This window comes from Sebastes fasciatus, chromosome 5 (assembly GCF_043250625.1).
Source record: "Sebastes fasciatus isolate fSebFas1 chromosome 5, fSebFas1.pri, whole genome shotgun sequence".
Taxonomy (NCBI): domain Eukaryota; kingdom Metazoa; phylum Chordata; class Actinopteri; order Perciformes; family Sebastidae; genus Sebastes; species Sebastes fasciatus.
Window position 1 is genome coordinate 7,531,662 of NC_133799.1, and position 124,575 is coordinate 7,656,236.

Consider the following 124,575-nt stretch of genomic DNA (forward strand, 5'->3'; position numbering starts at 1 on the left):
AGTACAGTATTTGAGTAAATTTACCTGGGGTTACATTCCACCACTGACTACAGCGGATTGTCTTGAACAAACAATACTATTGAGTCATTTTAACTCCTTGAGGTATTTTGCTGATCCCTACCGGAGTAGAAACTGGCCTAACAAGCTGTCTAAATGGAGTACTTAAATGTGACGATCTGTCAGCAGCATCTGCACTTTTCACCCTTTTACAACCGAGGTGTGTTTCCGCTGTCAGTTTCAGTGACAGTCCACCATCCTCCGGAGGTAAAAAACACACTTTCCCATGTAACTTACATTATCGTGGCTGAGCATGACTCCTTTGGGCTGGCCTGTGGTCCCTGAGGTGTAGATGAGCGTGCAGCACTGGTTGGGCCTCTGGCTGGAGATGATCGCGTCGAGGGGTGCGTCGGGTTCATCGCGTCCGAGCTCCATGAACTCCGCCCACTGCAGAGCACAAACAAAAAATCACTTAGATGATGCTTCTTTAACTGAATAAATCTTTTCATGTTCGTCATGAACAGATTGTGTACTTACTGAGTACAGATTTGGTCTCTTCTCCTTTAGTGCATCTTTGTACTGGATGATGGCTTTCAAGTGTGGCAGCTTGTCTTCAACCTGTAAACAAACGGATGAGTACATAACTGCAGACAAGAAGACTACACCACTGGCTATAAGTATTTATAAATATATCATGTATACTATGCATACTTTATTAATCAAGAGCTTTCATTAAAAAGGAAAATATAAGATTAACGATGTAAAAATATCTGGTTGTGTCCCAAATCCAGACTGCATACTGATTCTTAACAGGTTTCCAGTATGTAGTGTGCTGTAGATGTACACAAATGAAGGCACAAAGGAAATGGAGTTGTTCACAGCTGGAAAAATAACTACTGCATGTTTAGAAAAACATTTAGCGGCCTCTTTACGTCACTTTATCACAAATACAAATCCCCTTGCTTGGAACTATTTCCTTTTTCTCTGCCTTTTTTGTGGTCCATCGCTGAGCAAAATAAAACCTGTAATCATATCTTGAATTCATAGTCAACAGTGTTTATATGCAACCCATTCTGTTCTCACCTGAAGGATCTTCTGCAGCTGTTTGTGATTCTCCACCACAATGATATTGGCCTTGCTGTTGTCTGCTACGTACTGGCACGCATCGGGAGAGTTGGTGGTGTAGATGCCAACAGCAAACCCACTGCAGCAGACAAAAGGACAGTCAGACTTTCAACACTTTTTACACAGATTCATAAGAAACTCTGCCTTTGTGCAGAAACCTGTTGTATGAGATATTTCATGATGTCCCAAAATCGTCTCCATCGAATGGGCTCTCAACTTTGATCAGACCTACTTTCATCTGTGGAGGGTTTATTTGTTTTAACAGGTCTCTAGTGGAGTAGTTTATACTGTTTTCATTAACATTGATCTGCAGGAGACTTTGGCTACATTACAGGGCTCAATTCAGATTTCTTGCGTATTTGCACCACATAATTGGGTATTCATTTTAGCTCCATGTAAAGTGAATAAACATTGGTGATTATTAGATAATGATCGTCCACTTTAACGACGCGTTTACACCTTTTTGTAACGGCTGATTTATTACTACTGAGTGAAACATGACGCAGAATTTAGCAGAAGAATTCGGTAAAATAGAAAAAGTATTTTTTGTCAGGTAACAAACATTATCAGTGTCCATTCTGTGGAAAGAGAGTTTCAACGGACTGCTCCCACTCTGTATGGTGATGAAGTATAACATGGAAAAACACATGAAATCCAATATGACCTGAAAGTGACCCAGATCTGATTGGAAGAAAATCAGATTTCTGTGTCCACACTACTTTTAAAGAATCAGATGTGTCACATGAGAGCAACAAAAAAATCAGATTTGGGCCACATTTGCTTGTAATGTGAACGTCGCTTTTAGATTCTTCTCTTCATTTTTGCCTAATGTTGTTGTTTTCTTAACCATTCCTAGTGACGATGGGACGATACCTGAGCTAGCAGCATTGTTGTCATTTTATGTATTTCCAGCAACATGAACTGCAGCAAACGTGAGTCTGCTCCTGAGTTTGTAAAACTAAACCTGTAATTTGGCTCATGAGGACCGGATTGACGAGTTAACCATAGTTTCAATACAACCTTGTTGTTATGCGTCACTCAGCAGACAGAAGGCGTGGGAAACTGAGGAATCCACAATCAGTATCACCATGTGTATTGCAGTTTTAGAGAAACATACTGATTTTCTGTATAACCAAACTCTTGTCCCTCAATTCACACTTGCTATCAGCCCTCCAGGATATTATCACCATAATCACGGCTCAAATCGGGCAGATGGCGTGAAAAACCAAATGTCCTGTCACAGATGTTTGGAGGTGTACGCAGCTCAGTTGAGACAAATCTGCCCTCGACCAATCAATGAGTCCGTTCTTAATTAAAAGGTTTTTTGGATTCTCAGTTGGAGTCAATTTCTCGGTCCCTTTTAGCTCGCTGAAGGAAGCACGAGGTTTCTGTTTTCTGTTGGGGCCATCAGCGCTGAATATTCATGCAATCACTGCAGAAGAGAGGCTGGTGATTACTGTTATAAGTGATCTGCGTACAATTCATTCGTGGTGGAAGAAGAACTCAAATCCTTTTACTTGGGTAAAATGATCAGTACAAAAATGTATAACGATTCAAAAGTACTGTGTCTCTGGTAATGTACTCAAAGTATCAAAAGTAAAAGTACTTAGCCACTGTGACTCACATAATATCATATAACTAGATTAATATTGAAATGATCAATGTGTAAGCAGCATTTTACTGTTGTAGCTGGTAGTGTTTTCACAATACCAAAATTCTGACTTTGATATGATACCCTGCCTAAATAACACTGCAGTTGATCAGCTTCCTGTTGTCATTGTGCTGTAACCTTTCAAGCCAGATATCTTTCTTTTCACAGGCTACGTGCTGAACTGCATGACACTTGAAGATCTGTGGTCTGGTGAACTCACATTTCAAGTCTTGGTTCACACGACCCAGGTATGGAAGACATGCACACATAACACATAAAGCACACACATAAAACACAGCTGGCTGTGACAACGTGAGCGAGGGAACACTGAGCTCACCACTGAACTCCCCACTGAACTCACCCTGCCAAAATAGCTGCAATGTCAGAGATGAACCACTCGGCTGAGTTGAAGCCCAGGATGCCGACGCCGTGGTAGCGCTGCAGACCAAGCTGTAGAAAAACAAAACATACTTGTTAGGTATAAATAAAAGAACACATTGTTAAATGATCTTAGAAATCGTATAGGAATATTCTGCACATCCATCTTCACTGTCTATTTATAATTTAGCTGGAACACAGGTAGAGTGTAATCTCTCTTTCCTCTCGGCTTCGTTTTCTTTCATTTATTTCATTTTTTAATAATTATTTTAATATAATAAAAAAAGGTGACATGAAACGAACTTATTCAAACTGGGTGATGTTGCATTTTATGCATCTATGCCCCTCTTTAATTAATTTCTAAAACACAGTTTGGCGAAAGAAAACAAGGTAAATATTGCTGCTCTCGGGATGAAACTTTTCGCTGTGCTCTGCAAGTTTAGTAGAGGGAAGCTATATTATCTTGCATGCACTGAAATCAGTTTTTAAGGAAGTTTGTCTATATTCCTGAATCATTTGGAGTCAGTTTTGAGTTGCCAGCAGCAGATCTGCTGATCTACACACAGATCAGAGCTCAGGGAGGCATATTGCCACGGCAGCTGTTACTATGGAAACAGATACATAGCCGAATGTACACACGAGACTACTGTAATTGGGAACCGATACCAACACTGCATATGAGGTTTGACATCTGAACCTCCACTCCTGCAAATGGAAAATCACGTTGCGTGTCGAGGAGTCGGCATGTGTTGAAGTTCAGGATAGTTTGTATGTTTTAAACACAGAGAGACACGTGTAAGTATGTAACCATGATACCCTGCTGAGTCTCCATGCTAACTGTGTTGAGTTTCACACTAAACAATAACATGCTCTGTCCTGTACGAACAGCTGAGGCCTGTCCTGACCTGCCTCACGCACATTTCACCCCGACTCCATTGTGATGCGTTGTTAGTCGTCTAGACCGGCTTTCAAACAAATAACAGAAGTCGATTGTTTACAACAAAAAACAAATCTTAGACCTGATACTGACGTGGAATTGTTGCTCAGGGTGAATAGAAACAAAAAGGAGCAAACACTTTACAGATACTCCTCTCTGGGTAAAGGTTGTGTAATTGAGAATTTTTATTTCATTGAAATGAAACTACTGTGAGGAATTTCCCTAATTGAGCAACGGCAATATTTCCAGCATTGAACTGTTGTGGGTTTGTTTTACACTAAACCTGACAATGTAAGCAATAAATGATAGATCTGAAATAATACACTTACATTTCCACACAGAATGTAATTTAATCTCTTATATAAGCTACACATTAACCACCCCATTACTGTGTGATTAGTCATTTTGTCTGTAAAAATGTCAATTATGATTTCTCAGAGCCCAAAGTGACTTGTTTTGTCCGTCCAGCCGTCCAAAACCCAAAGATATTCAATTAATGATGATATAAAACAGAGAAAAGCAGATCCCCACATTGGAGAAACTTGAGCATTCATAATTTTTGCATAAAAATGAACTTGGGAGCGCAACGTCCTCGGTTCAATTCCAACCTTGGGACCTTAATTGCATGTCATATGCACATGCTTAATCTGTCCCATAAAGGCAAAAAATGCCCCCCAAAAATGTACTTAACCAGTCAATTAATCGACTAATTGTTTTCTTTATTACTGAGAAAGCTGAAAATACATTTAAGGAGGTTTTGGTGGTTTGTGCTGCTAAAATCATCCCAAATATTATTGTACTAAAAACAGGAATTAGAATACTTCAACTGTACAGACGATATTTTGGTCCTTTCATGTATGACTTCTATTTATTCTGGATTACTCAATATATAAATAAAACTACCTTAAGGAAGCTCTTTGCAGCCTGGCGGCAGGTCTGGTAATATTCTCTGTAGTTCAGGCTCTTCTGCTGCTCGCCCTCCTTCCAGCTCAGAGCTGTGTAGTCGCCAAAGTGCTCCACAGCGGAGGTGAACATCTGGTTGATAGTCAGAGGGGTCTCAGCAGCCAGGCCAGAGTCCCCCATCCTCAGTTTCACATCTGCATCACCCTGTGACGTCCACAGGCTGGGCTCTCCTGCTGCTGCCACCGGCAGGGAGTTTGGGCGCTGGGCGTTCACTGGAAGAAAAACACATTCAGAAAAATAAGCAAAGGATTGTCAAGAGATTTCAATTTTTCCGAGAAACATGCAGAACTAAACTTTCTGCTTGTTCCCCTGATCTCCATCATCATGTGAGTTGCAGCAGACACCCTGTATTTGTGGTATTCAACGAGATACCACACATCCTCTGGCACTATTAAAGCTACTAACAAGACAATACTTCTTTGAAACAGTAAAATTAATAGTATATAGTATATAGTATATAGTATATAGTATATAGCCATTATAACAACCTTTACAGGCTTTTTAAATGTTTTGGAGAATCAAACATTCTCACATGAAACACAAAATGTTCTTTTATTCAATTTGTCATGTAAAGTGTCTTTGAATGCCTTGAAAAGCACTCTATAAATGAAGTATATTATCATTAGTATAAATAAAAACACGCATTTTCACCAAGAGTTGTTATGATAAACGGAGTGCATTAAGAACATTACAATATTTTAAATTATTGTTGAAGAAAAAAAACACAACACTGTAAGCAGCAAAGTAGTTGCCGGGAACATGAAACAGATCCTCATACAGGTTGTAATCAAACACTCATGTCAGCCAAACTCATTTGAAAGGGAAAATAATGAAAATGACCCCCACCCCCGGTGACTTCCTGGTTCAACTTTGAGCCACCATGCTGGCCACAGTTAACACAGTTTCTGTGCAGTGAGGGATCATTACAACGTTTTTAATGCTCAAACTTTGGTTTCATCTTTAAATAAAATGGTTTAGATAAGGCACGGTGGTGCAGTGGCTAGCACTGTCGCCTCACAACAAGAGGGTTGCAGGTTCAAAGACATGCAGGTTAGGTCAATTGTTGACTCTCAATTGTGTAGGTGGTTGTCTGTCTCTATGTGTCAGCCCTGTGATAGTCTGGTGACCTGTGTACCCCGCCGTCACGCAATATAAGCTGGGATCGGCTCCAGCCCCCGCCCCCCCGCGCAGCCAGCAGGATGTTTTCAATAAACGGTGTCATATTGCAGACGGATGAACTAAATGATGGTGGATTTATGACCAAACACAAACAGCTGGTTATCAGTACAAGAGTAGATGAGAGGGCAGGATGGTGATTGTTGTTTTATGGACACTGCCAGCAGCAGACATGTACGGTGATAGTTCAATTCAATGGTATTTAAGTCAGTAAGAAAATCTCAGATGATTTCAGTGTATAATTCTATGAAACCAAACTAATACAATAACAGCTTAACTACTCCACTGAGTTGAGTAATTATGAAGGTGCCCATAAATAGTCAAGAAGAAATTTAAGAAATATGGAAATTCACGTGTCAGGACTTTTCCCTCAGTGACTAAGACAGGAAGACATGTCATAGTGCGGACTGGAAAAGCAGGCAGGAAAAAGGAAGTGAAATTGTTCTTCCAAAGAATGTAGAGTTCGCGCACTTCCTCAGGGAGAAAAAACACGTTCACTGATGCTGACTTCAGCAGTCAACAGTGACTGGATCACACTTATATTATATCCCAGTTGTGTGACTGTATATATTGCTTTTGATCATTTTAATGCGGCTGCACCCTCCCGAGTGTTAGAGTCCGGGGAGGGTCAAAGAAAGTAAACACATTCAGGTCACGCACAGGTGACTGCTTTTCTTCAGCCCTCACCTGTTTGTGTGTTTGAGGTCTGTCCAGCAGGGACCTCTGTAGTCTTGGTGCTGCTGGCGACTTCATCATGTGCACCAATCTCCTCTTCCCTTTCCCCGGCGGACTCTTCCTCTGAAGACTCACTGGAAAAAGGGAAAGGAAAATACATGACACTTGTGGACTGTCGCATCCTGGGGGAAAACCAGGCAGAAACCTTAACCTGCTCTGAGTCATGTGGGGAAAACTGTGGCTCCCAAAACTCATCATCATCATCATCCTGAAAGTACATATTATAAGTTCATGTCAGCTGTGGATCTTGTTAAAACTCACAATAATAGTCTCAAAGTCAAGTTTATATTATTATTGCACTAAATTAAAGCTTCAAAAGTGATAAAATCACTATGATTACACTGACAGGAATGTAAGCGTACACACAATGAGAAGGCACAATTACTAACATTATGTGAATTACCACTGAGCGCTGGGGCTCTAACCTGGGTGGTAAAATACAAACATTAATTCAAGGAGCAGAAAAATGTGTCTTCTTCTCTAACTTATTGTTCATCTTCTGCCTCCTCAGATTCATCTTCTAATACCCAAAGCTCCAGAGACAGTGGTATCAGGGTGTCCTGGATGTGTTTGTGTGGACGTACTTTGCTGTATACACGATGCCGTCATCGAGGGAGCCTGCGCTGTCTCCTACGCCGCACGATGACTCCAAGAAGCCGGCGGGTCTGGGAGGCTCCATCACCACGGCTTCGGACATGGCGGTGGGCTCACACACGGTCACTGAGAGGAGAGAGGAGGGACAGGGCTCATTAGATATACTGTATATCTGACAAACACATCACTTACAAGCATCCGCAACCAAGGTTATAAGAGTTTTGAATTTTCAATTCGTTTTTATTTTATTTTAGTTTTGACTTTGATCTCATTTTAGTTTAGTTTTATTTTTAGTTTTTTTTAGGTTTGCTAGTTTTAGTTTCAGTTTTTCAGAAAGGTTTAGTTTTTATATTTGTAGTTTTACAGTAGTTTTAGTTTGTTTTTGTTAGGGCCAGCTATAATGTCTTAGAAGTATGTAGCTACAGTATATATATACAAAATACATGGTTGGAGAACTGTAATGTTTGGTAGTGATATATTATAGCTAAAAAACAACTGAAATTAATTTATGTTCATTTTTATTACTGTGTACATACTGTATATAGGCAACGTAGTGTAAGCATGTCCAAGCACTGTATCAGGTGCATCTGCAAAAAGGCAAAAACAGAAAAACTATCCTTAGGGACTGAACGAGGAGTTAGACCTTTTTAATAATGTCCAAATCTAGGGGCTATTTATACTGAGCTATTTCATTGGTGATTTAATTTAGTATATAGGGCTGCAACTCAGAATTATTTTTTATTTGTTTCGTACATACAATACATGCCGTTTACGTTGATATAAAACAGTGAAAGGAAGCTAATCCTCACAATTGAGACGCAATTGTTTGAAACGGAATACACGATACACGGACAGCGGTCTCCTGGATGAAAGCCTTGTGTTTGTTGGACACGTCCACCTCAACTCTGTGCATCTTTCGTTCCTTAAACTACATCACCACACTCCCAGCGCAATTTGCCTGAGCGTTTACCGTTGCCGCGGATGGGTTTACATTGTAGTTAATAGAAAGCCTGGTGTGTGGCATACCGGAGCTAAAGGGTGCCTTGTGCGGCGGTATCGAAAACCGATGGCCGTGGCAAAGCGTCGGCATTTGACGCCCTGGGAATGAGACCGGGATGTCTCATTTCACCTTTAATTTAGTACACTGAGTTACTTACGTTTATGATTAAATCAATTTTTTGTTATTTTTTTGTATTTCATTGTTCATTTGTAGAATGGTGAGTCCTCTTTGTAGCATGTATCCAAATCATCTGAGAAAAACTGAAATATTATATTTATTATGTCACTATATTCAGAGGATCATACAACTAGGAACTAAAATATTTGTTTTTCATACTATTGACTAATATGTTACTGAATTAATTACTTAATATAGAGTATTTTATATTCTGTTGTAAATATTGTAAATAATTTGATGTGTAGATATCGACATTACTGATCATAACGGATCATAATTTCAGGGTACGAGTGCTAGAAACACATGCACTCTTTTGGGAAGATACCATATGACTTTAAAAAAGAAAAAAAGAATTGCTCCCTTGGTCTAATTGCAAGACAATAACGCCAACATGTGACAGCCGGCATCTTCTAGTACTCACAAGACTCACACTTGAGTGCTGTTGGCACCGGGTCACAGTACTTTTTCTAGCAGTTGTAGTTGTGGTTATATTTACACACCCATTCTTGGTTTTGGCTCTTGTGCAGGTTTCAGTAATAGGTATTTACACATAAATGACTCCAAACATAGTGACTGTCCTCTGCTGAATTCATACAGAAAAAAGGAAGAACATGTTATAAACCTTTATAGCTGACTTTATGAGCTGCTCAACAAACATTGTATTTGTCTACACTAGGGATGTTCTGTAGACAAAATTCGGTTGTATGGCAACAGCGCGGGGAACATATGGAGCCGAGTTTTATTACAGATAACATTGTCTTGATGCAAATAATGGATTGCCTTTCATTGCTGCGCTTGGTCAACAAAACGCCAACGTTTCCATTGCTCCACCTTCTGAAAATCCAATGAAGTCATGTAGATGAAACTAAACTGAGTATGAAACCTAATTTTGAGATATGAGGGCGTGGAAGACGGACAAACCAGATTTTTTTCTCCTGTATCAATCATCCTGCATCATTTACATGGTGTTATAATGTCTAATCAGTAGGGCTGTCCTCGACCAAAGAAATTCTCAGTTGACCAACACTCAATTTTGTCGACTAATGGATTAGTTGATTTAATTGACAGCTCTGTAAATCTGAGTTTCTCCACAAAGAATCACACAAAAGCACCACTTTAAATCTTGTTTACCAGAGATGTGCTCATTAGTTTCTTAGAAATAAGTCATTCAGCATGAAAAAAGCATAAAAAAATGACAAATCAACTAAAGAAATCTTAGACGACTAAAACCAAACGGCCGATTAGTCGACTAATTGACTAAAAGGGGGGCAGCCCTAATTATCACTTCCATTTCAAAAGAGTTGGAGGGAGAATCGTTTTCTGCCTTGGCCATTACCTCATCACAGGAAACACGTTAAAGCCTCCTAAACAATAAACCATCACTACTCGGCCAGCGTCAAACCCACGCGTCCATGACGCTCCCTCTGTTTTCGTAAATCACAGGTCCGAGCTGCTGCTGCTGCTGGCGTGTTTATTTAAGGGGGCTGAAAACACATACCAGCGGCTTCGTCTGCCTATTGTGACAGCAGCCTATCATGACTTGCCTGTCAGGGACAATTGGGCTCCAGAGAGGTCAGAGAACAGGAACGAAAACATTTACCATCACGCACCCAACCACACCTTCAAATATAACTACGAAAATAGGTGAAATGGCATTTCCCCATGTGTGAATAAAATTACCAGCATTCCTGAAATTCCAGACTTTGAGGAGTCTGTTGTAAAAGAAAAACAATCCTACTTAAGTCATGGGGCAAGCAGCCAGCTGACCCCGAGGAGACTGTTAATGAGTCCTATGGCAGCCTGAAAGTCTCTCAGTGAAGGTGATAGGTGTCACAGGGTGATCTGACATTTTATTTCGCTTCTTACTTCCAATACAGCTGCAGATTCCTCACATACACAGCTGTTAGTGGATGCGTTTCCAGCAGTATTAAAAGGGAGTTAAGTTGAGAGTAGAGGCAGGCCGATATGGAGTGAACCGGGGTGTGGTTTGGGAAGACATTTAAAAAAATCCTCCCCCCTCCTCTTATGTCTTTAGGACACATTTTTGGGGGGGGTGAAAGGATGGGATGTGTGTGGGGCGTGACACTGGTCTTGAGAAAAGGCCCAGTCACTTGTACCCTCCGGGTCTGGAAGAATATAGCCTCAAACATCAGACCGGAAAAAGCCCTGAGGCTATTTCTTACTCGCCCCCTTTTTATTTCCTCTCAACACTGTGTCCATTTCGGTCTGATGAGGTTTCATCACATGAGCTCATCACGTTTTAAGATCACGGATAAAAGCTTGAGATGCATGCCTCTGATTCAGCTCTGCTGTGACAACCCCCTACTTCTTGTCAGGCAGTGACAAACGCCTTACAACATCAGTCATTTGTCACCAACGGTTACAGAGTTATTCATCCACGATCGGCCCCAAAATAATACTCCTACCCGACGTGGTAAACTATCACTTTCAGATTTGTCATAATCCATTTCCTGCAATGTGGTTTACCGATATCACCCATGGGATCCATTTGTGGGCTCCCCCTTCACTTATTCATTTCTTTGATAGGGATAGAGCATGTTAATGAACATCAGTATAAAATAGGCTACAAGATCTAAACAAGCAGGAGTTAAGGAGAACACTAATGTACATCCTTAGTCCCTTGGCAACTTGATCTTGCAGGCCTACTTCCCAAGACACCGTGGTATTGCGTCAACCAATTATTTTCAGTACAGATTAACCTGCCCATCAACTCATTAAAATAATAAATCAATCCCAGAAGCCAAGGTGATGTCTTCAAATTCATGTTTTGTTTGATCAACAGTCCAAAACCAGAAGATATTTAATTTACAATGTTATAAAACAGAGAAAAGCAGAGGCAACGATTAATCGATTAGTTGTCAACTATTATATTAATAGCCAACTATTTTGATAAGTGATTAATCAGTTTGAGTCATTTTTTAAGAAAAAAAGTCTAAAAAAATGGGAATATTTTCTGGTTTCTTTACTCCTCTATGACAGTAAGCTGATTGGCCACATTTTTCGTCATTTAACGACGTTTTACAGACCAAACAACTAATTGATTAATCGAGAAAATAATCAACAGATTAATTGACAATGAAAATAATCATTAGTTGCAGCCCTAGAGAAAACATTCACATCAAAGAAGCTGAAACAACCAAATGTTTGGCCTGAAATTAATTGATTACCAATATAGTTGCTGATTAATTATCTGTCGCTCAACAAATCAATTAACCGACTGATCGTTTCAGCTCTGCACCTCTTTGAGGACATTTTTTTTCATCCTTTCTTGCATGGCTTTGTTAAGTTTCCGTGTCATGTGCCAGCTTCAGGATGAATGATCTGATGGATTTAGCGCTGCGCAAACTGACATCATTATTGCAACTGCATTCATGCAATCAGGAGAGGATTACAAATGTAGAGCAGAGTCGTGTGCAACAACAGCTGTTCGATTCAGAAAGAGAAAATGCAACAGTTGTAAAGATAACACTTTTTTAGTTTGATCATCTTTTAATGTAGAAGGAGTATCTTCTTAATAAAGAAAGCAGACAACTATTACAACCCCATCTTCAGCCAGAAACATGAATGCTTAAAACCAAACCAGGGGCTCTCCCCAACACAATATGCCACCATGCCTGCACACTTCAGTTAGGTTAATCCCCTGTCAAACAGTTCAGACAAAACACCACCACCACCCCTCCCATCTGTTTGGTCCCTTTATTCTCATCCATAGTCTCCCCTTGTCCAAGATAACAGCAGACTGTCTGAACCTAACGTTGTCGCCCAAAACACCAGAGAGATAACCTTCTATCATACATTCATCTATCGATACATCCTCTGAAAGATCTGCATGCTGGAGCAGTCCCCAGCAGAGTGGTTTACGACTGGGCGTGATCATCAGCATCCTCACTACACAGCTACCACGTCAACATGAACATGTTTGATCCAGTTTCAAATATTTGTAAGCAAATGCAGACATTTCAAAGGGGAAAAAAATGGAAAAGGCTTTAAAGGCATCCCTTTAACAAATTCACACAGATCTGCTGGATGGGTTACACCCTTTTACAAGTGAACAGATGTCCACATGCTGTGGAGAGCCACACATTTCACCTTAAATACTGTGTAATAGTTTATGATATCTGTGTTCAAATCAGGCTACAAATGAGCTGTTAAATTAGAGAGTGGTTAAGCCAAATGATAACAAGGAAAATCAGACATATGGCATAAAACCTGAGGATGGAACTGATCTTAATTCATATAACATCCGTAGTATCGTACATATAAGCAAGCTGTTCTCAGGCATCTTACCAAACCTGATCTGTCTAAGTGAAAGCTGGAGTTTAAGGTAATAGGACTACATCTCAGCAACATTCAATAAAACATATAAATGTAAAGCTACTCACGTTGCATTGCTGGAAACTATTGTTCTTCCTGGTTTGTATTTCAGGTTTTCTTTGTAATTGTCCACTTTTACTTTTCCCCTTTTCTGTAAATGCTGTTTGCCGCTGAACACACAATACGCCAACAGCCCACTGTTTCTACAACTTGAGCAGCATATCATTCATTTTCAAACAGCAGCCGGCTCGGTTGGTCCCACCCCCTAAAAAACCCCACCCAGACCAGGCCAGCCAGCTTCCTCTAGACACACTCCCCCCCTCCTCCGTCACCCCAAACCAACCGGATTGGTTGAAACTGCTCACACCACAAGATCCACTTTCCATATAAGGCTACGCAAGCAAATGAATAAGGTGGGGGAAGAGGCTCTGAGGACACACAGTCTCTTGACAGATGATGCTATGAAACTCAAACCCATCCCCCCACAGAGATACTCCCCGGCACACACACACACACACACACACACACACACTCATATCACACGTTGCAGCTTCGCTGGGTTACTATCGGACAAACCAGAATACAAGTTCAGCTGTGCTGCTTTGACTTTATGACTTTCCACTGACTGAAATCATTCTTATGCACAATGCAAATACGCCTACATCCTGTGACCCACATTCATAAAAATATTACACATTCTTCTTCTCATTCTTCTTAGTCTTGAGCCATTGTAAGTAAAAATAAGGATTATTTCCATTATCAAATCATCTGCAGATTATTGTCTCGACTGATCGTCTAATCGTTTTGTGTATAAAAATGTGAGGAAATAGTGAAAAATGTCAAATGATACTCAGTTTATAACAATATAAAACAGACAATAGCAGCAAATCCTCATATTGGAGAAGCTGAAAAAGCGAATGTTTGGCTTTTTGCTTGAAAAATGATTTAACAGGTTATCGTTTATCAAAAAGGAGATTAATCGACTAATTTTTTCAGGTCTTCAACTTCCTCCAAATTTTTAAAATAGCAAAATACATTTACTCAACTACTGTACTAAAATACAAATCTGATGTACTTGTAATATGTGAGTATTTCCATTTTATACTTCTACTCTTCTACAATTCAAATGAAATACTTTACTACTATACTCTCTACTACAGGTAATATACTTTACAAACTTCACATGATGAACTCGTAGAATATGATGGACTGTTATAGATTAAATTAAACAGCTAGTTGCATATGAAATTAGAGCTGAAACTATTAATCAATTAGTCGATCGACAGAATATTAATCAGCAGCTATTTGGCAAATTCTTTGAGTCAATTCTCAAGCAAAAATGTCTGTGTTTTTAAATGTGAGGATTTACTGCTTTTACTTGTCATAAATTACACTAAACTGAATAATTTGGAGGTTGCTAATAATATTTACACACGTACTTGCAATAGCAACATTTCAATGCAGTATTTTTACAGTGTGTTATTGCTACTTAAGTAAAGGATCTGAATACTTGCTCCACTGCTGCAGTACCACACAATGCACGCTAAAGCTTCTAATTAAAATACAAACCTTGCTCACTGCATTGCAGCAGTATTAACTGAACGACTAAGAAAAGTTCTGATGGACTGAACTTCTCAACACTACTCATACCATTGTTTGCAAACCTAATTTTAGCCCTCAGTTTGAAAATCAAACCCGTCAGCTCAATTACACAGCATGACAAGCCAATCCTGTACTTCAAGTTCTGTTGAGGCATGACCTGCTATACAGGGTGCTAAAACAAAGACTGCAGCTCAAGAGGGGAAACAACTGCAAGAAGAGGAAGTTAAAGAACTGCTTTATCTAACATGTTTGCTATTGGTAAACACTGTACTTTCTACAAATATGAAAGTAAACCTGAGCCCTCGTAAATGAGCCTGCCTGGAGGAAGTGTGGTTGGAGACTCACAGCTATGAACATGTTTCAGTTTTACAATTTAAACTGTGTGAAAATAACCAGACCCACTGGTGGATTTGAATAAAGGGAACTTCCTCTGCACTATTTCCCCTAAACTCCCGCCTCCACCGGTCATGAGGTCAAGTAGAGGAGGCAGAAAGCACGTTTCCTCAAACTGATTAAAATATAAGATATAAAAAAAATAAAAATTTAGCTTACCCTTAAAACAACTCTTTACTTTTAACTTCACAAGAAAATACCACTACCTGTATTTATAATATGATAGTTCCATATGCACATATTTTACATGTATGTATGTAGACCTGCAACAATTAATAGATTAGTTGTCAACTATTAAATTAATCGCCAACTATAATAATATAATAATCGAATTTGAGTAATTTATTAAGAAAAAAAGTTAAAATTTTCTAATTTCAGCTTCTTAAATGTGAATATTTTTTGGTTCCTTTACTCCTCTATGACAGTAAACTGAATATCTTTGAGTTGTGGACAAAACAAGACGTTTGAGGACGTCATATTGGGCTTTGGGAAACACTGATCAGCATTTTTCACCATTTTCTGACATTTTATAGAGCAAACAACTAATCAAGAAATCAAGAAAATAATCTGCCATCTATTTCTATCTTATTGTTTTATTCTGTTCTAATTTGAATATCTGTTTATACATTTTCTGTTTCTAGTGTGGAGGGAGCTACAGCTGCACTGTCTGCAAATCAGAGAAAAACACATTCACATACACTTTGCAGTGGAAATAAATGTATCTGTATATGCACATTATATCAATTTAAGAAGGTGTTATTATTTGAAGATTATCTTCTTATTTTCTTCATGTGGCTTACTTTTTAAGATCAGTCTTAAAATATCTCACGTGTGTAGATGCTCACATCACTCCTCTATAGAAAGATCAGTCTCAGCCAATTGCCATGAGAGACGAAAACGCACATCCACCACACCACAGCATCACATGACATCCAGAGAACGGCTGATCTGGTGTACTCATGCGCAAACGCTGAAACGCTGCAGGATGCGTTTAGTGCTGATGCACCCTGCACTGAGGTTATTGTCGGTCAGTGACGTCCTCCCTGTCATCCCACGGTCGGCTGAGGCAATGCTGATTGAATGAATTGACTTTTTCGATTTTTATGAAATATCAAGCTCCAATGATAAAACATCAAACATTTACACAAGTAGACTATTGAGCCACTGGAGGGATTTCTTATCAGTCTCATCTACAAAGATAAAACTGTCCTGGTATCATGTGTTCATGATCACGTTCACAAAAAAGTATTTTATGTTTCTGATTTTACTAGAGAAATACCACAGTTTTAATTGCAATTATTAGGCATATATATATATATATATATATATATATATATATATATATATATATATATCATGACAAGGAAAATACATATGTGATTTGCAGTGGTGGAAGAAGTATTTAGATGTTCTACTTAAATGCAAATACTTATTTACTAAAAGTATAGAAGTAATTGCAACAGAATGTACTTACAACATGTATTTTATTATTATTAAATTAATGTGTGTTTTTTTTATTATTGGATAATTTTATTAATGCCAGAGCATGTTAATGTTGTAATAGATTGGAGCTAATTTTAAGTATGTAATATACTGTTTGTTATACGACATTTAGAACATTAAAGCAGCAGTGGGTAGAATTAGAGCAAATATGATTATAAAAAGTTATTTTTATAAAATGGTCACTATATCCTGACAGTAGCGCATGAGACAGGTAATCTGAAAAAAAAAATCATGTGCCTCTGTGTCCTCTGGTGTCCTCCGGTGTCCTTCAGTGCTCTTAATGGCATCTGCAGGATTTCACAGACCGGAGGAAAAACAACCAATCAGAGCCGAGCTGGAGTCTGCCGTCTCTGAGCAGCTGTCAATCACTTGCGAACTCCGACCAAACGGTCAAACTAGGCAGCGCTGATCAAATATGAATCAATATTCTGTTACTGTAATGCCTATTTCTCTCCTCAAATGTTTTCAGAAACATCTTGTAGTGTACTGTTTGGCTGTAAAACAAGAATGTTTGTGACCCGACAGCCATGTTGAGATCAGTTGAGGAAATACCAAGCACCACCAACCAGCCTTGTGTTGTGTTCTTTGTTTTGGTGGCCGGGCCGGCCACACGTGCATGTAGTAGGTAATAGGTCGACCTGCAGGAACACAGTACTACAGGACACGCCTACTACATTCTTTAAAGATCTATGAAGATATTTCTGACTAATTCCATTTAACTTGTAAGCTATTTTAGACACATTTTACACAACATATTCTCATGTAGGTCTACACTGCACGTTTTGTATCGTTATCTCTATCTAGCTGTTAAACATTTAACTGCCACCTTTAACTTTTATGATCAAGATAGCAATAGTCAGTTTCTGGCTGACTGCATGTTTATCATGAAATTTCAGAGTTTGAAGTCATGTAAATAAATATAGATATCTTCTATAAAATGTCTAAAACATATTTTTAGATTAAAGGTACTGTTTGTAACTTCTTACACGTATAAATCATTGTGGGTCGGTGTCCCATGTGCACTCGCGTGTGGCTACACTGTTATGCAAAGCTGCGGGGTTGTATCTGGTGAGCTCCATCTTGCAAAACAGTGTCGGCTCTTCCTGCTCCAGCCCCCCGACCGCGGCCGGCGGACATAGGTGAGGCCGTAGATTTGGTCTCCAGGGACGGAGTCGATGCTGTACTCTGCTCCTCTGACTGCCTGTTTGCCTTCACTCACACACCGCGCTCGTTTACACTCGCTCTCTCGCTCCACCTCTCACATGCATGCGCGCTCACTACACACTGCAGAAGAGTTAGTTTAGCTCTCAGAATATCTAGTGAATGTACAGTGGACGTTACAGTGTAGCTCCTCCAGACCAACAGAGGTTTCCCGTGTCTTGTGAAGTGACGGGGCTCCGCAGCGAGAAACGTTATCGTCTCCAACCGAAACTCCTGTTTCCTCCGGCCGCGGTCGGGAGGCTGAGGCAGGAAAAGCCAACACTAGGATCAGCATTGATTCATGGAGAGACCTCCGTCTGGTCAGCTAACATTACTGCCAAACAGGTGAAATATAGAGTGATATTGTGGTTTTAGCTGACGTGTGTCGCCTCACCGTTTTGGCCGATGCTCGTTCATGTCTATGTAGAGCGAGCAAGCACGAGCCCGACGCTGACTTTCGGTGAATTACCTGCCACAGGTGTCACTGTTAACAAGCAATTTCTGATTCATAGAGTCCTTTTAATCTTAGATAGAACGCCTAAAGAAAAGGTGCAACGTGTAATGCCTGGCCACATGCTCCAAACAAATGGGGGGCTGCATTTCACCTCTACTACTGGGTCCATACAATCTAAATTTACAGCCATCTAGAAGCCAAAGAGCAGGGCAAGAATACGCAAAATTCAACCAAACTGCTGAAACTCTGAGAGACAGTCAAAATAACACTGTTATCTTAAGAAAATTCACTTGTGGTGTTGGCCTATAGTTTACATTAGCCATCTTTTACTAACAATAATGGCTAAGACTCATGACATGTTGTTGAGTGCTAACCGAATAATAGTCTTTTACATTGGGTAAAATGAGATTTTCAAATTTAACCATCCAGAACAGTATTACCAACCCATTTAGGTTAGATGATGGACAGAAAACATCAGTAATATGTTTCAAAATTAAAGATATAAAGATGAAAACCAATGAGTTACAGATGCTAGCTAGCCAAGGGGTGGGATTTAATCTTTAGACCTGCAAATGGTGCTGCTACTGCAACTTTGCAATTGGATGCTCTCGGCTACACGCTTTCTGGTTTAATACAAAAATGGAGACAAAATTTCAAGTAAAGATAAAAGGATAAAGTGATGATATACCGTCTTTAGCCGTGTAGTCACTGAAATGCTGTCCTTTCAACTCCCGAGTGATGATCACTTTTCAATAAAGCAAAACGGCTTCACGGCATTATAACTTTAATTTATCTTAATGTAACATACAACAGTTTTAACAAACTCATTATCTTAACTTTAACTGCCACATACAAATAATACCTCAACAGAAAAAGTAAATAATTATGTGGATTGATGCTGATGTTAAAATAAAACTGATAAGATTACACCTGTAATTTATCAATCAAAGGTGCCACAACTTACCTGGAGAAGAGGCTCTTTGGTGTTCACAGTGACTGTTCCTGCATGTGAGTGTGTGTCAGAGCAACTTCGCTTTTCTTCACTGACAGAGAGTCAAATTCTTGGTGAGTTGAGCTGCTGCTCTGTGACACCTGACCAGATAACTGTTAGTTTTATAGCTTCAGACAACACTCGCACTTGACATTCTACCTGCAGCACATGGAGTGGGGGAGACTAGGGACAGTTGTAACACTTTTTGTGATTCTTTTCCTAATAAATCAAAAAACATTTACACTGGAATAGACAATTTGCTATATTATAAATGTCTATGTGTCAACTCCTAAAACAATGTATTTAAGCGTTTTTATGAAATAGAGTGCTACAGGAATGAGTCCTAAAACCCAGAAATGAGCATTTTAGCACTTCTGGTTCCCTCGTCTGGAAGTCAATGGGTTTTTTGAATGGCGTTTTAGTTAGATGCCTGAAATAAGGTCTGTGGTTAACACAAGCTGAAGAGATTTTAATGTTTTGTTCTACGACATAAAATGCATCAATAAATACCCCACTCATGAATTTTGAAGCCTTAATGTGTCTTAAAAAAGGCGATCGCTAAATGAGGCTAGTAAACGTCATCACGCCGACTCATCTGCCTTTACAGTCTCGTTGTTTATACTTGTGCTCATGCAACCGGGGTGTAGTTCGTTTATAGCCTAACGTTAGCTTTTTACTTCTGGCGATTACATTTACACTTCAAAAATCATAAAAGTGGTGTTCATTTTGTGACGATTATCTTGCTGAACAAAACGTGTAAGTATCATAAACGTTTGTTTGCCACAGAACTTATTTTCTGCAATAATCCAAAACCCAACGGAAAAATCCCATTGACTTTTTGTCGAAGGAACTCAGGGCAATGCTAACTTCCTGGTTGGCCTACAAAAATACGTCATCCCTGGAGCACTCTTATCAGTACAGGTTGCAAAATTGATTTTATTCCACTGTGGTTGTAACATGTCTCAAATATACATGGGGGGCTCAGTAGTCCACATTGATGGAATAATTGCGAATCACAGTGGTGGAAAGTGTAATGGTCACTTTTCATCTGTGCAGTCCAGTGGTTTACTGGCCATCTGGCATTGCTGGCCAGTGGCCCAACAAAAAATCCATAAAGTTTGTACTGGCCCACATCTATGGGGCTTATAGCAATTAGTTTATTATACGCCTATTTAATAGCCTGACAACAGTCTAATCGGCTGCACCACATATCATCCTTATATGATAGATGACAGATTAAAAAATTGTATTCTTAGAGATACCACATTCCTTTTAGGACAGCATCTATGACAACATTATGGGCATGGTCTTGGTTGGTTATCAACAAGAAAATATTTATCAACAAACAAGGTGAAAGAGTTTTTTTTTTAAGAAGGCATGGATGTTACCCAGTTACCCTAATTTAAATATGAACTAGACTTGGATACATTGTGTGCTTTTTGTAAAAGATGTGATGAGACCTTAGTTTATCTGTTTTGTGAAAATATTTTGGACTGACATGATAAACTTTCTTTAAAGAAGAAGTATAATTGTTGACTGTAAAGGAGCATTGGTGCTGTTTGGAGTAGGAAAGGATAGTCTGTGATATTTTATACATTGTAAAGCTGCTTTTTTCACATCCACACCAGCAAGCTCTCAAACCAAAAATCTAATTTCAGTGTATCCAGTGTTACTTGTAGTATATATCTGGAACAACTGGAATCTTAGTCAGAATTGTAAGGCCATGAAAACTATATACTGTATGTGTGTGTGAAAACCCTCAAGGTATATATATAATACAATGTTGTGTAAGTTGAGTTGTTTGACTAATGTTGTTTTTTGCATTTACAAATCAATGACAAGATCAAAGATACCTCATATCTACTGTATCTCAGTAAAGCATTTATCTTTGATCAAGAAGACCTGATAAAGTAATCTATTCATCTGACACACTGTGACCATCTTGTGTCACAATATAAACATATGCTGCCACCATGTGCTAAAGATCTGAAATGCAGTGGCTGGTTGCACCTTTTTGCAAGAAGAAAAGGGAATCGAAAAATAATATTTATGTATAGCTTGTTATAGCGTCTCCTGGTCTAAAATTTCAAACAATTGTAAATACAGTAACATTTATAGGCTACATGTATAAGAACAAAATTAATCAAAACCCTAGTAAATGGAAGAATATTGTAGGGAGCTGCTGAATATTTATTTCAGTAGAAATAAATCAATATGCGGAAGAAAAAAGAGGTAAAGATGTATATTCTAGTAAACTCAATTGATGTGTTTTTTCGTGCATAACAATAAACAGTAATACACTAAAACAAAAAGAAAGTAGCCTAGTGCAAAGTCAAGAAATATAAATATAGAATAGAAAATAAATCACAATAAAAATATATGTACAATGTATCTTTTTAAAATTTAAAAATATTTCAGGTTGTTGTCCTCTATTGGAGCTTAATTAAAGATAAGATAAGATAAGATAAGATATTCCTTTATTAGTCCCGCAGTGGGGAAATTTGCAGTGTACAGCAGCAAAGGGGATAGTGCAAAAAACAAGATGCATCAGCTAACACAGTCAAAAAAAAGCTAAACAAAGTGTAACAAAATATGAACCATTTAAATAGAAGGAAGTATAAAAAAGGGAGCAGTATATACAGTATTGACAATAAACAGACTATTAACAAAATTGCACAAGTGGAAAATGATATTGCACAGTGAGAATGAAATGAAATTCCACCTGAAAATATTGCACAGTATGAATTACACCTTAGTAGTAATAATGATAATGATATTGCACAGTCATTATACAGTATAGTGCTGGATATAGTGTTGAAATATAGCTGAATATCCCCAATAAAGTGAGTACATTACAATCAGTTAAATTTAGAAGTTAACATGTATTTTTAACTAAAGAAATACCATAATAACATAACTGACATCAGTTTGATAGTTGTGATACATTTGCTACATAGTGGCAGTAGTAGCCTACTGCAAAAGTCAAGAAATATAAATATACAATAGAAAATAATCACTATATAATAAATTCAAATACTCAAATAAGCTTTATTAATAGTCAGGTTACATTATTGCCAAAGCGAAATACATATATTAATAAATAATTACATTTCACAAGAAATAATCAAAAAATAATCACAAGAAATAATCACAAAATAATCACAATCACAATATACCAAATACATTTTAAATATACATTACTTTACAGATGTAGTTAACCAGAAATATGTTCGGAGCTTGTCGCACCTCTTTTTTTTTTATTGTATGGCAAAAGTCAACATATTTTGCAGCTAATATTTCACATTGATTTTTCTGGATATAGTGTTGGAATATAGCTGAATATCACCAATAAAGTGAGTACATTACAATCAGTTAAATTTAGAAGTTAACATGTATTTTTAACTAAAGAAATACCATAATTACATAAGAGACATCAGTTTGATAGTTGTGATACATTTGCTACATAGTGGCAGTAGTAGCCTACTGCAAAAAAACATTTTGGAGCATAATTGAGTACATTACAATCAGTTTAATTAAGAAGATAACATGTATTTTGAACTAAAGAAGTACCATGTTTGCGTAACTGACATCAGTTTGATAGCTGTGATTCATGTGCTACACACAATAATTCATTTAAATCATAAACACAATGTATTATGAATAAACTAAATGAATCTGAATGATGCCCTCCCACCAGTTCCCTAGCTAAGACCACCTCCTAGTGGTTTCATTCATAGTTACATCTTTATTTAAAGTGGGCGGGGCCTCTCTGCTCCCTCTATGGCCCCGCCCCACCTCTCATAGTGAGGGCCCCTGACGTAAGCATTCGAGGGTAGCAACAGTTGCCTCGAGACCCCGTCGCGCCATAGTGACTGTAGCCGTGGAGACAGTTACTTACCAACGGGCTCAGCAACACACTCAGCAACAGCAGCAGCAGCAGCAGCATCTGGAAGAAGTCATCGAGTGGGAGAGAGGGGAAAAAGAGAGAGCAGAGCTGAACTTTTACTCAAGGCAAAGGTGACTATTATCTTTATAGAATTTAAATGCTGAATTTGGAGAAAAATGGCAGTCTTTTTCCACAACATAACTTTCCCTTCTTTGTGGTATCCGCCCCAAGTTGAGAACGGCACCTATTGCTGCTTTCAACACCTGAAGAAAACATCAGTTTCACCTCTTCTTCTGAATGTGCTACGCTTTGCTTACACGTTACACACAGCGGAGACGTTACTCCAACTCAACATGTGATTCAGGATCACTTTACACTTGTTGCTACGCTGTGTAGTGTGTGTCAGTGGACGCACTTCCAGCTCTCCCAGCAGCAGGATGGATGGTAAGGCTACCAGTTAGAGCTAATGCTAACTACTACTACCGGTGGCAGCGTCGAGTGCGAGTTCAGTTGTGAGTCCAACCGAGTTGTCGTGTTGTTAAACTGCAGCTTGACGTCTTGTTCAACGCGGATAAACTTCATCCTCGTTGCGTCTTTTCCTCGAGGAACCGTATTCAATCACAGGTGGAAAATATGGCTAGCTTAGCGTTAGCAACGCTGGTCCTTCTGGTGCTCTCAATCTGCTTCAAGCGTGAACTCACTCAGCAAGGAGGAGGATAACTTTCATTTCAGCAGGGTTGGCCAGCTGGAAAGTGTTATAAGTACTAATATATTGTATTTTACATGTTCAAATCAAAAATGTCAACCGTGGTTTGGTCTCCCAAGTATTCAAAACAAATACTAGTGTAATGCAAACATTGAATGTTTTAGTGTCATGCTTTTAAATAACAAATACAGGAATTATCCATTTTTTTTTATGACAACCACAAATTGACATCTGTCTGTAAAGATATCTATCTTTAGTTTGCCAGCTCTTGGTGCGATTTTCACTCACAATTTAGTAAAAGGATTAAATAATATGACTCAGTCGAGATAGGATATATGAACTTCTACCGGCGACAATCCCATTTACCAAAACCTGGTGTTTCCACTGGTCTCTATCTCAGGCGAGACATACGCTCTCAAAATGAACTTAATCTCTGGATAACTTTCATTTCAGCAGGGCAGTTTGCCAGCTCTTCTGGTGCGATTTTCACTCAGATTGTTAAAAGGATTAAATCATATTACACAGTCGAGATGGGATATATGAACTTCTACCGGCGACAATCCCATTCAGGAGAGACATAAACTCTCAAAATGAACTTAATCTTTGTTAATCAGATTATTCAAGCCGTCTAGATGAAACAGGAGTACTTCATAAAGTTTTGATGTTTTTTAATATTTCAGAAGTAGCTTGAATAAGTGGATATGTTACAGCTAGGTGGTGCTATGATGGTTCTGTTATACTGTTCTGTCATGTTTTTACAATCTTGGGTGAGAGATTGAGTTTTTAAAGTACTGTTTTCTATGTGCTCATTCTTGTGAAGGGCTCATTGCATGGGTGGAAAAAAATACAAAATGCAAGTCTCCCTCAAAAATAATAGGTCATTTTAAACAATGATTGCCATGTAAAATAAAGGCATTTTAATTTTGTTCAAACACTACAGTGTGCCTTGGATTGTTTTTGAGGGAGACTTGCATTTTGTACTTTTTTCCACCCATACAATGAGCCCTTAACAAGAATGAGCCCAATACACCTGAAGGATCCAAAGAGCACCTGTATGTGATTACCATAGAAACCTAGCAGCGCTTCTACTCCATTGTCTTCACTGTTTTCTATGTGTTTTTAAAACTAGGCACCTATTAAGATACACTTGTACACTTAATATTAAACTGAATGAAGCATTGGACCTGATTTTTATCCACTCACTGATTTCATCACATGTAAACATTTCAGCTCCATCTACTTATATCTCCAGTTTTATTGATGCTTTACCAGTTGAACAGACCCAAAGGCAAATTGTTTGCTAATAGCCAAGTTGTTCTGCTTCATTGTCTAAGTGGCAGGTCTCATTAGGGTTGCTGTTTGACCTCTCTTCAGAGCTGAAGGCTCATATCAATCTGTGCAATAGCAATAATGAGAAACCAAGGAAATGTAGACCCCCCAATGATTTAAATCCCCCTTTTCATTAGCTCTTCAGTGTTGCTGTGGCTGGTTTCCCGCAATTTGCATACATTTTTTTCTCCTTTTGGGATTCTGTCTCTTTTTGTCTCCTGAGACACATTAAATCTTATGGACTATCTTTTTTTAGAGACAACCGTCAGGTGCTCGGTCATTTGTAATGCTGTTTGCTATTGAAGCATCAGGAAATTGGAGCATGAAAATGTCTCTAATTTAAACCCTCTCTCTATGCTTGCCACTAATGAATTGAGTTATAAACTTTCAGATGTGTATTTACATAAAGTATTCATCTCGTTAAAGAAGAGAGATGAATGATTAATTTAAGGATATGTATTATTGATGCAGCCCAATATCTATTTCCTTTCATGTGAAAAGGGGTCAAAGCGCCGGTCTCAGTATGGTTATATTAATCATAATTAATATCTAGGCTGTATGATATGTTAAAATGTTATGTTTATGAAGCTTCCTCCCGCCACAATTTTACTCCATTTTGGCAAGAATATTTGAGGCAAGACTTGAATGTGCATTAACAGCTTGTTGTAGAGTAAGTGTCAGAGAAAGAAACTTAACTTTGATTGGTCAGACAACTCGCCGCAGCTACAAAGAAAATAAAGGGATGACAGCGCTGAAACTCTGTGTAACCCCCACCAACCCCACCCCCCAATTTGAGCGTGACACTGTTATGTTTACATGGCAACTTGATATACAAATACACCCAAGTCATGGAAAGAAAGGGAATGGAGTGGGCCAGGGGGCGAAATGTTATTCTTTTAAAAGTCAGTGTTTTTAATCAGGTTATTTTCATCGCTCTCTCTTTGTGGTAAGAGTGAATAGCTTTGGCTTGCAGAGGCAGGTCAGAAAGAAATAGTGCTCAGAGAGGAGACTTAAACTAAGTGGAAAGCAGATGGTGTTTGCACAGTTATTTCGAATTTTCTCACTGACTTGTACAGGAAATTATTAATGAGAATGTCAGTTTGAAAGGGGAGGTCAAATGATTTATTTTATTTTTCTGTTGTAAAGTTCTTGCAATCTGTCTGTATCCCGAGTTGCCTTTATTGGTCTAGCCTGCAGCCTGTGATCGTGGTCCAGCTTTGGTCCATTTCACCGACGAGTGCCACACTGGCCCGTGATTTACAGAAAATGTTGCTCCTTCTTTAGGCCTAACCTCCCCTCCTCTAGCCTTCTCTTGAGCCATCTGTGGAGTTGCTTGTATGACTGTGCGTAGCAGATAGTGTCCACCGTTGCCTGTGTGCCATTTTGAGTGTTTAATGGACCCATGTGTGTAGTACAGTTCAGCTATCAATAGGACAGCTGCAGTGGTCTCTTGGGCAGCGGGTGACCTGACACAGCTTTTGGTCACATGTTCTGTGTGTGTGTGTGTGTGAGTGTGTGCACACATACATGAGTGTGCAGTGTGGATGTGTTTGTGTATGTGTGTTTGCTCATGCTGTATTTAGCTTATCTTGATGAGGCCTACTGTTGCCCCGGGGAGAAGTTCTCAATCCAATAGCCTGCTACAGATATAGACACAAACCCAGTCACTGCCATCGGTTTTGTCACTGCTGTTTACAGTTAATCATATTCACGTAGAGATGCATTTACCTCCCGCTGTGCTAACTGAACTGCCTGGCTTTTGCACATTTCATTGTCTGATATTAACACATATTTAATGGTTTATCCCATAACTCCAGTCAAAGGCATGTCAGGAAATCACAGAGCAAAGCAGAAGAAGTGAGTGGAGAATGCCTTGTGGGGCTTGTTAAGTGGAAATTAATAGTGCCATTTGTTCACAATGTTACAGTTTCATAATCTTCATAATTCATTTATTTGTGAAGGGCTTTTCATTTCAAGGGATGTGCTGTTACCATTTTCTAAGAATCTGTTGAAAGGAAAATAGTTTAAGTGTCCTCGTGACTCTCGCATCACGTCTTCCAGCTACCAAGATTTTGGAAATCATTGTAGGCTTATGCTGCTAGGATACAAAGAAACAAATCTTGTCATATACCAAAAAAAACGTTGCTACTGATTGGCCCTCGCACATGGCAACAGGTTGAAACTCGTTGGGAAATGAAATGTTTTTCAGTCTGTCTCTTCTGTCTGTCTGTGTGTCATCAGGAGCATTCTCAGCATTCCACCTGTTTGTATCGTAGCTACAAAACTGCTAATTAAATTTCCTGCCACAAACAGCAGACAAGGCAGTGACATTTGCATTACAATGGCTGAACCCCCCCTCCCTCTCTCTTTCAGGCAGGGATAGTAGCAGACCCCCATCCTCTCCTCACAGTTTTATGCTAGTTTGTTAAGAGATGTTTATTTGGCTTTAAAAAAAGAACTTCTGTCAGTGTAAACCTGCTACAAAGTAATTACCAGAACCAAGACCGGGCCTTTAGTGGAGTGAGATTTGACCAGATTTGCAAAGGAGTATACAGTATTTTTTAGATGGAATTATCTGGGTCTTCAGCATAGCTTTTCAGAAGCTCTTTAATTAGGAGATTTGGTGCAGAGGACGCCAGAACAGTTATATTGTAGGGATGCACTGATCCGACTTTTTCAATCCCGATACTGATAGCGACACCTGGGCTTTGGGTATCGACTGATACCAAGTACTGATCCGAAACCAGTCTTTAATTAAAAAGCTGTATGCCTGACTGTGTGGAAGTGATTGGGATCATTCTTTTATGTGTAAGACAACATCAGACTTGACTTAAACATCGCTTTCCTAACTTTGTAAAACACAATGTTACAAATAAATACATAGATATGAATTTAGTGAATTGTTATTTATTATTAAAATCATAAATCGTACACCAGCAACTTGGTAAAAAATCGTCAAAATTAACAGGAATTACAATTCAAATGTAAACCTTTTTAATGCAGCGACAAATTAGCCAAAACTTAAACCATTAAGTTTAAGAATTTGGTATTCAAATTCCTGTATATAATGTACATAGTATATAAGCATAGAACTGAATTGAATAAATCGGCCCCATTGTCACCGATACCCGATCCAGCTATTTGAGTCAGTATCGGCCTGATATCCGATCCGGTATCTACAATTCTACAATTTCATTTAGCAGACGCTTTTGTCCAAAGCGACGTACATCTGAGAGTTCGTACAACACAAGCAAGGATCTAGATAGAAGTCTGATCGGACAATGCACAGGGTGTATAGAAGCAGTTTTTTTGTCATCGTCATCATTAACATTATCAACAATGCCGGTGTCGCAACGTAATCGGTGTTGGTGCATCCCTATTATATAGTGCAGCCCTCAGATCCCATTCCTGATCTTTGAGAACCCTCTCGTCCCACTCACTAGCTTCAAAGGAGAGCAAATGTTAATGTTGCAATGTTCAATTTAAAAGCAGCATTGTATGCTAATTGTTTTCATGTAAGAACTAACAGCGTTTGTGTTGCCCGACTGTCTGAAGAGTGTTTCAAATTGTAGCCACTGTAGTAGGTCTGGCAGTGAAGTAGTCAATCTGGATTCTCATCCTGGAAAAGATTAAGTTTTGAAAAACATTTCAGTCATTAAAAACAAAATGAAATATAGAAATAACAACTAGATGAGGTTTTGAAAATGTTTAACTTAAAGCTGCAGTGGGTAGAATTGATGCCAAAAACTTTCTACCTACTGCAGGTTTAAAGAGCACCAATAGGAAGACCAGTAGACAGGATATCACGTGTATCCTGTCACCACCTTTTACTGGATGATCTATGATTGCCATCTTGATGCAAATTGCTCTGCAGGAACACTCGTTAGACCCTTAAGTAATTTAATGGTTAATGGTCTGGAAATGACACTGAATAGGATTTGCTAAATTAGGGTTTGAATACTGCTGATATTATGTAACTCATAATTTTTCATATCTGAAGCATGTCACTGCATCTGGCTGCTGGCTACAGAAATGATTATTTAAAATCCAGACCTCGTTCAGTTTCTGTATGAAAGGTTGATGGATTTAGGTTGCATTGCATGTTTGACTGTTTGAGTTTTGACTCAAAGTTGCTGTATTAACATTGCACCATGTTGAATCACCAGTGTTAAGACAGTACTGTATTAAACACAGTAAAAGAAAAATGTTGCAACTGCAGTTTTTGTAGCAGTAGTATTAACAAAAAACACAGTTATGTCATGTGACCGGAACTTGGTGTTCCTTCACCAGATTTCACAATGGCGGCGGCGTCACAAACTTTCTCATTTTACAGCTAAACCCTGCACTACAAGATGATTCTGAAAACATGTGAGGCGGGAATTAGGCATTAACGTAACATAATATTGATTAATATTTGATCAGCGTTGCCTAGTTTGACCGTTTGGTCGGAGTTCGAGACTGATTGACAGCCGGCTCTCATAGACAGCAGATGGATAGCAGACCTCAGATCAGCTCTTACTGCTTGTTTTCCTCCGGTCTGTGAAATCTTGCAGATGCCGTTAGGAGCACCAGAGGACACAGAGGCACATGATTTTTTTTCAGGTTACCTGTTTCATGTACTACTGTCACGATATAGCGGCCGTTTTATAAAAATAACTTTTTTTAATCATATTTTAATATCACCTACTTCAGTTTTAAATGGCCCAACTAGTTGTGACCACTATTCTGGTATGACCTGTCAAAAGCGGAGTAAAACCATGTTTAATATCTTAAAATCATGTCTTGTACAGGGTTTTATTGTGTCCAAGAGTTATTAAACACTTAAATCTGATGGCAAGTATTCAGCGTGGCACAGTGTTCACTGCATGAACAACAGACACTTGGATCTGTCTCAGATTTCAAGCATTAACTGATGACTCATTGTTTGTGTCAAGTAGTGCCTGTGAAAGCAGACTGTACATACAGTATTATGATGACTTTCAAAGTCACATCTCTGTGGAGTGAGCGCTTGCCAAACTCTTCCAGTGCAACAAAATGCTTTATCTCCACTTCATCGGTCAGGATCGAGGCAGCACACTGCCAGCATATGAGGTCATCTTTGCAGAATGTGGTGTCTTGGGAAATAAAACCCCACAGGTTGGAAACACACCTGCTTAAAAGAGCAAGTGAGAGCAGATTTAAATAACATTAGCGTGAGTGTTTTGAGTATCGTTTATACTCCCACAGAATAGGATGCAAGTCTGGACTAGGCTAAAGCGGTAGGATACTTAACCATTCCAAGTTGTCAGTGTTTGTGATTGGTTTTGATTTAATGCAATCAAAGAGACCGCAACATTACCTCCGGCAAGGAGGTTATGCTTGCACTTCTTTTTATTGGTCTGACAGTTAGCAGGAAATCTGATTAACTTGTTAACAGATTTCATAAAATTAGGTGAAAAGGCATGCTGTTGCCAAAGGAATTTTGATACAGATCTAGATCCAGGATCCTTGTGGATGCGATACACCATAAAAAAATAAGACATTTCAACATCATCATTCATTTTTAAATGTTTCGTTTTTCTCATGAAGGGCTGCTTTTACTTAACAGAAACGCATTTATTTTAAATCTCTTAGTATTCTGTATTATTAAAATAACAAATTGACACAATCGTGCAGCCCTTGCAGTGGTGAGTTATTTCTGGTTTTATGAATATGTTCAGTGATGTAATAGTTTTAAAAAGGGGCCCATACTGTGACTATATTTAAATTGAGATTTAGGTATTATTAAAATGTTATATATGAATGTTAAGGCCTTGAAGTGAGTCGAAGGATCAAAAAAGCATCATCCTAATATGTTTTTGGGTATGCCAAATATGAATAATGCTGTGGAACATAGGTAATAAAACAGATATGCATGAATGCCAACTGTAATTGTTAGGATTTCCCAGTAACTCTTTAGTTTCTCCAGCATCTCCTGAAGCAGCCAGGTGACTTTGTGTCATCAATATGACAGCCTTTTATTACATTAGATAAATACCTGTGAAAGAGAGAGATGGCCACACGTATAACGAGTATAGTCTGATTACATTTCCAGTTGTGACCATCTTCCCCATTCCTTCCCCGCTCCTCTTTGTTGTGTTTTCCTGTTTAACTTCTCAAAATGTTTAGTTTCAAATCCTCGTTCTTCATCTTGAGATGTTAAATGTTAAGGATGAAGACTGTGGGTGGGTGGAGGTGGGGTGGGGGTGGGGGGTGGGGGGGCAGTGGAAATCTGGAAAGGGTTAGAAGAGGTAGGGCGTTGGGGGAGGAAGTAGCTAGTGTAGAGCATGGGCGAACACACAATCTCCATGGCAACGGTTTGATCTTTCTCTCTGTGGCTGTCGGGCCTGCAGCGCACATGGTGACCGAGTGGACAGGTTGTGCTGATGACCAGTGTGGGGAGGTGAGCTGGAGAGGGGAGGGGGGCGCTTGGATCAGAGACAGTGGTCTGTGCCTCTCTCTCCCTCTCTCTCTCCCTTAAACTCTGCCATCTGCAGACCCCAAGAGCCGCTTTGATTGGATTAGCCATGAATTAATGAGACAGGCTTGAAGAACAGCCTCTGTTGTGGAAATCTCTTATCATATCTTAATTCGCTCTTTGTGTGAGCGCGTGTGCCTCTGTGATCTTATAGTTTTTTTTAATTAAATCAAAGAAAAAAAAAGAAATTACAATGAATTTGTTTTGCAATAAAACATACAATTCTCAAATAAGGGAACAGATGTTGAAGCTTCATTAGAGACCTGTTGCTCCTCTTTGTACATATATTAAAGGTGTGACAAAGGGATTCATATGCATAGTGCTGAACAAATGTCCTCCTTTAAAAGCAACAAGTGGCTGGCTCAGCTTTATTTTGTTTTATCTTCCCCTGAGTTGGAAAAAGGATTGCTCTGCTCAAGCTCTTTTACTATCTCCTCTGCCCAAGGAACTTTGGAAAGACTGGACCTGCTTTTGGAAGTGTTGTTTTTGGGTGGCATGAGTGTAAAGCAACCTTGAAGAATAGACTGTTGTCTCCCTGATGACTTAAACATTCCTCCTCCTTTTGAGCACCAAGTAGTTACAAAAACAGAGCTCTTCATCCTGTCCTCTTCAATCAAGTCTAAACCAGCATAAAGTCTGTATATTTTTGTATAACTGCAACACAGGAATAAGTCTACCTCCATGTCCCTTGGTGTCTGAAATTAATAGCTTACATAGTATTTATTGTTGTAAGTTTCTACTTAGCGTGAGATAGAGGGATCAGGTGGGGGGATGGCATTGTTTGGTTTGGGAAGTATTCTGTTGGTTGCATAGCAACAGGCTCCTGGAAACGGGAGTGGACGGTGTTGCCACTAGCAACCGTTGTTGCTCTGCAAACAATGTGGGCCAGTGCAAACATGAGCCAAGACTGTGGGCTCCTGCTTTTAATTGAACATCTGTATGTGTTTTTCTCTGATTGAGCCCTGTTTAAGTTAGATCTGTCAGTGACATATGTTTAAATCTTGTCTGTACTGTTAACATTGTAGGCTATAGCATTAATGGGGTTTTGAAATGTGTCTTTTCTTGTTTCTGTTTAGCTTTTAAAACTCAGGTAACTCTTGAAAGGAGGGTCTGTTGTTGTAATGTTGTTAAGTGCTCATTTGGGATTTGCCTGAATGAAACCAGGCTCACAGACCAGACATGAAACGGACCTGTGTGTGAAGTTGTCTCTGGTTTGAAGGCAGAGAGGTTGGCCCTAGACAACAGCCCATCCAGAGTAGCAATTTTGCGGCAGTGTGCTATGTCTCCTGCTGTGTACTACCTTTGTGCCTTTCAGAGCTGCTGGTGGGGAATTTGTGTGGCTTTTAACCTTCCCTGACTGAGCACTAAGCAGAAAGACTCCTCTGCCTGCACTCCTGTCTCTCCCCATCCAAGTCAATGATTTGGCACACTTCACCATACCCATTAAAGCCAGCGCTTTAATTGAGCTTTAATGGATGAAAATGTGCATGTCAGTGCTCGCTTTCCTTATCCCCCACCATCTTGCCATGCCACCCACTCCTTAATGGCATGAAGAAGCCCTCAGGCTTGTGTCACTTCCTCTGGTGAAATGACAAGTCTGAAGATAAATGATGGGATTGTTACAAGTGTATTTATAACTAAAGTGACACTCCATAGACAAATTCCTTGCTTTAGAAAGATGTCCGAGCATTGCAGTGACTTTTAAAATGTTCACTCCTTGTTAGCATCATTCTGATAATAGTCTTTTGGTCCTTTAATGACATACAAGAAAGAGGTGTGAAGAAAAATTGTAATGGAATATGAGAGCTCTGACATGTAAGTGCTAATTGTGCCCTGTACTAACAAATACATTGAAGATGGACTCAGAGGGCTGCTTAGGGTAGACTGGATATGGTGCTTAGGAGGACTGTGTACATCTAAAGATTGACACATATCAGGAATTTCAACATAGGCCTCCTCCACTCAGTCTGTTAGTCATGTAGGCAGAGCAGTGTCTTTGCCTCTGGCAAAATCTCCACACATGGAAAATGCCAGTGGTGGCACACCCAAATCTGTTGTTTTTCTATCTTAAAGGTACACTCTGATTTTGATATAGCATTCAATAGTGCAAACCCTAAATAAAGTTACTGCTGATGTGTAAAACTTAACAAAGTAGAGAGTTGAGTTTGAAAACTGTTCGTTTTGCGGCTATAAGGGACATTTGTTTTGTAAATTTGTGTGGTGTTGGTCATTAAAAAATCAAGTAGTGGAGCAAGGTCAGTCTGTTCAAGGTCCAATCTGTTTGATTTCTTTGGTTATTTCAGGTAGCTTTTAGATCAAAAGTGTACTATTCTGTTCACAGCTATATATAATTAACATTTGATAGAGAAATATAAAGTTGAAGTGCCAGAATCCTGTGAGTCAACATGTAGTGTGATGCAGCCCTGAATAAAATATTGAGCTATGTCAAAAGTTGTCAGTCGTTAATAATTTTTTAGTAAAACATTTGCCCTTGCAATCTCCTTTTAAAAGCGGGAAAGGCTTGGTTATGGGTGGTAGATTTTGCGGCAGCGTGTGTGATAGCTTCATCATGTTGTATTTAGTGGCAACAATTAGGTGGTTGTTTAAATGAGTGGTGTTATCCTGTATCGGCATAGTCTTTAACTCTGAAAATGTTCCACAAAGGAGGATGTGACTCCTATTTTGATGTGAGCACAACGTTTCGGTTGGAACTATGGTTTGGTTAAATTTATTTCCTCTTCCTCTCCATAACCGGTGGAGTTTCCTTGAGTCTGAGTCATTTTGCCCTTCTCTTCCCTAAGTCACATGTTAGATTTGTTTCTCTCTGAGTTCATTTTGTCACATGATATAAGGCAGCCTTGTTATTTATTGATGAATTCAGAGCACTTGGTTTGATGCAACGAATGCCGGAAAGACTTTTTAATTCTTATGTAAGCAGAGGCTAGAATTGAAAAAAAAAGTTTAATAGCTTTAATTGTGCAGCCCCGTCAGAAAGTTTAGGTTGCGTCTCTAGAAAGCCAAAAGACAAGCGTGGCTGCACCTGTTGCTTGTTTCTCATAGCTCAGCCTCCAGATTACTGCAGCCTAAGTGGTGTTCCTCAGATTCTAGTGAATTAAAATAACATCGTTGTGCATTGTGTTATGGCTAATCACAGCATGTCTAGAGCAGGTTGTGTCTTGCAGTCTTTCCCTGTAATGCTCCCGGTGAACACCATTCTCTTGTTTACCTACTGACGTTTCCTGTTGCTCCTGGATTTCTGCTCATCAATTCAGCCCACCCCCCAACCGTGCCGTATCTCCCTCTCCCTTATTCTAATCCTCCTCCCCCTCTTCTCTTTGCGGTTGCACTCGAAAGTTCCTCTGCAAGAGCTTTATAAGGGGGGAATAGAGGAGGGGAGGGGGGGGGGGTTGACTTGGGGGTGGTCGTCATGGATTCCTCACCATAGCAACCGACAAACGTTTACAAAGCATTGAGGAATTTCCTCATATCAGCTGGATTATTGGAGCCCTCAGAGAACGGCTCTCGTACGAAACAATCGCTGGATATCATCAGGACCCTGGCAGGGGCTGGAGCCCCACTGCCATTTTCATCTTTTTCCCTCTTAGTTCTTTTTTTTTTTTAGAGAGAGTGGGGAAGTTGTTTTCTATCTACTTACTCCCCCTTGCAGTTCCATTCTTCTCTTGTCCCTGCCTTACTCCCGCTCTTTCCCTCTCTGTCCTTTTTTTAAGAGAGCCTTTGTGTCACTCCATTTTTAGTTCCCCTTTGCTATGCTGTGCACATTGTCACTCAGTGGAAAGCCGAGTGGCGCAGTACGTTTGGTCCTCAGGAAGCAGTTCAGTCTTGTTGGTAACTTGAACCCCTGTACTGTAACTTCTCCACCCGGGTCTGATCTGTCAGCAGGACCAGGAGTGTCTGTGTAAAACTGTTGGGCTGCTTATTTTGCCAGTGATTAAAGCCAAAGGTGGGCAGCCTCTTGGGCTCTGAGAGCTTCACTGATTCAGCTTGACTTGGTAAAGCCAGAAACCCCCTGGGGCTCAATGAATGCCTAGTGGCTCCAAGAGAGAAAGGGTGTGGAGGAAGAGCATTTATTTAGTATGGCTTTCCATGTGTATAGACTTGAAATGCTCTTATTATTTTCTTTCGCGCTTCAGTGTACCTGTAAGACTATTTCTTCAGTCTAAATCCCCCATACTCATGTCTTTTCTCTTTTCCACTTCTTTGTCTCCCCTGCAACGCAGCATGCAGAGCTCAGAAGGAGGGTCAGACACCACGACCAGCGTGGCAGCGCTGCGGACGTCATCATCAGCTCAGGCCCCTGTGGTACAACCTGTCCCAGCCTCCCAGCAGGTAGGGTAGTACCTCTACTCTGCTGCTACTGTAACGACAGGACAAATGGGAAAATCTTTAATGACTTAAAGCTAGGGTTAGTCATCTAAGAAATTCGCAAGAGTATGCTAGATTTAAAAAAATTATCCAACTGAAAAACCCAGCCCAGTGTTTCCAACTCTTTTCCAATGAAAGTAGCGGCACAACTCTGAAAGTCACTAAATCTAGCGAGAAATTCGTCAAGTCAGCAACACTGACAGACAGTCCGTCACTTCAGGCCTCCCTCCAAAGCCACTCCCCCAAAATTATCATTATGAACGTAAACAACGAACACGGCTATTGTTAGTTCTCACAGCTGTCAAGCTAGCAGCTTGTGCAAGACTCTGGTGACACGCAATGAGTGCACCAGCAGAGTGCGCACAGATAGGTAGACAGGCAGGTAGGCAAATGTTACATTCGTGCTTAATGAAATAACTGGATGGATTTATTACAGTCCTGTGACAGCAACAGATACCAGATTTTTTTCAGTATTTTTTCAGAGCACCTGATTTATTGATTGCTGTCAGGATGTAATGAGAATTTCAGCAAATAAAACAAAATATGCTTTTGAAGAAGATTACCAACCCTAGCTTTAACCGCTAGAACTTATTTATTTCCAAATGTATAATAATAAAAGTATAAAAGAAACCAAACCAGCTACTCTCTATATTAGTTCTTGTGCATGGTGTCTGAAAAGAAATGGCACAAACAGAGGAGTACACTGAGAAAATGCAGTGCAGTGCTGTGCTACACACACACACACACACACACACACACACACACACCACTATCCTGTACTGACACTCAGGATGTGTGACTGGCAGAGAGAGGTGTGTGCCGTCATTTATGTTTGTTGTACAAGCATAGATCTATCAGCACTAGCTTAAAGTCCTGGGGGGGGGGAGATTTGTTGAAATGTTTGCCCATCTTGTGTCGACTGTCATATGTTTACAATTATGTGTGTATGTGTGTGAATGTACATGCATACATACCTCTGTAATTGAGTTATGTCTTGTATCCACACAGAGGGTGCTGGTTCAAGCTACAGGCTCAGCTCAGAAGGGAGGACAAGTACAGCAGCTTTCAGTACCCAGGGTTCAACAGGTCTCTCAGCAGGTACACAGTGCTGTACATACTTATACAGTGCTGTGAAAATACTTGTACACCCCTTGGCGTTTTAGATTAACCTATTTTGACTTTTGTTACTGAGTCGGAAACCTATACTGTGTTTTCTTTTACAATAAAGTAACACAAAGATTAAATAAGCAAAATAAGCATATAGCCTGTTTCACCAGGACTTATTTGTGTCACTTACAAGCATTTGATAAACTTTTCATGTCTCATTCAGGTCAGAATTTACATTCAGGTTAAATAATAACAGACTGGGGCATTGTAGGTTCGGCCTTTGTAAACAAGTTAAACAGTAACCAAGCCATGTTTGTGTTTAACACTCAATCCCAAACATGGCAGCCCATTCATTCCCCCGAAAGCTGCTCATCCTAAGCATGTGCCAAACTGTTTCTCCTGCTTCCTGTGCCCCTCATGGGTGTGCGAAATGTCTTTCTCTGGCTGAGCCTGGCCCACTGCCTGCGTACATGAATAACATGAAAATAACATCTTAATACAACTCTTGGTAGCTTTTTGATAAACATTACCCACAATGGTTGATAATTAAGAGTCATTTGTGTGTGATGATGAGAATTTTGCTTAGCTTTGCAGCTACTGCTTTTGTGATGTATGTATATGGCAAAAAGTCTCCTCTGGGTCCCAGGGTATAATGTGAACTCGCTGCAAAGCCTGGTGATTCCTGGGGGCTTGAACCAAATCCCTTCACAAACTCTGTGTGATGTCAAGCGTCTATTGTAATGGTGAAAACCAGGAGTTGATCTGACTGTCTGCTATTAGCTTGTCTTAGGCACCAATGATGGACAGATCATTACCTGCTTTGCACCATTTTTATGCATCAGTATATCTGCTTTTCACCTTTTTTATGCATCAGTATACCTGCTTTTCACCATTTCTATGCATCAGTATACCATTCATTATCAGTTGTGAGTTTTGTCAAATCAAGCTTGTCTTTCTCAAACCATATGTATGTCTTTTATCAGATCAAGTTAAAATCAATTCAATTATGATTTCACCAACTTATTTGCTTATTTGTTTTACAATAACATGTTTTATTTTGCATTTCCAGTACATAAAGAACCTTGGTAGGCCAAAATACAGTAGGCAGTGTTTTCAATGTTAAATTATATAGTCACGGCTTCTGTTTTGGACAAATAAATATGCAAAAACCAAGGGGTGTACAGACTTTTTCACTGCACTTTATGTACACAGTGTAATAGGTGTGCACATGCCTACACCCACAAGGAAATGTTTTCATTTTACGCAGTACTTTTATGATAAAAAAGAGTCAGTTACTCTTCCAATTGTAGTTGCAGTTTGACTTACATTTGTACAAATAGGGAAGCATAATAAAGATTTTCCTGTTGTCTCTCTGTAGGTGCAACAGGTGCAACATGTCTACCCATCCCAGGTCCAATACGTAGGAGAAAGCGGAGAGACTGTTTACACCAATGGAACTATGTAAGCAAATTTACATTACTCCACAATTATAATAAAATATACATATTTTTCATTGTGTATTTCAAGTACACTATGGAATAAATCTGAATTCAATCCACTGAAGCCTATAATTGGATTGAAATAGATAATAGTAATAAAGAGCTAATAAAAAGATGGTTTGGTGTGTGGGATTTAAATATGTCATTTTTCTTTACCATAGTTAAAAATGGTCACTGTGTTAATGTAAGATGCTAATGTGCTGTAAAACATTTTTGCTTTTCATATTAAACAGACACAGCACTGTGCATAATGTCTGGCTCTACTCCAAATCTAGAATTCATCTTGAATTATGAATGAATAGTTGCTGGATTAAAAGCATGATGACAAAAAAGACTTTCCGGAACACTTTTCTCATCATTTTAACAGCCAACTGCTTTTAAAGAGCCTCTAATCAAAATGCTATTAAAGCTAATTGAAGCCAAAATGATTTTTTTTTCACAAAGTTTGATGTATAATTTGATTCCAGCATAGCCAAATATTTTGATGACATCAGTTGTATTATTGTCTGTGTAAGCAAGATCATGTACTGTATCAACTTTACTGTATTCATATGCCCTTGCACAAAGAAGTGAAAAGCAGAAGGTTGTAAATGCACTTCATCGGTCTCCTGAAATGTGTCAGTTGTCATGTGTGTCAATGTGTTTAGCATCATCATGGAAAGTAGGGCTGTCCTCGACCAAAGAAATTCTTAGTCGACTAACACTCATACGATTTTGTCGACTAATCGATTAGTTGATTTAATTGACAGATCTGTTAAACTGAGTTTCTCCACAAAGAATCAAACAAAAGCACTGCCTTAAATCTTGTGTTAACCAGAGATGTGTTCATAAGTTTCTTGCGAATGAGTCATTCAGCATGAAAAAAGCATTAAAAAATGACTAATAGTCTAAAGAAATCTGAGTCGACTAAGACCGAAACGTCTGATCAGTCGATTAATCGACTAAGTGGGGGCAGTCCTAATGGAAAGACATCACCGACACTAATTACAATGATCTCTCCCCAGCCGAACGGCCTACTCCTACAACCCTGAGGCTCAGTTGTACGGGCAGAGCAGTGGAGGAACCTACTTTGACTCGCAGGCCGGTGGAGCTCATGTCACCACGGTGGTCTCCTCTGCCGGTGGCGGGGTGCCCCCTCATGGCATGGTGGGCATCGCTATGGACGTGGGCAGCAGCCACATCATCTCCAGCGGAAGCACCTACCTGATTCATGGAGGAAGTATGGAGGGAAGTCGCAACCACATATCACACTCGTCGCGCTCCTCCTCAGCTATGGTGAGCAACACCCATTCTAATGTTTCTGTGGTACTCTGAAGCACTTTTTCCCAATAGAGAGGGATTAATGTGCCAATAAAACAACAAATAAACTGTAAATCAGAGGTTTACACCCAACAAAGACTGAATGACTGACCTGTATTTTCTCAACTGCTATGTGGCCAAATTATAGTTTTTATTCTCTGAAGTACGCAAATAAGTTGTTACTACTAACTCTTAGTACAACATGGCTTACTGAGCAGAGATCCCCACTACCTTATGGTGTTGTGAGATGCACATTGGTGCTAACTGTCATCACTGCTACCTGAGCCTGATTCCAGACTGGCCAGGCTCCCGGAAAAGCCTGAAAGGCAGGAGGGAGAGACGCAGAGTTTACGGCAACCTGAGTTGGGGCCTCCTCGTTCTGCAGTAACACACAGAGAGCAGAGCCGTACAGGCCAGAGAGCCTGTAGAATAGGGACACTGGCTTAAATAATTCAGCACTGCCTTGTTTCAGAGGTTTTCACAGGCACTTGAGCGCCCTGCGAAACAAAGCAACCCCTGGGGCTCATTACCATTTGGCCATGAGCCCTCTGGAGCCTTCTTAAGGCTTGGAACGCTGCCTGCTTCTTTTTCCTTTTCTTCTATGTCTCCAGTTTGGCTGCAATACCACATATCTTTTCTTTTTTGACTTGATTTTCTTCTACGGCTCTACAGAGTGTCCCTGGTTTTGTCATTCACTTTGCCCGCCAGTTGGACTTATTTTTTGTTGTCCAAAGACAGAATAATATGCTGTGTATTTTTTTATACCATGGCACTCTTACTTGTGTTGTAGTTACAACTCACTCTGATTTTCATCTCACTCGAATGTTTTTCAAATATTATTTCTAAGTTTGATACATTTTGGAGGTGGGGCGGGGTTGGGTTAGGCATTGTTGACCTATTGTCCTCAAACTTGACGTGACCTGTGCCCCTGTTTGTGGTTCCTATTTGCATACATTAGAGTGTCTGACCGCAAACCTTTACTGAGCAGCTTAACCCAATGAGTCCCTTGATTTGCATGCTTTTGTTAGTCGATAATGGATTTGGCTGGAACACTGATTTTAATGGAAATGCAGAGATCTGGCTGCTCGCTAACAGTCTTATTTCCTTTATCTGTTTATTTATTTTTTTGTTTTTCTTCATATACCCCTGCTTATTTCTGTTCCCTTTTCTTTTTCTATCTCTCTCAATCTCCTGCCTCCTCCCTCTTCTGTGTCCACTTTTTTTTTTTTTGCATGCTTCTTTCTTTAGCTTGAAATGGCGATTGAAAACCTCCAAAAGTCTGAAGGAATTGCAAGTCACAAAAGCAGCCTGCTCAACAGCCATGTAAGTCAACCAGGAACTTTCTTTGAAAAGGACATGAGGGAAAATGAAAACAAAAACAAAACAAAAGCTGAACATTTAGGCAGTGTGTTCGACTTGTATTCTGCAACGTTGAACACACTACCTACTGCTAGCTTCACTAATTCTAATTCTGTCTTACTGACACGCATAATTGCCTCAATTAGTTTTCATCCTTGATCTGAACTTGCATTTGCTATCACTTTTTGCTTAATTGTATATATTTCTTAATACCCTGCATGGACTTAAATTGATTGATTTTTCATGATTTCTGTTCATTTCACATCTAAATACACCAAGACATGCACTGAGCGTCACTAAAGTTTATTGCAGTGACATTTCCTCTTATTGGGAGGCTGTCACTCAATTATAATGAAATTTAAATAGGATTCATGTAGTATTTCCATCCAGACTTTTACTCACATGGGAAATTTGTGGTTTGGATTCTTTCCCTACTTTCCAACTCTTAACTTCAGCTGTGATCACAAAATCTCCACATCATTTGAATGAATAGTTTCTGAAGTATCTGCGTTAAATCTAATTTAAAAATGTATAATATGAGCTTTTTATGCAAATCTTTGATTGTGCTGTTACAGACAGAGCTGTGACTGTCTGCTTCAATATTGACTTGTCTTGGAGATTTGTCCGATTGAATAAATTGCACTTCAGATATTTGAGTGTTCACTCAATCAGCCATTCCTTATGCTGTAGTCACTTACTGCTTCAGTTGAGAATATAAAGGGTAGCCACAGTGGGGGTGCAATGGTTTCTTTGGTGTTTAACCTCCTAAAACAGGTGGCTTTGTCGTGTGTGTGTTGCGTGTGCTATCTGTCTTTTGATGTGCTAATAAGATCCACTGCTCCTCTTTATATCTGGCCAGGTGATTATCTCAGAGCAGAGTTTGTCTGCTGGGGCTAACCGATTGTGCAACTGTGTCTTCTTCTGTGTGTCTTTAGCTGCAGTGGCTGCTGGACAACTATGAGACAGCGGAGGGAGTGAGCCTGCCCCGCTGCTCCCTGTATAACCATTACTTAAGGCACTGTCAGGAACAGAAACTGGATCCGGTCAACGCAGCATCTTTCGGCAAGCTCATCCGCTCAGTCTTCATGGGCCTGAGGACCCGCCGCCTCGGTACCAGGTACAAACAGGAAGCGGTTGTTGCAGATGCTGAAGAGGCAGATAACTGTAATCATGTAATCATTATAGATGTGACGAGTATGATGATGCTTATAGGCATTGGCGACTTGGCTGATGGAAGAAGATAATGATAGTGATTACACTGATGGCAAGTCTTCTCCTCCTCACTGGTTTCTGGCTTTTCTCTCATGAATCTACCAGAGGCAACTCTAAGTATCATTACTATGGCATCCGGGTTAAGCCAGACTCGCCGCTGAACCGGCTGCAGGAAGACACCCAGTACATGGCGATGAGGCAGCAGCCTGTCCACCAGAAACAGAGGTCAGCACTCTCTCTCTGTCTGCCATTTTTAACTTTTCCTTTCCATTTGTCTTGCTCTCCGTCACATATTTCACAGCTATTTTCCATTCATCCATCCATTTTGTTTGTTATTTTGTCACATGGCAACAAGCATTTTTAAGTTAATCAAATTTGACTTTTGATGACATTTACCCTGTGACAGCTGCCTCACTGTCAGAGCCCATACTCTGCTGCTTGCTGTCCTTTATCTTAATCTATCTCCTTATCTTATAAGTTCTTTGCCTCTTTTTCCTTGCCCTTTTCATTTTCTTTCATGGTTGCCTATGTACAATGTGCTCATGTTTTTTTTTTTTATGGAAACAGGTTCGTTCAGTATTGCAAAGTGTTGATACCAGTTGCAGCTATAATGGCAAATAAGTGAATTTCTGTGTTCTTTTTTGAGTAATTGTCATAGAACACTTGTAGCGGAGGTTTGAATGTATGTTTAAAGAGTCACTTAACTCCCCTGAAAATCTTGTTTTTCCTCACCTCTGTGGTTTAAACCTGCAGTAGGCAGAATGTTTTGGGCATCATTGGGCAAACATTCTAATAACCTTTCAGTATATTGTAATTCAAGTGCTCTGAGAGAAAAAAACTAGACTTCTGCACCTCCTCATGGCTCTGTTTTCAGGCTTTAAAGCCTGTGATGGGAGACTTTGACCAATCACAGGTCATTTCAGAGAGAGAGAGCGTTCCTATCTGTTGTTCATTCAACGGAGGCAGCTGTCAATCACTCGCAAACTCTTATCAAACGGTCAAACTAGCCAGGGCTGATCAAATATGAATCAATATTCTGTTACTATAATGACTATTTCTCTCCTCAAATGTTTTCAGTAACATCTTGTAGTGTACTGTTTAGCTGTAAAATTAGAAAGTTTGTTCCAGCTGGTGGGCGGTGCTTGGTATTTCCTCAACTGATCTCAACATGGCTGCCGGGTCACAAACTTGCTCATTTTACAGCTAAACAGTACACTACAAGAATATTCTGAAAACATTACAGTAACAGAATATTGATTCATATTTGATCAGCGCTGCCTAGTTTGACCGTTTGGTCAGAGTTTGCGAGTGATTGACAGCTGCTCAGAGATGGCAGGCTCCAGATCAGCTCTGATTGGTTGTTTTCCTCCGGTCTGTGAAATCTTGCAGATGCCATTAGGAACACTGGAGGACACTAGAAGCACATGTTTTTTTTTCAGGTTACCTGTCTCATGCACTACTGTCGGGATATAGTGACCGTTTTATAAAAATAACTTATTTTTATCACCTACCTACTGCTGCTTTAACTTCTCACCTTGCTGCTGTGATGTAGAAGTGTACTCCAGGGTGTGTCAGTACATCATGACATCACTCTTGGGTGTGTCTACAGGTGCAAGCACACGTTTGACCACTTTGTTGTCTCAGAGGTGAGACAGACTTGAAACGTTCAATCAGAGAGGGCAGTGGAAAACTGCTTTTCAGCCTGGTTTTAAGTTTCTCTTCAGTAGTCTCTGTAGTGTGTGTGTCTTTGCTGCGTTGCCTTTTCACTATGTATGTATAGGTTTTCACCCCAGACACACCCACCAAACTGAAGCAAACGCATCCCAAAGGCAAAACATTTTGCACCAACAGGAAGAATTGTATGAGTAAACCAGAACTATGTTGTTACTTTCCTTTTTAAACACACCCCTGGTGATTCACTTGTTAGCTTTTGTTGAAGGTGTGCTTACCTGGAAGCTTTCTGTGTGGTTTTTTTTTTGGAATGAAAACCTGCATAGTCCCAGCCCTCAATGGCACATTATTTATCATTCCTGCTTTCCTAGTCCTTCAAAACCCAGCTAACATACATGTCCTGTCTTCTACTGTGTGTATAGGTTCAAACCTCTACAGAAGGTGGACGGTATGTCTGACAGCCTGTGTGGGAGCTCTCAGCACTGTAACAGCACTCCAGAGCAGTCTGTGGCTGCTCAGAGCCAACACCACCAGCAGTACATAGGTAAGGACAAGAGCGGGGTGGTTGCCACGACAACCGTTTGTCTACAAGTGCTTGACACTTAAGATCAGACTAGTTTTTTAAACTCTGACCACTTCTTCTTCTTTCTTCTGACTTTTTTTTTCTGATCCCATCTTTCATAATGACTTTTCCTCAGTTAAATCACAGAGTTGAATCATATTTGGCCACATGTTTTTCAGGCATCTTGTTTGTTTAGACAATTCTAGGATATGTGTTTCTGTGTTGATTCTATATGATCTAACCATACAGTTTTATATAGTTTCTGTCTCCAGAATGTATTAGCCTGTATGTGTGTGTGTGTGTGTGTGTGTGTGTGTGTGTGTGTGTGTGTGTGTGTTTGTATGTGTGAGTGAAATGAGTGACACCTGTCAACATCTTTGCTTTATGCAGATACGTCCCACTCCTTGCCTCCATTTCCCATTCCTGACATGGGCACCATGCCTCTGCCTGAGCGCATCAACATGAATGATATCAAGAAGCTGCAGACACTCTACAGAGACCACTGCGAGGTACAGCTCTATGAATATGTTTGTACCTGAAGCTACATTGACATGTGAATATAAATGGAACAGCTTTAGAGAGGACACGTTATGCTTATTTTCAGAGGCAAACTTGTATTTTGGGTTTCCTCTAGAACATGTTTACATGCTTTCAAAAAACACTTTATTTTTCTCATACTGGCTCTTTTCACCCTCTGTCTGAAACGCTCTGTTTGAGCTCCTGCCAACCCCCCCATCCCTCCCGAAAATCCCAGTCTGCTCCGATTGGTCAGCTTGCCCACTCTGTCGTGATTGGTCAATCGAACCGAACTTTTGTGACTCCGCTCTAACTAGCTTTGTTTGAGGGCATGCCAACTAGCTGCTAGGCAAAGTGTGTTACTTTGTGACATCACCTCGTCACCTTGCGGGACTTCAAACGCCAATAATGGCGTTTCGGGCAGTTCAGGAGCATGGTTTCTGTGAGGGAGAGTATTTCCCTTTGGCGTGGACTTTTGTGCTTTTTAACTTTGCTAACCTTTTACATGCACAAAAAACTATATAACACACTAAAGGACAGGGGAAAGGCACACAAGCATAATATGTCCTCTTTAAAGGGGAACTCCACTGATTTTACACACAAAGTCTGTTTACAAGTCGTTGGGAGTACTGCTGCGCTTTTTGTGTGAAGTCTGATTGCCTCAAGTGTTGTCACACGTAACTTCATTACCATGATCACTGGCACTGAAGTTTATTTTCAGACAATCTCACAAACAGTGTCCTACTGTTGTAAATACTCACTAGAGCATTACATGTGTATTAATCCGCTGCTGAAAATAGTCCCCAAGAAATACATTATTTACTCCTGTTTGAGTACCATTTACTTAAAACTACAGTACCCAGCTGTTTTAAAAAAAATACTGAGCCTTTACAGAAAAATCTAACTATATTTGTGATCCGTTATAGATTTCTTTCAAGTAGGGACAAATGGGCTTGGGGCTGAGTGCTACAGACATGTTAAAGAAAAGTAGCTCAAAAAGTATTGTAATCGTTGTTGGTTTGGGACTTTTTCTGGGATTTCTTCACAATAAGAAAAATCTAGCATAACACTGACTTTGTCATGGTGTATTGGTTTAATAAGTTCAGATCCACATCGTGAAACAGGAGGCACAATAAAAGCAAACTACAACAGTCAAGAGGTGTCCAGCTTCGACAGAAACATGTATGAAGAAACTGTATTAGGAAAAAGTGAAGAATGAAGAAAGAGCTATGAAGAAACAGTCCACTGCGTAATGACATTTCATAGGTTGCAGGGCATATAGTCACAGTCTCTTGGTAGGACAATGAATTTGAGTAGGCAGAAGAATAACCCGCCAGGATGAAACGGACTGGCAATGAGAAGAGTAGAAATAATATTGAACATTAAAATTTGGGGGTTTTACAGGCAGGAGAGAGAGGCTGTGATTAAAGCAGCAAAGCTCTGGCTTTATCATATTATCCCTGCCCTCCCCTTGTCCAGCCTCACCACGCTCCCTTTGTTCCAGCCGTCTTTTCATCTCTGTGCAGCTTTCAAGACATGCCAATTAACCTTTCAGCGCGCTGGGTGGACATCTTGGTGTCTTTGTGGTGGCCTCCCCTTGGGCCTTTGTGTTGCCTTGTCTGTGGACAGGCACATGGGCTCCTGTCTTTGTTTGCCAGCGCATTTCTGTCACTCTCACAGCTCTAATTCCCTCTGTGTGTTTAATGTTTATGCATTTCACTTTTTTCAGTTTTTTTGTGAGCCAACAGTGAACTGTTAACACATTAGCCAAGGCTTTTATTGACATCATTTAAAGTTACAACACAAATAAAGTTGGCTTAAGCATAAAACATCTTATTTTACTTTCATGCAGTTAAAAGGAGTTTTGAGCAGGGCTGTAAATGGACTTGTATCCACTGTATTTATTAATGTCATGGTAACAACAGTCAAATATTCAGGTATCAGCCGTAACCATTAAATTAATGTTTAAGCACAAATGATTAGGTGTTTAATAAAACTTTGAGGGTCACACTGTAGACCACAGTAGTTGTCGCGCGCGTGTGTGTGCGCGCACAGATGTGAGGAGGTAGGATTCGTGAATCTCTGCCGCAGGCCGCTCGTTTGTGTGTGACCGCGCATGTGAACATGTGTTATTTCTCCTCCACACTTTTTTTTTTCTCTTTAAGGCAAGTTGTTTTTCCCGTGTGGCGCAAAACTGTGGAGGCAAAACGCTCTTGTTTAGAGGGGCTTTTTTGTTTTGGAGTTCTGTGTTTGACCTGTTGCTTGGGGCAACCGTAAACAAGGTTGCCATGGCAATGGCTGGAGAGGAAGCAAAAACATATCATGTGATTGAAGCCTACACTGCTGTGTAACAAGATCCAGCGGCAAGTGCACGTCCTGCCAGATAGAGACAGAAGAGAATCTCTGGGCACGGTGTGAATCATACGCTCAGCGTAGAGACATACTGAACTGTTTGGGACCAGAAAACAAAAGAGTTTGACCTCTGCTTCATGTGGAGTCAGGCTGACGTTTCCTCTTGTGAATGTCAACAACTTCTACAGCGCTGGTTCTTATGCTTTACTTTGAGATATGGGTGTTGAGGTTTAGAGTTTATGCGTTCACTCTCTTTTTAGAACCATGTTTCTGCTTTTTCTCTGACCAAGCCCTGAAACTGTAGTTTATCATTTTAGATCACTAGCTTGCTTCCTTTGCACTCTTCCAGCGTTCACTTGAGAGCAGTATACTCTGCTTTCTAAGAGCCTCATACATATGAACAGGAAAGAGGAAATCACATGGGTTAGTTCAGGTCAACGCCTCGCTTCTAAAAGGAGGCAAGTGCATGCATAAATCTATGACACTAATCTGCTTTATAACGGAAACCAAGATTAAAAAATAACTGCGTGGAAAAAAAACACAAAAAAAAAAAACTGGAGATGAAGTCTAAACGTGGCCTTCAGGATCCCCTGATGATTAATGTGCAGGGAGCTGTGTTTGAGCTGGCTCATTGTCTAACCAGGAGGGCCTGGAGTGAGCGAGAGGCTGCTTGCCTGCCTGTAGAAACTTTGTTGTGTGTCTGGTTGCCATGGTTCAGCTCTGTATGTTTTGTCCCCCTTTCCCCCTCCCTCCCTCGCTGCTCTCCTGCAGGCTACTTTGGATGTGGTGATGAACCTCCAGTTCCACTACATTGAGAAACTCTGGCAGACCTTTTGGTATTCAACACCGCCATCTAGTGACGGAAATACCACCATCCCCAACAGGTCAGATCACATATACAGGAAGTGCTCAGGCTTCAGTGTTGAATAGAAAACTACTATTTACTTTTACATAAAGTGTGATGTCTGCACAAAATGTAACCACTGCCTGCCACTAATCTTTGCATATTAATTAATATTTAAAAATTGATAGTGTTTTTGACAATTGATATAGTATCACAAAACATATTTTCTTACACCCCTACTTGGGTACATGTTGTTTTTTTCCCCTCCCGTGTGTGTGTGTGTGTGTAGTGATGACGACATGGACGGTGTGATCCCCAGAGAGATTCTAGTGGCTATGTGTAAATATGAACCAATCAGACTATGGATGAGGAGCTGTGACCACATCCTCTACCAGGCTCTGGTAGAGATCCTCATCCCTGATGTGCTGCGTCCTGTTCCCAGTCAGTACTATTGATATTTTTTGTTCATTATGATTTTAATAAGATACTATGAAGTAGTACACTGCTTTGAAGCATTTGTGTGTGTTGTCTGTGGTATCACAAATCCCCAAACTCCTGAATCACCTCACTTAAATACATAAATACACACTGATGAAGTAATACCAATCCAGCAAAATCTAATTCTCAGTGGCCCATTATTACCTCTTTGCACCCTCAATAATACACTGACACCACACCCAACATTACATTAGAATACTTTGCCATTTACTATCTTCTGTACTGGTTGATTTTGCACAACTCTAATTTTTAAATGTAGTTGATGCTGTGTGTAATCCAGGCTTTTACACACCTTTTTGTGAGCCAACCTGTTAACACATTAGCCAAGACTTTTATTGACATCATTCAAAGTTACAGCACAAATAAAAGTAACAAGGTGGCCTAAGCTTAAAACAATATCTTATTTCTTATTTTACTTTATGCAGTTAAAGGAGTCCTTTTTTAAGCAAGATTGTAAACCGATACTGTTGGGCATGTATTTATTAATGTCATGGTAACAATAGTCAAATATTCAGTTATCCGTGGCGTTGGCAAGCACAAATAATTAGGTGTTTAATAAAAGTTTGAGGGGTAATAAGGGATTTTGTCGTTTTGTTCCAGATCTACTTGAATCCTCTGTGTTGCAGTTGGCTGCGTTTGCTCTACTTACGATCGTAGTAAAGTCTATTTGTAATTCACGCTGTTCTCTTTCTTCAGGCACTCTCACTCAGGCCATCCGTAACTTTGCCAAGAGTCTGGAGGGCTGGCTGACAAACGCCATGACCAACTTTCCTCAAGAGATTATCCGCACCAAGGTAACAAGAAAATCCCCTTTTCAACAGCTGTATGTGAATGTAAAATAGGTCATAAGTATGATATGAAGATATGTGTCTAGCGTGCAGATCATGAAATCTATCACATCATCACATCTTAAGTTACCTATAATCATCTCATGTGGCTGTTTGTGATCCACGAGTGTCATATGTAACTATGCACAGTCCCTGCCACCTCTTCAGTGATGTTAAACTTAATGATTGGAAAGTAAAATGATCTATCAAAGCTCCCCATAATGGATAATATTGCCATCTGAAAGGGCTAAGTTATATTCAGGATCATATTAACATTCAAATGATAGTCTTTTGTTTTTGTTTACAGTACAAACTGCCTAATCGTGGCAGTTTGTTGCTGTTGAGGGTTTTTTGTTTCAGTGGAGATGTAACTTTGGTTAACAACAGGTGATTCAGTGGTTACCTAGCAACAAATGTAAAAGATGCAGCAAACTCCAAAAAACAACACTCTGTCTCAACGGGACGTCTACAACAAAAAAAGGCAGTGCAGCACACCTCTCTGTGTGATCAGGGCCTATCGGTACTTCTTTACTTAACTGCTAGCATTGTCTCTTCAAAGGTAAATTGGACCATAACATGACATTAAATGTTTAACTTTTGTAGCGGTATCTTCACAATGACATGGAGAAGTTATAGCCATACACGTCTTTTAAATCAGACTTCCAGAGAGAGAAACATATTAGTCTGTCAAACCAGGAAAATGATCTCTAGAAAAGAGTGAACCTTGCTCTCTTGCATTTAAATCTGACATAATTTGTTTATAATAATAAAATATTAGGGCTGTTGAAGTTACTGTGATAATAACGCGTGAACGCAAATTTGTTTTAACGCCACTAATTTTGTTAACGCATTAACGCAACTTGATATTTTTTAGGTGGTAGCGGGCTAGAGTGAAGATACTGGTATCATATGAAACTAGAAAACTTGAGGAATCCATTGGTACCAACCATGTCATACTAGCTTGTTGTGAAAGAGGCTAAATAAAAGCTCCAAACTTGCGCTAAATTTTGGCATGGCCATTTCCAAAGGGGTCCCTTGACCTCTGACCTCAAGATATGTCAATGAAAATGGGTTTTATGGGTACCCACGAGTCTCCCCTTTACAGACATGCCCACTTTATGATAATCACATGCAGTTTGGGGCAAGTCATAGTCAAGTCAGCACACTGACACACTGACAGCTGTTGTTGCCTGTTGGGCTGCAGTTTGCTATGTTATGATTTGAACATATTTTTAATGCAAAATGCAGTACCTGTGAGGGTTTCTGGACAATATTTGTCATTGTTTTGTGTTGTTAATTGATTTCCAATAGTAAATATATATATATGTTTGCATAAAGCAGCATATTTGCCCACTCCCATGTTGATAAGAATATTAAATACTTGACAAATCTCCCTTTTTGAACTGATAAAAAATGTGTGATTAATTTGCGATTAATCATGGTCAACTATGGACAATCATGCGATCAAATATTTTAATCGGTTGACAGCCCTATAAAATATAAAAACAGTTTATCATGACCTCTCTGTCTCTGGTGTAGGTGGCGGTGGTCAGTGCGTTTGCCCAGACGCTGAGACGTTACACCAGTCTGAATCACCTAGCCCAGGCAGCTCGCGCCGTCCTCCAGAACACCTCCCAGATCAACCAGATGCTCTCTGACCTCAACCGGGTGGACTTTGCCAACGTCCAGGTAAACACGTCTGACAGCTTCCCTGTTTATTTAACATCAAGACTTCATGTTGAAATGTCAGATGGTGCAGACTGTTGACTCGCATCAACTCTCTCTCTCTCTATTTTCCGTTTCTCGCTTGTGGTTTCTTTGCTGAATGTGGTTGGGTGTGTTTGTTGTGTCTAACAGGAGCAGGCGTCATGGGTGTGTCAGTGTGACGAGAGCGTGGTTCAGCGTCTGGAGCAGGACTTTAAGGTCACCCTGCAACAGCAGAGCTCTCTGGATCAGTGGGCTACCTGGCTCGACAACGTGGTCACTCAGGTCCTGAAGCCTCACCAGGGCAGTCCCAGCTTTCCCAAAGCTGCACGCCAGTTCCTGCTCAAATGGTCCTTCTACAGGTACGACGGGGGAACAGTGAGGCTGTTTACTTTCCTCACTACAGACAGTGTAGTTTACGCCAATCTGTTTCTTTCCTTCCTGTAGCTCCATGGTGATCAGAGACCTGACCCTGCGTAGTGCAGCCAGTTTTGGCTCTTTCCACCTGATTCGCCTGCTGTATGATGAGTACATGTTTTACCTGGTGGAACACCGTGTGGCTCAGGCCACCGGAGAAACTCCTATTGCTGTCATGGGAGAGGTAAGAAACAAGATATTTATATATTAACTGCTCTGGTTGCTTTAAAACATTTTAATGATAATAATGTGAAATATGTTCAAGTGTTGTTTTGTTGACTAATGCTCTCATCTCTTGAATCACAGTTCAGTGACCTGACCTCTATGATGCCATCACTAATGGAAAAAGGTAAGCCTTCATCATACAGTGTTAGTTTTGAGTTGTGCTAACTGAGAGTCCGAGCTAACTTGCTCTGGGTTTTCCCCACAAAAATGTTAAAGGATCAGTCTGGTGATGTCTTGGTTCAACAAACCAAACTTAAAGGACCAGTTCGTAACATTTAGGGGGATCTATTGGCAGAAATGGAATATAATATTAATAAGTATATTTTCATTAGTCTATAATCACCTATAAGAATCGTTGTGTTTTCGTTAGCTTAGAACGAGTCCTTCATGTCTACATAGGGACCGGGTCCTCTTCACGGAGTCCGCCTTGTTGCATTGCCATGTTTCTACAGTAGCCCAGAACAGACAAGCACTGTTAACTTTTCCCGCTTGAGCCGCAATCGATAACGTTACTCGCTGCCATTGCCGCTGCGCTCTCTCTCTTGCTTCACCACTCACTTCCCACATACACACTGTATGCACTGGCGCTGCCAGAGGTCCATTCACGTCGGACACCGTAGTTCTTCTACACGTTTGGTACACGATAGAGGCTTCAGTTGGTTGCAATCTGCAACCTTACCGCTAGATACCGCCAGATCCTACACACTGGACCTTTTAAGCACAAAAACTATTGTGGACATTGACAAACCACTGATCATTTCTGCCTAAAGAGTGAGTCTAGGTTGATCTATATACGAAACACACTAAAAAAATAAGTTGACGATAGTTTGTAGAAAACTACAAAAAAGGATCATACCCTAAAACTTTTGTTGTGGTGGCCCACCACCAATATGAGCTGGAATTTGTTGACAAGAAAATGCAGAGAAACATTCATCTGTTAGGTATGGAGTCGCTATTGAAATGCTTAATGTACAATCCTTATTTTTGTGCCACTAGATGCGTCCTTCTCTGATGAGATGAGTGACCTTGGCAGTGATGCCGATGCGTCCAGAGGGCCTACTGAACCAGCTGTAAAGAGGGAGAGGATTGATATGAGCCACCCTCTGCAAGAGATGTGAGTGACCCTATAGTGGCTTTTGGGGCCGAGCACACTGCGTCCTCCTGCAGTCAGTGGGTGCAATGTACATAGAAAGGAAAGTAGCAATGTCAGTCCTCCCCTCACTAGCGTTTATTTACGGCGGTGATCTTTCTCCCAGGAAGCTCAGTTTTCTTTATTCACAGGAGTGTAATACAGGTCTGATTTTCTTTCCGTTTTTGTTGCAACTGTGAATGACTTTGTGCAGTACCTTTTTATTGGATGTGTATCTTTGAGTGGCGGTGTGTGGTGTTTGTGATTCTTCTCCTCTCTTTTTAAATCTTAACTAGCTGTGCCATAGTGTCATTTGAGTGCCTTAGATCGCTAACTTTGAAACCACCACTACAGATGTCTATCTGTCCCTCAGCTGTGCCTCTACGGCAGTATGAATGTATTGTCTCCAAACCTCAGACATTCAAAGCACCTTTAACATTGATTAGGTGTGTATACTCCTTGTTGCCTCTGCTGCAGCTCGTAGCAAACACACACACACACACACACACACAAACACAAACACACACACAACAAAAAAAAGAAAAAAACATGCAACCTACTGACCCAAAGGACCTTTCCCTCAGTCGTTCCCACCAGCTTAGCCACATTCATGGCTCTGTAGGGCGTCGTAGTCTCGCAGTAGTCAAGAAGGCAGGAAATTCAGTACATTACCTTGGCTTTGTGAGATGTTGGTTTGTTTACCTCAATAGATTTCTATGCTGTTCGGCTCAGATGACATGAGGCAAGTATTACAAGAAATGTAGCCACCGTTGCGGTTTGTGTCTCCCACTGTAAATAGTTCTCCACAAATGGTTTCAATCCAGTGATTGCTCCTCCTGTGTGCTGTAAGGATGCATTCAGTAAATCCTGAGTCAGTGACTCGTATGTACAGACCTGTGGTGGTTCACTCAGCTGCCACAGAGTTGGGAATAAATCAGACTTAATGGAGATGGGATGTTAAAACTAGGGCTGGGACGATACACTACAACCTCCCCATTTCATACTATCACAAAACTTGGGTGTCGATTCGATATGTACTGCGATTTTTGTTCACTTTTTTAACACTAGACCATAGGAAAAATGTACACTTCTTTTACTTTGGAAAATATCTAAATGAATCCAGTAAAAATGTTTGATTCTTAGCATCTATGTAGTCAGATCAGTCATTATTTATTAATACATTTCCCTCACAAATTAGTGGTATTTTCTTTTAATTTATAAGGGACATGTAATGTTTTATACTTCTGGTGAATATAATACAATCAATCTTATTTCTATATATATGTATTTTGTATATACAGTTCCCTTTTTTAACACCTTATTTTGAAAACCGGACGCAGTCACATGTGTATACTTCCGCTAACTTCTCCATGTCCGTCGTTAGCTCTGCAGTCAGCTCTGTTCTCTTTATACATCCATGTTCGGCTCCATCGAGGCCGTTTGAATGCATTTAACGGGTGCTCTACAGTTGTAACGCCGGGCGATACGACCACGGAGATGCGAGTGGCGGCTGGCTTGACCGCACGTTATCGTTTTGCTCTGTCCATGACAGAGTTAGCATGCAGCTTTAGCCATGATGTCTAGCTCTGCTTTTCCTGTCAAATGTGTGAAACCCAAAGTGTTTCCATACGTTACTGTATGTGTAGTGTTTACCACTTTGGATTTAACATGTGAGGGTGCAGGTCATATCCACGAGGACCCTCCGCTGTTTGTTTTGGTTGACTGATACGGAACAGATATGACAGTAGCTTCCTCCGTATAGACTCAAATTAAGCAAATATATTGATTCTGGTATTTGAAAATCTATTTCAAAATTGTAAAAAAAAAAAAATCGCTATACATAGGTGAATCGATATATCTTTCCCACCCCTAGTTAAAACCTAAACTTGAATCTGGTCTGTCTCATTGAGCCTCATTTCCTGATTAAAAAAAAGTGGTTGTACATTTCATCTAAGGAAGATAAATCAACACACGTTAGAGCGATGGACCTGTAAAACCAAAACTCTTACACAGAAAGAGGATCTCATTGGCATCTGAGCCGGCACACGCTCCCCGACTTCAGATACTTTGACCTCATGCTGTTACTCAGATTAAAGTCTTATGTTCTGTTTGAAATAGATAGAAAAATACAGTGTGTTATTTGGGGAGTTTGTCCATAATAAATTATATATATATACATATATATATCTTTGTATGATGTAGAAAGTGTGTGCTCTGTGGCCTTTGCCTAATCTCTCTCCTCACACCGTACTTGGTCGGTCAAATTGTATCAGAAGAAAATGTTTTGATGTGTAATTGATTAGACTGGTGTGTGTGATAAATTAGTTTCCAATCTCAATTGTTCAATGTTTGAAATTCACTTATAAATGTGGCGTTACTGCACCCCAGTACGCTATTAAACTGTCACAAGAGAATTTTTTTATTTATATGATTCTGATTTGATTGACATCAGCTTTGTGTTGAAATTGGTTTGGTTGATTTATTATCCCCCCCCCCCCCCCCCCCCTTGGATGATTTTGTTGTAGCGATGAGAATCCTTGAGCTTGAGTTATTTAAGGCTTTTTGTAACTTGTGCCTGTCACAGTAATTTGCCTTCAAGTGCTTTGGAGAAATAAGTAATTTCTGTGTGTACTTTGTAATGTTTTGTAAGGCTGTTTTAGATTTTTGGCGGATTATTTTTTATTGAACTAGATTTGGTTCTTCTTACAAGTATACTGAACCCTTATTTTTGTGCATTTTTAAACCTGTTCTTGACTACACTTTAACTATCCTAAGGACAGATGATGGTCTGTAATAAACTGCATAGTTCAGCTGTATTTTGTACTTGGTCACAATGTGTAATAAATTGGTGTAAACCAAAATGTTTGAGCACATTTATTTTTTATCAACATCACAAAACCTCCATTTGGAACAAAGCAGATTTACAAACATTTATTTTTCTAAGGTGTGGTAGAAGATCTCTGCTCACAAGTGACTTGTTCAATCTGTTGCCAAACAGTATTTACATAATTTAAAAATCCTAGTTTCCATGGCAAGTCAGTTCTAAATAACGTTATTCACATGTTTTCCTTTCCTCTGTAATTCCAGAAACGTTCTCAGAACACAATAAACAGAGGAGATTCAATAGAAAGAGTTTTCCTCCCGCTAAAGGCAGGACAAAATGTACAAGACACACAACTTAAATTAGAGGAAAAGAAGAAGAAAAGGCTTGGTCCTAAAACAGCAGGACACTGTCAGAAGTGAGTGCACATTGTCCTTCAAGGCTGAGCTGTCAGTCTTCCGTTTTAATGTCTTACCACACATCCTCCTCCGTCCGGCCCTCGACTCGGAAAAAGTGCAAAGTTCTCTGAACCTGCAGCGATGGTCCTTTACACGATTCACAAGGAGCAGCCGGCCATGTACTTCCCTGTAAAACAGATAAAATATCAATAACTAGAATTACCGCCTCACGTTTGTATGCCTCCGCCAACCAGTGAAGTTGCAGTTTACATCCAATGTCTGTCCAAAATGTCAAGACGTGACATTTTTTGATATACTATAGTATGACTTTTTCCGTGACTTTTTTTTTTTTTTACTATACTATGACTATACTACTTTTTTGGACATACTAGAACTTTTTTTTTTTTTTCGATATACTATACTGACTTTTTTTGACATACTATAACGTTTTTGGTATAGAACGTCAAAAAAAAAGAAGTCATAGTATAGTATGTCAAAAAAAAAAAATCCCAGTATAGTTTGTCATAAAAAAAAATGTATTTAACAAAGTATGCCTAATATAGTATGCCTTATAAAAGTCACTGCACAGTATACCATAACATTTATTTATGATAAAGTGTCAAATAATGTCACATATGTCTTTAAAGAGTATCTTTGGACAAATCTACATATTGAAAAAAAGCTACAAAAGTGAATACCTCAGAAAATGGTGTTTAAGACATTTAATTATTTTAAGGTCTTTAACTTTCAGTCAATTGACTGATGAATCACTAGTACATACTATGAAAACACATACTATAAGGTCTATCTATAAGGTCCACAATGATTTTGTGGCCTTCATGAGGACCACACTGACTTATACCATCATTTACCATAAGTTTTATTGATAAACCCCCTTGTTGATATTAGGAGGTACATTTTTATACACAGAGGAATAAATACACATGGAGCGTAAGAATAAAATAAAATAATGTCCTATGTCTAAGTGTGCGAGTTCAGTCTCACCTGTGGCGAATCTCCTCTTGACGAGTGACATGCGGTAGCGGCTGCCTACCAGCTCCACGTCCATGCCTGACAGCGAGGCCCCGGAGCCCACAAACTGAACAGCCAGGCTGGGTGGAGGGCCGCGAGGGACCTCCAGGCACTGCCAGCTGGCACACAGAGTCCCTGAGCCTGGGACACCACCGGCAGGCAGAGAGACACAGATACATGAGAAACATGAAAGATGAAGGTCATAAATGCAGTGGATGATGTTGATAAAATGTTAGCGCTTTGATTTTTTAAGTATAATTATCATAAAGAAGCAGATTCTTCATGCACTTCAACACATGATCCAACAACTCAGATTTCAGACTAAAGTCCTGGATGACTTTATGTTGTTTAACAAGAAAACATGCTTGTCTTTCAGTGTAATTTTGTACAAACAATGAGAGACTGACAAAAATATCTTTGAAGACCAAAAACTAGTCAGCAGAGAGGTCGAAATGGACGGCTAAAACTAAGTAAGGGATAATGTACAGCGAGCCGGTCATTGCGTGCGAAAGAATTGTGAAAGAATCCCCGACAGGGAAGTGCAGAGGGGTCTCTCATCGCCCTGAAGGGGATTCTTTCACAACAAAGACCCGCTAGCTGTACATTATCCTGCTTATTACACGGCTACTTACTGAAGAAATCAATATAGATTTATTCAATACACACAAAAACGGTCCGCCAGAGTCTGACATCTGAACTGCGCCCATAGCAACGGTCTGTTATACATAGCAACGGTCTGTTATACATAGCAACGGTCTGCTATAGATGGCAACGGTCTGCTATAGATGGCAACGGTCTGCTATAGATAGCAACGGTCTGTTATAGATAGCAACGGTCTGCTATAGATGGCAACGGTCTGCTATAGATGGCAACGGTCTGCTATAGATGGCAACGGTCTGTTATAGATAGCAACGGTCTGCTATAGATGGCAACGGTCTGCTATAGATGGCAACGGTCTGTTATAGATAGCAACGGTCTGCTATAGATAGCAACGCTCTGCTACAGAAATTACAGACCGCCGTGATTGACCAATCAGAATGGAGTATTCAACACAGCCGTGTAATGATAACAGTTCAAACGCACAGCTTCTGCTTCTTCTCAAAGTGCGAACAGTACAAATGCAAACTTGACTCTACAAAGAAGAGGAGAGAGCAAACCTAAACATTGTCAATTACTGGATTGTATGTCTTGTACGGATTCACGTGGACCGGATCCACAACGGCCACTGTGTGTTTTCTCTGCAGTGAAATACTGAAGATGCAGAATCAGTGACATCTTTTGAATCACTACTTAAAACTAATCTTTTATATTAATGCTAGCAGTTGTTTTTATTATTGTTGGGTATTTTATTCCATTTAATTTTTGTTTCATTGCAGTTCTGAAATGTTTTAATACTGGTTCAACCATTTAGAGCACTTTGTAACTTTTTTATGAAAAGTGCTGTATAAATAAAGTTTATTTCTCTTATTATTATTGCATTATTAATATTATTATTATTATTATTATGGCTAAGATGAAGGGGTACCTGAGCCCATCTGGTAGGGCTGTGGGGGATCCTTTTTTAGACATCTAGTTTAGTTTCTTTAGATCCCCATTAGCTACAGCATCGCAGCAGCTACAGTATTCTAATCTAATTACATTTAACAGTTCAACAGCAGTTTCAGCAGCATTAGCGTCACACTGAAATGCAGCCATGTAAATGCTATTGAAACAGTGAGTAGTATTATCATCTTTTGACCTCTGTATATCATTCATAAATATATTATGTGTGATAAAGACCAAGTTTAGGATGAACTACTGTACAGCTTCTTTTCAGCGGTCATCAAGCTGATAAATGTCTTCTCCAACATGCTTTTCAAGACATCCAGTGAAATAAATGAATCACTGACTCAACACTGCCAGATATTGTTCATATAAAGCAGCTTTTTAACATTTTAGAGATAAAGAAGCGTTTTGAGGCCAGCAGTATTTTTCAGAGGAGACATGGAGGAGTTATGGTGACCTTTCAGTGTTTTGTCATTGGCTCATAAACCAGAAAAGTCTTCCAACTATAAACATTTTAACATCCCATCCATCACTGACACCTATGAATAGTCTCTTTTTCTCTGTTCTCTGAGCCTGTAGCTTCACACCGAGGTAATAATATATCATTAGATGAAAAAAAAAAAGAATAAAATAAAAAAGCGTGCAGGTGAAGGAAACCTCGAGCTCAATTTCGATTTAATTTTAGACTTTCCCATTTTAAATTAGAGCCGTGAAAGATTCTTTTATATGCCGTTTCTTATCTGTGCACCATTAACGTGGTGAAATATGAGCAACAATCAATTTGACACGACATAAAAGAGGAACATTTTCTGCTTGTCTTTGTGTCGGTTGATGAGAGCAGCTGCCACGTTGAAATGCTAATGCCGCTGCTGAAAGGTAATGATACGCCTTCAGACTTCAGCTTGTTAAAGAGAGAAGGATGTGGAGTGCAGAGATCTTAATTACTCATTTCTACATTTGTCTGACACAATGCGGAGATGTGAACCCGACAAGAAGGAAGTGAAGTAGAAAATATTTCTGGCGCTAATTTTAATGAGGCAAATATAAGAATCAGATGGCGGCTTATGATCGACACAAAACAGGCCGTCAGTTAGATAGATGTCAAGGTGCGAGTATGTGCATCTTTGAGTGCAAGTTTCCCCTCTCCTTCTTATTAAACTTTCCTTGTTCAATGAGGGGTAAAAGAAATCAAAGCAAAGAGGTAAAAGAGAGCAGCAGCAGAGCTCTGACCTTTGCTGTGGTTGGTTGGGGAGAGGTTTGGGAGTTTCCACAGCAGACGCCTTTCCTCAGCGTTCCTGCAGAGGAAAATAAATAGTCAGTGAGGCCTAACCTGCTTCTCAGTCTCCACCTTTCTCCATCACAGTCATCCTCAAATTCTTGAATTACGTGTTATCAGTGATGAGTGGGTTCTCTGTTATTTTTAAAGCAGCTTCCAACAATAATTTTTGTTATTGATTCATCTCTATATTATTTTTTGCGATTAATCGCTTCGTATTTACTGTAAAATGTCAGAAAATTGTAAAAGAAATGCCCATCACAAGTTTTGTTTGATCGATTCTCAGTTTACATAACAGACAAAAACACAGACAACAATAACAGAACGCTCTAGGGATGGAAATATCGGTCAGACAGTCCACCACTTTGGTCCACACTGACCACATTGGATGGATTGCCATGAAATCTAGTTCAGACATTAATGGTCCCCAGAGGATGAATCCTACTGACTTAAAGAGATCCTCTGACTTTTCCTCCGGCTACCTTGAGGTTAAGTTTGTGCTTGTAAGGTTTAGATGTGGCGAACCCTTACAATCAGGCTGCAAGATGGCGAGATGAATATGAATGAACAGATGAATCGATAATGAAAAATAATCTTACATAATATTAGAATACATACTACTGTGATAAGACTTGTGTGGTTTAGTGGCTCATATTATGGGTACATGGTTCACTTATAATTATATTTGTGCATTACACATAATCTTGTTGATTACAATAATCAGGTAAATAACAGGGCAGACTCACGCTAAACCTGCTACAGGCGACTGACAGTCAACAGTCAACAGAAACGGCTTATTATCCGTCCATTATCACATCATCACTCACCAGGAAGCGGGCGGCTGGCACTGCAGGTCTGTGGCAGTGTGGTCTAATGGCAGCAGCACCTGGACAGCGGCCAGCTGGGTGGAGGGCGCGGTGGCGGGGCAGCAGTGGTAATCCAGAGACACCCGGGTCACAGTGCCGCTGCGCTGACACTCTGCAGACAGCAGGAGGGGAGCCCGACCCGGGTCCTGAGACGACACCTGAGGAAACAATGGAGGCTTTAGAAGTTTAAATGAGTCTAAGACAAAATAAAGAGTCCCGAGCAGGTTTGGTGGCATCTTAAGTCATATAAAAATAGACTAAAGTAGACTGAAGGAATGGGTTTTACAAAATCTGTTACTTTATTTTATGAGGCCCCAAATTTCTGAATCATTTCCTGATTATTGTCAAAAAGTTTTCTAGAAAATATTATGTATTCTCTTAGGATGTAAGCAGGTATGATGATAAATAGAGATAGTGTTCAGTCAATGCACTTTTACACAATTAACAGTAGCACAAAGTCCTCAAGTCAGAGCACAACAGAGATGTGGAAAGGAAATGTAAAATTCAACAGATATGACAAATAAATAAAGTTTCCAATAGTGAATGAAGAGTTACTTAAATAGCTTTTTCTTTCAAGGAAATCCCTATTTTCTTTCGAGTGAACTTTGGGAAAAATTATTGAATTAACCCTCTGAGACCCGCTCACCATCTAAAATCGAAAAAAGGAATTCTTGCAGAAATCTCAAAATGTCAAAGGTTTTTGATACCAAATCACAGCATGACTTTTTCTATGGTGTTCCTCAAGGTCTTGGTGTCTTAATCTGGTAATTTGGAGGGATTATTGATAATTTTTTATCAATTCTCGAGTGGTAAAAAATGGTTAAATTTAGCACCAAATCCGTGTAACTAATGGTATCAACCCAAAAATGGCTGCAACAACTTGTGAGACATAATAGAGCATGAGGATGGAAATCATATACTTCAAACATAATGTTCTAAACCCTTTTACACCTTCACCGTTTATTTTAAATAATTCATTCATTCATGTTTATTTCTGATTTATGAAAAAAATAAAGCATCAGTATTGAATGTTTATTAACTTAAGAAGTTTTAAGTAACACCATCCAAGATACCGGAGTTAAACGGTGCAACTGAAGGAGAAATTGAACTAAAATGGCCCAAAAACGCTGAAAATATCAGTAATGTAGAAAAGTCATTTTAAATCCTGACCTGATACTTGAGCAGGCCGACGTTGTAGTACGAGGCTTGAGGGTTGAGTTCAGCCTCTCTCTGCAGGTAGAGCTGCAGCGCCTGCATGTTGAACCAGAAGTCTCTGGTGTCGGGGTCACTCTGAGATGGATCACTGTAGAGACACAGGGACAGGACGCTAAGGATCGCATTACAGTCCAAAACACAATTGTTGGTGCCCCGATAGCTCAGTTGGTAGAGCGGGCACCCATATAACAAGGCTGAGTCCTAACAGTGGCGGACCGGGTTCGAATCCGACCTGCGGCCACTTCCGCATGTCGCCCCCTCTCTCTCTCTCTCTCCCCCCCCCTTTCTAAACTGTCCACTGTGTCAATAAAAAAGGCTTGGAAATGCTCAACATGCTGACGCCAGCTGACCTGTAGAGCAGCTTCTGATTTGGCAGGAAGTGATCGATCCGTGAGATGTTGACCAGTCTGAAGCTGAGCACGGGAACGTTGGGGTTGGCTGTGAAAATTCGGGTGATGCCGGCAGGGAAGGACATCGTCAGGTCACCTGTGATCTTCACCAGACAGCTGGAGGAAGAAAGGAAAACAGAAACGAAGTTAAAATTAATCCTGTTAACAAGTGCCCGAAAAAAATTGCCATTAAATGGGAACTCCAACACCTTTTACACATTAACACCAGTTCAGTATCTCAATCTGGGCTGCTTGGATTTTGACCTTTTTTCCCACATCTGCCTTTCACAAGTCCCCCAGCTTTATGGAAATGCAATATTAAATCAATGCAGCAGAACCGGAGATATTGTTTTTTTTTATTCCACATACTCTTCCTCCTTGTTACTCACAATGCAACTCCACCGGTGACAGTTCAGTTAGAGATTCAGGTGGGTTGTGTCTAGAAGGTAACCCCCAAGTTGAGAATATATCGCAACTTGGGTGTTAGACTACCTTCTAGATACAACCATTCAAGTGTGTGGTAAACTCACTTCTTTCTAACTCCACACCCCCAGATTTATTTAAATGGCAAACTTTTAGTCTTCAGACCCGAACGATGCTGACTCAAGTGACATCACTTGAGGCAATTTATCAGACTTCACACAGCTCCCTCTGGAGCCTCAAAAGGCTTAATACAACTTTTCTCACATGTGCAGTAAAACTCTCCAAGACCTGTAAACACACTTTGATGTGTAAAAACAGAGGACCTCCCCTTTAAGAGCAGGGAACATGCAAGACTTGTTTTTCTGTGATTTTGTAAAAAAGGAATCATGCTGACCGGTTGTGTTGTCCACCTTTGAAGTAGGCATTGATATATTCTGTTATGGCTGCTGCCACCGGCCAGGCCTCCTGTGTGCTGAGGGAAATGGGACTGGGACCACGTGACAGGTGCACTGCAGAGAACAAATGTCATAATTCATCATGCTGTTAAGAGAGCGAATACGTGTATTTCCCTAACAATCCCTTTAAGCATATCTGTCTCTCTTGCTGCTGAATGCTCACTTCAACAGAAATCTTGCTGCTACTTTCAAGCATCCATCCTGTAAGTGTCACTTTATGAATGTGCTGAGGCTTACACTGTCTTGGTTGGTGGTCCTGGTGCTGGTAGGGCAGAGGCGAGGCTTGTCCTGGCCTGGCAGGACTGGGCGCTCGGTTCTGACCCGCCCAGTCGGTGTCCCTGGCCTGAGGCCCCCACTCACTGGGGCTGGAGGAGGAGGAGGAGGTGAGGGAAGGGCTGGGCTCCGGCAGCGGGGAGGAGCACAGAGACCGGGACTGAAACACAAGTATTGGCAATATTGACACTATTTTCATAGAAATGATGCCCCTACTGGATCAAATATTACATATTGTAGTTAGCATGTATACATTTTGGTTATATATTTACAATTTATAACCTTTAGAACATCTCAAAAAGGTCATATTTACAGTATTACAAAACCATTAATTTCAGTTTTTCATTTTGCCTGCAGAAAACAATTATCTGCAATAAAACTGTGCCCTTCATATCTAAATAATAATACGACGGAGTATTAGGGAGCTCAATAACATAATATTAGAAGAATATAAATGTATTAAATTAGCAGAGCTGTTAACTCACTCTCTCGCAGCCGCTGACTCGGCTTGACGTCCTCTTAACCCGGGTCGCTCTCTGAGGAGCAGCTACGACCACTTCAGTTGTGTCCTGTCTGAAGTTGTGCTTGGACCCTAACAAACAAACACACAGACACACAAAGTGACTAAAAGCCACTTTGAAAATCTCACAGGGAAACAAGATTATAAGAGACAGACATCCTCTAAAATCAGTCAGAAGTCGTGTTCAGAACAGACGGAGACGAGCTGAACGAGACACGCTGCCAAATACAAGCTGGCTCAAAACCTAATAACATTTTATTTGTATTGGATTAATTGAGGGATTTAGCATCCTGTTGGAATCTGAATATTCTTCAGAGATTTTCCTCTTTTAGTGAGAAAGAACCACCCAAACAATCCGGCCTCACTTGTACTCACTTTAAGAGCGATGTTTCATTCGTTTGTATGAGTTTATGATGAAATTACATTAATTTTACCTGATGAAGGTAGTTCATAAAGTGAGTACAAGGGGTTCACCATGTTTGGGATTAGTTTGGTTCGTTAACAGTCAGAGTTCTGATTCAGAATTTTATTTACCGTCAATGGGACTTTATGGTGTAAGAACTTTAAAGTAATTGCTACTGAGAAAAAAATGTAAGTATGTATGATGAAAAAGGTATTTTTATGACTGATGATTATGATTTATAACTATAAACCTAACAAAATCAGTTAGGGCTGTAACTAATGATTATTTTCATTAATCTATTGGTCTATAAAATGTAAAAAAATAGTTGAAAAATCTAATTGTTTCACAATTAAAATTTCCTGAAGCCAAAGTTGATGTCTTTAAATCACTTGTTTTTTCCAACTAAGAGTCCAAAATGCAAATATATCTAGTTCCCTATCACATAAGACATAGTGAATCCTCACATTTTAAAGGGTAGAACCAGGTCATGCTTGGTATTTCTGCTTTAATTAAGTTAACTAATAACCATAAAACTATCCCATATGTATAATTCCATAAAAACAAATCCTGCAGCTAAAATATCAACTAAAAAAAGGTTTAGCTGCATAAGCCCTAATGAACGACGGAGCAGACAGGCCCCTGATGGAAAGATTAGGCTTTGTGTTGACTAATTAAAAATGCTGTCTCAATGCAGAGGTGTGCTTTTATTAGATAAATCTGAATTAAACTGATGAAGTGTAAACTAGAAGTGGGGACTCTCCTGCAATGTAAATGCAAATGTTTCTATATTAAACCGTTCTGGGTAGATGGTTTAGTTCTTGGTTTATGTTTATTACGGCGGTGTAAGGAGCTTAAGGAGCTACTGTAAAACACTAAATATATCATAATGTGCATTTTCAGTTATGGTTGGTTTGATTGCAGCCTCCAGAATTATGTGAAGCATTGGAAAACAGCTAAAACTCCAGATTTGGAGGACTGAGTAAATTATTGATGATGGATGACCAACTAATTTACACTGAGCGCGTTGCATCGGTCACTCGGTCATGTCGCTTCGTATCATGCAACATCAGAAAGGTCTTATCTGCTGATTATACCGCTCAACTCCTTGTCTCCTCAGCGTGACTACTGTAAGGCCCCTATGGCAGAGCTGCCAGCATGCAAAGTAAAACCTCTGCAAATGGATCCAAAACGTCACTCTCCCCTTTTCATGACTCTCCACTGGCCCCCTGTTGCTGCTCACATTAAGGTCAGGTCATTAGTGCTCACCTATAGAGTGGCCACTAGCACAGCACCCACCTACCTGGAATCCCTCATTCAGGTTCATACGCCTTCTCATTCAGTACCATCTCAACGACGACTAGTCATGCTATCACTGCGAGGCAGGAAATCTCAATCCTGCTGCTCACTCGGTGGTGAAACGAGATACTGAACTCCTGTCTTTACAAATTGTTTGAAGATCTACTTCTTCTCTACTTACATACTACTTCCATCTCTCTCGTTAAAAACGGAACTTGCTATGCACTTATGTGTTACTTCATACACCTGCTGCTCTGTGGTATTTGTGTCTGTTGGAACATACAACTGAGTGTTGCAGCACTTTTAGGCTTCTCCCTGATCTACTGTGGCTCATTTGTGCGTTGCGTTGAAATGGATACATGTAAATGTAATGGCAGAGATTGCATCCTATGACTATTTCAGACTAAAAGTTAGTTTCCTGTTGGGACACTGACTTTTAGATTTCAATCATAGCTAAGAACCTCCTGTGAATGTGACATGTTTTCTTTTAATGTCATTATATTGTTGACTGGGTATCTCACTTTTCTACGTATCTTATTTCTATTTGTTTATTAATTTATATTCTTATTTTTTTACACCATGGTTACTACTCTTGTAACCCTGAAATGATTTAAAGCTCGACTTGCTGCCAACTTCAATAAAAACTTAAATGCCAAAAAATCCGTACCCTTGTGCGAGCCGGTACTGCAAGATATCTGAGTGTTCAGATCCAGACAGTCTTGATCCTTATCTGTGGAAAAACACAGATCCTCCTGTGGTCCTGAATGCCTCGTGAGTGGAGGGGCGTTCCTGCGAGGCTCACCACTGTCTGATGATCGATGTTTCCTCCTCTCTCCTCCTCCTCCTCCTCCCTCTCCTTTCCCTCCTCCGTCCTGTGCTTTGGAGCTGCTCAGCCCTCCAGAGACAGTTTCGCTAAACGGGTTGTGGACAGAGTTCCAGTGCATCAGCTCCTTCTTGTTCTGAGCTGCGGGTAAAGAGCTTGAATTAACATCGAGTACCAGCCTGTTGCTATTGATGGAGCCACCACCGCCACCGCCACCGCCACCGCTGCTGTGTGGAGGGATTAACCCAGCTGCTGCAGCCAGCGTCGACTGGTGCGTTGGGCTGCCAATCATTGTGATCGCAAACGGGTCATCAGAAGTAACAGGAGGCGGGAGGCTCTGGTCTCGTTTTCTGTCTTTGTCTTTACGATGAGAGGAGGATGAAGAAGAGGAGGAGGATGAGGTTGGGAGAGTCTTGGTGTCGGCGAGGGCGGTGGAGAATGGGTCCCCTCGCCCCTCAATCCCCCTGCCCTCCTGGGTAGGGCGAGGCGGTGGGCGCGCCCAGGCGTCAGACAGGTTTAACGTCTCCTGGGTGACAGTCCTCTCAAACGCAGCAAGGAAGGGGTCCTCAGGGGGGATGTGTTTGCAGTTCCACACCGACGACTCCATCTCAGGAGGTGGGAGGGTCTGGGAGAAAGCAGGAAACCGCATCGATGAGGGGTCCATATCTGGGGGGACACGAGAGGGACGTGACGAGGCGACGGACCAGACGCTGGCAGGGTTGTCCTTCGGGTGAGGACTCCGACCAGGGGAGGGGTCACGGAAAGCAGAGAGGAAAGGGTCCGCAGGTCGTCCCAGTGTTTGCGTCTGCTCTTTACTCTGTGACACAGGAGGCCAAGCCGCCCAACCCACCGGCTCAGGGGAGGGCCCAAGGGGCTGATGGGAAGGTGAGTCCAGGCCAGAGTCCTCAACGTTCTCCGGAGAGGAGGAGTCGGATGAAAAGGCAGCATCTGACACACACACATCAAACACAATACAGGGTATCAATACAGTATCAAATCAGAGGTGATCAAGATAGATAGTCGATTTGTTTTTGCAGCTCTAGTCGTATCATATTCGAGGACTATACATTTAAATATTTATAAAAGCAGGTGTTCAAGGACAAGAAAAAAAATCCAATCACAATCAGAGAGATCCTTAGCAACAAAAACAGTTTGACACATTACCCCCTCCATCACACTTCCTATGAACGCATCTCTCACGTCCCCACAAGTAAACATCTGATATCCCAATCTGTTCTAGTCATCTAAGGGAGGATTGGAAATTGGTTTTGATATGTGATGCCCTTTGAGATGAGGATGCGGAGGATTAAAGACTGTTCCATTAATGCAAGACTTCATGTCATAGGATAAATGTATAAAAAAAGAACTCCTCTTTTCTGGACTTGGGTGGAAAAATTTCATTTACTTAGCATATTTATTGGGAAACATGACCCAGACATGTGTATTTGTCATTTTGGGTTGTTCTGAACGCTCCCTTAAAACGGCTTTAATGATTTGTATGATTATCGATAAAAGGGTTATTTTGAGAGAATGGAAATCTACCTAACTGATATGCTTTCCTGTCTTTATTTGGAGATTAAGTGCTCTTCATCTGACTCATACTTTACATTTGTTATGATTTGGGGTCCATTTATTGATTATATCAGAAATCAAATCGGCTGCAACTAAGTAGCGTTTGTTTATTTATGTGTCCTTCCTGAATGTGGCTTAATGTACAGTTCGTATGAACTACCTCTTAAATCTCATTGTACATCCACGGACTGTGACAATGTATGGACATTTCCATCAGTGCTGAAGATGCAGCATATCAAGGCATGCTTGGACAATTGTTTGTCTCTGGCAACCTTTTTTGTTTTTGTTTTGTTCGTTTTCTATCGTATCGTGGAGGAGGGCCCGTGTGTGGTCGTGCGTTTGTTTAAACTTAATCTGAAAAATGCTAACCACCAGTGAAAATCATTCATCAAAATCAAACTCATCATCAGGTGTATGAGAACACACCTACTGGAGATAAGCTACAGTTTTTCTTTAATTTATTTATTTCAGTTTTGACTTTTATAAAATATAAGACTTCAAGGATGAAGATTATTATATCTAAGGGAAATTTCCCATCTGAACTAGTCTGATTGTGGCTGTTTATCTTCATCATAAACAGCTGTTGGAAAAAGGGGAGATCGTCTTATATTTGCGCCAATATGGTATCAGTATGAACGGAAAGAAAATATCTTTAACACAACAACAACAACTCTTACATTCAGACGCACCAAAAGCGCTCTGCTCTCTGAGTTGTTCCCGACCATCAAAGCTTTTGGACTTGAAGGCCGACTCCAGCGGTGGTCCGAACAGACTGTCTGAACCCGACACTGTTGAACTCAACCTGGTGAAGAAACGTGGAAAGAGAATCAGGGAAAACAGAGAAGTGATTGAGGGGGTGATGAGAAAGAGAGATGGTAAAGTTAGGTATTTCGGATAAGAAACTATGTCAGACTCAATATACAGAGTTTCGAACCATACCAAAAAAATAGCATCCAGATTTTTTGCACTGTATTTCTCCATTTTTCTGTTTTTTGTATGTTTCTTCATTGTCTTCACCCTTTCTTGTTTGAACATGACAAAGCCCCCAGCATAAAGCCAGGTCCATAAATAAATGATTTGGTGTGAAACAACTTGCCTGGCCTGCACAGAGCCCTGACCTAAACCCCATCCACCAGCTTTGGGATGAACTGGAACACCGACTACAAGCCAGAACTCATCACCCAACATGTTGAAACTTATTAATGCTATTGTGGCTGAAAGGAAGCAAATTCCTGCAGCCACGTTTCAAAATCTTGTGGAAAGCCATTGCAGTAGAGTGGAGTCTGTTATTGCAGCAGATTAATGCCATGATGTTGTAATAAGACCACATATGGGTGTAATGTTTAGGCATCCACAGACTTTATATTGCATTGATTGCAAAGGTGCTCTGGTCTGTTTTTTGGTTTTGTTTCTCTTTAAAAACAACCCACCGCTCAACGCTGTGGAACAAACTCCCTCTCAATGTCAGATCAGCTGAGTCAGTGCCTGAGTTTAAATGCTTTTAAATTTGGCATTTGCATAATATCTTTTATGTTTTTAATTTACATTTTGTTTTATTTCCCTTGACCACTACTTAAAATCCCTGTTTACGTTGCATTTTGGATGCATGATCGTGTAAGATGTTCCTTTAAACTTTTTTGTGAATCACCTTGTAACTCTGGTTTTGAAAGGCACTATAGAAATAATGAATAATAATGATTATTATTCATTATTATTATTATTATTACTATAAAATCAAGCAAAAGAAAAGGTTGGTGCTCTGTCTGAGCTGCAGAGGAATTGAAGACGGAGGAAAGAACAGTGAGAGAATGAGATGACGAAGGTAAGATGAACTGATGGACAAAAATAAAACGAGGATGTGACAGTGGACAGACTGTGAGGTGGAAACCTGAAGAGCTTCAAACCGCTGAAAAGGCCACTGATGACGCAACTTAACCTCCAAATATGTCTCCCCCTCTGCACCGCTCAGACAGACATGAGATGTGAAGGGCAGAGCCGTCTCACCTGCTGTGATCAGGACTGGAGGTGGACCTGCGTAGGCCCTCCTGCTCTCCATCTGTGACGAGACAGACACGCACACACACACACACTCAATGAGATAGAGTGGCTCACTGCAGAGGATGTTCCCTAATCAGGACTAATCAGCAGCATGGTGTTCTTTGTCACAACGTTGATGGGAAGCAGAGATCGACTGAGATGAGGGAACAGCATGAGGAAAAATCCCATCAGCCTTTACCTTCTCTGTGATAAATACCAGTAATTAGACCGGTCTCACTTAGCTCCAGCCACCGCTGCTGCTGCTGCTGCTGCTGATGCAGCAGAGCGACCGCTTTAATCAGATGCTCATCGTTAATCCTGCTGCCTCTGGATTTAAGAGAGAGAGACTCCCCGCTGCTGTGAAGCAGCAGGTTGCAGCCTCCAGCCTTAACCTGCTGGCGGCTAACGAACCTCTCTGTGATAAAACATGCTGTGGAGCACGAGCAGAGGGCCGGCTGTGACTAATGGAGGGTGGCTGTTCATGCAAGGTCAGCCAATGAAGCGATTTTCTGTCTAGAGGGAAACATTGAGGTTACACAGGCTGGAGGTAGAGAGATGCTGCAGGAAGGAATAATCACTTAAATCCCACAGATGTGGTTGTGTGGTAGCGCGTGTGAGAAATGGTTTTCATCCGTTTCAAATTTAAACCACAAACAAATGAAAGGAAAGAAACTTCCAACCTCCATTACAGGTATCATGACAGACTTTAACACTGGATGATTGATGACAATCTTTTGCAGTACAGATTGGTACAAAATTAAGGCTGCAACTAATAAATATTTTCAACAGATTATTTTCTTAATAATCAATTCATCTGTTGGTCTATAGAACGTAAGAAAATAGTAAAAAAAAAAAAAAAAAGGGCCCAATTTCCATTGTAATTTTTTGTTGATTGATTCATCTATTAATCAACTAATCGATTCAGCTCTATAAGAAATATAAAAAAGAAGAGCTTGACAGACAGACAGATAGATATGGAAAAATAGAGACTAAAATCAGACTCACCCCTGTGGGAGGCACCTTCGCCTTCTTCTGATCGACCTCCTGCAGTACTTGAGTTTCCTGCAGAGACACACATAAAATATAGTACACAACATAGACTACAACATACGACATATTTCCCATTGCTTTACGGTGCAGGAAAGACATTTGTTGCACATTAACAAACATTAACTTAAACATTAAGACACACTGGACTTACTGGAGAGATGTCGTTTGACTGACACCTGAAAGTCAAGAGAAGGGGACAGCATTGGTAAATACAGTGGACTCATGTGAAAGAAAAGGATGGTGTTATTCTATACGTTTCTGATTGTCAAAAAAAACCATAACTCTGTCCATGGTGCTGTGCTTTAAGCCCACTGGTCCCTACTGATGAAGACAGAAGTAATTCCCTAAAACAGCAGGACACTGTAGATTTTAGTTAGTCAAACAGGAATAAATAGTGCTGGTTCAGGGTTATTTTCAGCTTCAAATTAACACACACTCGGGGTATTTACAGCAGCAGGGCTCAGAATAATCTACAGCACTCATGTTTATCGTAATGAAGGAACATGTCTCCCAGTGGAACAGTAAAATAATTAATAGTTGTTGGACAACAAGTTGATGAATAAGATGTATCGGGCTTTAGCTACACAGACAAAACTTGTTAGTATGATCAACTACTTGTTGGTTTGGTTTTTCTATCGGAATGGTTGACAATAAAAAAAAATATATAATATTGTCAGGGTTATCCTTAAGCATGTCAAATCTGACTTCCTTTTCCTTTCTAGTCATTTAGGACAGGTTTAGATTTGAGCATGGAGATTTCTTCTCGACCTTGAGGACACAGTATTTGAGGTAAATATATCTTCTTCAGGGAATGAAAGTAGCTCAGGAAATAGCCAGGTAAGGGGAATCTGGATTAAGAATATTTAACTCACAGTTTAGGATTTATACATTTTGGGAAAAAAAGCTCATGTCTTCAGAGGGATCCTGAAAACCTACAGGACATGACAGAAACACCAAAACAAAAACCAAACCTGTTGCCGGACTCCTCTGTTGGGTGGCAGAGTGAGCGCCCCGACGGTGGCTTTCAGCTCTATCTCTGTGGCGGCGGAGTTACTGCGATTGTTGCTGGCGACCGGTCTGATCTGGATGTGGAACTTCTTGGGCTCCTCGTCATCGAAGTCTGAGTCACTGGAGTAAAAGTTGTTCTCCTTCTCCTCAGAGCAGCGTACAGAAAGAGAGGATGGTCAAGGAGAACAAGCTCACACTGTAAACAGGGAATGAAAAGTGATGTTTGGCGAAATCAAAGACATGGCCCTTCTCTGGATGACGTTACAGTATTTTACGATTGTTTTGGCTCATTTTTCACTACAGAGTTTCATTCTGCAAAACTCTTAAAGGTACAGTGTGTAGGATTTGGTGGCATCTAGTGGTGTGATTGCAGATTGCAACCAACTGAGTACCCCTCCGCTCACTCCTCCCTTTCCAAGACTGCGGTAACGTGAGCCGTCGAATTTTGTGAGCTTTTTAGGACAAAATTAAGATTAAGAAGAATGAAAAATTAAAAGCAGTTGTAAAATACTGTCAATTAGGCTTCAGCATACTCAATACCTCCAATGAGAACACTATTCAAAAATAAAACTAATATGAGACCGAATACATGGGAGTACTAGTACATTACAAACAGCGGGTGCAAGTTTTATTACCCCTGGTCATCGGTGAATATTACTATTTGCTGTGTCTTCCTTGAAGAGCAAAGAGTCATTTTGATCCACTGTAAGATTGATTAAATGCAGGCGAGCAGAGTGCAGTGCAACACAGACAGATATGCAAAACACAAATAGAGGCAGAAGCACGGCAGAGTGTGCGGGAGGTGAGGGCTGCAGATCTTCAAACAGCCAAACCGCCACTTCCTGCCGCACCATCACCCCTCCAGTGAAAGTCACCTCCCCTTCCTCTGTGTTTGGACTGCACTCTGCTGCATGTGGACGTGTTGCGTCACCTCATGTGAGGTGCGTTTATTAGAAGATTCAAAGAAACTGAGGGACGTGTGCAGCATGAAGGCGCTTGATGAATGTGAACCATTTATTCTGAGCAAACGGGGGGCTCGATGAGGGGAATGACAAAGTCAGTAAGAGTTGTTATCTCGAAGCTGTCAGGACTGAGAGCTGCTCCTGATAAACGGATCAGGGCTGGAGAGTCGGGACACGGAGTGTTAGGTTAGGGAGGACAATTCATTCATATCCCATGCAGACGTTTACCTCGTCAACAAATAAGAGAGAGACCTTTATAACGGTCTTGAGCTCTACAGTTAAGGAGGCCATGAATGTGGCCGTTTGTGTGAAGAAATTGGTTAAACCCACCTCTCACCTCCAACCTTCTGATTACACTTCATTTAAAAACACCTCCATCTCAGTTAGGGGACATTTTAGAGTCTATTCAGCAGTTTCGTGAAGTTTAATTTGGTGCAAACTGCGTCATGTGAAGGTGACAAGTTTGTGGTATCCTTCAGACATCTTTAGTCTTAGTTTCCAAATTAAGTGAATTTAAAGAAGACAAACTGTGTTTTTACAACTCTGCTTCCAACTGTGGTTCGTTTCCATTCAACAGATGGTGTGTTTTATATGTTTGTGATAGCTCAGTACAGATATGGTTAATGATAAGTTTAGCAATTAGTCAACCAACAGGAAATCAACATTAAAGGTGCTAAATGCAAGATTGGGAGCACTTCTATTATCTCCGCACAGCTCTCAACATGGCATCAGCTTAGCCGGCACAGAGAAGCTCGGAATACAACACACAGAGAGGGAGAGTGACTTCATCCTCTGCTCAGGTAGACATTACTCCTCTATATTTTTACATAGCAAATAGCTGTTTGCTGGATATCGTATAAAGAACCTTTAAGATCCAGATTTAATTTATTAAAAATTATTGTAATATATTAAGTAAAAATACCAAATATCAGCTTCAGAAATGGGAAGAGGTGCTTATTTTGTCTTGTTCATATAACTGAATACTTTTGGCTGTCGGTCAAACTAAGTAGGCATTTTTTTAAATGTATTTATTTTGGAAGGCTTAGTTTTTATACCGTTATTAGAGCGTTATGGTAGAAAGACGACAGCAAATGGGGGTAAAAAGATGGGAAATTAAATGCAATAAAGGTCCCCGGACAGACTAACTAAGGCCACCAGTAAATAAGCTGTTTTGAAACATCACTTATGATATTTGTTAATATTTTACAGACTAAATGATACATAGAAAAATACAATGCCAACATAAAGTATTCATCCCGGTTGGAAGTTTTCATGTTTGGTGAATTATCCTGGCGGAACATGTGTGAGCAGAAAAAAGGATATCATTGTGTGTGCTGTCAGCTCGGATGACAAATCCCTCATCGTCTACTTCCAGGGGTGAATTCTATAAGAACGGGAACATGTGCAAACACACACACACACACGCACACACACCGCACAGGGAGAGAGGGAAAGAGAGGGAGTCAGATACCAGCTGGATCAGCAACATAGAGACAAATGGCACTTGAGCCTCATATCTGACACACAGAAGTGCTTTGTCATACTGTGTAACTCAGCACTGCAGCCTACATGAACCACTGAGAGCTTTCTATCAGAGTTTGTGTGTGTGAGTGAATAAACAGACGCTACCAATATGAAGGTGTGAGTCAGTGACTAACTACGACAACTGTTATACCCAACAGGTCAAACAAAGCGGTGTGCTAAAGCTGCAAGTGTGCTTTCACTTTGATTTAAATCATTTCTTTGAGCCGGGATGTCTGGTTACACGTCAGCTGTGGTCATATGATCTTCAAAATAAGACATGAGGGAGGCCTGATTTACAATCCAGCCAACGTGGGAGCAGTTATTTTTAGACCGAGTGTGGACACATACAGATGGTGTTTGATTAGATCTGATTTCAGTAAACAGTTCTCAGTAGGTCAAGTTGACGTGACGAGTGTAACTGTAGACATTGATATTTTTTCAGTAGTCAACAATATTATTTGCACCCGACCCGGGCACACATTAGATAGTGTATGTATATATGTACTATATGCATATTTTTCCTAAACATAACCAAGTATTTTTTTTTTTTGCATAAACCTAATCAAACTGTGACTGAAAACAGAAAATAATAAGTCAACAAAGTGTAAAAATAGGCATCTCATGGGACTCAAACCCTAGCCTCTTGTCGCCCTTTATACTACTACTACTACTACTACTACTACTACTACTACTACTACTACTACTACTACTACTACTACTACATCTTCCGAGCTGTGTCCGAGCTGGACACACAACATTGGTCTCAATGCGCAGCCGGCTGTGGGACGAGTGGTCAGGGACCGTCTACAAAGTGCAAAGCCGAAAAGAGATGCTACAAAAATATTCCATAACTTCAGTATTATACAGTGTAGTACCACCAAAATGACTTCACACATCAATGGTCTCCTCATTGTCGTAATACAACCCTTAGTTTGGAAAATATGCTTATGAATTTTTATTGGGAAAGATATTCAATAACTTTATTTTTTGGGCGCTTTCATTTGATAGAACAGCCGAAGACAGAACGGAAAGGTGACGACATGCAGCATAGGGCCGCGGGATGGATTCAACTGGGCCGCAGAGGTATGAACTCAGCCTTAAGCTGTGTTCACACTATTAGCGACACTGCAACATTCTACAGGTAATTTTCAATGGAAGCTGGTGACATGAAGCTACAAACTGACGACACTGCACATAAAAGGTAACCATGTTGCGTTTTGTCAAAAAAAGAAAAAATGCCGTCGGTCAGTTCCCAGTGCTATTTAAAGGGACTTCTTGTAACTTTTTAAGCGTATAAATGTACCGGGTCGGGACACATGTGCACTCGTATATGCGCGTTCGCGTGTAGCCGCTGCCTATCCTCCTCTGCCTGCTCGCCTCGACTCAGACAGTGCGCGCGTTCTCGCTCAGCTCGCTCCACCTCTAGACGTGAACACGCGCTCACTCCACACTGCAGAAGAGTTCATTTAGCTCTGAGACTATCTAGTGAATGTAGAGTGGACGTTTGGGCAGAAATAACTGCTGCAGCTCCTCCAGACCAAAAGAGAGGTTTTCCTTGTCTTGTAAAGTGACAGGACTCTGCAGAGAGTTACGTTGTCATCTCGTTACCGACCGGGTGCCGGTGTCTCTGGAGCGTGTCTCCCGCTGCCTCGGCGCGGAAAAGCCAACACTAGGATCAGATCTAAATCATGTTCATGGAGAGACCTTCGTCTGGTCAGCTAACATTACTGCCAAGCAGCTGAAATATAGAGTGATATTGTGCTTTTAGCTGACGTGTGTCACCTCACTGTTTTGAGCGATGCTCGTTCAGGTATATTTAGAGCGAGCAAGCGCGAGCCCGACGCTGACTTTCGTTGATTTTCCGGCCACAGGTGTCGCTGTTAAGAAGCATTTCTGAAAGTTACAAATAGTCCCTTTAACAACACAACTACGTCAACGACTGCATGAATAACACTTCAACAACAACTTGTCGATAATGTCGCTGGCCACGCTGGCCGTTTTGTTACTTTTGTTGCTCGTACTGTGAACGTAGCATTAGTACATGGCGCAACCTGAGCTACCGGGGCGCCCTTAACGATATATTTTTTTAGCAATTAGAACACTATTATGATCCAAAGCTTGTTTTCTGGACTAACTTCCCACTAATATTGTACTTTTTTTTTTTAAATATAGAAGAAAATAAGCATCAGTATTAATGCAACTTTTGCAGATTTTTCGTTTAATAATAACTATTATAATGTTGAATCTATAAGGTTAATGGGCAGTGTTAGTGTGTATATATTCTTATGCAACATGTTTTAAAGTGACCTCTGCTAACATTACTACTACAGTCAGAAACCTAATGCCCTTGAAAGTGTAAAATAGCAGCATCAATGGCCTTGTGATCTGCTGTTTACTCTCCTCTTCGACATCAGGCTGTTATATGGCAGTGCCCAAAGCCCTTTCACACACTCACACACACACACACAAACATACATACATACTGTTGAAGGCAGTTACGCACTTCCCCTGTCGCTGCCAAAGTATCTCAAAAACCTCTTCTCAGAAGTACCAGAATAAACCTGGGAAACCCCACACCGTCAGTCATGTCATTATGACACAGACTCATGATTTCCCGCTCATCTTCTTCCACAAACACACACTTGTATACGACTCTCTTTCCACCCCCCACCCCCCAAAAAAACACACACACAAAACACATTTGTCTGCAGGGATAACTGCAGCTTCAGGAGTCAGACAGGACTGATAATTGAGTCAGTGGTTTTGGAGCTGGAGTGTTTGGGTGTGAAATATATCTGCTACTTACGGCTGTCTCCGTCACAGCCGAGTCTCTGCAAATAAGAAAAACACATAGATGTATTTTGTTTTCATTATGCAGTAGTAACTCAGACAGTAGCCAGTAGCAAAGAACGAAGATTCAATTACAGAAGATCAGTGTGTGTATTTGAGCGCACACTCACGTAGAGTCGGGTTCCTTGTCCCGCTTGCCGAGGCCGGGGATCCTGAAGGCTTTTGCCCGACTCTTCTTCCCACCTTCTGGTGCTAAAGCTGTCATGTACTCCTCAAAACCAACCAGAGCTGCAGACGTCAGGCGGTTTGATGAGAATAAAAAACATTCAGAAAACAAACAAACACAAATATATGCATGTAGTTGAACCACTCACTCATTGTTGTATTTTGTCACTATGAATTATTCCACCTCCACATTTCTGTTTTCAGTGTGGATGTATTCACATTTTTATTGTTATGTAAGCTGCTGATTGAATTTGTGTGTTTATTTCACTCCTACTGGAAACAAGCCAAAAACTCCTCCTGGTGAGCTGAACTGTACCTGGCCTGTCTTTGCCCGTGCCCTTCAGCTCCGCAAACTTCTGGATGAGGTTATCGATGCCGATGTTTTCCACATTCTGCTTGAATTCCTCGTGGACCTGCAGCAGAGCACAATGATTATTTATCCTTTAAAGAGCTTTTAATATTAGAAAATAGTTGAATATAGTAGGATATATACTTTTAATTCACTTTTACCTGTGTTGTAATTGAGTCCTACAGGATGTAACGATGCATTAAGCTTAATGTATGCATCTTTAAAATAAAATGCCTTTTGATCTCAAGTGTACTGTTGGTGAACATGAGCATGAAACTGTTGTGCTGCTGTAACTTTTGATTACCCTCAGTAGACACTAGAGTCTTGGTGGATGGTAATGTTCAATTTGAAACTGAAATGTTGCTGATATTGTTCATAATATTCAGAAATGGTCATCAATCATGCAACAGGAGGAACAAAACTACAATTGCAAATGCCTGACCATCTGACCAGGGTTCCATTGTTGTGCCAAGTAATTAGGGATGGGGAGAAAAAAATCGATACAGCATAGCAATATTTTGCGTGGCAATGTTATATTGATACATGGACGTCAAGTATCGATCTTTTATCATATGATCTATTAACCTCTTAACAACCCGGCCCGGCCACTATTCTGTCTTTCAGAACGCTAAATAACGCTCTACAGTAAAGCTACATTTTGGCGAGGAAAAAGTGGCATGGCCATTTTCAAAGGGGTCCCTTGACCTCTGACCTCACATATGTGAATGGAAACTCTGAGATGAACAGAGAGAAAACTGTATCTTATTAGATAAAACAGATGTTGACAAACTGCATAATTTGCAAAAAAAAAAAAAAAAAAAAATCGCAAAATGTTTAAAATCACAATAAAATCGTATCATGACTTCAGTATCGTGATAATATTGTATCATGGGGCCTCTCATGATTCCCACCCCTACAAGTTATCCCACTGAACTTTATCTAAACATTACTCTAATCATTGCCTGATGAAAGAAAAGAAAAAACTGTTGGTACATGATTCACATGACACAAGAGTAGTTTTACTTTTGGGTCCTAAATTATGACACGCTGAGATGGACGCTACTCCTTTTAATTTCAATATGAGAAAAAAAGTTTTTATAAAAGTATATAGAATAAAGAAAACATTATATCTTTGGTGGAGAGTAATGCTGCTCTGTCATCAGTGCAGTGTTTAGTGTCTACAACACACCTGTCCCACTTGAACATGGGTGTCCTCAATGGAGTGGGAGTATCCTTTGATCAGCTGTTTCATCTGCCGCAGGTGGACTTCGTCGATTTCCTGAAACCTCTGCTCACAAACACACATGTACACACACACACACATCATGATCAAGAAAACAGAAAACTGTTACCATGTGAAATCCTAAAACTCCACTGAAATGCTACTTTTCCAGTAATTATACTGACAGGAAGCTGATTTTCCAGTTTTCAACAAAATAATGCCATGAAATTGTTTATGAGAAATAAGGTTTTGTTTATCTTGTTTATTTCTAATAAGCTTTATGATGTGCGGGATATGTTTATTGACATGACGCCGTCTGTTCAGGCAGATGTTTTGGTTTTGTTTGTTTTTAGTATGTTTTATTAATGTTTATTGCTGTGACTGTTACTGGTTTTTTTTGTCTCTTAATAAAAACAAATAAATGCAACTTTTAGAAATATAACCAGAATCAAAATCAGACAGAAATCAGCCATCAAAAACAGAAACTTTAAACTTCACTTATATGCATAAAGTGAAAGCTTAGGATTCAGGATTAGCTACAGAGAGGCAGTCAGCCAGCAGAAGAGGCTCCGCGTTGCCAGGACTTTAAACCAGCAGTAATTTGAGAGGATTTAGTATTTAAGTCTGATCCTGCTTTTAATTCAGCCAGCTCATTTGTCGCTGTCTGGTTCAGGGGAATTGTCTTGATATAGCGCCATTGGCTAATGTTTGAGCAGTGAATTTGTGAGCAGTGAGTTTGCCAGTTTCTTTCCTCCAATTAACTGGGCAGAAAGTGCAAACATAAAACATTCTCCGCTGGCTCTTCGCAACTGCTGTCGGCCTTCAGCAGGGCACTTCATTCCCATCTGCCATGTGGCACGGCTCCAGGGGCCAGTATTTAAGACTTGTCTGTAGTTTCAGACGAGTCTTAATTTTTCTGCCACATTTGGAGGCCACCACATCTCAGCTCTGCTGCACTGTGGGGAGATGTTATAATACTCTAAGTTTTCTGTATTATTACACTCTGAATTTGATGAATTTTCCCAGTAAGATGTTCAGTCATGTATGAGTTCTTTGCGAGCACCATAGAAGATATTTATACTCATAAGGGTGCACTAATGGGCAGCATAACTTGCGATCAGTCACTGGCATTAGATTCCCCTGCATGGGTCCATTTCGCCAAAACTGTCCAATCAATAGCCGTGTTTACATTCAAGTGTGAAGCGATTTTTAAGCAAACTTTTGAAATGTCGCAAAAAAAGTAATGCGAATTCGGCGCACTTGCATCAACTGGTTTGGAGCGAATAACCTCGACTACAGTGTAGTTTCCTCAGAAGTTGGCACTATGGGCTACGTAAGGCTATAATGAAAATTAGTTAGCTAGGGCGTTCGAATGTTAGTTGCCAGATCTCACGAGAGTGTGTTGCGGAGACAGAGAACGGTATCGAACAAAGTTCATTTCCTCCTGATTTGTCGGTCTGAAAAATGCCATTTCAGTGTCAGAATGTTCAAAGGTATGTGGTCCAATATTTACTGCGGTGACTATGGGGCAAACGAATCAGTCATAATCTGTGTTCACTTCACTTCTCCCATTGGAGTTAATAGACTCAGGACAAAAACCCATATGAAAACCCACATGACACAGATACAGGAAACGGACTCTCAGTGCACCGTCTCCTTTCTGAACTGTCGCCAACCCATCTGTGAGGGAGAAATGAAGAGGTCTTCAGGAATTTGTTTCAATTGGGCAAGTTTTAATTAATCTTTCATGGCCATGTTTAATGCTGTCTGGAGACAAAGACAAGCATTCACGCGTTATCGGAATATCTGGGAAGACGGCGACAGCAGAAACACCTGATGAGTCGTGCAAATTAAATGTCAGAATTCATTCGGCAGAGGCGTTTCTATAATCCATTTAGCACATCAACTATTTTTCGACAAAAAACACCTCAAGCGAGCGTAAACACTTTTATGCAATTGAGAAAGTTTTATTGAATTTTGACGTTTCCATACAGCTTTCCTAATGCGGTACTTCAAAGTGTGCATAAAATATTTAAATGGGAACACGGCTAATGAGTTACCTGTTGGTCTGTATGACTTAATGTTTACAGCTCTTGGTTCGTTTCTAAAAAAGCCAGTATGAACACAACTGGACCAAATCTTAAAGACTACAGGCGTGGAAGTGCCCTTAAGAGAATTTATCTTGTGATCTCCTCTAGTTTTATGTTTGATAAAAAGCATCTTAGTCTCTCATTTACTGATCTGTTATTGATTTGGTTTGCCTCCATTTTTTCTTGGATCTTTTGACACGTTTTTTTCTCCCAGGAACAACATACCCCTTCATAATAATGAGCGAATCTCCCTCCCCCAAAGCTATTAGAAGAAATAATTGGTCACAAGGATTTCAGTCATCATTTCAAATGTAAAACACAGACACTCATTGGGGTTTGTTGAAGATTTCCATGGAAACAGCAGCAGTAACCATGGCAGTGTGGAGGCAGTGATTAAAGGTAATGAGGGGCAGGATGTGCATGCGTGTTCGAGCGGGTGGGTGTTTAGGAGTCGGGGGTTGAGGTTTCCATTTTTGGGAAAGGCATGAGAGGAAAATAAACGAAAGGATAAGATGGAGTTCTTGTGTGGTGGGAGGTTACGGAGAGGGTGAGTCAGGGAGATACAGAGAAAGATAAAGCCCAAGAGAAGAAGAAATGCATAAGACACCACATCAGAGGGTGGGAGAGAGACAGAGAAAAAAGTGGCCCTCGGCCCAGCTGGAGTCAGAGCTGACCTGGGAGGACTCGCTCATCTTCTGCTCAAACTCTCCTCCCACGCGGTTGTACTTCTCGATGCACAACGCAAATGACTCAGCCGCTTTCTTAGACTTCAGCTCCGCCTAGTGAGAAATAAAAGGAAAAGGAAAATGATGGCCTTTAGCTATAGACTCTCATTCACAAACCTGAAATGAAAATGAATAGCTTAGTGAGTGAATGAGAACAATTTCTGCCCGTGATTACAACTACTCCATTCAGTATTCAGACGCTACCTTCAAAACAAGAACGGCTATTTATTCACAGAGCTGTCGTCGAAGAGCAGACCAGTTAGGAAATGTTGTTTTCAGTGATTGTCAAGACGGGATGAATCTAATTAATTTAACCTCAATATAACAGACACTCTTGTCTCATGAATGGAAAACAACAAACAAGCGTATGATGGATTATAGGGTCACAAGACAGACAATAATAACACGACATCCCAGAGCTTACTGAGAGATACTGATGCAGGACACTGAATCTGTCAAGTTCTAATTCACTTCCAGTTGTCCACAAGATGCACTGAGAGACACATGGAGTAGCTCTGGACTTGAATATACTTTTAATTAGGGCTGTCAAAGTTAATGTGATAAGAACGCATTAACGCAACTAATTTCTATAACGCGTTGACGCAAATTGCGAACAGATGAAAAATATGCGATTAATCACAATTATTCCTGATTAACTATGGACAATCATATGATTAATCATGATTACATTTTTTCATCGATTGACAGCCCTATTTTTAATTAAAGATTTAAACACACAGAGTAAAGAAGAGTGAGCACAGTGATCCTTCACTACTTCTTCTTAGACTTTTTAAGTCTGTGAATTGTTCGGGGTATGTGCGACATGTTTTTTGGAAAGAGATGCAGCTGCTAAATTATTTCACTTTCATTGAATTGGGGTTGAGGCAGATATCTCAGAGACAGATATCTTAAAACCTGAACAAATAAAACTAAAACTATCTGCAAGGCTAGACACAAGCGTCTTTTTTTCCCCCAATTTGTGTTAATCAACCCTCTTCTTTTCTTTCATAGGACACTTGATTAGCTTCTGTTCTGGTTAAATCTGGAAACAATCTTGAAAATAGAGAAAGTGGTGTCTAACTTTCTCCAGTTCTTTCTGGGGCGCTCCCTCCTTCCTGAGCCGGTCCAGCTCCAAACCCTTGGCGTGGTAACCCTCCTTTGACTTCTGAAGGTGGCCGCTCTGAACCTGCAGCGCCTGCACCGCCTCCACTGTCCCCACCATCTCCTCCTTTGTCTGGGTGATATCCACACAGACACACACAAAGAAAAAGACAACACACGGACATCTTGTACAGATCATAATTGTACTTTAAAGGGAACTGCAGCAATTGCCATGAAGGGAGAAGACAGTAACGTGATTTTCTGTGAGGTAAATTAGATCAGGATGACAGAGGCTCGATGAAGGGCAAGCAATGACAAAATACACAAGTCTATCTTCACAGAAACACACACATATACACAAATCAGACAGTGTTTTGCCAGGATAGTGGTAAAGCATCCTCATCCCAGGTGCGTACCTTGCGGTGAATTTTGACCTGCTCGTCTCCGTACTTGTTGATGTCCCGGATGAGATCGTTCATCTTCCTCATCAGCTCGAGGTGGCAGAGGGCCAGTTTGTCTGAAGACACCCTGAACACATCCCACATGGGAGCGAAAGTCCTAGGAAATACATACACAAGCATGAAGCATGCATAAAAATAATAATAATAATTAAACCACACAGGCTAAATAGCGGAGAGGGCTTTATTTTAATCATAAATATGAACATTTGGTGATGCAGATGGTACTCATTCATATCTCATATGCAGCCATATGACCATTTCATGTATAATTACAGTAACAAACACCTTCCAACGGTATAAAGTTAACCATAAGGGGATGAGGAATGGCTATTAGGTGAAGTTGCTGTTCTGTCCTGTGTTTATATGGTGGTACTCACCCCAGTGGACTCCCGTTGCCGGCCATCTTAGCCAGTTTGTTCATTGATTTGGAGTAAGTCTCCTCAACAGCAGCACTGCAAAAACAAGCACACATTATAATTAGCAGAACACCAATACAATAACTTGTGTGTGTGTTTGTGTGTGCAGCAGGTCAGGAGATGCACGTCTCCTTCTTTTTGTTTCTCTACTAAAGTCTAAGTTGACAGTAACACGCCAGGAAGAGTAATGTTGTGTGCGTTCTTTAAAATGTAAATTATTCTAAATAACTGTTAGGCTGGTGAATGTAATGTACTCCAATAGCACTTCCTCACAAGGCTATTGCCTCTGCTAATGACCTCATATGTTATGTTCCCTACTTAGAGCTTACTCTGGCCCAAACTCTGCGCATCCACCATCAGAGTCGACCAGATAAAGATTCATTTTCACCAGTGTTGGGTAAATGTTGCAATAAGCCAAAGTTAAATGATTAATGGACCTGTTTTGCAAGGCTGAGCATAAAACTTTAATAACCATCATCTGTAGACCCTGAAGAGAAAGAAGGAAGGAGCATTGATCCAAATATCCTGAGGGTGAACAGAACAACTAGCTGCTACTGAAAGTCATAAACAAACAGACCATCACAACTCAAATTGGATCACAAGAAGGGCGAACAATTATTTTCAATTTCAATTATATTTATTGTTGTTTTTTTTTCATTTTCAATAACAGTATATTTTTACTTTAGTAAGCCCAAAGCGATGTCTTCAAATTCTTTATTAGTCTATATACAAATGAACAACACCTGCACACTGACTCCAAACTACAAATGTATTCAAAGCGGCTATAACGCTTCGTTTTGTCCGATAAACAGTACAAAACCCAAAGATATTACGTTTACTATCATATAAGACAAAGAAAAGTTAGAACTAGAGAATGTTTCAATGCCTTTTTTGCTTTAAAAATGACTGAAATTATTCATTGATTATCAAAATAGTTGCTGATTAATTATCTGTCTGTACAGTAATTGATTAAAGGTGCCAAATGTGAGATTGGGAGCATTTCTATTGCCTCCTCATGGATCTCAACATGGTGACGGCTGAACTGGCGGCTCACAGCTTATGGTGTTAACAGCACTAACGTTGAAAACAACAACAACAATACTGAAAGAGCTAACAGTGTTAACCTGGGGGGGAACCGGAGGGTAGGTGCTACGCTTCTGTGACAACGCCCTTGGTCGGGACGACGTTGTCAACTATAACCGGTCGTATGAGCGCAGTGCAGAGCAGCGGCCGTGAGCTACCCAGTGGGGCACGCTCACATGCACTAAAAGGAATTTGCAACCGGCCCGGCGATGTCAACAAAGCAAGGAGAAGCTCGGATTACAACACACACAGAGGGAGAGTGACTTCGACCTCTGCTCAGGTAGACATTATTCCTCTATATCTTTACATAGCAAATAGTTGTTTGCTGCTACATTAATCAACCCTAAACTCATGTCTCAGCACCACTCAAAGCCTGATGTCTATCGTCTCCCCACTATCAATAGTGCCCCGCTAACAAGAAGCAGCAATACATCTCCATTAAACTGAGTACCAGGGTGACTCACTGCAGTCGATATAACATGCAGTGACAGAGAAACCTTGCCGTTGGAGTTGTTGTGGTACTTTAACTGAGTGTTTTATATGGTGTCTTATATCAAAACGACCTTAAAGGCAAGTGGCGGAGAGAAAGATAGAGGAAATTTATCAAAACAATTGCCTTTCCTCCATCCTACGGGATCACACGCTATTTTAGCCGCAGTGGCCCTATTTCATTTCCTGAGTGCCGATTTGTTGTCTGCTGCTGTCCGAGCAGATAAGTGAATTTCCCCCTGCGAGGAATGTGCACAGGCGCTGAATCAATGTCAGGATTATATCACCGGTCTGACAGAGCGCTCTTTGACTTCCAGCTGTGAGAGCATAAACTCCTGTGGGAACCTCATTACTACCCCCAATTTACTCACTGATAAGATCCTAATTAGAGGACAGAGTATTCAATACAACTAAACTACCCACTTTGAGAGGACAATTTTAATTAGGTAATTGACTGCTCCCCTTAGGTACTACTGGTAAGCATGTCACGCTTTCAGTTCTCACACACCATTTATGTATTTCACAAAATTTTAATTCTAAGTATTTTCTTAAAAAACTTGGTTCTTGATTTCAGACAGCAGTGAACAAAATCAGGCTCCTCGTTTCTAGCCAGCTAATGTCAATGTTGCGGGCAGACATAACACCTGCTGCTAGCAGATTTAATCAGCTGTATAAGCTAAATAAGCTAATGTCAGCTTAATGAGTTGGTTGAAAACGCCATCTCTGGCTGACGTTTTCATGTTTCCAGCTGACTCTTTTTAAAAGGAAAATATTGTAAAAAGGGTCTTATATATGCACCTGAAGGCAACATACATGATATCGTGTTAAAAGATCGAGGCTAAAGCGCAAAAAATCAACATCATCATCAATTTATGAATCATGAAAAAAGCATGAAAATAAAGAAGAAGTGTTGCTCTTGTATAGCAGAGTACAGCTAGTTCATTACAAGTGTGATAAGGAAAAACACAAGATCAGACTGTTATTTAGTTCTAACATATCCTTGTTTGGCTGCGTAGCTTACATACACGCTTGTTAATATTTTCAAACACTATGTTTCACTTTTAACGTTACAAGAGAAAAGGCCCCTTTCAATTTGATTAAAATAATTCAGATTGGAGCGTCTTGGTAGCTGAGTGGTTACAGCTAGCGATGGCAAGATGAAGCTTCATGAAGCTTTCCAGCAAATTGGTTCGCAAAAGGGTTCATTCCCGAGGCTTCATGTGCACACAAACCCAGCTGTTGGTCAAAGAGTGTAAAACAAGCAGATATATTACAGATGATCTCAACCGTGTGATCTGTGATATAGGATACTACTGTATTTTGCACCAGTAAAGGCTTCAGAATAATGACTGTTAACAATGAAAACAAATGTATTTCCATGTAGGCTAATCCATTTATATCAATAGTGTCTATTTTCTGCAAAGTATACCATGATTGTATAACATAACTGTATATTAACGATTATTGTCTGGTGAGTAATGCATCAAACGTATTTAAATGAATCCTTTAGTCAATAACTGTATCATAACATAATGATGCCAGGAGGGGCAATATGAGTGTTTGTTCAGTGGTGTAGCTATGGGAAAATGATGTAGAGGGGTCTTTACTAGTTTTTATTCAGGAACAATAATTTCTCAACTGTGTTTCGGCTTTGGGCGTCATCGGTCTAAAATGATACAACCTTGATATGCAGTTCATAGAAAACTTCCTGCTACAAGCTTTGAAGCCTCGGCACAGCGTGTAGTTACAGCGTACATATATCCGCAACGACGCGGGTTCGATCCCGTCCTTGGGACCTTTGTTGCAGGTCATACGCCTCTCTCTCTCTCCCCCATTTCTACATTTGCCCTCTGTCAAATAAAGGTGAAAATACAAAAATAAAAATAAATAATAATAATTCAGATTATTTAAACCCAGCAGTTGCAAATGTGGATATAATGTTTACATCTGATGGCGAGAGATAAGCCACCTTTTCAGGCTTGTGTGTGTGTTTCAAAAGTAGCACAGTAGTGAGGACGGGGACCAGAGATCAGAGCGGAGAGGGACGACCGGCAGTTTTAACAAAGAAAGACTTGTTAAAGTCTTCTCTGACAGGACTTTGAAACACCTTCTTATAGATACAGTGAGAGATGAAATCCCAAACAGTTCATTTATCATCTCGGAGCATTTCACCCAACCTTGGCACAGCCGCGTGTTTCCTTCCAAGTCAAGAATGTAGAATTTCTCACTAGCGCCACCTCCCACACAGATATTCACAAATACACACAAACCTTACCTCTCACGGACAAACTCGGCTAGCTCCTTGGTTGCCAGCTGGCCATGCTTCATGTTGTGGTAGAGCACGTCAAAGCCGGCATTTTTCTCCCCCTGCCAAGGTAGAAATAAAAACACACACACACTGTCTGTTAGCACCCAAACGAGGAACATCAAACCAACATTAGAAAGTTAGAGAGGGACGTCAGTTGGTGCTTCAGTGCAACAATATCACATTCGTTTTGAGTTTAAGCCTTATTACATCTTGCCACTGATATTCCTGTAAAAGACAGTCAGTCAGACTCTTCAGTGGCGCCCGGGAAACATTTCATTATTAGTCACATTCAACAAACACTTACGGCACTGCAAACATTCATATGAAACCAGCTTTTAATTCTGTTTAGAGTTGGAAAAAAATCATAAACTGCAGGAAATAGATATTTTTTATCAACACTGACATCAATACGAGACCTTCTACATTTACACATTTAAGAAGCATTTCGAGGTTGGGCTAAGCCATCATATTTATTCAGTGCTCGCTTGGTAACCTTGGGTATCTGATGCACAACATGGCACTCTAAATGTAAAATGTGACAGTTTAAATGTCGGTAAATATCACAAAACCAAAGGACCATTTATGTTCTTCTCTCATAAGCATTTGGCATTTTGTTGCTTTTGGTTCAATGGCTGGCTGTGATGAATTTTAGAGGGACCAAACTGACAGATCATGTGTTTTTGCTGACGTTTCACAATAACATCCTGCTGCACTACACTGGAAATTACCTCGCTGTTTGCTGTATATTTGTCGAGCACAGGCCAACATGACTCAGTAAAATGTGAGAAAACCACAGCGCCGGGTTGTTGTTTAGAGAAAAGCTGCCTACCCTGCAGCTACACAGATTTAACACAGACTACAGCAACACCTCACACCCATCACTATTTCAATCACACAAACCTACACTTGTGTTAACTTAAGTCTTCATAATCCCAAAAAGAGCCTGACAGAGGCAGAACTATTACAAATAGATCGTGTCATGTCTTGAGCCTCACCACATTTTTCAGTCAACAGACAGCCGGGCCGTCTGTGCAGACAGAGACACAGACAGCTGCTTCTCAGGACCTAAAAATACTCTGTTGAAGGAGAACAGGCCAGTTCCCAGGTACCAGGGGAATGACAGGAATGCCAAGGGTCACCCAAAACCACACACACACACTGACTGACTTGACTACCTGCACAGTGAGCATGCAAAGCAGAGACACAGTCACTGAACTGTAGACTCCCAGCGGTCAGGAATAGACGCGGTCGTTTTGTGAGATGTCTCAGACAGGTTGATGACACAAGACCTGATAGAAAACACCCAGCGAGCTCAGCCACTGAAGCATCACTGCTGACGACAGATTAAGACGGTCACTTTGCCTGAGCTCGTTCTCATAATGTAAGAAGAGAGAGCATACCAGGCAGAGAAAAGGCAACGTTACAACTATATTTCTGCCCCATTGAAGATCAGGTCGAAACATTCGACTAATCAAATCAGTTGACTAATCGATCAGTCGATAAACAGAAAATATTTAAATAATAAATATAAATATCTCTGGATCCATATTCTGAATTGTGAGGATTTTCTTCTCGTCTTTTCCTATGTGAATATCTTTCATCTTTTGGTTTTCTGTCAGACAAAACAAGTAATTTGAAAATGTCACATTGTGCACACAACTGCCTCCCTACATAGTTTCAATAATAAATAGCAAATAACACTGTTACAGTAATATTTGTATCTTCTGAGACAAATGTCAAATCTAGTGTTTTCAAAAGGTCAGTTCCCCCAAAATGCAAAAAAAAGGTACATTTTTAATGAAAGATGTTGTATAATTATCCTGTGAATTATTTGTACAACGTTTCTGGGAAGACATGCTGGAGTTGAGTTTTTCAAATGTCATGTTTCAGTGTTGTGAGCACCACAAGTCAAATTCTGATCATCATCATTGTATCAGGGTGGTAGCAGAAATCTGATCTCATACATCTTAATGTATATCACAAACTTTAGTAGATGAAAACAAAACTATCTGCAAGATACCACAAGCAATAAGTGAGATAACTTGTTTTCTTCTTTTTGTTATGATTTGCATGGACTGACCCTTTATGCTTCTATATACCATTATGTTAATAACACAAATACGATGTAAGTTCTGACATTTTTAAAAATGGTCATGTAAAATAAGATGATGATAAATGTTGCAGCCTTGTTGAAGCAAGTTCATCCGGAAATAGAACCGTCTGTCACGTAGGTTTGATTTAGAGAGTTATTGTTAAGCTCAATTACACTGAATACAGCATGACACACCCAATATCAGTTGTTTTCTCTCTCATCTATGCTCAATCTCATTTTCTTCACCTTAATGTTATTCATTGGAAGGCGCAGTTGGCAGACGCCTTTTGTTGAAACTCTACCCTCGCCACAGAAAGGTGAGCTGCCATCTAAGCCTTCAAAGCACCACACAGACACACACCTGCCTCTCCACAGCACCTGTCCAACACTGCTAGCAGGCTAGTCTGTCGGCTGTATTCAAATAAAGCTTGGCCACAGATCAAACATTTTTATAATGCTCAAATGGTTTTGCAAACAGTATTTGATAACGAGTTAGTAAGAAGTCTTGTTGAATATTTGAAAAGGCAAATATGAGCAGTCTGTGCTCTGAGCGATATTGCATCAGAATTTTAACTGTTCAGCATATTATATTTACCTTTTTGCAAATGCTCTAATATTCACTAAAACTGCTCACAAAGACTCCATCATTATCATAACTTAACATAAAGTGTTTTCCAATTGTCGACATCCCACAGCCATTATATGCCAGTTTTGACACCCCTGAAGTTGCCAGAATATTTCATCAGAAGTGTTTGTCAGATGGTCAAAAAGCTTCGTTCGGAAATTCCCTCCCCCGACACCTCTTCACACCCACTTCACACCATCTCTTTTTTCATTTGTCACACAACTATTTCTGTCACTTTCCGTGTATACGACCGAGTGCAACACTATGAATGTCTTCCAGGAGAGACTGTGCGTGGTTATTATCCCCATATTTAAACAATATTGTGTCTCCCTCACAACAATGGCCAGCTTTCCACCTGCGCTCCGGTGTGGCCATTTGGAACAACTATAAACACTTTTCATTTCCGGCATGGTCAACATGTTGTATGAACCACTTCTTTTCTAGTGTAACCCAGCCCTAAAATACAGCATATTTCAGGGAGAAACACGTTGAGTTAGAGAAATACACACAACTCCTGTTATTCTAAGGCAAACTTTTCCAGCTTTGTCGATGATCTCATCAGATGAGGACTGATGAATCAAGTGTTGGCTGAGAACTACAATATTCAATGCTCGCTTAGTGTCTTTGTCCTTCACTGTGTGGTCCATGGCAGTAGCTGACGGTGCCACTGCTGTCACATGACATCAGGGAACAAATAAATGAACCAAATAAAATAAATGCAACTTTCAGTTACTTAGTATGATCTTGACAAAACTTTGAATGATTGTGTTTTGTTTGTTTTGAATGAATCCCAATGGGAACGGGGCTGAGTGCCACAGACCGGGAAGGAAAGTCAGACATTTTTGAGAGACGGACAAACCCACTGTTGTCCTTTCATTCTGTGATTCATTGACAATGACATCTATAGAATATCACCAGTCTTATCTTTTAAAAGCAATGAATATACCGTTTATAGATTTATGAATAACTCACATAAAAGTATATGTATTGCCCCATGTCGAAGACTTGAAGAAGACAGAAAAGTCCAATCAGCTTTTAGAGTCTGGCTCATTGTATGGGAACACACGATTCAGACTTGCAGGTGCAACAAAGTGAAGTTATCAGAGTGTGACCACACTAACAAGTCCCTCTCCTCTAGTCTCTGATACAGAACTACGATCGTGCGTGTTTAAGTGTGCATGTTCTTGATTGAGCAAACAGCTGTGAGTTGCTACTTGTGGATGTTGAGTCATGCCAAACATTACATGAGAGCCGCAAACCCACCGATAGTCTTCTTCAAGTGTCTTCAAGTGTCGTAATGTATTCCTTAAAGCCTTCAGTGAATGAAAATCCCTCATGTCTGATATATGCAAACCCCCTCTCCACTCCCATCTTGGTGATCTCTTTTTCATCAATTAAGTTGACCGTTTTGGTCACGCACGATGGAGCCCATTACCATGACAATGAGGGGAATGATGGGAGAGGAGAAGAGGAGTGGAGGGGGGTGTACGGGGAGGTGTAAAATCTGTACAGGGACAACTTTCTCATGAAGACTTCTCAAGACCACTGAGAGCTGTGGGGGATCGGTTGAAATTTGTTAAGGGGGATGGTAAGCAGCAGGGAAATTATCATTTTATCTCAGTAAATCTTACGCCAACATTGCTCTGTTAAGAGGTTAGGATCCCTGGTTTTCCCTCCCTTCCTCAAACTGTTTATTATTACGGTGGTCATGGCCACTAAACTTTATGAGCTTTAAAATCAGGTGTGCTGATCTTCACTCTCAAATCTCAAAGCAAAACAAGTTTCAATGCATAACATTTGCAGTATATTTGACGTCCAAGCATTCCTGCTCCAAAACTCTTAAAAAATGCGAATCCAAGGCCTGGCAAAGGTCTTCAGGAAAAAACATATTAACATGGGTCAACAGCTAGGTTCATCCAAGGGTCAGTTCTTTCAGCACACTTCAAGCACTGCAGGCCTACATGTGTTGTGGAGACACAGTCTACTCTAACTTACTAAAGCCTTGAAATTAGGGCTGTCAATCGATTAAAATATTGAATCATGATTAATTGGATGATTGTCCATGGTAAATTGCGATTAATTGCAAATTAATCACAAATTTTTTTATCTGTTCAAAATGTACCTCAAAGGGAGATTTATCAAGTATTTAATACTCTTATCAACATGGGAGTGGGTAAATATGCTGCTTTATGCAAACATATGTATATATTTATTATTGGAAATCAATCAACAACACAAAACAATGACAAATATTATACATAAACCCTCACAGGTACTACATTTAGCATACAAAATATGCTTAAATCATAACATGACAAACTCAAGCCCAATAGGCAACAACAGCTGTCAGTGTGTGAGTGTGCTGACTTGACTATGACTTGCCCCAAACTGCATGTGATTATCATAAAGTGGGCATGTCTGTGAAGGGGAGACTCGTGGGTACCCATAGAACCCATTTACATATCTTGAGGTCAGAGGTCAAGGGACCCCTGTTTAAATGGCCATGTCAGTTTTTAACCTCCTTCCAAATGTACAATGTACAATCTGTGCACCAATGGGCGTGTTGGTCTCAAAATGAGGTGTGGTCAGGCACATTGTTATCTTGAGGCAGCAGAAAGCGATTGCACCATTGACCAACCAAAACCTAGTCTAAAGTCTGGTGTAGTATTTTCCTGCTATTTAAAGGGCACATTATTCAAATTGTAAGATGCACCTACATACACAGATTCACAACGGAAACACTTCATTTCCTGCATTCTGATGAATTTCTATGCACCTATTTGGTTAAATTTATATTATGCCAAAAACACAACTATAATTAATTTTATAGTGTAAAGACAACTCCTTTACGCCTTACTTAGCACCCAGGTTATGCACCATTTAACCTTTGTTGAGTTGGACACGCCCTAAATGCACTTGCGCCATGCACTTTAGACCATGCATGTAGATCGATTAAATAGGGCCCAAGGTCTCAGAGGTGCAGAACTGCTGTTATAAAATGTAACATGCTCCCTGTAGTAAGACAAAACTTTTCAAAGCTTTACTAGGGGACGAGTAAAACAGAACAAGTCCTGCAAATCTTTCTGAAAATTACAGTATCTTTGGCACACAGAATTTTAGATAACTGATCAAAAAAGCTCTGTATTCTATACTATCTGAGCCAATTTTCCATCTCAATCATTGTGTTACGTGTGTGTTTTTTTCTTTCTAACTGCTCTCACTTGATTCTAATTAGACGCATCTTCAGACTTCCCCTCAGGCTTATATGAAACTAATTACAGACGGTGAGGAAACCTCCTGGGCTGAACTAAACTCTAAACTGCAGGGCCTGCTTCACTACAACGAACATCTTCATCTGTATGTTTGCCTTAAATGTCTGAGTTGTGCGGTCAACCACAAAAGGGCAGAGGGAGTGAGGGACCAGAAGGCAATAAGGGATCTCAGCTGAAGTGTCCTCATGAACTAAATGTACTGGACTGCTACAAACATTTTAACCAGAAAAACTGGCTCGGTTTTCGCCTGACTGGATGAACGCTTTACTCACTGAGCTGTCAGTAGTTGGTTTGTTTCTCATTTTCAAACTTGAAAAATATGATTGATGTTTTTAGAAACATCATAAATGAATTTGAGGCATAGACAGCCATGTAAAAATGAAAAAAGACAAATGTAACTACGAAAAAAGAGCACTGTAAAAAGTGTGTTGTGAGTAACATAAGATCAGACTGTAATGGAAGACTTTTACCTGACAGATTAGGACAGCATGTACTCTCTAACTCTGAGAACACACACGAAGCGAGGTGCAGACCAAAGTCAAACAAGCACAAGCATATAAAAATCTAATTAGGAAACAGGTTGCACATCTCTTCTACAACATCCTGAGGGAATAAACTTTGGATATTCAAGAAAACCTGCACAACCTGTTTGTCAATTTGATTTTGAAGGACAGTATGCTCACCAGTAAAACGGCTGACCTTAGCACAGAAGGAGGTGACACTCGTTAATCTAACCGATGCTTGGTCACCGCCGTATACTGAAGATGCAGACTACATCAAGGACTTAATCTAAACCCTCACTCATTCCCAGTGGTGGAAAGTAATTACATTTACTCAAGTGCTGTATTTAAATACAGTTTTGAGGTATTTAGAGTATTTCCCTTTATGCTACTTTATACTTCTACTTCACTACAAGACATTATTGTACTTTTTACTCCACTACATGTATTTGATACTTTGAGTTACTTTGCAGATTCCGAATAATAATACAACATATAATCCACAAACAAGTTATGATTATTATGGATAAAGATGAGACCTTATTGATCTCTTGGTGAAATTCACAAGCTAACTAGCAGAATATATAACAAATAAAAGCCCCACCTTTACCAGCTGCAATATTAAAGTACATATTAATACAACAATAACTGTAATTCAATAATATAACATACATTATTCTGAAATGGGCCATTCTGCATAAAAGATTGAGTACTTTTACTTTCGGTACTTTAAGTTTATTTTGATGCTAGTACTTTTGTACTTTTACTTAAAGGTGCAGTGTGTAGGATTTGACGGCATCTAGCAATGAAGTTGCAGATTGCAACCAACTGAAGCCTCTCCTGTGTGTTTAACTTGGAGCGCTACAGTGGCCAATGCAAAAACGTGAAAACGCGAATGGCCCTCTCTAGAGCCAATGTTTGATTTTCCATTCAGGGCTACTGTAGAAACATGGCGGCTGACTGCATGAAGAGGACCCGCTCCGTATATAGACCTTAACAGCTCATTTTAAGATAAAGACATAACGATTCTTAGTTGCAGGTGATTACACACTAAAGAAAACATACTTATTAATATTATATTTCATTTCTGCCAATAGATCCCCCTAAATGTTGCACACTGTTCCTTTAAGTCAAATTTTGAATGCAGTACTTGTAAGTATTTCTGTAAGTACTTTGGTAAAAGATCAGAGTACTTCTTCCACCCCTGCCCATTCCTAGTTAAAAAAGTTGCGTCTTCTCCTTCTATTTTTTGCTTTGTGGATTTTCTTTCTTCCAATTTTAAAATATGTGTGACCAGGAAAGTGAACTGCTTGGCTCAGGCTTTGTAATACAGTGTTTCATTCTCTGGCAATATCTAGAGCGGTGCCTTTAGTTCTGGCTATTTGTCAGATCTGCCCTTACAGTCCGTCTGAGACTGGATCCAGTGTCTGAGGACATTCCTGCTCTGTAATACGGCCCTTCAGTCATATGAAACTAAGGTACTGAGCAGAACAGAGCAAAACTGAAACGAGAAAAGACAAAGCTGGAATTATGCTTCACGGGTTTGCACATAGGCAAATGGTATAACTACGAGCGGTGCAGGAGACCAGCCCGACGCGCTTGACCCTTAGATGCGAACGACAAATTAGGGACTGCTGTTCATTATCAACTACTAGACTGTAATATACATGTAAAGGTAGCAACTGTCTATAACTAGTATGAAGTATGAAAAGCCACATTCACAGCACAGCCATTATGAACTGCTCCTCATACTGTATCTAAGTTGTTTAAGACGACTGCTGTATCTAAAGTTCAGATCTAACTGCCAAGTAGACATTTTAATTTCTGCATGAGACAAGAGCATTTTTGGAAGTTAACATTGTGTTTTGCATTCAGTTTCTTCAGGTTTGCTCTCTTAAGTCTTATTTCCTGCAGAAATAAATCTACAATTCGACATGTCCTGCACCCTACCAGCACCCAGCTGTGTCAGAATAAAAATAATTCAATAAAATATCATTCAGGTGTTCGTTTATACATATATTCAAAAACATAATTTGTATCTTACAGCATGATGAAGTAACAGAAATGTTGCAGGTGTGTAATGAATATAGAAATATAAAAACATTGCATTTAGTTTTGAGATTTTCACTACTTTGCTGGTTTTAAACACATTTCATTAGCAATATGTGACTAATCTCTGACTGTATTCAGGCATCTTCCTTCATTAGTGTGATCACAATACTGGAACTTCTAACCTTGATAAAATACAAAATATCTATATTCAATACGAGTTTTGGTACCGAGGGGAAAAATTGACACAACATTGAGGGTTGCTGTCGGAGAGAAGAGAGAGCAGAAAGCGCCGCTGGTACCCGTGTATCGATACTGTAGAAAATGAGTATTGAAACCATTTCAAAGATTTAGTATCGCTCTATATCAATACTTCGATATTTTTGACAACACTACCCTACAAACCTAAAAAGGATTTTTGTTTTTAGTCTAATGTTTTTACCTGGGTCTCTATCGGGCCAAAATTGTCACAGGTAAATGATTTCAAATGTACTTTCTATCACACCAATTTCAAGCTGCAAATAGATCAAAATACAGATTACAAATATGATCCAGCTCTGTATGCCACACAAAGTAGCTGCCATATATCGGGCAGCTGTCAAAAGTAAAGCTGAAAACATTCCAGCCCTGCATCAGACAGTATATCACCGAGCCATCCAGCCAGCCGACTGACCGCTCTCTCGGTGCTGCTGTGAATTTCGCTGACTCATAGAAAACTTTTTCTGCTGACTGGGCAGGTCGAGCAGACCGAACGGTCCTACAGCAGAGAGGTGTCAATAACATCAGGAGCAGGTAGCAGCGGCCTGTCATCATTGATGGATCTAGACTAATTTGCTGTGTGGGCCGGTCTGAGAAAATCACCTCTGCTGGTTTTTATTTTGCCTGCTGTGTTTCGGAGGAGGAGGAATGGGCCATATGGATGCTTCCTGAAGAGATGCACTTGATTTCTGTAATTTTAAATGGTGATAATCTGAATGACATTGATATACACTATATCATGATATAGTTAACATGATTTGACAAATTTTTACCCACCGCAAGCTGTCCACAATCCTTTCATGCTGAAAGTGTCCTATTTCACTCATTATACTCCGTCTTTCTTTTTCACACTGCAACAGGAACACAAATACAGTAACCCTTATATTGATTTATATCTTGGCTTTTAATCTAACTTGGCACAGAACAGATTTGTGAGGAATGACCGAGAATGAAAAGGGTGGACGTAAAGGACAGAGGAGGAGGGGAGGAGAGATACAATTAGAGAAGAGGCAGAGGCAAGCGAGGGAGGGACACATGGGGATAAGAAAAAAAGTTTCCCTCTGCGTGTTTACTGTTCTTCACCTCGAGAGAAAAACCCCATTACTCAAAGTGATGTGAGGGCAACATTGGCATCATTAAACAGAGAAGCAGGCAATAATAAAAACCCACTGGGCGTTGTTGTGTTGCTATGCACACAGAGCTGTTTTTAAGAACATAGAAAACAACACTGTATACTCTACAGCCTCAAAACAGAACGGCTTGCTGATCTTTACTTTTTTGAGAAAGAGTTCATTTAAATCCCCTTAGATATTGTGCAGACTCACAACAAGGACTTTTTATGGTCTATTCACCACTGCAGAGAGAGAATACAAAGTCTGTACTGAGAGGAGAGATGGGAACATTATTAAAGACCTTTCTACAGGTCACCTTGATAATGGATCCATTTTTCAGTTGCGTGGCTTTGATTTCCACCAACTAAAATCCCACCAGAATGAGGCTACAGTGAAGCAGTGCAGGCACAAGAGCACAGTGGTGTCCCAATCAAAAAGAATCATGTTACTCCCTTTACGCTCTTATGTAAAGCAATGTGATTCTCAAATAAATCTCACTGAGTTTCTGTGGATAAGTGAGCTTCACGCTCATCGTGACCATAGAAGCATCCCAAAAGAGTGATGCATGAATTAGTCCCACAACCAAGGCTTATTGAAAGAGACTGGGACACAGGTCTTGAGCTATGGGGTATAACACATGCGCAGTGTAACTGGAGCTGCGGTCGTGTGTTGCTATTGGCTCAATTTTGGCAAGTGCAGACCAGATTTTACTGCGCAAGTGTTGTAACCCAAAGATACTACGCAGCAATGACGCTGGTGTGAGTGTGTGTGTGTGGCCCAACCTGCCCACTGGCCTAGACAGCGCTTCAATTGTGTTTTTGCATTTTGATCTGGATGGAGTTTTTGTTTTTAAAACTGTGTTTGTGTGGTGAGGATTTTTTTTTGAGAACAAAAGAGGAAAAACGCAGTTTACAAAAATGCTTGCATACGTGTGGACTAGATCTAATACTGTGCATATTTCCAGGCTATCAAAGTACCCCACAGTAAACTTGGGGCCTTTGGAGCCCATAAGAGCCCAAAGCCCTCGGCATTTGTCCACTTTATTGGTTGGTTATCCCTTCTTGACGAGAACCAGTTTAAGTATCACAGAGCTTGCGAAAGACATTTTCCTCTATCATATATAAAAAAACAACTACTGACCTTTTCCATAACCTCTCATGAGGAAACTCTGATGTGTTGCATAAAATTCCAAGAACAACTAAGCAGCACCAATCCTTATAAATAAATTCTATTCCTAAGACTTAACGGTGCCTTAAATTACTAAGCATGTACTTAATTATAGCCGATGGTCCCCCTGTGGGCCATGACCACAGCTCTTATATAGTTAATGGGAAAGGACAGCGTACTATGTATGAGGGAGTTTTGTGAGCCGCTGTGAACGTTCTTGAACCAAAGAAGACGAGGCTGTGTGTCTGCGCTACATGTTCCCAAGTGTCTGTGTTTTCCAATTAACTGAAGGGTTGATTTGTATTACACAGCTATTTGTGTCTGAAGGAAGGCTGGGTGGGAAACATTAATATGTTAACACATGCAGGCACACAAAATAACACATAATAGCTTAAATGATCAAGAAAATGTAGCTGTGTTTTGGAGGTAGGCACTGTGACAAAGCCTACAATGTAATCTTCTCTGTGATACAGAAGCAGCAGTTCTCCGACCTCGTCTTCCTGCCTGGCTGAAATTCTGCTGCATGTCTGCTCGCTTCCCTCCCTGCTGCCAGTTTGCTCTCATTTTTTCTTGCTTTTTCCACTCGTCTCTCTGCCTGCAGACCTGCTTGCCCACAGCACAAAGACTGCAATATCCAAGGATCATAGATGGATGTTTAACAGGCTAAAAAAAATATCAAAACAGCACAAATAGGCTACAATTACTAAGCTCACAATATTATTCATCCATTGAAACGTACATGCGTCCATAAACCAAGAATATTAAGTACCAGCTTAATTTTAAGATGCTGGATGCAGACATTGATGGACAGATGAAGAACTCCACTCCTCCTCATCATCTTTGCCAAAAAACTGGATACAGGTTCAACAAGGGCAAAAAAACATTTTATAAGAACCTTAATATTTCTAAAAACCCTCCCGGTTAAATGTGCTCATAATGTCCAAGCTGTATCTCATTTCTGTGTCTGAATTAAAACTCTTAGTGCTTCATTTCATAGTTCAACTGCTAAAATATTACTGGGGACTTTTCTAAGTGTGATGAGGTAAGGCAGAAAAAGTAGGGCACACCTGAAATAGATGTACCAGGTGTGCCCGGACGGAGCGGAGAGGAGAAAGTGAGGATGGAGAAGAAAATGAAGGAGAGAAAGAGACCTTGTAAAAGCTGACAGAGTCACTGAGGGATGAAAGAGATTTCCCTTCTCCACTTTCCACGTATGTGGAACGTTGCTAATGAGGCTATTAATTAATTACTCCACAAATTAAGCTAAATAATGCCATAATGAAATATTATTGCTACATTGATTTACAAGATTATTAATCAAAAGCATTTTCTAACACAATATTATAAATCCTCTTTGTGAGGTTCGTATTGCATTAGAGAGGTGTTGACTAAACTCTATAGTAATTTATTTATACAGTTAGAATATTAATTAGGGCTGTCAAAGTTACCGTGATAACGCGTTAGGAGGATAAGTAACGCTCCAAACTTATGCAAAATTTTGGCATAACAGACATGCCCACTTTATGATAATCACATGCAGTTTGGGGCAAGTCATAGTCAAGTCAGCACACTGACACACTGACAGCTGTTGTTGCCTGTTGGGCTGCAGTTTGCCATGTTATGATTTAAGCATATTTTTATCCTAAATGCAGTACCTGTGAGGGTTTCTGAACTATATTAGTCATTGTTTTGTGATGTTAATTCATTTCAATAATAAATATATACATGAGCATCAAAAAGTGTCATGTGTTGGCAAGTGGACATTGAATGCATCATCAACATGAACATGAAGCAAATTTTAGATGCAGCATACAAAGTCAATGGAAAGACATTATTAGGTGGGAATTCGCCCATATCCTTGCGAGTTGAAACTGTTTCAACCCGAGCACAATAAATAATAAATAATAAATAATAAATGTTGCTGTCTGAAGTCTGAACACACCTTCAGGTTGGTTTATGTCTTCTTTGATCAGATATTTCCCAATCTAAATCAAGAACCGTTTCTAACTTTGGATTATTTTGTTTTGGTTAAGCCTGACACATTGAGCAGTTTGTTATATTTTGTTCAATAAAAACAAAAAAAAGTTAAAACGTTTGACAAAAAAAACCCTCTTTACACAAGGTGCATTTATTGTTTTTTTCCTGCAACTTTAAACTGCACAGCCTTCATCCCCAGATAACGTTTGATTGTTAAAATAAATTCATATTCCCCCCAAACTAAGTTATCGAAAAAAAAAGTATTGTTATTGAAACTCAGGTATCACATTGGCCCTAATGACAAAACACTTTGTACTCATATTAGGAACCACAGAGTAAGTATAAAGACTTGAGCTTCAAGAATTTCTCTGAAATGATCGCTTATAACAGCAAGTTAAAAGCCTTTGCTTCAGAAAATACCATTTTACAATATTAACACTGCAGAGAGTGACATTATTTCTGCCTACAAGAATTATCTGAATGACATTGCTCTCCATGTAGCAGGAAATAATAAGATTTCTGAATACAAAATCAATCTCTATTATTTGCAAGTGAGCGGAGGAGGGAGACAGCCAGCGCTTCCTGTGCATACCCCGCGAGCAGAAGGAATGCTTGGCTGAGAATATAAATGAAACGCTCAATGGCTCATGGCTGTGATATTAACAGGTGAATAAGTAATATGTGGCTCAAGGTGTAAAAGATATTGTAGGCATGTGTCCGTCTGCATCATCTCCATCATTATATTGAATCATTTCAAGGTGGTCACACTTACCCAGAAGTTGTTCTTAAAGAAGGCCATCTTCACTCAGAGATTCACAGCGATCTATAAAGGGGGTGGAGAAAAAGAAGTATTAGAGCGGGAGGTGAGATTAATACTTTTCTTTTTTTAATCTGCCTGACCTCAATTTTCTCAACATCACAGTGTAGGTGCTTGGAAGAATAACCCCTAGGGATGCCTTTTGGGTTCCTTGTAACAATCTGTAAAATGTTTATGTTCAGCCTTTTCTCTGCCCTCAAACTGCAGCATTAAAGTCTCTGTGAATTACACATAAACAAGCTTCCAGAGCGTCCTGACTTTATAAAACCTCCCTGGATACCTTCAGTGCAGGAAGGGAGGTCCAGAGGGAGGACAGAGGAGAGCTTAACAAATGACTTCAAAAGGATAAACTCAGAGGATGGAGGGAGCCGAGGAAGGAAGCGGGGAGGAGTAGTGACAGGGGAGATGGGGGAGGAGAGAGAGGGGATACAGGGGAGGAGAGATAAATCGATGGAGGAGGGAACGAGGCGGAGGTGGCCTCCGAGGAGATGATCACAGCTTGTGAAACTGGAGGCTGCGGCGCTCGGTTCTGATTGGCTGAGACGCCTTCTGTCACATGCTGCTGTTGATCAGCTCATGCACATCTGAGACCACATTGTCTGACTGAATAATACTACACTCACATACTAAGTAGATGGCAGTATTGTATTATCTTATTAATTATATGTGCAAAAACAACAGTAACTGCTTAGCACTAAAGAAAAAAAAAATGAGGACCCACATTATACTCATACTAATTCATACTACTGAAATAAAAATATTATTTTGTTGTATTAATAGTTTTTAAAAAGGAAGAGTTTGGTTTGTCATGTCACTGCTACGATCAGCAGTCGGTTAGTTTAGCTTTGAAAAATAAAATGTTACAGATATGCATGCTTTACTTTTTGATAACATTACACTACAACATTTTAAGCCAACAGAAACCATGTCACAATGGATTTAAAAAAACTAAGAGTCATCTTTAGACTTAAGCGTTTTCTATGTAGGACATTATGTTGAAGCTCACTTTTAAGCTCTCAAAAGCCTGACTCTCAGCCTCACGCTTGTATGCTTGCGCCAACCAGTCAAGTTGCACTTTACATCCATGTCTGTCCAAAATGTCATCACTTCATAATTTTATCCTGTTAGACATTTGTGTGAAATTGTCATAATAAGCATATGAATTCTTGAGTTATGGCCAAAAATGTGTTTTGTGAGGGCACAATGAAATTTGACCTGTGACCACCAAATTCTAATTAGGTCATCCTTGAGTCCAAGTGGACATTTGTGCCAAATTTGAAGAAATTCCCTCCAGGCGTTCCTGAGATATCATGTATGCTCCAATATCCAAACTACCCTACTTTTTAGTATGAAAGAAAAAGATTTAGTATGTCCCGATACATAGTACGTCAAAAATACCAGGATGTCCTACTACATCCGGTCGACGTGGAATGTCCCAATACATACTGCATGCAACAGTACGTACTTTGTGAGGGCAGCTGAAGTATGTACTGAAAGCAAAAAGAAAAAGTATGTGATTTGGAACGCACCCATTGCTTTCACGACAATGGGACGGACGAGGGGTCACAGTGACCTTTGACCTTTGACCACCAAAATCTAATCACTTCATCCTTGAGTCCAGGTGGACGTTTGTGCCAAATTTGAAGAAATTCCCTCAAGGTGTTTCTGATAGCCACGGCTATTTTTTATTTATCCGTTATTCATTCAGGGGGGATTCACTTCAGGAATGCACAGATCACGATCACATTCACACAGTTACACATTCACTCCTGGAAGCTGCCCAGTACAACCACAGTCTGATCTGCTGGCCGATGAGCAGCGGTTGGGGTTAAGGGCCTTGCTCAAGGGCACCTCAGTGGTGGTAATGAGGGAGGGGCAAGCGCTACTTTTTTCACATTTCCCTCCAAGATTTATCCTGCTGGTCCGGGGGATTGAACCGGAAAGCTTCCGTCACAACCTCGCTTCCCTAACCTTTAGGCCACCACTACCCCAAGACTGACACACTTTTTAATTGGCTGATGTTCAGGAGGTAATACATCGTGGCAACAGCTGAGCATACACCTTCTGACCCCCTACACACACACACACACACACACACACATATACCCAGATAAACTAACACACACACATGCAAAAGCACTGGGATGTGGTCCTGCCCTTTCCAAGAGAATCCATAATGCAAGTGTTTCCCCAGAGCTGAGCTCATACAGGGTTTCTGTTATCTGTTATTCTGCTGACTGTGTGCGTGCATTTATGCGTTTGTGTGTGCAAGTGTGTGTGTGTGTGTGTGTGTGTGTGTGTGTGTGTGTGTGTGTGTGTGTGTGTGTGTGTGCGTGTGCTGACAACAGCCCTTTCCCTGCATTGGCACAGACTCAGCCCAGACCTGGTGACCTGGCATTAGGCAGGAGCAACACACACAGAAACAAGACCTACTACTACACACACACACACACACACCCCTCACACCTTGTTAATTAGCTCAGCGGTGGGACTGGAGGTCCCCGCTGACAGCTTTCTGTTTGGCAGAGCAGCTCGACACAGGACAAAGATACAGAAGGACAGAAATATCATAGATCATAGCTCGGGGATAATTCAATATTACTGTCTGATTTTCAGTGGAATATTAAGAGTGACAATATGATCACATCCTGTGATAGTTTAAATGAATGAATCAAAGCACACTGTAATCAAACTAACAAAATTAGCTATTGAAGTTTTTGTTTTACATAGCTTGACAAGGTTTGTCTGATGTAAAGCATAAGTTGATAGTGATTATTGTAAGATACATTTCTGTTCACCACAAGATGTTTTACTAAGGACAACCTTGTCAACATGAGGTATTTTAAACAGAAAATATAGGAAATTATAAGTAAAGATTTTGTAAAATAGTATTTTTATTTTTTTTAAGTACCAGTGTGCATGATATTTCATTGCTTGTTCTGGCTTATGACATATTTTTATGTTCTGATTAATACAGTGTTGTTACCACCAAAAGATTGTTGACCTCTGGACTGATCTATGGGCTGATTGACTGATTGAACTTCTGGTATCAGTTTAGCTATATGGATTTATTTAGTGAATCTTCATAATGTCAATAAATTCCATTTTTTGCCCAACTATAATATTTATAAAATATCTTAACTATACTTTAACAATAACTATTTGTAATTTCCACAGGCATTTTAAATATTTAAATATTCTCAAAGTAAAATTTGCAGTTAGAGATAGTTCATTGATTCACTGTACATCTTCATTCAACAGTCTAATAAGTTCAGAACTTAACTGTAATACAGTTTTGTAGACCAGGAAAAGAGAAAACATATCTTGATATGAATGTAACAAATTCTATATAATATCTAATTTGATTGATCATGATATTGATGTTAGAGCTGCAGAAAATGTAGACATTAAATAAAACAAATCAAAGTGGAACTTAAGGAGACACTACAGGCAAAAACATTGTTTTCTTCATGCACTGATCAATTTTAAGATTTTGCATGTCTTCTTTCAAACTAGTGGAAAGAAAACATCCAAAATAAACATTTTGGTGTATATTTTAATACTTTGTCCATTTGCTTCTGTAGATTTCTCTTAAATTCACCAGAAGTTAAAATTAGATAATGTCTCGTTTGCATATTCACAATTTCAGAAAACTTGTAATACAATAAATAGTGAAGTGAGATTTCTAAAGGTCACCAGTCCGCTGCCGATAAATGACATCTGGGCAGACTTTCATGGCAAAATAATAAATACCCATGCAGGGGGACAGTGATCCTGACTGAACCACCAGATGGTTTTCAGTGGAGCAGAAGGAGGAAACGGATAAAAACAGACACACCGTGATGGTGAAAGATGACAGAAGCTTGGTGCACCATATTGAAACATACTGTACATCTGAGCTAATTAGCCATTTTGTTTTAATCCTCACTGTTTTGACACAGCACGATGCAGAAACACAAAGACAGACACAGAGAGAGAGAGAGAGAGGAGTGCACTGGGACCCCATGTGGATAGCAGCCACGGTGGGATGTATAGAAGTAGCTGACGTCCAGCATTCTCCATCTGGCTCCAACTAAACCCTCAGCTGAAATCAGTTCGGAGGCAAATAAAGTGGGACACACTGTGACCTTGATTCCTCAGGCTCAAGATAATTTTTTAGTCAGAAATTAAATGCCCGCACCATGCAAGCATGATTTCATCACAGCTCAACCTACTGCAGACAAACTGTGAGAAACCTAAACAGATACACAAAGAGGAGACTTAAATTTATAAATAAATATATGGGATCAGGAACAGGCATTAAGGATGCTCTTTATAAATTGGAGGCTGATATATTATTCTGATAAATGAGAAAATTAAATTTATTGTTATTGTTCCAATAATGGAATTTCAACCTACGATTTAGCCCAATAACATGGAAATGATCATTGTAAGTTTAATCGGGGCACAGACAGACCGATAAATTCACATTAGTTTCAATGCTGCGTGTTAGCACTTTAAAAAGGAGAAAAAAAACAAAGTAGGATGTCAGAAACAAATGCCATTTCTTCTGTTAACTATACGACTTGTTTACAAAAATTGTACTAAGAGTGGAAAAACAATCTAAAACTTAGAGTTTCACAGATTCTGTTTCTTTCACGATGAATAAATTACAGTTAATGGGATGCAGCAGCAGTGGTGTCTAAAGAAAAGGCAAGAAAGTTGTTTCAAGTGAACCCTGATTCTTACAACAAAAAAACAAACAAAAAAAAAAAAATCACATTTTTGATTGATTTCCAAATTGATTTTCTCATTATTATCTAGCCTTTTATTATCTTTTACTTTTTAAATAGTGAAGCTGCAAGTTTTATGATAACAGAAGGGCGAGGATCGTACCAAATTCAAATACAAGCAGAGGCCCAGATGTGCTCAATCAGTTTTTTCATGGTCACAGAAAATAAACAGGCGCTCTAAGGCAGAGCATGGAGCAAGGAAAGGTTAAATTAAAAGGTTTTTATTTAGTCTGGTGTATCATTTAAAACATCAATCTAACAGGATCCTCCTCAGGGCGGAAATAATAAACAAGCCTAAGAGTCTGCAGCTATGCTCGAGGCTAAATGAGGTATTGAGTTATGAATTAAAAGTTAAGGGATGACCAAAGTTTTTACAATTCATCCTCATTAATGTCTAACAAATTTCATGGCAATCCATCCCATAGCTGTTGAGACATTTCACTCAATATCACAAATATGAAGCACATGATGGTGCTGAAAAGTCAGAGGATCACCAAAAAATCTGTAGGATTCATAGCAAAATTTCAATCCCTCCAGTAGTTGTTGAGATATTTCAGTGTGGACCAAAGAGCTAGAACGACAGACCAACATTCATCCCTACAACCACATCTCTAGCATGGTTAAAAATCAAGAACATAAGCTATATTTGGGGAAATCTTACATTCCTTGTTTTAGAAACAGCTATTCTGACGTAATAAATGAAACCATACATGAAAAAGACATGTATATATTCCTTGTAATCCTGTTTCCCTGCCAATCTGTTGGCAGAGAGAGAGAGAGAGAGAGCGTGGGGCGAGACAGAGCAGCAGCACAGTCACACAGATAGTAAAGTAAGAAAAGAAACATAAGGCAACCAGCCTTATCAATGGAGACACACTGACCTCTTCTCCTGCTCTCTGCAACCCTCACACTGCCTGACAACACACAGATGGCTGCCATGAAAAATTATGACTTAAGAAAAGCAGATGGGGAGGAGTGAAATTCTCTTACATAGACAAACAGTCTCCACAACCCATTTAATTCCTGCAGGAAATAAATGGTGCATCCTTTCCACCCAACATAAGCATTTCCCTTTCCTCTTTCTTTTGCCAGAGAGCGATCTAGAAACAGATGTCTCTCTGAAGGAGAGGAGGGAGGGTAGGTCAACACAAAACCTCCGCCTCCTCACTACCTCCACCTGCCTCTCTCCCTCCTCCGGGTGAGAGAAGAGATGAGAGAGGTTGGACAGGAATTACACCCCACGTCTCTATAACACTGTCGGTGAAAGCACCAGCTTTCTCAACCTCCTCCTCTGGCTCAAAGAGCCAAATAAAAATGTAACTGGGTTAAATGTAATGACACAGCCGAGTGTGGAATAAAGATGCTTCACTAGCCTCCGTACAGGCACATTTGTCACCAGCTCAGGGAGCAAAGCAGGAGGGAGATAGAAAACGACACAAAGGGAACTGAGCAGAAAAGAAAAAGTACAGGTAGAGGTGAAAAATAGAGAGGAGTGAGGCGAGGTGGGTGGATGGTGAGCTGTGAACAAACACAGCCGTCTTGCAGAATCAGACAAGTAAACATAAACAAGCCTCCAAACAGGTGAAGGACGAGATGAAAAGAGGAGACAAAAAGTGAAGTGATGGCTGTGGCATAACTAGATGGATAATAAAGTGTCCCCTAAAACATGCAGGAAAAGACTTAAAGACAGGTTGAAGAGAGTTGAGTTCAAAATAACAAAACAGCGGGATCATTACAATTGGGTACATTTAATTTGCTAAGATGTTTATCTGTAATCTATTTCAGCTTACAAACTGCTAGTTTCCACTGGTGTTGAAAGAATTAGTTGATTACTTGATTGTCAGAAAACGAATCAACAAAAATCTCCATAACTGATTAAGTCATTTATTAAGAAACAAGACTATGAGTCTACAATCATACAAGTGGCTCCGAGAGGCTGTACTTAAATGAAATGCTTACATCCCAATGACAGTGCTAACATGCTGATTTTACCATCTTAGTTTAGCTTGTGTACGTGCTAACATTTGCTAATTAGCACTAAACACAAAGTATAGTTATGGCAATGAAGGGAATGTCATTAGTTATTTGGTAATAAAGTATTGGACACATTCAAAATTTGATCTGATGTCGCTAAAAAAAGTGATTACAATTCATCCAACTCTAAATTGTGACGATTTGCAGATTGTATTTTGAACATATTTGGGTTTTTGAATATTGTTTGGTTAAATAACATGACTTGAAGTCATTTCCCTGGACCCTGGGTAACTGTAATTCACTATTTAAGTCAATTAATTACAAAAAAATAATCAACAGGTAAGGTTTAAAGGTTTATAAATTATTTAAATGTGCTAAATACGGGATTGGGAGCATTTATTTTTCCTCTCAACAGCTCTCAACATGGTAACGGAGAGCCAGCAGCTTGCAGCTAATAGTGCTAACAGCACCAACAGTGCAAACAACGGCGAAACTTCAGACAGAGCTAAAAGTGTTTCCCTGAGGGGGAACCAGAGGTCGGGCGCTACGCTTCCGCGGCAACACCGTCGGTTGGGATGCCGTTATCCGATGTAACCGCCGTATGACAGCAGTGCTGAGTGGCAGCCGTGAGATAGCCAGTGGGCACACTCACATGCATGAACATGCCGGCCCGGCTATGTCAACAAAGCAAGGAGAGGCTTGAATTACAATACACACAGAGGGAGAGTGACTTCATTCTCTGCTCAGGTAGAAATTACTCCTCTATATATACACTATAGCTTTACATAGCTAATAGTTGTTTGCTGCTATATTGATGCTTTGAATATATTGAATTTCGCACCTCTAAGGTCATTACTATTTGAGATACCAGCAATGCAGTCAGATTTCTATTTCTTACGTGCAGGTATGAGGCACTGAGAGAGGTAGGACGAGGACAAACTGAATTTATGGAGCAGCTGGAGGCTTTCAGAGAAGTCCACTGCACTGCAGATCGACTCATCTGTCCCTCAGTATTACTTTTAAACCTGATTTGGCGAAGCGCGGAGGAGAGATCATTTTGTGTCAGGCCTAATTTCCCCTTCACCGACACCAGACAGCCTTCTGCACTCCTCTGCCACATCTACCAGCGTGGGATGACTCACTGCTGTGGCTGGTAATTTAGAGCAAGACTCCACCGTGGATGTTTAGTTGTTTCTTTCATGAATATAAAACCTATGTGGGTTGATATGATCAATCAGGCTCCAAAACAAGCTCTCAGTTCATCTGTACTGATGACATTTAATACAGTTTCTCTTCCATTAGTCAGAAGAGATGTTTGACTGAAAAGAAGCACAACAAAAAGCTTATTGCTGCATACTTATTCTTTATCTCTTTCAACATTTAAATTCACCTGTCTGTCTGTCTCTCATCAATATTGACTGTCTGAACAAACACATGAACTCCAGAGGGATCAGCAGTAGTGAAATGCTCGACCTTTGTGGATAACATATGGTGAAGCTTAAAAGGTCAAACGATTCAGAGCTTTCAATGCATCTCTCGGTCTTCATTCAGTGAACAGAGCTGGCTCAGGAGTCACCACATGACCTAAAAGTGAACTTTCGGTCACATGATAACAAGTGGTCACATAAGAGATCATACACCCTTGTCTGAAAATGAATCCAGAACAATTTTAGGGCTCAAACTAACGATTATCTTTTATTATTGATTGATTTGCAGATTATTTTCTCCATTAATCGATTACCTTTTAGTCTATAAAATGCCAAATATTATATCCCAGCGCCTAAGGTGGCATCTTCAAATTTCACAACCCAAAAATATTCAGTTTACCAATCATGTATGACCAAGAGAACATCAGCAAATATTCACATTTGAGAAGAAAAAAACTGAATATGTTCAGCATTTTTGCTTGAAAAATGACTGGAACGATTTATTAAAAAAAGTTGAATTTTCTATCAGTCAGCTAATCGATTATTTGATTGTTTTTCAATAATTGAATATACATTCAAGTAGGGCTACAACTAACTATTTGGTCTATAAAAGTCAGAAAATATCAAATCAAGATAAAATAAAATAAAGCCTAAGATGATGTTCTCAAATGTCTTGTTTTTTTCACAGTTTATTGTCATAGAGGAGTAAAGAAACCAGAGAATATTCACATTTAACAAGCTGGAATCAGAGAATTTTGACTTTTTTCTTAAAAATTACTCAAACCAATTTATCGATTATCAAAATAGTTGGCAATTAATTTAATAGTTGACAACTAATCAATTAATCGATTAATTTTTTCAGCTCTACATTCAAGTCATTTGTCAAGCAAAAATGCCAAACATTGTCTGGTTCCAGCTTCTCAAATGTGAGGATTTTAAGCTTTTCTCTATTTTATATCATGGTAAAGTGAATATCTTGGGGTTTTGGACTCTTGGACCGCAATTTGAACACATCCGCTTCGACTCTGGGAAAATTCTGACATCTTGTAAACAAAAAGATTAATTGATTCATTAAAAAAAAAAAAAAGGCAGTCAATAAACGTACTGTCTGCATCAGACCCTGATTTTACTCAATATGCGGTGGTGATTCATCGTGTGACTATTATGAAGAGAAAGATGATTGCTGAAATCATCATCAACAAATTGTCAGCACAGCCCACAAAAGAAAATGCGTCAACAACAAAAACACTAAAGCACTAAAACCAGCTGCACTTTAATGATGACACACTGAAACCAACAATCACATCACCGCCAACTTGATGACAGAATTACACCCTGTATTTAATGACTAAAGCAGCTCCAGCAGCACTGCGCACAGCTCATTCTCTTAAAGCCATAAACAGGCTGCTGGGTGAGCGCGTGCTCGAGCCTTCAGTGACTGAGACCGAACGAGAGAAACAGTGAGACAGCAAACACAACAGACAGGAGGCAGTGAGAGACGCAGAGGGATAAACAACCAAGGCTGTCAGCTCCCCATTGTCCAGGCCTGAATGTGCTATTGTGCCCGCAACGTACAGCCCCAGTCCAGTCCAGTCTATGACAACGTGCCAGGCGGGCATCACATCCAAGCCCTGGCATGACCAGCTGTGTGAGAGTGCACACAGCGTGACCACAAACACTCTCACAATACACGTCGTCATCCGTACACAGCTAGGGATGAACGTGTTTGCAGCAGTGCAGCTGTGGATTAAGACAGAGCCGAGCCTAACACTTATTGTATCTGAGGAGAGACTGAGGACCAGTTTACTGCTCTTAGTTGTAATCTCTTCTATTCTTAGTAACCCATTAGCACTTTACTCACTAATTAACAAACTCATTTTTATACTTTACAAACTATATACAGGATGCACCGATATCGTATCGGATATTGGGACGACTCAAATAGCTTGATCGGGTATCGGTAACAAAGGGCCGATCTATTCAATTCAATTCTATGTTTATACATTTTCTACATTATATACTGGAATTTGAATTCCTGTTTAAGTTTTGACCAATTTGTTGCTGCATTAAAAACATTTACATTTCAATTGTTATTCCTGTTAATTTCGAAGATTTTTATTTTACCAGTTGCTGGTGTAAAATTTATTATTTTAATAACAATTCAGTACATTTATATCTATGTATTTGTTTGTTACATTTTGTTTTAAAAAGTTAGGAAAGCAATGTTTAAGTCAGGTCTGATGTTGTCTTACACGTAAAAGAATGATCCCAGCATTCACTTCCACACAGTGAGACATACATCTTATTATTTAAACACTGGTATGGGATCGGTTCTCGGTATCGGCCCATACCCAAAACCCAGGTGTCAGTATCGGTATCAGGACTGAAATAGTCGTATCGGTGCATTCCCAGAAAAAGATAAGGCAAGTAAACACACTTTAAAAGAAAAAGTGATTATGAACATCCTCATGTAGTGAAACTGTATCTAACATGTTTCCCTCTTTTTTTTTATTGTGATAAAAAAAACATGCTCTCACCTTGAAATCACTGCCAACAACTCTCCATGTTGCTAAGCCAACCAACAAGACACTTGGGGCAGCAACTAACAATTATTTTAGCCATCATGTCATCTGCTGATTATTATCCTAGTTAATCATTTGGTCTCCAAGATGTCAGAAAATAGTGAAAAACGCCCGTGTAATATCATCATATTGCTATCAACAGTCCAAACCCAAAGATATTCAGTTTACTATCACATATATGCACAATTAAGAAGCTGGAATGACGGAATACTTGGCTGTTTTGCTTGAAAGGCAACTTAAACAACTAATTGATTAGCAAAATTGTCACTGGTTTTGTCTGACCAACACTCCAAAACCCCAAAATATTAAATTTACATTATATAAAACAGAGACGAAAAGCAAATCTTCAAATTTAAGAAGCTGCCACAGGACATTTCTACATTTAAGCTTGATAAGACTCAACTGATTATCAAAACTGTTGCGGATTTGTTTTCTGTTTTTCTGTTAATAACTAATTGCTCCAGCTCTATTTATCTGATATCTGTTTTATAACTAATCATCTAATATGATCAGCATTTTAAATACACAAACAAAAACTCCTTATTGATTAATCTGCCACTTGTTTTCTTGATTAACTGATTAATTCAATGGTCTATAAAATATCCCAAAATAGTGAAAAATACCCCTCATAATTTTCAGAGTACAAGTTGACGTATTCAAATTGCTCGATTTGTCCGAACAACCGTCCAAAACCAAAAGAAATTCAATTTACAACTATGCAAGAGAAAGAAAAGCAGTGAATCCTCACATTTGAGAAGTTGAAACCAGACAATATTTAATACTTTTGATTGATAAATGAGTTTATTAATCAATTATCTAAATTGCTGCAGATTAATTTTCTTTTTCGGTTATCTGATATCTGTTCTATGAATAATGAACAGGAAAAAGATAAAACAGCATGTTAAAACAAGCGATTAATAACATCATTATGTAATCCAACTGTAAATGAATACACAGTTTGAACCTGTCATTATATTCAAGGTTTCCCTCCTCGTGGCTGTGGCTGATTCCTTTTTAATTAAAATAATCTCAAATTGAGATCTCGCTTCATGCTGCTATTAAGCAAATCAACAAAATCATTTTCTTTCACAGCTCCTTATCATTTTTGGCATTTTGAGCAGCAGAGCATAAAATGAACCAGAAACCCAGAAATATATGTTTCATTTCTGCCCCGGGATCCTCCAATCTGCCATGAGGAGACCTTGGCTGGGTTCATCCACAACCTCAGGCACAGGTCATGGTTTTACACAAGGTACACAATTTCACAGCAGGGTGTTACCTGTTGACACTCAAACTTTTAGACGTGTAATGCAAATTTATTGCACTGTAAATCAAGAGCTCTGGACCGAAAGCCCTAAGAGTTTTGTTTGTGTTTTCATTATGTAACATAGCTTTACTGTTTCCTGCCTCATATTTCCTGCCTCTGGGTTCTGCCCTGCTTGGCAAAGCAGAGGGAAGGCCTTGCAGCACTACAGCCTACATATGAGAGGCTTCACATGTATAATTAATATTTGTCACTGGCACCATATTATGTGTTGTAAGAGAGCCAATAGGGGAGGATGGAGGCAGGATCACAATAAGTAAAAGTAAGAAGATCCTTATAGGTCAAAGAGAGGAGTCATCAGGGAAGGTGAAGAGTACGGCTGATTAACTATGCATGGCTGCAAACGTTGATGCTCCATTCAAATATAAATGCAAACCAGGGGAACTCTTCTTAGTCACTTGCTTCTTTTTTCTCTCCTCATCTTCCTCCTTTATTCTGTCAGACGCAATTGCTGATGACTGGAGAGGTAAAACCCAGGCTCGAAAAGCGTTGGGCTTTACAGAAGTGTTTGTGGTTTAGTAATTGGTTGTGTGCTGCACGGCTGTGAGGAAGCAGCCAGGCAACATGTCACCAGAGGTTTGGGCACTTTTTTCACCATGCTCTCAGATGGCCAGCCTATTCACTTTCTGTGACCACAAATGGCAAACTGTAACTACATATCTAAACTGGAGTGATTCCCAAGTGTCCCTTTTTATGGTTTCAGAAAGAATTTTATATTCATTTTGCTATGATAGGACAAACATTTTGCAGAATACAATTGTCTTAGTCAACATTTGACTAAGACAAAAACAAAAAACACCAGTGAATCATAGCATAAATATCCAAATAACAGTCAGTTTAACACTGTAACACCAGCTGTCAAATCCTGGGTTTAATATTCAAAATTACCTCCACTTTGCACATCCATAGTTAAAACGTGTTAACACTGGCATCTGATTATAGAGCCTTTCAAACTTGACAACATAAACACTCCAAATTGGCCCCTTTGTATTTCCTGTTGCAATGTTTGTTAATGCAGTAGATTACAGGAAGTAAACTTGGACCAAAGCTGTTGCCTTGGCAACAGAATGGCAATGAAAAGGTCTATAGGGCTTTCAAAGTTAATGCGATAACGCAAATTTGTATTAAAGACACTAATTTATTTAACACATTAACGCAACTTGCAATTTTTAATCAACCTCTTAAAAATCCGACGGGCCGCCGATCTTTCATAGGTTGTAGCCGGCTCAGTTTTAAAGCTAGAGTGAAGCTACTGGCATCATATGAAACTAGAAAACCTAAGGAATACTGGTTTGTCCAGAAGGAGGCTAAATAACGCTCCAAACTTACGCACAATTTTGGTGAGGAAAAACTGGCATGGACATTTTCAAAGGGGTCCCTTGATCTCTGACCTCAAGATATGTGAATGAAAATGGGTTCTATGGGTACCCACGAGTCTCCCCTTTACAGACATGCCCACTTTATGATAATCACATGCAGTTTGGGGCAAGTCATAGTCAAATCAGCACACTGACACACTAACAGCTGATGTTGCATGTTGGGCTTGAGTTTGTCATGTTATGATTTGAGCATATTTTTTATGCTAAATGCAGTACCTGTGAGTGTTATTGTGACTATATGTCATTATTTTGTGTTGTTGATCGATTTCCAATAATAAATACATACATACATACATACATTAGCATAAAACAAGCATATTTGCCCACTCCCATGTTGATAAGACTTGACAAATCTCCCTTTAAGGTACATTTTGAACAGATAAAAAAAATGTGTGATTAATTTGCGATCAATCGTGATTAGCTATGGACAATCATTAAATATTTGTAATTGATTAACAGCCCTAGTCTATACACAAGCTTTACATTGGATGCTAAGTGCTTTTATAGACTGTCCAACTCCCCTCCACATTTTCACATCATCTCCAATGCCTTGGCACGACTGTGAGCCCGGTAAACATGTATCACAATGTGGGGTCACTGGTGAGCTATTAGTAGAACTATGCAATATGTTACCATGCAATATTTATTATAACCTTTGGTATAATGACAACACTAGCATCCAGCCCGGAGCTCCCTCACTCAGCCAACATAATGTGCGAGCTCCAAGTGAGTGTCTCCAAGAAAACAAACTTATTAATATTATATTCCATTTTTGCCAATAGATTCCCTTAATTGTTACACACTGGTCCTTTAAGCTTCATCCTTTGGATACCATGAATGTCTGTATAAGATTTTCTGGCAATCCATCTAACATTTGTTGAGATATTAGTTATTACTACTACATTACCATTCATAGAGCCACACCACTAAGGAGGGTAAAAACATTTCTGTCTCTCAGCAGCATTACGGTTATCAATAAAGCAAAAGGCCTTATGACTATTCACAAAATTAGAGCAAAGTATCTTTATTCAAGCCAATATACATGTCTTTCTAGGTCAAGATCTAACTTGTGGTCCAAGTATAAGCATAGCCTCCTTTAGATCACCGACAAGCCTCAACAGACCGACAGACACTAGAAAAAAGCCTTTGGTCAGTGAATGAACATCGATCGTCTAAAAAGACCCAGCGCCAAATATGACTTGCCAAGATTATGCCTGCAAACTGAGGAGAGGTGAGAAAAATCAACTCTTCCTCCCAACACTGGTGCACTTTTATTTATTTAATGATAGTGAAACCTCCTCTCCCTTCACTCTGTCTCCTTTCTCTCCATCCCACTCATCCTGACTCACTTTCTGAGCATTCAGCAAGGAGAAGGTCTGTCGCCTGTTGAAGTCAAGCCACCAGGGAGAGCGTTGTTTACGTCTTTGAAATCAAAAGACCCAGCAGCACTCAACTGTCAACTCCTGCCATTTGCTTTCAGAGGCCGAGAGAGAAAAACAACACCGGCAGACAGATGTGCTGCAGTGTGAAGGTGCAAATACTGTGTGCTGTATATTATAGCTGTTAGTCTAACAGACAGTTGAAGGGGAATTCCAGTCTGGTTGTTTTGAGGCAACAAGACAGTTGCACCTCCTGAAAGTGATGCAATGAAGCATGTGCCCACCTCAAAACCCTAAACTCACCAAAATGATTGTTCCTACTTTCACTCACAATAAATTAAAAAAAAAATCGTTAGAATCAAGTAAAGCGGAATCAGACTACTGGCTGACAAATGATAGATAATCTGTATTTTAGATGATTTTATCACATTTGTATCGCATTTGATAACATACAATAGAGCCAACGTGACAGGAAATGTTGAGAGAGAGAAAATCAAGGATATTGTGGTTATAGACAAAAAGACCGCAGTGAAACCCCAATACGTTTTGTTTTACCATACAGTTTGAGGCATATTCACATTCGTTTTTGAATATCTGTATTTTGAGTGTTATTCAAAATCTAAGCGTGTTGTGTTCCAATGTGTACAAACATTACTGATGTCTGAAAACTAGGGCTGTCAAAGTTAACGCAATAATAATGTGTTAACGCCACAAATTTCTTTAACGCAACTTGCGATTTTGCGGTGGTAGCGGGCTCAGATTTAAAGGGAGATACAGAGGGAGAGGGAAGATACTGGTATCATATGACACTGGAAAACAAAAAGGAATCTGATTGGTATCAACCACGTCATACTAGCTTGTGGCGAGGAGGCTAAATAACGCTACTAATTTACACTAAATTTTGGCGGGGAAAAACTGGCATGGCCATTTTCTAATGTGTTCCCTTGACCTGAAAATGGGTTCTATGGGTACCCAGGAGTCTCCCCTTTACAGACAGGCCCACTTTATGATAATCACATGCAGTTTTGTGCAAGTCATAGTCAAGTCAGCACACTGACTCACTGACAGCTGTTGTTGTCTGTTGGGCTCGAGTTTGCCATGTTATGATTTGAGCCTATTTTTTATACTAAATGCAGTACCTGTGAGGGTTTCTGTGGGTTTCAATAATAAATATATACATACAATTGCATAAAGCAAGCATATTTGTCCATTCCCATGTTGAAAAGAGTATTAAATACTTGATAAATCTCCCTTTAAGGTACATTTTGGACAGATACAAATTGGTGATTAGTTTGTGATTAATCATGATTAACTATTTTAATCAACTGACAGCCATAATGAAAACATTAACAATTTAAGTTGTTGTTTAGTGTCATATTATAAGACCGACCAGTCAATTTGAGAGTGATGGCAGGCTCCAATCCTGTATTTGATTTTCAGGAGTCAGTCGACCGTTTTGGATTAACGATTGTGTCTTTTAAGTTAAAAAAAAACAAAAAGGGTCTATCTGGAAAAGATAGGCCTGTAATGATATGAACGCACCACTGAAGTGTTGTCAGTTCAAACAGACAATATCAAACTGAATGATCATACTACGAACCAGAGAGTTAAACAACTTCTCATCAAAAGCTCTGTTAAATCTGATCCTTTCTGAGTAGAAGTCTCCAAGTTGAGTACTATTCTCCAATGGAGGCAAACAAATATCAGCCATACCTCTAAGAACTCACACAGCATATCTAGGACAGATTGGTTCATATTTGCAGGCATGAGCTGCTCTCTCTCTCTCCATTTAACCTAGAAACTCCATCATGGATCTCTGATTTGTGATCTCCAGTAAACCCAGAACTGGTTCTGATTCAGTTTGTGGGCTTGCTGAAGAGTCAGTATTTTCACTTTTCCCCTAAGTAATATTCAAGACATCATTAGGCAGTCAATTTCAGCTTACCTTAGTTGAGTATCAGCATATATGTTGATTTGATTGGGACGATGCAATTTAACATATTTCCATTACAGGGCATGAAACTGATGTGCTGCATGCACAGAGAGTTTATAGCCATTACTAATGTTCAACTCTCATCCCTAGCTGGGCTTTTACATGTGCAGTGAAATTAAAATATACAGCTTTCTATATGATAAAACCACAACACACTACAAATATGGAAATACAATAAAATACACATCACTCAGTACACACACCACCATACCCTAATACACAGACCTCGTTAATTTACAGTACAATTTGCTAAAAATGGATACAGCTCTGTTGTGCTTTTAGCCAGCACTTAACCTTTGTTGTAAAGGACTTTATATCTGGAATTAATGTGATTGCAGTAGGTAATGTGTTCCAGAGTTGGCAGCCCCTTTATGGAGAAAGCTGATTGTACAAATGTAGTTCTTCCATGTGGTGTTTTACAGCTGCTATATTCACCATGCTGCTAGTTACTCTAATACGGTCTTGTCTTTGGATATATCTGGAAAAAGGCTCTGGGGCTAGACTGTTAACACATTTAAATTCTAATTTGAGGAAAACAATGTTGGTCAATAAACAACAAAACATTGCAGTAGCCTACAGAAATAGCAAATTTACATTTGAGGTTATCAACAGTCTACAGGAAAGCAAACACTGACAAGTTTTTCAACTCTGCTTTTCAACTGTAAAATGTCCAGTCCAATGCAATCATTAGTATGGATATCAGCCTCAGAAATCATGTATTGGTAGGGCACAAGTCATAGGTTCACATGATTATAGTCTACAAACTTCTCTAGTAAATGTGGAATAACACGTTGGTCACTTTTGTGTCACTTTTGTGCAATGTAAATAATGTAAATCTACTGTTACGGATATGTGCAATAACATATGCTGATCACTCTGTTCAATAATTATATGATGCTTTGCAATAATTATATAATTATCTGATGGACACTTTGTGCAATAATCTGGCAAAACTGTCATCTCATCAATATACATATTGTATTATTATATTTTATATTGTATTAATATTACACTACATCTTTTTTTATTGTATTATCTTTTCATTAGCACCTATGGGATTGTCACAATCTAATTTCGTTGTACTACACAATGACAATAAAGGGCTTGAATGTTGAATCTTGAATCTAGTAAAAATCCCCACAGCAAAAGACAAGCAGAAGCTCAAATAAGTTACAACAATCCACCATCCAGCTCCAATAAAGACTCTAAGTTAGCATCAGATGACAGAAATATGCTGAGTGGGAGCCACCTGTGTCTAATTAAGTCAATATCAAGATTCAGTCCAGCTCAAACCTGTCCCTCCCTCCCTGGCACATGATGCTAACTCTGGATCCCTCTGTGGAGAAATATATGTGGGTTTTATGAGTGAACATTGTCTACTAAAGTTGCAAATTTTGCATTACATTTTAAGCTCACACATGTACTTGTCTCTGGTTAAGTTTCTGCTCCAATGTGTAGCTAAATTCCCCTCCGTTCATGTGTCAAACAAACGTGTCTCCACTAGTGCTGCCAGGTTCAATTCAACACAGCCATGCATGACCAACTCGATATCTTTCAATAGTCTAGCATTAGCTCAGTGTTTAGAGCCAATTTCTGAATTATATTCATGTTACAGAGGGTGGTAAGAAAGACTGGATAATTCATTACCTGTATAGAGTTTTCCGCACAGCGTTTATAGTACATTTTCCATCTCCAGTCTCTTCAGCAGGTCCGACACTTGCATGCACCCTGAGCGGTTTGATCATAGTAGTAGAAATGCACCAGGCAGTTTTCAGTGTGCGCGCAAACTCCCGCCCAGCTCGATGCTGATTGGCTACTCCGTCCATCAATCGGAGAGAAACCTGTAGTAGGCATAGCAACCATAAAAAAGGCGGGTCTTAGAGAGAATACTAGCAGCCTATTGGGTGTTTTGTTTCGCAGGGCAACGCCCACAGAATACAGTACGCAGAAATAGAATGGAATGGACCTGAAGGACGTTCTGGAACGAGATCAAACCAATGGTGAGCAAAGTTGAATCATTTAATAACTTATTGTAACCAATTTGTAACTTCACACTGCCTGACAGTATCATGTATGTTATGTATCAGCTTGTTTCAGCCACCTCAGGTAAGGTATTTGATGATGATTGAATGGGTTTTAAATGGATCCACTTCACATACATACATATACCCCCACATAAAGTATATACTTGCACTCACTCACAGACCTATATCTGTATTGTCCTTAAAGTTAAATAAACTATCAAATAAATATATATTTTTTACACATATTCAAACTCAAGACTGTTTTTTTTATAGCTTCACCATTCCATCAAATCGAAATATTAGTATACAATGCTACTTTTTACATTCTCATGTGCAATATCACTGTTCATTGTGTGCAATATTAATGTCCAACATGTGCAATATTACTTCTTTTTCTGTTTTTTAGCTTACTTTACTTTTTTTATTTTACTTATCTTATTTACTAATTTTACCAAATGTATCTTACTTAATTGTTATTCCTTTAGGCACTGGTGCTAGAAATAGTACTTTTCTTTTCATACACTTGTATTTTATACACTTGAACTTGTTGTAATTTTGTTGTGTTTTTCAGCAATCTCTGGCACAAGAATTTCCTTTGAGATTAATAAAGTTCTATTTTATCTTATTTTATCTTATCTTATCTTATCTTATCTTATACATGTATTGCATATAATTCTGTACATTTCCCCAAAATGTCTGGTATACTATATCTGGTATGATTGGAAACTTTAGGATGTCCACTAAGATTAAGATAAAACTGTGGGTTTGAACACTGGCTTCACATCATGGGTTTGTAATGGCTGACCTGCTGGTGGTTCAGTGAGGTTTTAGGGGTTAAAATGGCATCATCAGGAGAAAACAAGGAACAGAGCATTGTATTCCTCCTCAATCAATGCTCATCTATCATACTGACTTCTGTATATCCATGCAGTCAGGCCTCTTGGGACACTAAATATACCCTGTTATTTACCATCAATACAGAAAGACGTGACCTTTTGCATACAGTCACAACAGGTGCAATTTATAACCACAACACAATCTCTTTGTTAAATTGTTTTGTGTCTTTGGGATAGACTTGTCCTTCAGTCACTCTTATAGCTTCAGGGTCCCCACTGTAACAGCATGATAACTAAAAAATGTTCCTCAGGTATAAAAAAATAGCTGCAGTATAGATTTCTCTTATGTCAATGCAGGTCTGTATAATCTTAGTTATCGTACAGCAAATGATTTGTGTAGGTCAAAAAGGAATGACATACCTTTTTTTTAGCCAAGAAATAAGCCTCATCCTTGCTTGCTGGCTATAAAGAAATGTATAAATGACCAGTCATGAACAAGCAGAAAGCCGTAAAGAAGTATGTAACTTACACACAGTCCAGTTGATGCGGTTATTTGCAGGTCAAAAGACATATTAGGACCTACACAATGAAATCTAAATGCTGTTGAAATCATGGTTTTGACCTGCAAATCACTAAATGTATGCATGTGACAGAATTGCAGCTTAAAGGATAATAAGACAGCATGTCCATCATACTTGCAAAGGATTATTTCAGGGGGTGACAGGAAAATATGTACCTCCAGGTCAACCTCCTCTTCAAAATCAGATAAGAGGGTTTAGATGCTGACAGTCGTCCTGGAGGAGGCAGCAACACTGGTGAGGTGCACGTTGATTGATAGTGAAGCAGTTGTCTCCATCAGTTCTTCAATGTGGCCTGTTGCAAACATATGGTGCAGTTATTTTTGCTCTGAAATGAAATCGCACCGCTGTGGATGATTGGAGGTAGAAATGCACTAATAATCAGACCTTTAGGAGTGTATATTCTTCCAAACAAGCAGGTGTCATCACCTTGGCATCAACAGCTGGGTCCTAAATGACTCAGGTTGTATCTCTCCCTCATAACCCATACTGCAGATCTGATCAGAGAGACTGAAGATTGACTATTGGTCTGAACAAGGTGACTGGTTTGAAAAGCCTCTAAAACTACATGTGTTTTATGCTATTTTGTATTAATTTAAATATCTGCTGAGAAGAAAAATAGCTCAAATCTGTGCAAAGGTATGACAACTTTGTTCTCTCACAACTAACAACCAGGTAGTGGAGATTAAGTGGTTGGTGCTGAATATCTGTGCAAAAACTCTTTTCAGACTGATTTTGCAGCTCACAATTTTTTGATGATATTTGAAATGTATAAATGTGGCTATTTTCAATCTAAAGTACATGCAACTGGTGCCTTGATGGACACTGGGAGCCCTGCCACAAGCACAGCTGTTATGACTCACTGCTTCAGCGTCACACGTCCTTTCAGGTGCTCTTGGACATCACAGATGTGAGCAGTGAGAGGCCCCTGCTGGAGGTGTTGATGCTTGTTGTGATGATGGCGCAGTATTAAAATCAAGACAGGGAGCAGCAAAACACACTGTCAAAGACAGTGAGCTAGCACAGCATCAGTTTATAGTTAGAATACATTTCCTGTGGTTAGATTAGATGATCATCACTTCCACCTTCAGACTAACGTTGAGCTGCAGCCAGGAAGATGACATTTTACCACAAAGTCGCAGGGCAAATATCTAAGATATCTGTGAGGGTTTGAATTACCACAAGACATAAACAAAACAACATTTAGATCATGTACACTATTAATTATCCATATTTTAAGTGTAAGATGACATATAGAGGGGTGAAATACCAGCTAAATAAACAAATATCTTTCTGTAAACAGTCTGTTGGCAGTGTCTGTCGCTTCCATCTGCTGATAAGCCTTTAATCCATGGCAAAATCTTCCAAATAAAATTAAATGAGCTGTCGAATTTTATGTATCATCAGTGCCTGTCACCTGTTGGTGTTCCTATTCTTATCCTGCTGCATGAGTGCTGCTTCATACAACACCAGCCGATACGCTCTCATTTGTCTCCCTCTAAAGGTCCTTTGTGATCATGTTTCATTCATCATCATCATCATTATATTATTATTAGTATTATTAGTATTATTATTATTATTTATTACGTTAAATGGCTAGGTCAGTCTTCTTTTGACTGCCCAATTAAGCATGTTAAGTACAAATTTATATAAAATTGATTAGGAATCAAACTGAAAAAGACTGAATAAGACAAAGTGCTGCACGTGTCCTCTGGTGATGGGAGGCTAAGATTGATGTGTTACTTCCTGTTTTGAACTTCAGCACGCTCATTTTTGCAGAAACATTTTTTGCACGCAGCCAGAAAGTTACTGAGCCTCCATATTCAACTTGCAAGATGGCAAGAGCAAAATGTTGGCCCAATGTGTACACCCACATGCTCTGCATCACCTCTCCTCCTGTGTGTCTCCGTGTTTCTGCCTCTCATCGAGCTCTTTGAGCAGGCTGGCTCATTAAAGCTGCCAACACAGAAGATGGCCTCCACTGCTGACAAAGCACAGACTTTTGGAATCAGAAAAAGAAGCTGACTCTCCCTTCAGGGGTCCTCTCAGCTCCCCAGGA

General features: G+C 39.9%; 3 protein-coding genes and 1 long non-coding RNA gene across 10 annotated transcripts in view; 1 reads left to right on the forward strand and 3 right to left on the reverse strand.

The window, feature by feature from the left end:
• Positions 1-13,345, reverse strand: part of acsbg2 (acyl-CoA synthetase bubblegum family member 2) — a 21,237-nt gene extending 7,892 nt beyond the window's left edge. Inside the window, exons 1-8 of the mRNA XM_074634845.1 lie at positions 13,137-13,345; positions 7,547-7,682; positions 6,915-7,036; positions 4,992-5,263; positions 3,135-3,223; positions 1,081-1,201; positions 535-615; positions 295-444 (exon numbers count right to left, since the gene is read on the reverse strand). Coding sequence (XP_074490946.1) covers positions 295-444; positions 535-615; positions 1,081-1,201; positions 3,135-3,223; positions 4,992-5,263; positions 6,915-7,036; positions 7,547-7,682; positions 13,137-13,143 — 978 coding nt within the window. The 5' untranslated portion in view covers positions 13,144-13,345. The remainder of the gene's footprint in view (positions 1-294; positions 445-534; positions 616-1,080; positions 1,202-3,134; positions 3,224-4,991; positions 5,264-6,914; positions 7,037-7,546; positions 7,683-13,136) is intronic.
• On the reverse strand, positions 7,922-12,594 carry LOC141767495 (uncharacterized). The gene is made up of 2 exons (XR_012593860.1): positions 8,497-12,594; positions 7,922-8,415 (listed from the first exon to the last, which is right to left on the reverse strand). It is a non-coding gene; the product is annotated as an uncharacterized LOC141767495 (long non-coding RNA).
• Positions 13,346-23,019: 9,674 nt separating the features above from the next.
• Positions 23,020-53,751, forward strand: rfx2 (regulatory factor X, 2 (influences HLA class II expression)). Of its 7 annotated transcripts, none has more exons than XM_074634853.1 (18): positions 23,040-23,228; positions 35,867-35,975; positions 37,020-37,109; positions 38,497-38,579; positions 39,622-39,892; positions 41,165-41,239; positions 42,211-42,392; positions 42,593-42,712; positions 44,581-44,702; positions 45,111-45,229; positions 48,360-48,472; positions 48,722-48,873; positions 49,627-49,724; positions 51,297-51,446; positions 51,615-51,823; positions 51,909-52,062; positions 52,185-52,227; positions 53,100-53,751. In XM_074634853.1, the coding sequence occupies exons 2-18, from the start codon at positions 35,868-35,870 to the stop codon at positions 53,219-53,221; spliced, it is 2,211 nt and encodes a 736-aa protein (XP_074490954.1). In that variant the 5' UTR covers positions 23,040-23,228; position 35,867; the 3' UTR covers positions 53,222-53,751. The 7 variants fall into 7 exon arrangements, with proteins under 7 accessions (XP_074490952.1, XP_074490951.1, XP_074490953.1 ...); XM_074634846.1 differs by lacking the exon at positions 23,040-23,228 and adding an exon at positions 23,453-23,609; XM_074634851.1 differs by lacking the exon at positions 37,020-37,109 and having other exon boundaries at positions 23,020-23,228.
• Positions 53,511-120,868, reverse strand: fcho1 (FCH and mu domain containing endocytic adaptor 1). Its single transcript, XM_074634854.1, has 27 exons — positions 120,726-120,868; positions 102,204-102,254; positions 88,347-88,438; positions 84,461-84,535; positions 84,039-84,180; positions 83,603-83,755; positions 82,471-82,575; positions 79,674-79,772; positions 78,452-78,548; positions 78,081-78,198; positions 77,927-77,951; positions 74,920-74,980; positions 72,598-72,791; positions 71,778-71,802; positions 71,582-71,638; positions 70,544-70,595; positions 69,217-69,341; positions 66,812-67,915; positions 64,411-64,517; positions 63,890-64,085; positions 63,592-63,706; positions 62,736-62,891; positions 62,341-62,473; positions 61,132-61,328; positions 60,259-60,323; positions 57,457-57,624; positions 53,511-56,638 (listed from the first exon to the last, which is right to left on the reverse strand). The coding sequence occupies exons 2-27, from the start codon at positions 102,228-102,230 to the stop codon at positions 56,610-56,612; spliced, it is 3,717 nt and encodes a 1,238-aa protein (XP_074490955.1). The 5' UTR covers positions 102,231-102,254; positions 120,726-120,868; the 3' UTR covers positions 53,511-56,609.
• Between the last annotated feature and the right edge of the window lie 3,707 nt (positions 120,869-124,575).

Coding starts and splice junctions, on each gene's coding strand:
- rfx2 (XM_074634846.1), top strand. CDS start 23,539: ATGGTAAGGCTACCAGTTAGAGCTAATGCTAACTACTACTACCGGTGG. Junction 35,976..37,019: donor CTGTCCCAGCCTCCCAGCAG/GTAGGGTAGTAC, acceptor GTATCCACACAG/AGGGTGCTGGTTCAAGCTAC. Junction 39,893..41,164: donor CGCGCTCCTCCTCAGCTATG/GTGAGCAACACC, acceptor TTCTTTCTTTAG/CTTGAAATGGCGATTGAAAA.
- fcho1 (XM_074634854.1), bottom strand. CDS start 102,230: ATGGCCTTCTTTAAGAACAACTTCTGG. Junction 84,181..84,460: donor GGCAACGGGAGTCCACTGGG/GTGAGTACCACC, acceptor TGTATTTCCTAG/GACTTTCGCTCCCATGTGGG. Junction 83,756..84,038: donor AGGTCAAAATTCACCGCAAG/GTACGCACCTGG, acceptor GATATCACCCAG/ACAAAGGAGGAGATGGTGGG.